At 39.5% G+C, this 144,179-nt stretch overlaps 2 protein-coding genes across 6 annotated transcripts; both read left to right on the plus strand.

The window, feature by feature from the left end:
• The first annotated feature begins 1,899 nt into the window (after positions 1-1,899).
• PPP6R3 (protein phosphatase 6 regulatory subunit 3) lies at positions 1,900-70,171 on the plus strand. 5 transcript variants are annotated; one of them, XM_059825974.1, is made up of 24 exons: positions 26,725-26,736; positions 29,064-29,296; positions 30,737-30,923; positions 31,817-31,954; positions 32,461-32,526; positions 32,967-33,079; positions 33,757-33,870; positions 34,561-34,690; positions 36,584-36,736; positions 38,548-38,697; positions 39,226-39,290; positions 41,878-41,993; positions 42,370-42,455; positions 47,111-47,197; positions 50,881-50,978; positions 53,122-53,176; positions 53,903-54,033; positions 56,200-56,318; positions 57,742-57,895; positions 59,070-59,176; positions 60,138-60,288; positions 62,617-62,634; positions 62,958-63,080; positions 66,762-70,171. In XM_059825974.1, the coding sequence occupies exons 1-24, from the start codon at positions 26,725-26,727 to the stop codon at positions 66,811-66,813; spliced, it is 2,658 nt and encodes an 885-aa protein (XP_059681957.1). In that variant the 3' UTR covers positions 66,814-70,171. The 5 variants fall into 5 exon arrangements, with proteins under 5 accessions (XP_059681954.1, XP_059681958.1, XP_059681955.1 ...); XM_059825971.1 differs by lacking the exons at positions 26,725-26,736; positions 62,617-62,634 and adding an exon at positions 1,900-1,990; XM_059825975.1 differs by lacking the exons at positions 26,725-26,736; positions 62,617-62,634 and adding an exon at positions 1,900-1,990 and having other exon boundaries at positions 50,932-50,978.
• A 47,756-nt stretch (positions 70,172-117,927) lies between these two features.
• Positions 117,928-126,127, plus strand: GAL (galanin and GMAP prepropeptide). Its single transcript, XM_009821759.2, has 6 exons — positions 117,928-118,008; positions 118,706-118,760; positions 119,742-119,813; positions 120,216-120,302; positions 123,635-123,712; positions 126,075-126,127. The coding sequence occupies exons 1-6, from the start codon at positions 117,928-117,930 to the stop codon at positions 126,125-126,127; spliced, it is 426 nt and encodes a 141-aa protein (XP_009820061.2).
• The last annotated feature ends 18,052 nt before the right edge of the window (positions 126,128-144,179 follow it).

The raw sequence follows: 144,179 nt of genomic DNA on the forward strand, positions 1-144,179 counted from the left end.
AGAAGACGGGAGGTGCGGGAGATGGGACTTGCAAACAGGCTGTCTCCCTTTGCTCTAGGAGGTGACACCCCCTCTGCATGGTGGCCCCTCCCCATCCACCTTCATTCACAGATAGGAAAACACTTTATATCCATAAACATCAAGGAATGTGTTCAAGGAACGCGTGGACGAGGCATCGTGGGACATGGTTTAATGGGCATGGTGGTGTTAGTTGATGGTTGGACTTGGTCTTACAGGTCTTTTCCAACCTTAGTGATTCTGTGATCATTGCCAACCCTAAACTTTTTTAAAAAAAACCCCAAACACACAACATGCCATGCTGGGTCAGGCGTGGTGGCTCCGGCTCAGCAGAGCCCCTTTCAGCTGCACCTTCCCAGGAAAACCGAGGTGGGTCCGGGGAGGGAGGACCAAAAATAGTTGCAGGTGGTGAGCAGGCCAGTCGCCCCAGGGTGCGAGCAGACATTTCTGGCACTCCCCGCCTTGCTGGTGCCACCTCCCATCAGCAGCCCCCAGCCCCAGCTCTTCAAGCGCCACACACAGCGGAAACCAGCCAAAACCACAATAAAACCAGACAAAACCCCATTGAAACCAGGGAAAAGCCCACCAAAACTGGACAGAACCTATTGAAACAAGACAAGGTGGTTATCTGATGGCGGCACAGCTGCCCACGGGTGAAGCGCTGTTGACCACGGTCAGGTTGTCTCTTCTGGGGATGGGGAGGTCATCCTGCCAGCGACATTTTGAAACCTGGAGGGCTGCCCTGAGGGGTGAAGGGGCAGCGGCTGGAGGGGTCACCACCATTTTGGGTGAAGGGGTTACCACCATTTTGGGTGAAGGTGGGTCGGGAGGCTTTGTGAGGGAAGGCCGCAGGCATCCCGGCTGGCCAGAGCGTGTTTGTGCCTCTAAGACACAGGGCACGATGGAAACACCGCATTGTAGGGTTTTTTTTTGCCAGTTGTGGGACACACGAGGCCACCTGTTCAGCTATTTTTCACCAGAGCTTTCAAGCAGAGCTCCTCGCCAGTGGGGTTGCGAAGCTGCCGCCTCAGCCAGCAGCGCTGTGGGCGACACGCAGGGTGGGCAGCGGGGGCCGGGCCGCGGTGCCTCCCCTGCTTTCCACACACGTTTATTCTGGTGCACTTCGGTTCAAATACACTGCCGGTTCTTGGGTAGAGTTGGAGGTCCCAGGGGCGCCCGCAGGGAGGCTCAGAAAACGGAAAGCCCTGCTTGGGGAGAATGCGGGAATCGATCCCGCCATCCCTCTGATGCGAAGCGAGCGCTCTACCCTTTGAGCTAACTCCCCCCCCCACTAACGCCTCACGGCGCCCCCCCCCCCCCCGCCTGCCACATCGCCCCCCCTCCTCCGCGCGCGCCGCCGACTTGTTGTCAGGCAGTTTGGCGTCCGCGCCGCGCCCTGAGGGGCGTGGCTCCGCGCGCTGGCCAATGGCGAGGCGTAGGGGGTAAGGCTACGGGGAAGCTCGTCAGCACATGCGCCCACCCCTCTCGCCGTGGCCTCCTGCCGGGTCTGAGCGCCTCAGCTCTGGATTGGGTGGAAAAGGTTTATTTTTAAAAGGAATCTGCTCTTTCTATTGGGTAAAGGAAACGCCTGTCAGGGTGACGTTTCCTTGTTGCTAAGTCGGGAAGGTGGGAAGCGAGATGCATCCGCCCCATGCGTTGACTGGCCAGCAGGAAGCCGAGAGCCCGCCTCCATCCCCGTTCGACCCTGTTGCAGTCGCATAGCTGAGTGACTGACATCCGCCAGACTGCCAGTGACAGGCCGAGCTCCGCACACAGCCCAATAGAAAGGCGCGAGCCTAGGAGGAGGGTGGTGCCGGGGTGGTATGATTGGCAGGCGGGGCGGAGGGAGAGGAGGGCTCGCAGGAGCCGATATGTCCGCCATCTTGGAGCGTCGGTGATGGTGGCAAGCGGTGGCTTTCCCGCCTGAGCGGAGGCAGCCTGGGGCCTGTGGCGGGGGGACGCGCTTGCCGAGGTACGGGCGGGTTAGCGGTAAGCTCTTCCTGCCGCCGCTTCGAGCGGACCGGCGCTCCGGTAGCAGCTCTTCTGCGGCGGCGCGGGCCTGGCGCCTGCTCCCCTCCGCGCGGGGAGCTCCGGACGCTCCGCAGGCGCCACCGGGCCGGGGCCTGGCGGGGCTGCCGGGGCCCGTCGTGCGCGGCGCCCCCTCGTACCCGCACCACTGAGCCCGGAGCGCCCGGGCTAGGCGCGGCGGGCCACGGCGCGGCTGCGGGGTGTCGCGGGCCTGGGCGCGGCGGGGAAGGCCCGGGCCGCACTGGAGGGAGCCCTGCCCGCCCGCCGCCTCTTTCTTCCCATGGCCGTGACGTTGGGTCCTTCGGCAGCTGCCCTGGAGCGTCTGCCTGGCGTCTGTGGTGCTTCATCCCGGGTGGGGAGCCGGCCGGTAGCCGCGGAGGGGCGGGGACGCCGCCGCCGTTCCGCGGCAGCTTTTGGGCGCGGAGTGTTCGCGGCCTGGCGCGGCGCGGGTCGCGGCGCGGTTGGGCATGGTGGGCGGCGCATTGTTCCCCGGTAGACCGGAGGAGCTCTGAACTGGGTGAAGTGTTTTATCGAAATGGGGGAAGCTGTCTGCACTGCTCCCTCCCCCGGCAGTCACTTGTGCTGTTGCTGTAACTTGCAGAACTTTATTCTGGCCTTCACTGTTATCTCTCGGATAATAAAACAGATAAGCCTTGTTGATGGCTGATTTTGCATTCACTTTCCTTCTTCAAAATCAGTGCCTCAGTATTCCTGTCAGGACGCTAGCTTTTTTTTGTTGTTGTTGCTGTGTTGTTTGTGGTTTTTTTGTTTGTTTGTTTTGATTTTTTTTTTTAACAAGGCAGCTTCTTTCAATTAGAATTTTTTTTTGAGTATAGCAGTGTTTGGGTAAGCTTTAACTGCTGTTAAATACATTTGGCAAAATCTGACTTTGAACCTGCCAGTTCTTTTGGTTTTCTTTTGCTTTAGTCGCCAAGAACTTCTCGAAGTTTAAGAGGGAATTAGTGTTATAGTCCTGTGTCTTGTATGACATAAGTACAACTGAGGCTAAAGACCATCTCTGTCAGGATAAACGTTATTTAAGTTAGAACAGTAGGATACTTTGCGCAAGTGTGTTGCTATTTTAAAAAAAGTGTTCTGAGTGGAAGAGTACAGAAAACTTACAAGTGGGTGGCTAGCTTTAGGAAGTGTTCCTTGTGACATGTTGACAACTTAAAAATGAAAGGTTGTGTTACTGCTAGTGATTTTACTTAGGTTTAAAATCTCCTTCAGTGGAAGGAGTCTAAATGTACTCTAGCAGTGCAGGGTGTGTTTGGTTTGGGTTTGTGTGTGTTTTTGGTTTTTTTTTAATTGATAAATATTAGGCTAATTTAAAATTTTCAGTTAGTATATACAAGTAGTTTGTGAATGGCACAAATAAATGTGTGCTGCTTTTTTTTTTTCCTGGAATGCTGAAAGATAGGAAATCTCCCTGTTTCAGTGTTCCAAGTAGATTACTGCAGTTATTTGAACTGCAGTGTGTATTTTCAGTGTAACTTACATTCTAGTAAGAGTCTGTGATTACTTAGCTCTGTGTTGTTTATTTATGTTTTCAGGAGTGAGGCATGGACTAACTGTAGCTTGCAAGAATCTTTATTATACAAATATAAAAGAACACTACAGAATTATCTTTCAATATATAACTTGTTAATGAGACTTCATGCAAATGTGGTATCTAGTCTGCATGTTTACTTCTTGAAAGTTTTTAGTTCTAGGTACTTGTTTAAGTTCACTTAAGTGATTTGTTTCATTCATCTGTGATATTGTTTGAACATAGGTGATGCTTCTTATGTGCTTCCTGTGTAAAAACCAGAATGTGTATTGTGGTATTGAATCCTGCACTTTCTGAGTTACTAAAGGAATTTATCTTCTAGTACTACTAGAAGATTTTATTTTGGCCAGAGGAACTGTTGAAGAGGGCTGTTTACAATGAACTTAAGGAAAACACTGAGTTAAAGTGAGAGTTGTAGTTCAGAAATCCAGGAAAAGTGGCCTGTTTAATAGGAATGTCTTTAAGTAGGGTAGTGCATTATAGCTTCTTTGCAAGCAAGTTAGATTTATATGTAAACTTCTGTGACTGTAGTATCTGGATTCTTTTAAATATAAATCAACTAGCCATTATTATTCCCTTATGGAATTAAAGATACAAAATAGTTTGTGTGTCTCTTCACAACGCTGCCTGCAAACTGTTTGCTCCTGTTGACTTGCTAAAGTGAGAAAAGGGTCCTTCAGAACCCTTTTTGCTTACACTTAACAGAGGTGATGCTATAGCCTGTATACCAATCAGAGAATCAGATGATGTTCTAAGCGTGAAATTCAGGTCAATTAATAGAATGGAATCTGAACTTAGCAGTATTAAAGCAGAAAATCATGTAGGTAGTTTTAGTATTAACCGATGGTTAGAGAGTGAACTCTGCTGTTATGGCTCAACAGCTTTGCTTCTCTACTCAGCTTAAGCTTGAAATGCATGTACTATGAAATGCTGAAGAGCTTGCTCAAAATCGACCAGTATGGGATCAAACCAGTCAGAAGGGAGGAGCACTTTGAAGAACTGTCTGGTCCACTCTCCTTTCTCTCCATTGATGTCCTCTTTCTTCCAAGTGCTTAAAAAGCCTTGAAGTATTTACTTAACTCTGCAGTTAGTTAAGATCACTCTGTATCAGTATATTGAAATAAGACACTTTCTAGCTTCAGTGTTCCAGCATACTACATAGCATCTTTGTAGGCAGGAGGTGTGCCTGTTCACTTCTCACATAAAACTAGGTTAATTTATGGCCTTTGGAAGTTATGATGGAAACCATGGCTTTTCTGCTTGGGCAGAAGAGGCACTAGTGTGAGCATAGTGATCTGTTTCTATAGTAAGGTAGGATGTCTTAAGCATATCGTCTGCCGTCTAGATTCAGCTTTCATAGTAGCACCTTCATCTGTGCCCCCTAAGATTGCTGTGTACTCTGCTATTTCATAAGCCAGGTTTAGGAATAGTGTGTTATCTCAAAGTAGACACCACATCCAAATTCTAGAAGACCAAATGTCGGATTGGATTATCCTAAGAGCAAAATGTGGAGCCATTGTTTTTGGCAAAACTTTCCACAATAATAAAACAACTAGGGATAAATGAGAAATAATATCTTGCTTGTCTCATCTTATTTTGTCAAGTTGGAGGAAGAGAGCAAAGAACTTGGGAAACGGTTTAGTGAGCACATTTGATCCTGATATTTTCAGGGCAGGAGACAAGCCTGGAAGGTCAATCAGAAAATACATAGAGAATATGAACATAATGTTGAAACGTTTGCACAGCATGTTTAATTGTTTTTGTGGTGTGTCAGGGTGCCAGCATCTGTTTTAGAAACCATATGCTACTAAGCAACTAAAGTAAAATGTTTTTCTACTCTTGGATGTTATATGCAGCTCTATAGCTAGCTTGGGACACTGCTCAGGAAATGGGATAGACTGAATTGATAGGATCGGGAAGACATTTGGTATAAGCTGTTAACAGCTTGCTTGTTTATGGAATAGTTCTTCACACAATATTGGGAGAAAAATCTGTCACTGCGAAATACAAGAATCTTCATGACCTTTGTTTATTTAATAACTTCCTTAAAGTGCCAAGAAGCATGTTTGAAGTAGTATATGTGATTCAGAGTGGGTGAAAAAGTTCCCGACTAACCCTTTGACTGTTCTTTCTTGTTGCTGTTACTCTGTAAAAACTAGTGACTTGTTTCTGAGTGTGTTAAATATGTTCTAGAATATAGCAATCCAGTACTAAAAGCATTCTCATTGTTACTCTGTATCAAGTGAATCCTAGGCCTCTTTTATCCCTGGTACTAACTGGATCTGATTATATAAAGTAAGATTCTATTGTGCAAATTTTAACTTCTACTAGAGGTTTTTGGAGTGAATCTCATTATTTCCCAAACTAGTAGTAGAGAGAAAGAAGCTTGCTGTAAATGTACGTTATGCACCTCTAGAAGAGCGAAGTATAAGACCATAGTCCCCAGTTAGGTGATGCACATTTCTCACTTGTAGTAGTGCCCTAATCGATAGATCAATCAAAAGCAAGTTAATAATATTTCAAGTAGTGCTTTATACATTGGCTGTAGGCAATGCTAGTACAGATGTGATTACATCTCCTTTTTTTTTTTCATTGTACTGTAACTGGTTTCAGTGGTTGAGTTAGAGCAGAAAACAAGGGGGTAATAGACATTTCTAAAGGCTTGACTTGCTACAAATTGATATTGCTTCAGTGCTGCTTGCGTTGTGAAAGGAGTATCAGCTGCTGCCTCCACAGATTTTTGCATCTTTGTACCAGAGTGGTTATAGTTAGTGTTTCTCATACAGAAACTGTAAAGATACAATGCTATTTGCTTTAATCTTGTGTAAGTACAGTGGAAACCAAGTCTTGTGGAGTTTTTTTTGTTTTGGCTTTTTTTTTTTACTGAGTTACAGTAGAGCAAAAAATCGTAGGTAAGGTCTTGGTGAAAACTCTTCTTTCTGTGAAACTCACTGTAATCTTACCTTTAAAGCAGATGTAGGGCTCTCTTCGTATTCTGTTCTTACTTACCCTATACTATTTTGACCAGTCTCCAATCTAAAGAGCTCACCTGGAAATGTTAGGACTGGTTTGAACTACAGTAATTCATATTATTTCTTCTGTTACTGCCTTGACAGACTTGCCAGATATCCAGGTATGTTTGGCAGCTAATTATTCTAGAAAATAATAAGTAGTGGATTACGTTTGTTTTGAGAAGCTTAGCTGCTGTCACCAAACATCTTGAAAAAGGATGGGAAGTGTAGACACTGCTAAAACAAAGCTGTAGTGGTGGCAGGAGCAGACCCACTTCTGGGTAGGTGGTTTTCCTGCTGATATTGTAAGTGGCTTGCATCTCCAGGAAACCAACTTTCATTTCATGTTGATATTGGTCAGCATGCATTCCAGATGGAAGTCTGTTTGAAAATTGCAGCAGCATAAGGGTTGTATTCTCATCTTCCATGTTTTGTCTTTCCGTGTTCTTTCTGGCTGTTAGGAAGGAGGAGTTTGTCACTGCTCATGGCAATTCTGAGGGCTAATAGCATTTTGGGAAGTGTTTTAGCCTGCCTGTGAGCGACAGCTGTAGAAGTTAGACTGAACTGGCCATGAAGTAGTCAGTTCTTCCTTTTGGCTGTGACAAACAAGCATTCATTAAGGGATCCTTCTATGTGCGTACTTGATGCTGATGATGGGCTCTTTGTTATAGCTTCAAGCCATATTTAATGGCAAAAAGATGTTGTACACTGAACATTGTATTTAGATGAATTTTTTTTGATAAAGGAGGTGGTGAAGATAACATTAGTGAGAGGTCTGCATTTCTTAATGGTCAGCATAAAAAACCTAAATGCTGCTTGCCTTTACTGTAGTGATTAGTGTGCTGTTTTCTTTTTAACAAGTGGTGCTTCAAAGAAGGGAAATGGAGGAAGGTATAAAGGCAATGCAGATAGAAATCCAGTAGATGAAAGATGGTGTAAGACCGCTGTACAACTTGTTGAGCTCTGCAGGTTGTAAGAAAAGATAATTGCTGTTGTGGCTGTGACTTGATAGTAACATCCAGTGCTTAATTTTAATTAACTGTTAGATACTTGTAAAACTTTACAATTCCTTTTGACATTACTGAGTCTTTCCTGTTGCTTTACCAGTGGTGTTACGGGATGCCTTTCCTCATTTAAAAGGGATCTACTTTGCCATCAGATTATGAAAGCTGTGTGTAATTCTGTAGCTTTATTGTTTTTTGGGCTAAGGCTCTCTTCTAGAGTCACTTATTATCCAAAAGCTTATAAATTTCTCTGTGAGACCAGTAATGTGTGATTGGGGACTGAACTTACAACTTTACTCTTTCTCAACCTGTTATAAATGTTTGATTGCTTTTATTTCTCAGTAGTTGTGCTAGGTGCAGTTGTCTTATTAATATGATTTCAGTCATAGATGAGCACATACTTTTTTCGCTGTGGCTGGCTGTTCCAGTAGGCTCTCCTGCTGTACTTAAGCATTATTTATTTATTTTGAGAGCCAGAAAAAAAGAACCTTGACATGGCTGAACTGAGTACCAGCCACACCTGGCTTGGATGCGCTGCTTCAAAAATGCAACTTAGAAATATAAATTAATCCCTAACTCTCCAGTTACCGAATAGGGAATTTAGTTCCGCAGCCTGGAATTGTAGAGGTGGGATGTTGAAGGCAGATAAAAAGAAAATTCTGAATCTCTTACGTATGTGGGTGTCCGTGAAAAAAGATTCAAAGTCTGAAAACCCATAGGTTGTTTGATATCTTTTGTAATATAGGAAACACCTGTGGGTGTCTGATATCTTTTTCACTATAGGAAACTGGCTTCCTTTTAGGGCATAACAGAAAGCAATGATGTTAATGCTTGTACAATAGCTTTTTCTTTGAAATACACTGGTCCAATCCTCCCCTTCTCCAGACTTGGGAATTCTGAAGTTTAACTTGCACTCCTCAGAAAAATACGCTAGCCATAAGGCTGGAGGCTAGAATGCAGGGGGGTTGCTCTTTTCCCTCCCGTGTTGAAGTTGTAGCCCCATGCAGCCAAGAATGAAGTTATTAATAGATACAATAGGAAATTTGTAGCTAGGGTACTGATCTCATCCTCATGAGAGGGAGGGATTATAGATTATCTCAAATAAATATATAAATATATATATTTTTTATATATATAAAAATATTTTTTAATTTATTGAAGATTGTGAAGATTGAGTGTGAAGATTAAGGTCTTCTCTGGAAATGTGAATTGGTAACTATGATGTTATATGGTGGAACTACTAAACAGCAGAATGCAAGTAAAAATGGTGAATGTGTTTTACTGTTAAGTGGGTTTTTGTAGAGAAAAAAGTTATCTCAATTTTTTTTATATAGGAAAAAGTGCAAGCAACAGCCGGTAAATCCATCTCCCCCAAAACTAAAAGCAAACTGGCAGTTGAAAATAAAGAAGGGAAAGAGATGAAGTTGTCTTTTTTTTATTGCAGCTAAACCACCTATAAAGTTTTGTTTCTAGACTTTCAAGCATTTCAGACTAAGTTAATTTCTGTGCCACTTGCCACACTAGTGACTTGACTTTATGGAATGGTAATACGACTTACTTCACAAAATCTGTAGAACCCTCAATGTTACTTAAAAGGATAGAAGACTTAAGTTCAGGTCTTAAGGAAACAGACTTCTAAGTTTCTGCTCAGCAGAGTATTGCTTTTTAGGGCTATATCATATAATGCTGTTACAAATACCATTTTAAGTTCTGAGCTAGCATTTTAAATGGCTTGCTTGCTTTGAAATTTTATTCTTCAAATCCCTTCAGTAGGCATAGGGCACAGAAGTATCAATGAAGTTTTCAGTAACTATAAAGTATCAATGCAGTTTTTGGTAACTATTTGTCTTGCATTTGGATTAATTATTGCATTGTTATTTCAGTAATTCCTAGTTAGTAAAGTAACACTTGGTGAGAGTTGAGACCTCTTCTTGCAGTGGGAGAAAACTGGACAGATGCATTGGTAGCTAGAGAAGGGACTTGTAGGAAGGAATGGGTAAGAGAAGTATTTTGGTGAATTACTTTGTAGCCCTGACTTGAAAGGCGGTGAAGAAAATGAGAGAGGAAACATAGCTGGTTGAAATAAGGGTAATTCCAAAACAACATTATATCCCTAAACCATGGCAGGTTGCTTAAATGGCTTTTTAAAACACTGTTTCCATGTATTTATTGGTGCAGTTACGATGTTGCACAGCTGATGATCACTTCAGTGTAAAGATTTAGACTATGAAAGTAATCTCCCTTTGAATATGGTTTTCTTAGGAAGAAATGCTACTAAATCTTTGAGGTAGGCTTGCCCTGTAGTTTGCCACTAGCACCTATGATAGAGTTTTGAAAGACAAACATACTCTTCTGATGCTCCAGAGAGAGGCATTGAAGGAGAGCTTTAAAAAGATTATTTTTAAGATTACAGAGAAAACAGAGTAGGTTTGGCGTTTCCATATAAAACTTTGGCGGCTTCTTTTTAAGTAGGGCGCGTATTGAAGTTGGAAGAAGGTGGCTTATTCTGTTAGGCAATCTTGATTTTTCTGGTGTTGTCCATCAAAAGAGTTCCATGGGGAAGGCATACTTCTGTTCAGTGGAGGCACAAGAGGCATCTGTGCCTGAAAAATGTGGTGTAATTGCAGTGTGCATGGTTTGGAAAAGCAGAGTATGGCAAAACTCGGATTACTGGAGTGATTTACTCCAAAATAGAAATTGCCTGGGGGGATGGGGGAAGGAGGAAGAAAGATAATATTAACTTAATAGCCACTTAAAACTCTTACGTGCAAAATGCCTTCTCAGTGATCTTTCATTATTTTGCTGTGTTTCTAATTTCTCTTCTAGAACTTATTTTTGCACATACCCAAACAAAAATGATAGTCATTCATTAAACTTATGTAGGTGAGACTTGGTGAAATCTTTTCATTCAAAGCAGGTTTTTCTTAGTTTTGTAAGCTGGGTCTCTCAGAAAAGTAAAGCTAGTCACGCCTCTATCTGTAGTTTCACTATGTAGTGCTAAGTGCTCATTGTTTAAATAACGTGGGGCAGGGGGCTTTCTAGCACTTTGTTACAAAAATGGTGGTAAAATGCTTGTGGAAGATATTGAATCTCTTTTCAGTTGTCTTAACCTTTGCATGATAAGGTAACCCAACTGTTTGGTGTCCAGTACTTAATTGACGTTCCATATATATTACAATATTTTGCTTTTCCAACTAGTTAACTTCATCCTCAGGATATCTGCAGAGATGGGGAAATGGTTGTGTAGACTATTTTCCCAAATATGCAGAGTATGTTCTGTGAAGGAGAGGACAGTGGTCTTGGTTAAGGGCTCAGCTAAAGCCTTAATATCAGCGCTAAACTAGGGAGGATTCCAGATGGCAGTAAAGCATTTGTCTAAATGCAGATACCAACGTTTAGGTAAGCAAGCATGGTGAAGTAGCATCACTTCCCTTCTGTCCAGGTGCTGCTGCTGTATTTTATTTCTCTTGCTTAACATTGGAATAACTGTCTTACTTTTTTTGTCCTAGGGGTTGTATTGATAAACGTGAAGATTTAGGGATTGTAGAAATAAGTGTAGATGGGGCTTAAGCTTTTTGGTAAGTGAAGTCAAATTAGTAATCTTTCCCCAAGAGTAAATCAAATATTTATTTTAACCTGCTGAAATTAAAGATTAAAAGAGGAAATATCTTCAATTTTTCTTTTCATGCTATCGGACCTGCACACTCTTTGAAGAGTGTTAGGGATTCCAACTTTCAGTTTGAAAAGCAAAACATGTTTGTGATACTGTCATGTTAGGAGAGTATTAGCCTGTGTGTGCAGGGTGGGTTGATTAGTTCTGTCAGTTTTCACAGGATATGGTAGCGCAGAAATCATAGGTAGTATATTTAGTGACTCAGTTCTTGATATCCTGATTCAAAGGGCAGTTCTGCCTGACATCTTGAAAATGTGCAGCTGTCAAAACTTATTTTAATAGTTGTGCAAACCTTAGCATGAAGAAAAGCAGGAAGATAATCTTGCCCACAGCCTTTAACTAGTGCAGTTCAGGTAACCTGCAATGGAAGTGCAGGTTACCTGAACAACAGGTCCAAGGAACCTTTAATGAAAGTGAAGAGTCAAGCAAGAAGTGACAAATAGCTTTGGATTCAATTTGAAAGTTGCTGTCTTAATGCAAGAGTCCACTCTAATTCTGGCAGCAGTTACAGCTGACTAGAGCTTCAGAGGCAAAACAATTGGCAGGCTCCTAGAGGCTGCTGACTTGCACAGCTGAACTGTGAACGATCCTAAGTACTCTTGTTAAAAAGACTTAAGATTTTGCATAAAAAAGAAAGAACAGACTTGAATGCACTGTCTATACAGAAAGAACACTCTAGTGTCCTGGTTAGCAGTTGCTGAAGTAAGCAGCTTTCTTCTACCTTCATGTGTTTTCATGCGCCTCAAAACTTGATTTCCGTCCAACTTTCAAGGTCTAATCAACAAGGTGAAAAGGAGGAAGAACTTGTTTATCTGAGCAGTTAAACGTTGTTCAGCAAAAATGGGTATGTTTCCATGACACACTACACTGCCTTGCTAGAAATGTCGAAATGTCCGAGCCAGTTATACATATGCTTTTGTTTCGTGTGCCATGCCGAGTAGTGATTTGGGTTCAAAAGCTGTGTGGCCAGTTGGCATGATCTTGTATTCAGGTTAACTGAGGGAAGTGAGAGACAGGGCTGAGTAGCTTTGGTACAGCGAAGTGTCTGACACAGCTGTATTGCCTTCTAGTAGCACTGCTTCTGGTACTACTTTAGGGAGCTCTTTATCATACTATTGCCAAATGCTGGTGAGCATGTTCAAACAGTAGTCTTCTCATTTCTAGCTTGCTCTTTTTCAGCAGTGTTCCATCTGGTTGGGGCAGAGTGGGGCAGATTGAATGAAATGCTGAAAATTAAAGTTGCAGCTCGAGTCATGCACAGCACCAGTGCAGCCATGGTAACTGTATCCCTGTGATCTGATGTAGTGTCTTAGACTGGAAAAAAAAAATCCAAACCTACACACTTGTTGAGTACTAAAAGGAACAGAATAGAATAAATGCTTAAGAAGAAGAAACCTCGGCTAAAATTCATACATCTAACCTTAGGCTGTCTCCTTAAGTTACAGTAGTTTTTCATTAAATGTTCAAACAAAAAAAAAGCGTACTGCTGAAGTAGTCTGTCAGCATTACTGATTTTTACATTTCCAGAGTAGTAGTACAGGAATTCAGGACTCCTTTACACTTGCAGATTATCAGGTGGTTCAGACAATAGTAGAACTGATGTTGAATTGTCCAAATTCGGCCTTAAATATCTTGTCCTTTTTCATCATCAGATTCAGGAGAATTTTTACTCTGCAATCCTGCAGCAGGCCTAAGGTCATATAAATTGGGGCAAAGATTGTTACCAAAAATCGTAACCAAGAAAACTTTCCAAACCAAATGATAGTTTAGAAAGCTGACGTTGGTTTATTGCAGCGCTGGGTGCATGGGGGATTTCTCCTCGTAGCATGCACACCCAGTTGAAATCATGCCAAGTATTTAAACAGTTAACAAAGTTAGTTATGCCTACTGGTCCCACCCCTTAGCTAACCATTGGTTAGTATCTTTCTTACTTAAGATTAAAGATACAGTTCTCTTTTAATTCACTACGCATGCCCAGAGAGTAGGGGGTTTATTTGGGTTGGGGGCTTTTCTAGCTAGGAGGTGTGGTTTTTAACATTATAATGAGGTAGGTCAGCCTTAGGATACCCATTTGGGGCATTTTACTGACTTTGCTGTTCGGTATGTAAACCATACCAAGTCTCAAGGCTATATATCAGTCATTATCAGGAGACCCAGAAGCTCCTCCAAGGTGCTATATCTCATTATACTGTTTATCTCAAGGTAAACAACATCAACATAACCCAATACAGCCAGTCACCACAGCCAGCCCGTCTCCAGGAAAATTAATGCATATTTCAGTTTATGTGATGCAGTATCTTCTTAACTTATCTGTACAAAGTTTGCACAAAAGAGTCTGTTCTTTGTATGCTAACTAAATTGTTTAAGTCTTTGGTATCAAGATGAAGAGACAAATCCTGGTTGCCCTGTCCCTAATGGTGTGTTCCCTCTTCCTTGGCCATGCTGACCGTGGTGATTGACAGACCTTTTGAGCTGTTTCAGCATGTGGACTTGGCAGAAGGACTCCCTCCCTTCTTCCACCAACTGCATTTGTCACCTCTTAAAGTATGTTTTTCACTCGGAAGTGACTTGGCAGAAGTTTGACCAGTGTTGGGGGGCCAACAGAGGGAGACTGCACAGCAAGGGGTAGCGGGGAGCTGCTTTGCGTAGCCAGCTTAGCCTCCTCTAACACTCCTGTCAGAGACAGGATGGAATTTCAAACCTGGTCCTCATTCTGAGTGTGGATGGTGACGGTTCAGCATACAAATGTGCCCTCTAAGCAAGGTGTTTGGAACTGATAGCGAAAGCATTCAAAGTTTAAGTCCTAGCTACTTCTTACAGTGTTTAAAAGTTGCCTTGGTTATCATGCAGATTTTTTTTATAAATGTCACTAGTTTACAAATTAGAATTCTGGACTAGATCAGATGCACTGATTTCTCTGCCCTTCAGCTGTCTCCACCCGACCAAATTCATGGTGGTGACAACATTTTAAGGCCGAGTTTTTCTTTTCTTTGAAGACCATCTGTTCAAGGGGTTGCTTAATTAAAAGGTTTTGGGAAGAGATGTTCCTGATTAACTTCTCTAGTAAGCCCTAAGATGTGAGTGTTCTAAGAAGGACATGTTATTATTTTCATTTTTCCTCCCAGACATTTGGAGAGGTGTCGTAAGGAACAATGATGAGTCTTAAATTATGATTTCACAGTGCTCTGCCTTGAGCATTAACGTTAAACAATTTTGTATTGCTAGGTGGTAACGTCACTGGGGAATCTTTCTGGTCCGATAAGCCAGTGGAAAAAGGGGAAAAAAAAAATCTACCATTTCTTACTTAAGCACAGTGTTGTATAAAAACACTTGCACTTGTTTGGGGTACAGCATGGCCCAAAGAAGGAATAGAACTAAAATGTGCAGTGGTCTATGCTTCCCGTTATCAATTGTGGTCCAGACACCTTTATTGTTATTGAAGAGATGCTGGTGTTCTGCAAGTGATTTGTCAAACTGATTGCCACCATGATGGGGGCGTGGGGGCTACAAAATGAAATTGGAATTTTTTCATGGAGGTTTTTTTACATCGCAAAAAACTACTCTTTAATATATTAAACTTTATTTCAGCTATAGTAGGTTATATAAGTTTTGAATGCATGGAATGAATTACTGTAAGAGCAGCACTATTCAGGAGCTCGCAGTTCTTGCACTTTTTTACCAGGATGCACAAATGTTGCATTGGTTTCTATAAGCAGAGAGACCTATTTAGTTTCAGTGTTTGGGCCAATAGAGGTGCATGGGAATGGTTTTAGAAGTAGGCATGTCCCACTCCATGCAGCATTAATAAAATTTGTTTAGTCCTGCTTATGGCAGCTGGTCACATAGTGGTTAACTTCTCTATCTAAAAAAGTGTAAATAAAGTTCATCAGGTAATACTTTAGAACAGAGTTTGCCATGCTGTTGCACTTCACGTGAAGATGGATGCTGCCCTGGATAGTTGTGCCTTGCTTTATTTTTTAGGTGTGTCAGATAAACATGCTCACATGTTTATGTTCTAGTGGTGATGAGTCTTCATCGGTTTATGTTTGAACGTGATATGTATACATGACAAGACTTCCATCCTGCCTTTGCATGTTATCTTCAGGTTTACATTTTTGATACCTTCTGTCATGGCTCCACTTCTCCCTGACAGAAGTACTGTGTTAATGTGCCTGAACTATTGCTGGATGTGAGCCATCCCTGGATGTAGGAAAGCCAGATTTAAATAGACTTGAACCTCATCCAATCAGTTGATTCTTTTTCTTATTATTTTAAGTAAAGAACTCCTGTGTTTTTTCCTCTTTTTTTTTTTTTTCCTTTATCCATACTGCGGTCCCTTTCAATACCTAATTGTGCTGTGGAGGGGAACAGTCTGAGCCAATGAATCGTCCGTACCACTGAGTGGAAGTCATTCTTTAAACCAAAATCCGTACTCTTGTAGATTCTGAGGTGGACTGAAAAAGTCATGATTGACTAGAGCAGGCTTCTGGTGGAACACCCTTCTCAGAGTATGCTATAATACTTGCACTGCTAATGTCTTGATAATTTTGATTATGCTAGTGTTTTTATTTTCCTGTATAATCCTGCTGTACTAGTGAATTCAGAAGCTGACTATTCTGGTGCTAAACAATGGTATTTAGGCACTGAAGTTCTCTTTTCAAACAGAAGGAGGAGTAGAGAAACATCAGAAAGACATCATTGTAAGGGGAGTAATAATAGTGGTTTTCATTTGGGTAGTTTTACTGGCAATTGAAATTTCTGTGGACAATATCGTAAGAATTTGTAAACTCTTCTGAAAGTGCAGGCTTCTTATTTTGCTCCCACATGGCATAATTGAGGAAGTGACCTCTCCCTTCTTGGAGCTCTACTTCTGAACATAGGTGTGCATTTGGAATGCAGAAACGATAACCAAGGAAACCTTAAAGCAAATTAAGTCCAGTAAACTTGTTTACTTTTTCTGCTCTAGTTAGTCACTTGACTCAAAAGGGATTGGCAAATCTACTTGACATCTAGACCTGAAGGTCTAAGGATGAAAAACACGTGTGACCTTTGAAAGTATTACAGTCAGCGTCTTACATTAACCTTCAGTTCATGTGTATGTTGGTTACTAAAAAAGCCTTAGAGAAAGTTGTGTTTAGTGTCTGTGTGTTAATGCTTGGAGTCCTTGTGCTGTTGTGAATAAAATGCAAATGTGACTTTTGGTTCCAGAACTGTTGGAGATAACAAACAACATGGTATTTCAAGCCACAAAACTTACTACCCCCAACAAAGCTAAGAAAAAACACTTTTATTCGGTGATTGTTTAACTAGAATGCAAGAGTTTCTTTTAGTGCAAGAGGAATCTGTTTGTAGTATGTATCTTTAGGTTGACGGAGGCTATTAAATCATTTGCAAAGATCAAGAAACAACTTTGAAGACACAGTTTCTTATCTTTAACGTGGAAGGTGTAAAGTTAAATCATACTTGTCTTTGGCAGAATCCTTGAAATGCTTTTGAGGTGTGTGGTTTGGTTGTTTTTTAGCTGAAGATGTATTTCTGACGAATTCTGATCGCAGAGCTTTTCAGTCAAATACTAGGTAGTCACTGACACAAATTAATGAACATGCTACTGTATTTGCTACCCCTCTTAGTTGCTAGTACTTCTACTATTTTTCCCCATGAACAATATTACCCATTTTCCCAAAAGGAACAAAAGTCTTGTCTTTCCTGAAACCTGTGTTTAAAAAACAAAATCAAAAAGCCCTCTAATTGGTAGAAGGGGAAGGTGAATTTTTGTGTTAGAAATTCATCCTACAACTGCTTGCCAGGAACAGCTACATCAGAAAGAAGCATCAATTGATAGGATGCTTTTTCTTGCTTATTTGGTGTTGACCAAAGCACAGGCAGGTAAGTGTCACTCTGAAGCCAGTTATATGGATATCTAATTAAGTTACTTTGCTTTACATTGAAAGAATTAAACTATAAAAAGCAGAGGTTGTCTTAACAATGAATTTTAGGTCACTGAATGCTGTCTTAAAACAGCTGGTTAATTTGTAAGTCTGTATGTGGACTGTATTGGTTTTTTCAAAGTTAAACTGATTTCACATTTAAACTGGCTGAATTATATATGCAGACTTACACCAAAATAACTGGCATTCTTGATGCTTGTACAGTTATTTCTGTGCAGGTTTGTGGATAAATCAGGTGTTAATACAACAAGAGAACAGTTAGGAAGATAGAAAAGACTGCTGCACAAAGCTCTAGTAGTGGGTATTTCGGATCATCTAGATCTGAAGACATTACTTAATATGAAATTGCTAATAGTTTATAAAAAAAAAAGTCTGGATTCGTGTTAGATTCCACAGTCAAGTGCAGATTATAAAGGCAGTTTTATTTCAGTGAGGCAATGAAGCTTCTTCCTTTGTCTCCCAAAAGTAAAGGGGGATGTTTAATCAAAGTTGGTTTAAAAATAAATAAATCTTTTTCAGATGACAAGCTGCTTTTGAATTTCTTTTCAGAGTATGCTGTACTGAAATGACACTTTTCTTCCTAGCAAGTTGTTTCCTCCTTCAGTTCATATGTCTTATTCCCTGCAAAGCAATGCTTAGTATTCATGCAGTTGTTGAGCTATTGAATAGAACCTGTTAACAGTATTAAATTATAAAATGTTTTTTTTGTCGTTGTAGGAAGAAATCTGCTTCATCTAATTCAATCCTAATTCAGTCCTGCTAATCTGCTAATACTGTAGATTGAAAGATTTTTTGCTGTTGCCAGGATATCCTGTAATGGGCAAGGAGCCTGAGAGAATACAAATCGTTCTGTTTTTTTAACTTTTAAAAAACTTTTGTGTTTAACAGGTAAGAAACTATTAAACTTCACCTACAGCAGTAGATTTAGCTTCTGCACCTATAAAGCCTTATCTTAAATTTTAAGTGGTTCCTGAATGCTTTAAGTTTTTCATGTCCCTGGTGTCCACTGAAGGCTTATTTACCCGATTTCTGTAGGTTCACATTTACCTTCTCAGCTCCTCTTCCTTCTGCAGTTCAGACTTTGTGGCCATTCCTCCCCTTTCCTTGCAGCTTTTTTCTGACTGCTTTCCAGCTGGCTGTTTCTAACTTTGTCTTTTAACCCACCCTGCTGTTGCACGATCTTCTTTCTCCATCCCACTTTCATCTTACAATGAGAATCAAGGGTCATCTAGACACACTCTTGTGGTTATTCTATTTGTTTTACAGGAAACATGTTTTAAAGTGTTTTGGTTTTGTGCCAGGAGGTGTATCTGCTGCCCAGCCTCCAATTCTTTGGAAGAGTTTCAAAGCAAATGTGTTCATGAACTGACATATATTAGGTATGAATGATGTTTAGCACTATGGGTTATTATATTGAAGTATGGTAATACTGTCTTCTGCAATTGAATTTTTGGTACTAAACTGCATGCTTCAGTGTAAAATTGTCTTCTGAGTAGCTATGCATCATTTAGCTTGCTTTTTTATAATATTATGGAACATCTGCTTTTCTCAGTACATAGATTCTTCATACTTTGAATTCTCCCAATTATCTTCAAAATGGAGATGAAGATATCTAACTGAATTCTGTGACCAATAAATATTTCAAATGTGTAAATGTTTGACTGTTGAAGTGGAGTTACTAGAAAATGATTCATCTCTTCTACTTGGGTAGGGGAGATCAGTGTCTAATTTGTAGTTATTGCAGGTAATTAAGATCTATATTTATTAACACTTACTAACCTGTAGTTTGAGAGAGTGCAGGAATTGACAAGGATACACTTGTTCCTTGGTATAAAATTGCTCTTGTAACTTCATTGCAAACTGTAGACTTCAGCTGATTTTTGTACTTTCTCTGGACGGTTATGACCTCTTGAATTTTGAGGGATTGGTGTCTGAGTAAACATTAACCAGTTTGTACTTGTTTATGTACTTCAGCATGTCAAAGCAATTGATTATTGGGGCATTCAGTCACAATGGCGCGCGTGTGTGTACACGCACATGAAGGACATAGTTTTTTTACATAATATATAGATAATATATATTTATAGTTCTCATCTAGATAGAAGTGCAGCTAGTGTGCATAAGTAAGGGAGGCTAGTGATGAATAAGGGTGAAAGTGATTTCTCTTCTCTCTCAGTTCTTAACTGTTCTGCAACCATAGCAGGCTCCCTCTTCCCTTGTCTGACAGGGGAGTGAAAGTCTCTACTTATTAGATAATTTGCCTCATTAGGCAGAGGAGGCGGCAGCTGTTAAAGAGGATGTTATGAAAATTAGTGTCTTCATACAGTTTTCTGATGTGTTTCTCTCCCAGTCAAGAAGGGACTACCACATGGTGTCTTTTGCTTGCATTTCACTCAAGAGTCTGTAGTTACCCTCTGAAAGTATAGTAGTTAGTTGAGGAGCAATGTGCTGTAAACGACTATAAAGGCTGGGAGGAATTGTATCTGTAGTAGAAGCTTAAACTGTACAATAGTCAGTGAATGTGCTGAAGTGTTTCTCTTGTATTCCGAAACATTGGTTACTCAGGAATTCTTGATGATATTTGGAAGAAGGGGCAGTGATTGGTTTTTGATAGGTAGGTGAAACTTTACGTGCAAATAGCTCAAAACACTGAAATGTCACTAGCTTATGTACAAGGAATGTGACCCCACAATTCCTGAATCTTGCAACTTAATCATGGTAGGGTCTTACTAAGATGATTATAGAATCATAGAATGGTTTGGGTTGGAAGGGACCCTTGGATCTAGCCCAGCCCCCGTGCAATGAGCAGGGACATCTTCAACTAGATCAGGTTGCTCAGAGCCCCGTCTAACCTGACCTTGAATGTTTTCCCTCTCTGGGCAACCTTTTCCAGTGTTTTACCACCCTCATTGTTAAAAAAAAAAAAATAAAAAAAATTATTCCCTATATCTAGTCTGAATCTACCCTCTTTTAGTTGAAAACCATTTCCCCTTGTCTTATCACCACAGGCCCTACTAAAATGTCTGTCCCCATCCTTCTTATAAGCCCCTTTTAAGTATTTAAAAGCCACAATAAGGTCTCCCTGGAGCCTTCTCTTCTCCAGGCTGAACAACCCCAACTCTCAACCTTTCCTCATAGGTCTTCCATCCCTCTGATCATTTTTGTGGCCTCCTCTGGACCCGCTCCAACAGGTCCATGTCTTACCTGTGCTGAGGACTCCAGAGCTGGACGCAGTACTACAGGTGGGGTCTCAGCAGAGTAGAGGGGCAGAATCACCTCCCTCGACCTGCTGGTCACACTTCTTTTGATGCAGCCCAAGATACGGTTGGCTTTCTGGGCTGCGAGTGCACATTGTCGACTCATGTTCAGTTTTTCATCCACCAGTACCCCCAAGTCCTTCTCCACAGGGCTGCTTTCAATCCCTTCATCCCCCAGCCTGTTTTGATACCGGGCATTGCCCCGACCCAGGTGCAGGACCTTGCACTTGGCCTTGTTGAACCTCAGGAGGTTCGCGTGGGCCTACTTCTTGAGCTTGTCCAGGTCCCTCTCGATGGCATCCCATCCCTCAGGCGTGTCAACCGCAGCACTCAGCTTGGTGTCATCTGTAAACTTGCTGAGGGTGCACTCGATCCCACTGTCCATGTCATTGGTGAAGATATTAAACGGTACTGGTCCCAATACGGACCCCTGAAGGCCACCACTCATCACCAGTCTCCATCTGGACATTGAGCCCTTGATCACTGCTCTCTGGACGTGACCATCCAACCAATTCCTTATCCACTGAACAGAACATCCATGAAATCCTTATCTCTCCAATTTAGAGAGAAGGATGTTGTGGGGGACCATGTCAAAGGCCTTACAGAAGTCCAGATAGATGACATCAGTAGGTCTTTCCTTGTCTGCCTATGTAGTCACTCCATCATAGCAGGCCACTCGGTTGGTCAGACAAGACTTGCCCTTGGTGAAGACAGCCTCCAATTAGCTCCCTGTCTTCCATGTGCCTTAACGCAGCTTCTAGGAGGATCTGTTCCATGATCTTCGCAGGCCCAGGGATGAGGCTGACAGGTATCTTTCACTCGCTCAGGTTGCTCAAAGCCCCAGCCAACCTGACCTTGAACGCTTCCAGGGCTGGGGCATTCCCAGCTTTTGTGGGCAGCCTGCTCCAGTGTCTCACCACCCTCGTGACCAGAGGCAGTTCCCTCAGCCTGCCCTTGTGTGCTGTGTGCCCTGGCCCCTCAGCATCTTGAAGGCGCTGGGCTGGGCCCACACTCCATGCATCAGCGCCTTTCCTGGACTAGGGAGACCAGGAGGGGACAGAGGAGTCCAGATGCAGTTGCCAAAGTACCGAATAAGAGAGGAGGAAAGCATTTTTACTGTTACTGTCTTGTTTTATTGTTTTGGGTTTTTTAAATTGTTTATTGCCTTGATTATTACCTTGAGAAGAATTCCTAATGAAGCAGCTAGAAGGGACCTTAATGCTGCAGATCAGCACTTCTTCCTTGCAGAACTGCAGTTTTCTCCTTCTCTAAAGGAACAACTGTCTCTCTAACTTCTTTGCTTGATCTGTTGTTATTCTTTGTGCACTGTCGTGGAGGGTCTGGCTTCATCTTCAACCACCCATCGGGCAGTTTCCTTGTCCTCAGACTGAAGAAACAGCACCTCCAGGTTGCAGGGACCTCAGTGGCCCTTTGAGGGACGACTCCTCTTGCGCCAGTGCAGCAGCCTGGTGGAAGCCAGGTTGTCTCATCCCCTTTTCTTGGGGCTCAGGGCAGAGGAGATGGCACCCATTTAGGAGGGGTGGGGGATGGGAAAGAGAAGGGCTCACACCACCTGTGGCAATCAGCAAAATACTTGTTAATGCTGGGAGATGGAATGGGTGCGCCTGCAGGACAGCGAGGTGCAGAGGCTGGGTGTCCCAGCTAATGCCAGCTGCAGAGGCAGGGCTGATGGTAGGGTGCCAGCTGGGTGCTCCTGTGATGCTGTGTTGATGGTGTCATGGAGGGGAGCCCTGGCATGGTGTACTGGCACCAGGGGAGCCATGCATGAGGTGGATCCATTTCTATCGGTTCTTCTTGATTTTTGGGTGGATCCGCCTCCGTGGGCTCCACACCATCAGCCACTTGAGCGATGGCCATCACTATCATGTGGCTGATGGTGTCCCCCCTCTGACGCTGCCTCCTCTTCCTCCGTATCTCCTGCAACCACCTATCTGCCTTCCCCTGCAAAAGGTGGCAGCCACTTGCCTTGCTGCTGTGGGACATCTTTGTTCCAATCATCTTTGGAATCCTATGGCCTCAAAGCTCAGCAAATTGTGGGCAGCTGCCAGGATCCCTGTATTTATAGGGCCCAGAACAAAAGGTAGTGAGGTGGCTTGTGACATCAGGAGGCCGCTGTGATAACAATGCATGTGGCCAGATATAGCTGTTTTGGGGGTGGGGGGGCTGTGGCCTGAAAGATGCCCTCATATGGGAGAAGGAGGAGGGTTGGGGGGGCTGAGGGCCCCTTTCCTGGGGATTGTTCCTCTGTGCCATTCTCCTGCCCCTTGGGCACAGGCACTGCCTTCCACCTCCCCTTGTGTGCCTGGGCTCTAGCCCCCTCCTCATCCCGTGCCTGGGCTCCCCTGGGTGAGATAGTGGGAACAGTGTTTCAGGAGGGTCGGGGGTCCTCAATGACCTCCCACCGACCCGGCTCCCCACAAGTGGCACAGCTCCCCATGCCTGACAGTGGCTGAGAGGGGGCGAAGCATCCGGACATCCCGCCAGCGGGAAAGGGAGGTACAGCCAGCTTGCGCAGGGTCTCCCAGCATGCCATAAAAGAATTGCTGATTGGTTTTGTGTCCCTTTCAGTATCTCTTCTAGTTTGCTATGTCCTCCTGGAAATGGGAGGACTAGGACTGTGCACAGTATTTGAAATATGGGTGCAATATGTATTGAATTGTTGAGGTAAAGGTGTTTATATTTTGTGTTCTATTTAATTCCTTTTAATTTCAAACCATCTATTGGCTCCCTTCTCCACAAAGTTTCTTTGAAACTTCACTAGCTTATAATCATAAAAGTCTTAATTGTTAGTGTAAGTAATGGAGTATTTCTCCAAAATGAATTTGCACTAGGGTTCACATTCGTGGCCTGAACAGGCTGTTCTGATACTGAAGAGACTACTACACCTTACTTTGGTTCACGTGAGATTTTTTCTATGTCAAATTGATCTTACGTTTTTTTTAAGAAATGTAGAAAGTGTACCATGAAAATGTCTCCTGTATTACTCCTTTTATTTTTTTTGTTTGTGATTGCCAGATTTAATGTAGTTAAATCTAGAGACTTGGAACAGTAACTTGTATCTTTCTAGCTAATAACACTCACAACGAATCTCACTGCTTTAACTGAAAGTAAATTTATTTTCAAATAGGTTATTGGGTAAGTATGGTCTCTGTTGTATTATTTGAAGTATTTAGAAATAAAACTAAGGAATAAGTAAGAGCAGAGTTTTTACACTATTTAAAAACCATACAATTTTATTGGGATAGAAGATAAAGAATTCCTTGTTTTTCCCCTTGAACTCTCAATGCAGAAGCAGCAATGTAAGTGTGGTGCTGTATGAGAGATTCTTTCTTGCATTCATCAAGTGGAAAAAGTGGGGAATTCAGTTATGGCATAACTGTGTATTGCTGTAAATTACCATTACTTTAAGGATCTTCAATCTAGAATGCAGCTGTCTTATTTTTTCCTACTGTTTTGTTCAAATTGCCCTTGATTCCAGACTAAATGCATTAAGTGCTTAATTTTCCCATTTAATAGGTCTTGGGATATTTAATGCTTTGAGGAGTTGTGCCCCAGCCTGCGAAGGAGAGGCAGTTGTAGACAGCAGGTTTACAACGGGTGATGCTCTGGCTGAGGGAAACAGGCAGCTTAAAAAGTAGCCACTGGAGTGTCTTCTTTGTCCATTTGGGTGACTGGTAATTCTGTTCAGCTCTAAAATTTTTTCAGACATGCACTCATGCTTAGCTTTTGTTTTGAACAGATGGTCCATTTCCAGTGCTAGTGTGGTGTCTAACTACTGTCGATCATTTGGAGAAGGAAGAAAAAAAACAAACAACCAAACCCCCCCTAGAAACTAATTAAATATACCTGGGGCTAACTGGTTGAGGTTATGTGAAGCTGGCAGAAGGGGTTGTTTAGCATTTTAAAGAAATCACTTAATGCATTTAAAGGTCTTAAGAATGTTGGTAAAATCTCTTTCAATGATAAAAGTGTAAGAATTTATCTTCATCATTACTTTGTCCTTCCCCAGACCTACCTACCTATTTGGTTTTTAGAAGGCAATGGATTGTTTGTATTGGAAATGCTTTTGTCACTAAGAAATGTAAGACCTTCTGGAAAGCCTGTGGTGGCACCAAGGACTCCTTTGGTGGTTGCTTTCCTTGCATCCAACAACTAAGTTGTCTTTTGCTAGTTGCCGCACAGGAGTTATAAAAACCTGCTTTGCTGAAGTAGGTTACCTAATTTAGGATATGTTTCAATCATGGAAAAGTTTGTTGGTGCAAAAGTAACTTGTTCTTTTTTTCATCTGTGTACTTGAATCCTATACTAAGAAAATATGATGGTACATAAAGAAAATTGACAGTTATGTTCTGAATTTAGTTTTTTATAATGCAGTTCTTGTTACAACTCTATGTAGCGTTTTTCAGACTTTCATATATTACAGAATCTTCAGCTTGTCAGTGATACACTTTTTTTTTTTAAAAAAAATTCTCTTGCTTGAAAAATGAAACTGGCTATCGCTGTAAAATACGCAAAGTTCCTACTGGAAGCTCTGCGTATATGCTTTTAACATCCAGTTGTCAGGTAAAACAGCCTTCAGCTGGCTAGCTGAGGTCCTTTTTAGTTTTCTCCCTGAACTGGTCTAGATCCCCATGTCTGCTTGTACCAATACTCAGCTGTTAGGTAGAAGTAGGAGTACCAAGTTGGAAGAAACTCCTTGCAGATAGGTTTCTCATGTTTGTTTTGCCTAAGTATGATGCTTAAAAGTTTAACTTAAATGAGCAGCTTGTAATAGTTTTCTTATTTACTGAAGGGACTTCTGGATGCTTTAAAGTAACAAGTCTGCTTTGTAAAAGGTTTAATGTAGGAGACATTGTCCAAAATTAAACTATATGCTTGTCTGATTGGAATTTGCGTCTTCATTGTAGCTTGAAAACAGGAATGTCTGTATTCAGGAAAGGTGTTTGACAGGTATGTCGACTCCAAGCTACAGGGAGACCTACTGATAGAGTTGTTACCGACTTTTTTTGATGGAGATGCTAGTTAAGCATTTGGCCTCTAGAAAGAACTACAGACTAGTTACTGTAAAACAAAATACATACAGTGTGGCTTTCTTCAGCTGTAGTAGGCAGTCGACTTAAATTTTTTTTTTCTGGTCTGAAATGATTGTTTCTAAGCTTTCTTTCTTCCCTTTAGCAAATCATTCAAGTGAGAATTTCAGTTACCTGTATCTCGGAGTAGTTGACAGGCTTTCTTCATTTTGGTGAACTACTTTCTTTCCTTGCATGTTTAAGTCAGGTGTTTACTACCTGGAATGTTATTTCAGCATCCATTCACAGAAGAATCTGTTAACAACATTAACTAAGAAAACAAAGCAATATTTTTCTGAATGCTAGGTGTTCCTTAGGATCTTGAATTGTTACAACTTGTACATCAGCAAGTTGAGGTAAACTTTCAGAAGTACTGTTTACATGAACTGGAAGTCTGTTAGTCTTGCTTGCCGGGAACTTTCAGAGATGATGGAAATGCAACTCAAGTTACAAGAGACAGTCAAATATCTGCAGCAGCTTTACCATCTATAACACAATTTTTCTTTCCCCATCTGAGGGTTTTTAGTATTATCCTGGATTATTTTGCTGCTTGTAGTATCTAATTGTGAGCATGTCTCGTATTTGGCAGTCTTTTGCATCTTGCATTGAATCCAAATGTTGAGCTTTTTCTGATCATAGCGGCAATGGAATTGAACATTGGGAGTAACACAACCCAATTGACTTGTGGAGTTACCGTAAATTTGCAGATAGTGAAGTTTTGGGAGGAGCGAGCACTCCTGATTTGTGGACATAAGGCCTAATTCTGACTCTGTTAATGGGACTGAAATTTGAAAAAGCATGAAGATAATTCAAAATTTCAGAATTGGTAGGTTTTGGGAGGGAGGGTAGAACAGTAGGCTGTGGGAAGAATAACAATAACGCTTTGTTTTTAAGACTTCTATTCAAAACTATGGTAGGCTGATTATAGATTATCGCCAGTGATAATGCCTAAGAAAATTCTCTTCTCTTCAGGGTTCCTGGACTTCCTCTTTGGCACATTTTATGTTGTTTATTTTTCCTTATTTCAAAGGACCTGGGCTCCTGTTGAAAAGTGATGGAATAATCTCTGGCCGGCACCTGACATGTTGAGGGAGCACCCCCTAAAAGAGCTTGCCTGGGAGACAGTTTGTGAAATAACGCAGTAACATGTTTGCAGTAGTATGCCTCTTTTTTTGTTGTTGCTATTTTCCATTGTTAAATTTCTCTTGAAATAAGTAACTGAGAAATACATTGAAGCTGCTGAAATGAGCTTTAATCACTGCAGAGGGATTTACATCTGGAATTAGCATTGGTAATGGTTACTTGCAAAGATGCTACTTTCACTAATTGAGGCACGGGGAGGGATTTGATCTACTTTTCTGGAGGCTTTAAAAAAAACAAAACCCAAACAAAAAATATCCTGTGACTTCAATAATGCACTAGTTTCACTTGCTTACAGTAAGTCTGTGTATAGCCTGAATACCCACAAGCTAGTGTTTTTAATAACAACTTTGTACAACTTGATTTAAGCTAATTTGTGAGATCAGGTGTTTTGAACCCTGCTTATAAGTTTACTAAGACTTTTAGTAGAAAAGAATGATTTTTTTCTGTTTTTGGACCGCTTAATCCTTGCATGGGATCTCAGATGATTATAAGTATTGATACTGCAAATGAAATTATCTGTACCTTTTTGTGATTGATTTTTGTTTGACTCCCATGTCTTTATATATACAGAGTATATATATACAGAATCCATATATATACAGAAAGGTATGTAATATAGGGGCAGTTATGTATGCTTACAACTTCTGACAAAAGGCTAAGCAAAGTAAGGTGGTATTAAGTGATCAGCATGTAATGGTTAAAGCAACAATGAAAACCCTAAAAGCAATTTAAACTTCTCCATAGTGAGTATATCAGGCTTTTCAATATTTAGGCCAAATACTGGAAGTCTTGCTAATGAAGAGAGTCATAAGGGTTTTGCTGGATCCTTGGACTTGTATCTGTTTTTCTTAAACTGCTCGAGTACTAAATTGGACACTTCACTATTCTAAGTAGCTGTAGTGTGCATGCTGAATCCATTTTAACTTGGAAATAAATGCTTAAAGCTCTCTACCTCTTAGTTTGCATAAGAATTAGATATTTCTATGTCAGTTTTTGTCAGTTTTTATAAGTGTATGACAAAAGCATAGTTTCGTTATTGTCGTTAAGCTTGCTCCTGTATACAACCTGCAGCTTACAGAAGTGTTCTTGCTAAAATAGTACTGCTGACCTACATTCTCTGTTGTAACTACGTGTCCTCACAGCTGATGATGTTGCTAATGCACAGCAGTAACTAATGTATTGAATTAATCCTTCACACTTGGAAGGCAGTTACTTAAAGGAACAAAAGGAGTGTTTCTTATTTAAATGAGTGCTGCTCAAAATCATGCTGCTTCCAGTTGTAAGGAAAGAAGAGTTTCTCTTATCGTTCTCTAGTATCTGTAGTATCTCTTCCAATCCACTTAAATTCTGCATTCACAGGAGACCAGCTGATACTGTATCAGAGGTTAAATGTCATGTAAAAGCCCTCTTTTGGAGAGGGGGGAAGGGAGCAAATGCTTGTATTGAGCTTAATGAGAGGTGAAAGCAGGAGTTTATTGGAGCTATCATAGACTGAAAGATTCTTTTCTAATAGCACAGTTGTCTCAGTAGCAAATGCTTGCAAGGTGTCTTAGAGTGACAGAATTAACATGGAGGTGCCATAGCATTTTATACGGAAAGGTTAAGTTGCTCATCCTCCTATATTTCTGTTACGGCCTTTTACAATGTTTCAGTGGTTGGGGCCACTGCCCTTTCACGTGTTTGCTTAAGATATTTTATTGTCCCTTGTTCTTCCTCCTGTGTCAAGTTTGTGGAGGGAGGTACAGTGAGAGAGTAGGTCCTGTGTTGAAATTAGCTCCAGCACTTTGTGTGCTGCCTGCAAGTTAAAAATTACTACATTTCCTCCACTATGTTAGGTGTTTTCTTCAACAGTAGGGGTGGTACTCTAGTGCGTTTATGCAGCGCCCATTTTATCTTCTCCCAACTCTATTAATTGCTGAGCCAGTTGTTCTGAATCTGAGACTTGGTGCGCAGATTAAAAACAAAGGTTGGGAAGAGCAAAGTCAATAAATGGAAAACTGAAGTTACCCTTTTTTTAATGCAGATTAGCATGTTCCTTTCATGTAAGACAGACCCTGGAGTTGCCTAACTTTTTATCTTTGGGTGTTAGAATATTGGCTATTGCTAAAGGTACAAAAATCACTACGGAGTATTCGGTCATCTTTAATCAAGCCTGATTTTTGTAGCTTTTGATCATTAGCATCCACTGTTGTGTCTCATTGGAGTTTTAGAAAGTTCCTGTGCATGCAGGTACCTTTGGGGTTAAGAAGCTATGGAATACTGTACTGCTATGAAGTGTTACAAATCTGTTTAAGCAGTATTTGTAGTAAACTTAATGCTTTGTGTATATTCTTCTCATCCAGACCAGCATGTTTTGGAAATTTGATCTCCATTCGTCATCCCACATAGATACGCTTCTAGAGAGAGAAGATGTAACACTGAAGGAATTGATGGATGAAGAGGATGTTCTGCAAGAGTGCAAGGCTCAGAATCGCAAACTTATAGAGTTTTTGCTGAAGTCAGAATGTTTGGAAGACTTAGTTTCATTTATTATCGAAGAGCCACCTCAAGACATGGATGAAAAAATTCGATATAAGTAGGAAAACTTTTGGGGTTGGGGGAGACTTGGGAAGGTGGAAAAAGGGGTAACTTACTCCAATTAATTTGATAGTGTGTTTTGAATCCCTTTGTGCTGGTGTATGGTACAATACTGGTATCTTTAGAGTAAGTTTGTTTTCAAGGGGCTTTGTAGAACTTTTATGCAAATATTAGAATAATGTATTTATTTTTCAAATGGCAGCCTCTTATTCACAAATGCTTCCAAAACCAATTGCTGCCCAGAGGAGGCTTATAAAAAAAAAAAAAAAAAATCAGAACTCACATGAAGAATCTTGTAGTTGTGATTATTAAGAAAATAGTTGAATGAAAAACCCTATTTGGGTAGCATAGTTAAGTGCTTAGCTTTGTTTTATCAATGATTGGTAAGATGTCTTGGAGTTGCTTGTTAGAATGTCTGTAGTGCTTCTTGGAAGAATGTGCTTAATGTCTACTTGCTGGTGTTTTCCTTTGCAGAGCTAGAACTGTAAGAATTGGGTATGGCCATGACTTCAGCTAGTTTGCTGAGAAGGTTCAAACTCAAAAGTCAACCTATCAATTCATATAAAAGCACTTCTGCCATTTTTGGCCTACTTTAGAGTTGTCTATGCAGAAAGCTGCTTTTTTCTTAAAACAGTATGTAAAAAAAAAAAAATAATGAAACAAGCTACACTCTTTGTTGCAGCACTTCACCATTTCTGGTAAACCATGCCTCCTGTAAGTGTAGCAGAGTTTGAAATTGGAGTATCTTTCACTTAGAAACTTTAAGCTGCTGATGCTGTCAAAATTACCTTCAGTATGAGTGGGTGATAGTTCTGTCAAATGCAGGATATTACTGGTCTTGATGGCCTCTTAGTTTAATTACTCGATGTTCTGAACTGTACTTCTGACTCTGTGTCGTGAAGCAGTACTAGCTAGATTTGCAGGCTTTTTCAGACTTCAGCTAGTTTACTGAGTTTCTACGTAATTGCAATACATATGTATATATAAAAAATATATAAATCCTGAAGCTATTCCTTTTGACCTTTTTAATACGATCCCTGTAACATTAAAAGGGGCAAACACACTGCTCCCTCCCCAGTATCGGTCCAGTACTATCAGTCTGCTTAACTTCTTGGTAACGAACTTTTTTCCCTTCAAAAAAAGTGGCTTCTGAAATGAGAGATCAGTACTTGAACAGATGGATTTAACAATAGATCTTAAAATAAAAGTTTGTCCTTTCCCCACTTCCCTAGTGTTGTCCTATTGCTACTGAAGAACAGAGTAGTCTGTTTAAGTGAAAGAACAGAGCTTGTAGGCTGAATGTGCAGTTATGTTACCTTGTAGTTTGCTGCTTTAATTAGTGCAGACCAGCTCTGCTTAACCAGGTTCTGAATTCAGAGCTGAAAGTACGACAACTTTGAAGTATGAGTGATGGATAACTTTTTTTCCTTTTCCTCAGATACCCAAACATATCGTGTGAGCTGCTTACATCAGATGTCTCACAGATCAATGATAGGCTGGGAGAAGAAGAATCCTTACTTATGAAACTGTACAGCTTCCTCTTAAATGAATCTCCTCTAAACCCTTTACTGGCCAGTTTCTTCAGCAAGGTGCTAAGTATTCTTATAAGCAGAAAACCAGAACAGGTAAATATTTATAAGCTCTCCAATTAAATAAGTGCTCTCATAAAGTTGTAGTACTCAGCAATGCTGCTTTAAGACGACACGTTTGAGGGATAGCCACGGAGTCAAAAAAGAGCATTCAACTTCCATACTAGCTGAAGACACTAACTTTTTTATGGTATGCACAGGATTAAAAAAAAATACCTGGATGAGTAAGATGTATTTAATTTGGATTTGCCTGAGCTATTTGTGCAGTCAGTGTGTGAGTGCTTAGCTTTTGGCTTAGCTCAGTATTTTATATGGTGATATTTGCATTAATTGCTGATAGAGGTGAAGGTAGATGATTTGAATCAGTGGGAGTGGGTCCGATTTGGTGTGAAGAATTGTTATAGAACAAGGTGAGAGTCATTTGGAGTCCTTGTTCAGGAATGTTGTTGTACTCCGTGTTCACGTGGCCCAATACTGCCAACAGCTGCAATGACTGACTCTTGTACCTGAGCTAATAAAGTTTGTGACTCTGTTCCATATCTTTAATTTAGCAAGCTCTGTACTTGTTTGTATTATGTTAAGATTTTGCTGTGTCAAGGTTTGCTCACTAAGCAGGGGTGAGAGTAATTCATACCAAAAAGGAAAGCTGACTGTGCATTAGATTATAAGTAGTTTATACTCAGCACGTTGGGCTTGAGAGGTGGCTCAAGACACACTGCACATATTATCGGCTGTCCTGTGCCACTTTTACTACTCCATACGTGTGTATTATTTTATTTTGCCTTATACTGCAAGCTTTAAGTGGCAAAAGTGTTTAAGAGGTTCTCATTTATTTTCTCCATTTGGTAGGAGAGAGAAACTGGTTGGTGTAATTTGCCATGTAAAATACAGATAAGCAAATGTAAGCTTACTTGTTTTTTAATTTCTAGATTGTGGATTTTTTAAAGAGGAAACATGATTTTGTAGACCTCATTATGAAGCACATAGGGACCTCTGCTATCATGGACTTACTGCTCAGGCTACTGACTTGCATAGAACCTCCACAGCCCCGGCAAGAAGTGTTAAATGTAAGTAAAATGTCTCAAAGGATTTTCATCTGACATGTGTGAACTGTAAGATGGCTTGTCTTCTGCTGGTTTTACTAAGTTAATTTCTTAATTGCGCTGAAATTAGATGTGTGGGGTTTTTTGGTTGGAGCTGTGAATACTTTTCCAGTGGTGCCACAGTGCTGGTGGGGACAACTTAGAACCTGAGCATCTGATCTCTTCCCCTGGTCTTTAATATCTAACTTACATCTGCCACATGCAGTTTTAAAAATGTTTTGGACCTTACTGAACACTTCTTTTGGCATCAGAAAGTTTATTTAAAAATTATACCTAGGGCTTTGTTTTCTATAGTTGCTTAGAAACACTAATTTTACTTTTTTCCTTTTTTCTGAAGTATTGTTATTCTTGTTTAGAAATATCGACAGTATGACTCGTGGCAATTATCAAATGACTTTTTGTTAATTTTAATTCATTTAATTCATTCACTTGGATAATATTCTTACTGACACCCACAAACACTTTTACAGTGGCTAAATGAGGAGAGAATTATCCAGCGGCTTGTGGAAATCGTACATCCATCTCAAGATGAAGATGTAAGTATTGGTCTGACACTCTTCTGGGTCTATCTGTTCAGCAAGTTGCTGTGCAACATAGTGTTAGAACTTTTAGTTTTACTGTTTTCTGCTTGCTTTTTTCAGTAAGCTCATTTCAGTATTTAAGTGTGGCCTTTTCAGGGAGGGTGGGTGGTTTTTCCTCCCCCCGCCCCCCCCCCCCAACAACTCACCGTTGTTTGAATTGTTTGAAGAGTCAGCTCTTATATTTTGCACCTTAACAGTTCCTGCCTCATGCCTCAAGGGGGTGGGTTTTTTGTCTTGTTAAGGTTTAGTTACGGCATAAAGCTATTGCGTCAATGTTTTTGGGTGGGAGAGGCTCTTGTCCGAGTAGAAACTTCCACCTTTTTAAACTGAAGAATTACAATTGTCCAGCATGTTATTACTCTTATAGTAATTACTCTTATGTTTTCCTGTTCCAGAGGCATTCAAATGCATCACAGTCACTGTGTGAAATTATTCGTCTAAGCAGAGACCAGATGTTACAAGTACAGAACAGTTCAGAACCAGATCCACTGCTTGCAAGTCTAGAGAAGTAAGTTGGTTTGCTGAATTTCTGATTTTATTTTCAGCTGATAAAAAACACAGTTTTTTAATTTTTGACCTTGAAAACCTTTAGAAATGGCAAGCTCTGCTTTTCAGGTGAATTTTCTTGGTTACCTGTCATCAGTCTGTGTAATTTAAAATAACTCGGCAAGTAACCAGAGCCCACCTGGAGGATTTCCGTGTGGGTATGTTGTCTCATTAAAATATTTCCTGTGCTGCCAGCGTTGGTGGGAATCAGACATGTGGAGGTCAGCTTGATACTGCACGCAGAGTACACGTGGGAGACTTTGGCTTTGATTTGTTATTTGTTTTAAGTTAATCTAAGTGTGTGTTTCTGCTAAAGAAGATTCTCCTGTATTCCCTTCTTCCTTTTTGCTGGTTACAGGTTTAGGTTTGTGTGGCTGTTATGGCAAGCCAAATCAGGTTTTTGATCTGACTGAAAACTCCCTTTTTGTAGTGTTGGTTGTCAGATCAAAATGGAAGGAATAGTATGATTGGAGCAGTGAGGATGGGAGTGATTGTCCTAGTGGTACCTGCTAGCTTGAAATAGCTATTAGTTTTCTGTGTATTCCCTTATTAATTTTACGTGGGCAAATGGTAGCTGCTTCTGTTAACAGCTGTATCCTGAAGTAGTGTTATATCTGATTCCCATGCTTTTGTTTTCAGACAAGAAATCATAGAGCAGCTGCTGTCTAATATTTTTCATAAAGAAAAAAATGAATCTGCAATAGTCAGTGCAATCCAAATACTATTGACCTTACTTGAGACAAGACGACAGACGTAAGTGTTCTTATTTTGCTTAAATTACGCCTGCATAATTTAACTACTGTTCAGCAATAGCAAGTGTCTTCCGTGTACTTATGACTGAACTGTTTGTGGCCTGTTGTAGCTGAAGTAGTGATTGCAGTTGGCATTACTACACTTTCACCAAACGACTGGTCTTTCTACAGGCTTTTTGTAGAAGCTAGTTTAAGTGCCACTTGACAGATCAGACAAATTACATTTCATCAATTTGTTTCTGGATACAAGGAATAGAGTACATATGTACAGTGCAGTGAGTGGGTATTAACTTTTTAAAAAAGTTATTTGAAAGTTTTTTACAACTTCACTTTGAGAAAGTGCTGAACAGATCTCTGTGGTACATTCAACTTCTTTATGTTGTTCAGGATAGATGACTGACGCCCTTTATCTGCCTCAAAAGAGGAAGTAGAACAGCTGTAATGCTTAATCTCAAAACCATATTGGAGATTTCAAACACAATAAACCTAAAAATCCTAGGGCTAGTGTTTGGAGAAATCTTGTTCAACCATTACTTCACACTTAATTTATATTTGTAACCTTACATTTTTACTTGCCTATTCATTCTTTGCACATGCCTTTGGAACCGTGACACACTCAAAATCATACCTTAAAGATGTTTTACAACTGGTTTTGATATTAATTATCAGATTTTGCTTGTGTATGTTTTAGATTTGAAGGCCATATAGAGATCTGTCCTCCAGGCATGAGCAATTCAACATACTTGGTCAACAAAAGTGTTTTAGAAGCCATAAAAGCACGACTTTCATCCTTCCATGAACTCCTACTTGAGCCTCCAAAAGTAAGTGAAACCTTGTGTTACCAAATTAATTAAAACAAGACTGTCACTGTGTGACTGTATTTCAGGCAGGTTTATAATAACAAACAAAACCTGGTTTGACAACTTTCGGGCAAGTGCCCAGGCTCCTTCCCAGCCTATTGTGAGCTTTGCTGTTCATTATTCTTGACCCTGAGCCAATGTGTTGTGCTAATTGATATGCTTTTCCAGCTTAAACTTTTATTTAATTGGCAGAATAGCCTTGAAGCAATTACTTCTTTTTGAAAGCAATGAAAAGAGATTTGCTATATATTCTCAAGGTGGGTCCTATTTTCTGCTTGGAAATCCCATCTGGATAGGAAACACGGACTATGGATGCTTCAGTTGTTTGGAACTTTGGCATGGCCCACAAGGCCCACACAATTCCTCTAGGCTTGCCCAGGACCCAGGTAGACTAGCTCCACTGCACGCACCCTGCCTCTAGACATGTTAAATTCTTTGGGCTTTTTAACTGATGTAAACAGCTTATCTATCTTTTGCAACAGCACGACATAAATACAAGATGTATAAATAGGGGGCTTACCTATGATCCATTTATATTTTCCCACTCAAGTTTTCACTGGCACTGCACCCTGAACTGGGTGCCACAGTCCGTAAGAGAGAAGGACCTGTGGGCCAAAGTGAAAATATACACCAGAGGTATAAAATACCAGACGGGGGGGGTCAAGGTAGTGTTAAAGTTTATTTTAGCCTGGAGAAGATGAGACCTTGAGATTTCCAAATGTGGAAGACATAATAAAATGCAAAGAAACTGTCTTATCTATATTGCAGCAATATGGTAAGATTCAGGTCTATATTACAGTAGAAGCAGGGTCACATAAGATACTTGCATATTTTCTGGTGGTTGGACATACTTCGCATTTGAATAAGTCATCTAGTGAAGTTATTGAATCTGTTGCTCATTTTGAGCACTAGTTAAATGAGCATCCTTAGATTTTTGCCTTATGTAAGGAATGGACTAAATGAACTAGCAGGATGTCAGTCATCTTTGTTCTGACGCAAGGGTGGTGCTGGTCAGGCAAAAATGATGTCCAGTGTTACAGAAGGCAGTAGTCATCTCCTTGTCAAAATGTGTTTGTGCCTTAAGATAAGAAGACATTTCTATTATGAGTTCCCCTGCTCATTGCATATTTGCTACTAGATTTTTAGTTCTTACGGTAGCTAATATCAGATTTTTCTTATTGGCTGGCACTTAGTTATGTGACAACAGTTCTGGTTTGTTAACCGGCTATAAGATTTCAATGTAAGAACCATGAAGCTTATAATTGTAATACAAGGACCCATTCGTGCATGGAGAGAGACTTTTGCTGTGTTGAAAGTAATTCCTTCGAAGACTACAGATGGAGCTTGTTTCGTGTGTAACATTAAGCAACAAGCTTCTCTAGTGTCTTATTCTAATGAAATGTTTTTCAAGTATATGAAGTTAAGGTTGTTGAGGCATTATAATATATTTAGACACTGTCCACCTAGCTGTTTTTTGTAGATTGTAGCAATATAGACTACCTCTGTACATGGATAAACCAGTAAGAAGCATTTCCTGCGAAGTATCTCCTAATTCCTTTCAAGGTTGGGTAGAATGCATCTACTTTGAGATCCTGTCTGTAGTTAACAATCAATTTTTACAATGTCGTTGGTTTCATGTGGCTGTTCTTAGTGTTTCCTGTCTATGGAGTTAAAATAAGCTATAGTGTTCAGAAGTAAAAATTGCTTTTTTTCAGAGTCAAGGTATGACTGTTGCTCAAGGACTGATTGTATATATTTTTAAGCACTACCCTGTCATTGTGCATAGTAGTGATGAGCTGTTTTTTTTAAAAGATATTTTAATGGGTTTTATGTAGGTACCTTTTTCTTTTTCAGAAAAGTGTTATGAAGACAACCTGGGGTGTATTGGATCCACCTGTGGGAAACACACGTTTAAATGTGATTAGATTAATATCTAGCCTTTTACAGACGAATACAAGCAGTGTGAATCAGGAGCTTATAGAGCTTAACAGCATAGGAGTAATACTGGTAAGAACTTTATGCTGCCTTCTTTATTTTTGTGGATTGCTATTAAGATCTTGTCTGTTTTTTCTGTCACTGCAGATAATTTGAGTATATTTTCCAGCCTAATCCTTCAGCCTTTTTGTGTTGTGGCTTCTGTTGTACTGTTTAAGAACTTTTAATATTGGATTTTACTGTTAAATTCATCTGTCTGAAGTCAGCATTTTCCTCTGATCACTTGAATGGTTCTTATTCTCTACGCCTTCATAAATATATGAAGTGGTTTTCTTAACAAGCTTATTTACTGTATGTACTCAAGGCTTCCTTGCTGTTCTCATTCTTTTCCTAAGCGGTTCCCTCAAAACCCCTTTTCCTCTCTTAATAATATGTGGCACACCAAATGGTATCTCAGCGCTGCCCTATAAAGGGACAGTTATTCTTGGTAGCTTGTGTGCCTTCAAACCTCTGAAAGCAAGACGTTGCAGGACAAACTTTCGGTCAATTAACTTGCTGCTTTTTGCTAATGTGGAATGTGTACTTCCTACCTCATACTTTAGGACATATTCTTTCTGTTTAAGTTGACCAAAAAATTCAAATTGTTTTAGTCTAAAATCCCTTTTTCCTTCAGCTAATTAATAGAACTATGTTTATAATGTCTTCATCTCAAAATCTCTGCACAACTTGGGTTTGCAGGCAGGTGTGAACTTGTATACAAATAGCTAACTTCACTGTAACTGAAGCTTTTCTTAGATGTGTTGTCTAGGGGAATGTACATGCTAGAAACACTTGCGTGTTCTTCTAAGTAGATTATTTTGTAAACTAAATTCAGTGAGGTTTGAACATCCTTTTCTATTGCAGGTTTTACATAAGGGGGAAAAAAGTAATTATAGCCATATAAACTTCTTGGTGATTCATACTGTTTGCTGAAACAGCACATGCTTTACTGTGCAGACTTAACTGTTAGGAAAAGAAATCGTCTATTTCCAGTAGCATATCTTTATGAGAAGATGTCACTAGTTTAGGAGGACGGAAGGAAAATTTGAGATCTTTAGCTGTATTTTGAATGGTACTTACATTGTCTAATACTGTCCCAATCACTGCACATATTTCCATAAGTAATTTCATTTTACCCGTGACAGCAGTAAGTAGTAGTCTAAAATAACTGGACATAAAGCTGGAAAAGCTCTTTCCTATGTTTAAGAGGAAAAATGTGGAGAATCAGGAACATGACTGAATGAAGACTGTTTATTACATCTCAGCCTCAGTATTTGTCTGTGTTTAATAATCTGAAACTGCATCTAGATTATCTGAGCTAGCCTTCTGTAATAGAAGAATAAAATTAGTAGATGACAGGTTCAGAACAGGTAGATAGGATTTTGTAAGGAATCTCACTGAAGGGGGGAGCACGTTATAAATGGTATTGTAGATGCTAGAAGGTTAAGTGAACTCCAAAAAGAGAAATCTGTCCAGGGCTACTAAGGTCATAAATAACAATTCCGACTCTGGGACTCTCTGGGCTGCGGCTAGCAGAAAGAATGTAAGTGGGGAGTGTCATTCCTCCCTGTCTTTGTTCTCTGAAAGTGCATTACTGGTTACCCCTGGGATAAACCCAGTTACAGTTGAGTTTTTGTTTGGATCCAGTATGATAGTCCTTGTGTTCAGATAATAGCAAGCACAAGGATTAACTTTTTTGTAGGCCACAAATTTTCTCTTGTGCAAAAATACTTAAAGAATTTGTTCCAGTGTAGTCATTCAAATGATTTGCTGGGGTGAGACTATTGGCTGTGTTGAATGAGAAGACCCTGGTTTGTGTAAACCTTGTTGAATTTGTTTTTCAGGACATGTTCTTTAAGTACACATGGAATAACTTTTTGCATACGCAAGTAGAAATCTGTATTGCATTGATTCTTGCAAGTCCTCTTGAAAGCACAGAAAATGGCACAATTACAGATCAGGATTCCACTGGGGACAATCTCTTACTGAAACATGTAAGTTGTGGTTTTTTGGGAATCTCTTGAATTTTTCTGTCTCCAGGCTATCATAGCAGTTTTTCTTACATAAAATATACTCCAGTTTTACTTCAGTTATGTGTAGAATGAACAGGAATATTGTTTTGTTTTTTCTTAAAATGCCAGTTCAGGGTGTTAAACCTGAAAGTGCCATAGAGTAGATTTTTGCTGCCCCAAAGTATGCATGTGTGTAGAGCTACAAGTATTTCTTTTCCTTGAAGGAGAAGTTCCTCTATTTTTTTAAGAATTTAAATTACTATTTCAGTAGCTTTATGCTACTACAACTCAGCAGCTATAAAGAGAAGTAGAATTAATGTAGGTTTAGCTTTTAGGTTTCTGGTTGGGATCTGACTGCTGCTTCTAAAGTTTAAACCTTTTAAAGAAAGTATTTATCCTGAACCTGAAATTATTTATCTTGTAAGACTTTATATTTGTTAAAATTAACTGTAAAATGCATAACAGTGTTCCACTTTGCTGCTACTAAGCATATTTTGCTTTTTTTGATAGCTCTTCCTTAAGTGCCAATTAATAGAACGAATACTTGAAGCATGGGAGATGAATGAGAAGAAACAGTGAGTAACTAGTTTTCTCATTCCCTGCAATTGTCTACGTAAGACTTGAATTGTGAAATGAGTGTATGACCAATTCATAACTCATCTGGCCAGTTCTAAAAAACACTTGTATGTTTGGATTAAAGCTTTCTCTCATACTACTTCTTGGTAGCGTTCTAATGCTTTTTCCCATGACCATTAGAGAGAATACAATAGTTTGTCATTCTTGCCACGTATAAGATATTACTATGATCTTTAAAGTCTGACCATCTTCAAGTACAGAAGCATATCATAAGTTTTGAGAGGACAGGAAATACCTTTCTCCAGTAAGCAATTGAAAATTTTTTGTAAACACATCAAAGCATACTACATATTGGGGAGCAACAGACTCCTAAGTAGTAAAAGCCAAGTCCTTAGCAATGGAATAACTTCTAAAAGTATGTGTTTGTGAAAGGATGGAAGTTTCAAGCAGCTAACGCTGTCTGAAACTGTGTTCATAGCAGGAGAAAAAACCCTCAGTCTTCACCTGAGGTGGTAAAACAGCTCTCTGAAGGCTCCTAAATTTGGTTCAGGAGATACCAAACAGTAAATGTTAATGTGTCAAAATACTGAATTAGCTGACTGGGATAGTGTTGCTGGTTTGCTGATGTACTATTTGAGACAGTTCTACTCCCCCCAAATATTCCTGTTCCTATTTGATGTGAATCAGATAGTAAATACATGGCTAACGTAACTGACCTGAAAATAAGGATGTTGAATTAGGTGAAGAGCGTGAAGAGAACATGACTTAATTTAACTGTAGAAAACATGCTGTCTGAAATGTCTTCTATTTTTATATTGTATTTTCCTGAGGTTGTAGAGAACTGCCAACTTCATCAGCAATTAGACTCTTATAGGAGAGAAGTATGGAAAGTTGTTTCCATAGATCAAACCTAAAACTATTCGTTGGTTGGATAAGAATGTTCTTCAACCAGTACTTGCCATATGGATGAATTAATTAAATACTTAATCTCATGTTTGCAAACACTAATGCAGAAAGTATTGCTGTAAACCTCCGATTGTGCTTTTATCTGGAAAGAACTGATTTTTATTTGCGAGAAACGAGCGCTGTTGTAGGTCACCCCTTTATCCAAGTTTATACAGGTATGACTCCAAATATAAAAGATAAGTCTTTAAGGCAATCCAAAGGTATTTTTAGCTTAGCTACTTCAAGAAATGGAATTTTTTTTATGCTTTTGTATTCTGTCACTTATTTCGAGCAGCTCCAGAAGCTTGAGGGTGACTGCTTTCTGCTGTAAAAAATCTGACATAGTAAAAAGCTGTTTGATTCACTCTGATTAATAAGCATTTGCTAACAGAAGATACAATTGTATTCTAGACTTCTTGGCTAGGCGATGGTAAGTCAGTCTGCTTTGTCAAATACAAGCGCTCTTTATGGCATATCCTGTATTAGAAATGACCATCATCATGTGTTGCTTGTTTTGAATGTACTTGTTACCTAAGCAGTTGGGGAAGAAAGACAGGAATCTCTCTCTCAAGTTGTTCCTGTAAACAATGTGGTACTATTTCATTCATGACATCTTTCATTGACATAACATAGTTTCAGTTACCTCATTTGTTAGATGATGGTGGAAAATCAAGTAATGTGATTCGTGTTTGCACAACATAAGCTACTTCCTGAACTGCTGTCACTTTACAAAGATTTCAGGCAGGTTTATGGGATGTTTGTCTAGCTAATTGGGTGGGTCTTTCTTGATTTTTTTTTTTTTGTTTTGTTTGTTTTTGTTTAAAAAGAACAAAACCTTAAAAAGCTGACAGGGCAGATGTCTGGTTAGCTTGCAGCTAAATGCTAGAAATTCATCGAAGTCGGAGCTCTCACTTTAGCTCTTTGGTCAGATCTAGAATGGTTCCAGCTGATCATAGCTACTCAAAGCACTACTCTAAAAACTGGTAATTCCTGTTTCTACAAAGCAGTTCTGTCACATAAAAAATACTCAGACCGCCTTGTAATTGTGCCTTTGGTATGCACTTACATGTCATTCCTAAAGTTCAGGAAAGCAATGATCCTAACTTAAATTTCAGTTGGTCATACAATTTCCATCTCTGTATGCTAAATGTAATGTTAAGAAACTCCGCAATACTAAAGCACGCTTGGGACCTAAGAATTTTTTCACTTTTGACTGTAGGCGCAAAGCTCTGAAAGAATGTTCAGTGTATTGGAGTTTTGAAAAATACTCTCAGCAACAGAAGTTTCCTAAAAACTGTGGATCTGTTGTTAATTTTGTCTTTGTCTTGATAATGCTGTATATTCTTCTTTCTACACACACACAAATGTGAAAGCAGAAATAATCTGTTCAGATACTCTGTGCTTCCTTCTTGGTAGCTTGTTAAGTCTTCTAAACTGGCTCAGTGTAGTCAAACCAGTTGGTATCTTAAATTCTTGAGTATTTTTGTGAACCTTTGGTTTTAGGATGCAACTCTTCTGCTTGAGAACCCCTATGCTATTTGTCTTGTGTAACTTCTTGACTCTGGTAGAATGTTTCATAACAAAATATAGTAGCACAGTTGCTCTGAGTGTGGGCAGTTGAATTCCTTTTGTCTCTTGCAGGGCTGAAGGAGGAAGACGGCATGGCTATATGGGTCATCTGACAAGGATAGCAAACTGTATTGTGCATAGTACGGATAAGGGGCCAAACAGTACACTAGTCCAGCAGCTCATCAAAGGTAATGTTAATGGTCTGAAGTTTGTCTTCATGGCTTTCTTCATCAAATTTTGAGGAAATGAAACAAACCTAAATTAAAAGGATAAAAGAAGAAAATATTGATTATTTCTGACACGTTCAATTTAAAACCAGCCATCCTTAAACATATGCCCAAGTCTTTTTTTCATACAGTATCAAAGCTGCCTGAAATAAATGTGAAGAGATGCTGACCTGCTTAATTTGAACTTGTTTGCTAGATGGAGTAATCCTTACGGATTTAGGAGAATGTTATATGTTCTTTGCAGTATTTCTGGTAGAGCAGAAGAGAACAATTAAAAATTAAGTGATGCTCCATTGTCGATAGTATCAGATGTTTTTTTTTCTGTTTCCTACACTAGAGCTTCCAGAGGAGGTCAGAGAGCGATGGGAGACATTCTGCACAAGCTCTTTAGGAGAAACTAACAAGAGGAATACAGTGGACCTGGTAAGTAGTGATGGGTAAGGTATCAAAATTGCTGCTGTTTACTTGCGCCCCAGTTTCTTTTTGTCAGCAGCACATCCAGTCTTCCCAACTACAATGTACTTGTGTCAACAAGTACATCTAGTTGTTGAGCTGTGGAACTGATAATTCTTCGGTTTACTTTTCGACTAAAGCCATAGCATTAATATTTTGTACGGGAATCTTGCAGTAGCTCAGTTCGTATAGCTCATCCCAGACAATCGCCAAGAAGGAAGAGTTCTTTACAGCTTCAAGTTAGTGTCCTTGAAAGCTCCCGTCTGCTTGAAGAGTACAAACTAAAACTGCAGGAGCTGGTGTTAATTACTTTATCTACAGTATGCAAATGAGCCTATGTAAGTTAATGAGAAAATGCTACCTGCATCCCACTGCATGTGTTACTGACCTTGCTTAAGTCAAGTAACTTTGCGTACTTTTGTTATGCACCTGTCATATTTCTTCTGCATACAGCAGTAGTGATTACACTTTTAGAAAAAAGCTAAACTTAAGTCGAAGTATGAAGAGGTTTTGTGTAATCATGTTAAACATACAGTTTAAGACCAGTCACTTGGAGACTTTAAGCAGAGGCTGTTTTCAATGTCAACACACCAATTAATGAATTTTAATATACCTGTCTTCTCCAGGAATGCAGTGCTTTGCATGTGGCTTCATTAACTTGTGCTGGTGCTATATTAATTGTGCTATAAGACTAATAGACTGTTAAATTTGTTACTTCAACATAATATAGCAACTGGGACATAATGCTAACATGATGTGTGTGGCAATAGAATCAATAAGAAATTCATCTGAAACTGTGCAGCTTGTGGACAGGACCAAATGATGTACAGATGGTATTTTCCATGAGCCTGTGAATGCAAAGAAGTTCATAGTGCTTGTAAAATAATGATTGTTAGAAACTACTTCTTGGTCAAGGCCAAGAGAAGAGTCATCTAAAGAGGCAAAATTTTAAGCTGATTTATAATTAATAACATTGTAATTAGCTCTTTAGGTATGTAACAATTTACTTGGATGTACTTGATACGGCAACAGTAAAACCTCGTTTAAAACCGATCTCCAAACTCCATAATACTCAGTTGAATAGAAATATGAAGCATTAAAACAAATTCTTGTATCTAAAATGCCATCTGGAAAATTCCATGTCTTTGAATTTCTAAAGTTATAGGCTTTGGTTTTGCTTGCATGATCAATTCTCATTAGCCTTGGATTAGCATTTAGTTCGAAGATAAGCAATAACGGACAGTACAACGTGGTGTAGGAGATACTGAAAGACAAATCTCATAGAAAACTCAGCTTGTTGTTTTACTGAGCCAAGTTCAAGTTACGGTTATTGTATGAGTGTATCCTGAAAGCACAGCCCCACACAGTATTTCTTCTCAGTCATACTGTCCCCAAATACCCATGCTTTTGATCTGTGCTTTGGCCTCCATAGACCTGTCCTCTCCACCTATATAAACCTGGACAATTTGGTTATGTCTGAGTGTTTGAGCTCTTCTGTAAGTTGATGAAAGCATCCTGGGTTAAAAGGATGGCTTCTCAGAACTAATGTTTATACCTGAAAAAATTAAATACCTGATTTAAAGCGCAGATTTTCACTGTCCCCAGAGCAAGATCTTAAGTACACTTTTCTTAATGTTCTGTGGATTAACCTTATATTTTTTGCTGGGTAGATGAGTAGACTTACTTGGTTCAAGGTTTTCCTGTCCTAAGCAAGCTGTTGAGCAGAATCTAGTCATGGGCGATGTGGTAGTTAAGTACACAGTTCCTGACCTGAAGGGCCGAACTGTGGTTTACTGTTATACTTGATCATCTTCAGTCAAATTATTGGATTTACTAAGCTCAGATGATCTGATCTTTATGTGTATGCATATTCTTATGATGTGAAGTTCATTAAAGTACATGAATAAGTTAGCTGTGTGAAGGCTATGAAAATAACTGGTCTTCTGAGTACTTTCAATGCTTCGGTCATTTGGTGCTCAACAAAGAGAGCTCTTTTACTATAATAGAACAAGGTATGTGGTCCTGGGGTCCCATGTGTAATAAACTGCTTCTGCAGCTGTGAGACTATTTTTTTCAGTTGTTTTGCATCAGGGATGTTGATTATAAATCTGTCAAAACTTTATCCCTTTCATTCTCTTTCTTCCTCTTTAGGCTTTTCATCTTTCAAATGAGTTTTTGTTACATTTTCTAAAACAACAGTAACTGCAGACTTAGTTCTGCTGCATGCTCACTTCTATGTCAGTTGCCCCAAAACACTTTACAGACTTTACAGGAAGTTTGTTTTTGTTTTTCCACTGCTAATTGTCCTTTTGGTAGAAGGTAGACAGTACTTCGCTGAGCTTACCTACTTACCCTTACCTAGCTAAGATTAAACAAATGTGGAGTAATTGTTCATTTTGTCTTTAGGCAAGGTGCGTTAATGATGCTGGTCAGTGAAAAATGCTATACCGTTTGTAATACTGGGTTTGTACAAGAGACTGTGTAACTTCAGATGTGTCTCTATGGCATCCTTCCAATATTAGTCATGCTATTGAATGTTCGTGAGGTATACTTAAAGACTAGATGAGGAGAATATACCTCCCCTCAGCCTAAAAATAACAGTCTACAGGACAAATTGTTCCTGGTTGCCTTAAAAATCACCATGTATTTCCTTTCTCTTAAGGAAAATCCTTCTCAATATTACGAGGGAATGAGGCAAAAAATGCCACACATTAGAATGAATTATTTGCAAGAAGTGCCTGTGCTGTGTGTTAGTGTTAGAAAGTGACTGATCTGAACAGTGAGGAGTAAAGAATTAATTGCTGGAATTTGCAGTGGTCAGTCCCGCTCCTTTCCCTGGCATAATTCTGCCATTTATTTATTAGGGTGTAGTAATGCTAGTTTCTTCTTTCAGGTTTATGCTTCAACTACGGCAGCCGTCAGAAAAGAAGATAAATAACTCGTGTATCTTAGGCCTTGTGTCCTGTTGATTCCCAAAGGGAGAGTTTGGGGGAGAGGACACTGTATCTATCTAAGAGTCCTGAGCTTGTTTCTGCTACAGCAGTAAGGGCAGGATTTCCACTGGGGATTAACTCATTCATTAGTAGTAACTAAAACTAAATAAACAACTTCTTTCTTGGTTTTGGGAGTCTCTTCCTCCAACGAGTTGCAGCTGTAGACAAGTAGGTGTATTAACTTTTGTCCTCTCAAAATGTGCCCACATGAGGGGGGCAGTATCTGGGACAGCTCAGGTTTGTGGTATGGAATGCCATATAATTACCTTGAAGTGGGCAGACTTACCAAGAGTATTTTCATAAATATACACTGAGCGCTAACCTTCAATGGACTTGGTCTGTCATTTGATATAAGAGTTCTTCTCCAGATGCAGCAAGTGTCATTTGGTGCATTACTATTCTTCCCACTTAATGGCAGTTTTAGTGTTGATAAGTCAGGTTTCCTTCAGAAATCCCTAACTTGAAGTCAGGGTACTTCCAGTATGCAAATTGCAGTGCAGGGCTGCATGGTAGATGTGCAAGAACAAAGCACTCCCAATTACTTTTTAAAAAAAGTGTTACACTAACAGAGGAAAAAGCATAAAAGCACAATATACTTTAGGTAACAACTTTTTTCATTTGTCTCTTGCACATGTGTCCTGACTGTAGCCTTCTCCTGTGATGTTTGTGGGAGCACAGAAAGGTGTCTCTCTTGTAGGAAGCCTTGTATGTGTTTCAGTACTCCTTTTGTATAGACTTGTATTTTCTTCAAAATATAAAAAGAATCCATGAACCACCTGACTTCACTTGAGGATCTGTAAGATGGAGTTTTAGGGGTGTGTAGAATAAGGCAGTATATTATAGTGCAGTATAAATTTTGTCATCTGTAGATTTGCTTTATACTAGTGATCCTTCATAGAGTATGTCTTGTGTGTGAGCTGTTGCTACTGTTACTTTAGCTAATTGCTGTCCCAGCTAAAATTACTTTTGGAGTGTTGTTCTGATTGAAGATGCATATTTCCAAGAACATGTTGCTTAGATAGCAGTGTCACTGAACAAACTACTTCTACTAGTTCTGTGTCAGATCATCAAAAAAAATCTCTTCTTTCAAGGGTGATGTTTAAAACAGCGGTTGCTGTGGCAACAACTCCGTGTTTGTTTCTGCAAGTACACATTGGTTACAAATTTCTGAAGTTTTCATTCTTCTGTCTTTTTGTAAATATTGTGGATACCTAAGACAGTTTCCCTTGAATTTTTATATATAGGAAAGGAGGAGAATCTCTATATAATCTAGTATTTTGGTGACTACTAATTCACTTGCTGTTCAATATATTTCATGCAGTACAAAGACAAGATGCAAGTGTTTTTCTCATTTTGTTTTATATAACTGTCAGCTGTAGGACTGGCTTTTTTATGTTAAATAGTCATGCTGAAGTAGTCAAAAGCTTTGGCTTTTTTGGGCTGTCTGATACTCATGTATGCATTAATGCTATTGAAATATTTCAGGGACTGTTTTACGTGGTACAGCAGTTGGGAAACCTAAAAATAATTCAGTTTCTTATTTTGATATGAAACTGAAGATTCAGGCAGATAGTGTGAGTATACTTCAGTGTCTGTCACGTGCTATGGAAATGACTAAACTCTTTTGTATAGGTTACTACCTGCCACATTCATTCTTCCAGTGATGATGAAATTGACTTTAAAGAAACTGGCTTCTCACAGGATTCTTCTTTGCAGCAGGTGAGTTGAATTCTTTTAACAGTGTAAGTTGCTCTTTCTGTAAAAATAAATAAGAAATTGTAAAAAAGGAGTGGAACTTATATTTATGTCACAAGCAAATACAAATCTAGAAAGTTTAAAATAAAACTTAGACATGTGTGCATGCACACAACTGTGTTTTATCAAACCCAGAGATAAGGTTTTTAACGCAAGTCAGGATATCTTGGTGTGCCTTCCAGTTTTTAGTCTTTGATCATGCTGTATATGCAGATCTCTACTCATTATGCCTAAGAACACATTTTATATGCCAGCTGTCTGGCTAAGTTGAACCCAGTTTCTCGTTAACTTTAGTTCTTACTAGATGTAGAAGTTTGAAACGGTGGCTTCTAATTGTGTTTTCTGGCTAGTGTGAATTGCTATGAAAGCAAATACGGGTTTCTGTTTGGTTTTGCTAATACATTTTTTTAAATGTTGACCCTTATTTTGATGAGGAAACAAGGAGGATTGGCTATTTGTTACATGCTTTTAATTCTTGGCAAAATGTCGAACTCTGCAGCTGTCACAGCAATATAAATGAAGAGTTAAGTATGCTCCTGTGACAGGTGTATGGAGCAGCTCGAATGTTTTTAGCTTTATAGACCCTTGATACCTGGCAAGTGTACATAGCCAAATTTTCCTGAACTAAATTTCCAATGAACTTGATCACTTATTTTTAAATTCAGTATATGCTTTTGACAGCTCATTTGTTAGTGTTTCAAAGATAATTACTTATCTTTTTAATGAAAAAACATTTGAGAATGCCTAGGGAATTTTCAGATCAACCAGACTGAAAGCTTAAGTCAAAGCTGTGTCCACCTTGAAGTTTTAATGCTTTCATAGCTGACAAATTGATAACGAATACAGTGTTTAATATGGTTATGGTATTAGAGTATTTTTGCTATGGAGAAGGTTGGTGCCATTTTGATGAAGAATGACAGCATTTCTGTAATAGTACTGTCCTATCTGCAATATGCATCTCTTTCAATTCTTTCGCTGGTGGTGGAAGAGTAGGAACTGTCTGGCACAAGACTGCCGATAAATCCCTTATACGGAACACATTACTTATCTGGGTTATTAACCAAAATCTTTCAGCTCATACGAACAGCTATGTAGTAACTACCTAGTCTAAGACTGGCTTTGGTACTCTATGCATCTTCTATAGTTTTTATTAAAAGTAGTTGCTTATCTAAGGTTGAATTGTGGGTGGTGGGTCAAGTTTTAAGAATCTGATGCTTTTTTATCTGATCCAGTGATTTTGTGCACGTAAGGTGCACCTGAATACAAACGTGATCAGTTGGGTGCTGTCTGTAGCAGCTCTAGTGAGAAAATAAAATCTTTAAATACCTCTGCGCTTTTCATGCATCCCCTTAGCGACCTGCTGTGCCTAGGCAATCCCAGCAGTTCCAGGTAGTTAATGTGAAGAAATGCAGATGGTCCAAGGGCTGTTTCTTACAAGTTTGTAAGCATTTTCTTAATTTTTTTTTTTTGCTAAGCTAGTGAAATATACTTTCTAAAGTGGTCTTGTGAGGAAAGCATGGTACTAGGCAAGATAAATCACTGATGGGAAATGCATTGAAATTACTTTTAAAGCATTCTCCAGCTGCACAAATTTGTTCATAAAGGCATCTCTGGCTTCAGCTAGAGGACCCAATTCTAGACAAACAGTTAAAGGAGGAAACAGGAGGTAAATTTCCAAAATTCAAGTGGGACCCATTAGGAATCGGATAAGGGAGGAAAATACTGAGGAACCTATTCATTGTTGGTATATTTTTGTCAAATTTAACTTCTGTCTGTGCAGAATTACATTTGCTATGACTTCTTTCTTCTGGCATCCAAATCTAGTTCGATACTGTTTTCTTCTAATGAAGACCCTTTGTTCCAGAAGGGAAGGTTTCTTTCCCCCCTCCTGCGCTTTTTCTCAGAAACACTTTTTATGTAAATTTCTGAATAACACTTCAAAACTGACATCTTTGAAAAAGCATTCTGTCACCTAGTTCTGGGTTGTAAGGTTTCTTGTGCCCGCAGTGTTTAATGTGCTGTCTTGCTGTGGCTCTGGAAACTTGTACTCCAGGAAAGCATTCTTGTTCTGTTCTCCACCAGCTTAGTACCACTTTTTCTCTTTTAAGCAGACTGAAAATATATTAGAGAATGGAATAGAACTGTCTAGGGTCTGAGATATGCTAGCCGTTTATAACTGCACTTTATATACTTGTTGTAGGCAATTTTGATGTAGTGATAAGATTTCATGCTAGTTTCATAACTAGCTGATCTCATAAAGCTCATGTCTTAATTTTCTGTTTATCCTGGTGAGTGGTGTTCTTAATGGTTGCACCTTTTGTAAAACAGAACAAGTTTGTTTAACTACTTTTTTTATTCTTCCCATGGAGGTAATTCACTAATGTCTTTCAGTGACATGTGCTTTTTAATACCCATAATAGTGAAAATACTTTACAGGAAAGGAGAGCTCAGTAACCAGCGTAAAGCAAAGTAATTATTTTATAGGAAGGACAGTCAGTAATAGATTGTCTGTCTCTGTAATGTTGATATACTAATTGTGTTAGTATCGAATCCTGAAGTTTTTCAGAACTAACTATCAGATTTTAAAATTTAGGATCAAAATGTAAAAGAGTTCTTGCTTTGGCATGGCTTAGCATAGTGACCCTACCAGTCATGAGGGTTTCAGACCCACTCCCAGCCCTGATAGTGTCTTGCTGTATTACATCATCCTTCTATTTCTCCTATCTTTTTCCTCTGGTTTTCATAATGCCTTAATCCAAACTTGATTTTTTGACTGTTCCCTTGTTTTCTTTCCGTATTCACTTTGTTCAGCTTTACCACCTTCTTCAGAGGTTTTGTCTGTGTACTGTGTCCCTTTAGCTACCTGGGCGAGAAACCAAGAGAGTTGATGTGACAGCTGTATTTCCTAGAATATCTTAGCACTGTCTGACATTACATGTGGAAACAATGCTATTAAAACTCCCTAGAGAATGTGTGATAATTTAATTATAAATCTGGGAAATAAGGGACAAAAGCTATTGTTATGGATGGGAGAAAATGCCCATGTGTACCTTAATGTGTATATACCCATCTGCTGGCAGTTGATACCGACATCTTTATTAAAAAAAAAAAAGCACAGCTGAATCAGTGACAGTGCATTGAGGTGTAAAATGTTCAATAGTTTCCTCCTTGTAGATGTTGAATAGACGCTGCTGGTGCGTGTGCCTGAGACTGCATTTTTATCATGTAGTTATCACTAGAAATATCAACTGTGCTTTAGTATCTATATATAATGTACTTTTCTGGTTCTTGCCACTTATAACTTCATGTTATTTTGAACAAAGACAGCTTTTTCTTTTATCTAGTATACTGTGTTGTTTCACTGTTTCTTTGGGGTGCATTTGGAAAGGTGCTGATTAATGCATGGTTAAACCAGAGATTTAACTTTCTTATTGAGAGCTGCTATTAGACTAGCTTTCAAGTCAGTAAATGTAAGTAGGTGTGTAGTCAGTGTTACCATTTAAAATTCAAAGGTTAAGACAAATCCTTTTCCTGTTCTTTATGTTTAGATTAGAGAGACTTTTATTTCTTTGGAGCAAAATGGGCAAATAGGATTTAGAGTATTATTAGAATCATTATATCACTGTCGTTGGTCCTGGGGTTGCCAGGCCTTTTCTGATTATCAGATGCAACAAATGACGTCCAATTTTATTGACCAGTTTGGCTTCAACGATGAGAAGTTTGCTGATCAAGATGACATCGGCAAGTGAGTATAACGTTATACTGGCTTTGACTATAGTCTCGGGAATTTCCTCTCTTACTGTGTATTTGGCTGTGGTTTTGCTGATGATAAATACAAGCCTTTACTGATGTGAGGCAGTTGCCAATCAGTCTTGTCTTTTTGTACTATCTGTGTTCATTGGTAGAAGCCTTCCTGAACAGTTTACAGAGGAAAGCAACAGCTTATCTTCCATTCCTAATGTCCTGGTTGTGCCAACATGAGAACACAGTGCTTGTGCATAACTAACTAAATTATAACTCTGCTTTTGAAAGCTATGTCTGTCCAATGACATGGCATTGTTGGGGGCACTTTCACTTCCTCTGTGCCTCAAAGTGATTTTTTTTTTTTTTTCTTCCCCCCCTGCTGATTCTATGTACCAGACCAGATGAATAGCTCTACTTTTAAGTTTTCCTGGAAAAGATGACAGGAACAACACGTCTGTGAGTGTACTTTTCTGTAGGGGACAGTAAGGAAGGGCATCGTAAATCTACCTTTGTTTTTGAGGTCAAGGCAGTTAAGACTTGTTTCTACAAATAGGGTAAGTGATGAGGAGATGAGAACAATCTTGGTCAGGTAAAAAGAACCAAAACCAAACCACAACAAAAACACCCCACACAAACTGATCTCTTTCTTCAGTTCTAAGTAAACTGATGCCATAATGGGAAAGGGAAAGAATGGGGGCTCTTGCTGAAAATGGAGTTGATCTTGATTTTTTTTTTTTTGGTAAGAATTCATGGCTTGCCATGCAAGAACATGCAGATAAGAGTAAAAAGCATTACTTGAAGATGGTTTCTAGAAGGGTAAAACACAATAAAATGTCTCCGTGCTCTTCTGTAAGACATGTTTAGTAAGTAATGGTTGACTGAAGCTTGCACATGGCATTTAAGAAGTGTTGCTGCCTTTTTACACCACATAATCTGCTGAGATTATAGATTAAGACATGATGGGAGAGGAAGCAACTCGGGATACTCTTTAACTTTGTTAGAAGCAAGTGGATTTTGGCAAGGATAGGAGTTGGAATTGCTTTAAGATCATGCCTCTGGTAGTATATGGTCTCGGTGGACAGAAGATGACTACCTGTGTAAGCAGATCTCTTGAGATTTGTGGTAGGTGTACTAATGATGTACTCATGAGTTGAATTAAGCTGTAGATAATGTTAGTTTAAAGTTATACCTTTTGGGCAAGAATCAATTACAGCTTAAATTACCTGCTTACTGTTGTACAGTAATTCAGATGGTAACTTGTACAGTATTTCAGTCACATTTAAAACTTAGGTTCCTTTAGACCACTTACCTTGTTCCCTACTTTGTAATGCAGGGAGGATTAGAGGAAGAGTAGTACGTGCTCTGCTGAATGCACTGCTGTATGTGGCTAGAGAAAGAATATATTAACTCTTCTGAAAGTCTGGTAGTATTTCCCATCTTTTCGTCCTCTGTTTCTTTTTGCTTTCCCTAGAGATTTAGTTTGCCTAATGCTATTTTTAGTCTTTAGACATGTTTGTAATTACTTTAGTGAAACTGCTCGATAGCTTAATATGTGAAGATGTGTAAAGCCTAATATTTAGTGTTTGGTTTGGAAAAAAAACTTCAGTGATTGGTTTTAAAAAAAGAGATTAATTTTTTTTCTTTAGGAAACAGAAGTTGATACTACATGTTTCATTTTCTCTCTTCCTGTTGAGAAGGTCCTTCTGTAGAGTAGTGAAATCAGTTAGAAGGTGTAACAACTGCTAACCCAGATCTTTGCAGGTTTTTGAGCTGTATTGTGGTAGACCATAGTCAGATTAGGCATTCTTTAGGCCTACTTTTTTTCCAGTGCATAACAGTACAGTATTTGAGATTTGTGTATATCATTTCAGTTATGCTTGGTTAGACTGCTTGTATCTTCACAGCTAACTATAGGGTAGAGATAACATTGTTTTGTATTTTTGTTTAAAATATTTCACAGTTGGAAAAATCACATGAATACTAGGCCTCCTCAATGTGGAATGTGACTGTTTTATGTTGGAAACGACTTTGTCTTTAATCTTATATTTTTAGATTATTGGAAAACAAGAAACCTAAAAGAAAAGAAATTTCTTCATGTTATAATACAACATCTTGTTTTATTGCGTACATCTGCTTTTTTGTAGTGTTTCTTTTGATCGGGTCTCAGACATCAACTTCACCCTCAATACGAATGAAAGTGTAAGTATGTGTTCCTGTACTGTCAGGAAAATTACTGTCTTTTAAACTTCGGTGTGACCTCAGTGTTTTGGTGGTGTCTGTTATATTTACTCTTTTGGTGTGCAATCTTAGGAAAATAACTACACTACCTTGTTCCTGTATCATGAGATTTTCTAATTGGAAGACACTATTGTTGGTCTTTGTGATCAGTATTAAACAGAATTGCTTTTAATTTGTATGGCCAGGTTCAAGAACAGGCTTGGCTCTGATTTGTACCTCTTGCATGCTTGTGTTTTATGGGTAGAAGCTATTTCACTCTTCCAGTGAGATTGTGGTGACAGGAAAGTAAGGACAGAGACTTTAACCCTAGATATTATTTGTCAGTTGAGCTGAAATGAACCCCACTACACAAAACAGCTGGAATACTTGGTGGTCTGGTTAGCTGAAAAGCTCTTCAATGTTATTCCTGCATGCCATTCTTAAACATGATGGAAACTCCTGGCTGTTCTTTGACGGTCCACTCAACTTGTTAGTAGCTGAGTAAAACAAGCACCACTGAATATTTTCTCAGCAAGCTTTAAGTTGTTAAAACATTCTGGTTTTCTGCTGCTTTTAGAGAAATGTTTTTTTTTTTTTCCCCACTGGTTTAAGATTCTCTTCAGAGAATAATCATATATTCCAAAAATCCACTAATGTAAGAAGAATGATTAATCATACATACAGATTTTATACTTTTGTTGTATTTAGGGCAATATAGCCTTGTTTGAGGCATGCTGTAAGGAGCGGATACAGCAATTTGATGATGGTGGCTCTGATGAAGACGACATTTGGGAAGAAAAACATATTGCATTTACACCAGAGTCCCAGAGGCGTTCCAGGTACGAAATGTGATTTTGATCCAAATAGCAGTATAGTGAGCCCTCAATACTGAGCATGTCTTTTGATTCAGGCTGACTATTAGCACAGGCTGCCCAGCATAACTAGCAATTTCCATTCTGTCGAGAAATGAGGAGAGGGATGGCTCTAGTGTCTGTCTTCCAGCCACAATTTGCAGAAGATGGCAACAGCTGCCCTGCCTACTCGGCTTTTCCTGCACTTCAGCTTTTGTAGCTTGTTTTTTTTTTTTTCCTGCTGCTTATTCTTTCCCTCTGCTTTTATACCTGCTCAGCCACTCTTGCCTTGGACAAGGGAGTTCAGCTCCACGCCTCTGTAGACCTTGCTGTTGTCTCTGCAGTACCAGTGTGGTTGTGGACAAAACTGCATAGGAAGCTGCATTGAGGGGAAAGAGCATCTGGTCCCCAAAACTCAGGGCTGTGCAGCCTCCCTTGATATCTACTGAATTTTGTCCCAGGGTAGTCTTGGCTTTTCTGACCTTCTTGTGGCTTGAGTCACAAACCTGATCTCTTCTTCCCTTGCCACCTTCAAAATGCACATTGCTAATACTGTCTGTACAAAATCAATTTTGTCTGATGGTGGGGTGGTTATTTAATGTGATGTGTTCCAGTGACATCCTTACCTTCTTGCATTACCTTGCTTTTTGTGTTAGTTGTGCTCACCAGGAAGGGAGAGATGCCTATAGGGTTTAAAGTAGTAAGTAGTTAAAGAGGATGGACTGGAATACAGTTGAGGAGATTTTAAAACAGATTTGTTAGGTTTGTTGTTAGATCTTAGAATAAATCAAGTATTGAAGAGAGTTTTATATTTCAGTGCTTCTGTTTAGTGTGAAGAGACCAAATAGACCAACAATCTCTGTATACACATCTGATTCCTTACTTTCCTTTTCTGCTTCATTTTGCATGGCAGGAGTAAAACTAATCCTTGTCTTTATCTTTTTTTCTCCTATTTGCAAGATCATGTGATCTTTACACGATCAAGTGAAAAACCTTAAACCTTGGGGTTTTTGAGAGAGAAATGAGGGGAACACTAACAGCTAACAAATTTTACCAGTCACAAGTGGTGTTCCCCAGGGTTCAGTATTGGGGCCAGTTCTGTTTAATACCTTTATCAATGATCTGGACGAGGGGCTCGAGTGCACCCTCAGTAAGTTTGCAGACAACACGAAGTTGGGCGGGAGTGTTGGTCTGCTCGAGGGTGGGAAGGCTTTGCAAAGGGATCTGGACAGGCTGGATCGATGGGCCCAGGCCAATTGTATGTGGTTCAATGAGGCCAAGTGTCAGGTCCTACACTTGTGTCACAACAACCCCGTGCAACGCTACAGGCTTGGGGACGAGTGGCTGGAAAGCTGCCCGGCGGAAAAGGGCCTGCGGGTGTTGGTCGACAGGCGGCTGAAGATGAGCCGGCAGTGTGCCCAGGTGGCCAAGAAGGCCAACGGCATCCTGGCCTGTATCAGAAACAGTGTGGCAGCAGGAGCAGGGAGGTGATCGTGCCCCTGTACTCGGCTCTGGTGAGGCCGCACCTCGAATGCTGTGTTCAGTGTTGGGCCCCTCACTCCAAGAAGGACATTGAGGTGCTGGAGCGTGTCCAGAGAAGGGCGACGAAGCTGGTGAGGGGTCTGGAGCACAAGTCTGATGAGGAGGGGCTGAGGGAGCTGGGGTTGTTCAGTCTGGAGAAGAGGAGGCTGAGGGGAGACCTCATCGCTCTCTCCAACTACCTGAAAGGGGGTTGTGGGGAGGTGGGTGTTGGTCTCTTCTCCCAAGTGACAAGTGATAGGACAAGAGGAAATGGCCTCAAGTTGTGCCAGGGGAGGTTTAGGCCGGATATTAGGAAAAACCTCTTTCCTGAGAGAGTGGTGAAGCTTTGGAAGAGGCTGCCCAGGGAGGTGGTGGAGTCACCATCCCTGGAGGTATTTAAAAGACATGTGGATGAGGTGCTCAGGGACATGGCTTAGTGGTGAACGTAGCAGTGTTAGGTTAACATTGGGACTTGAAGATCTTAAAGGTCTCTTCCAACCTAAATGATTCTGTGATAATCTAACAGAAATGATAGCTGTTGTACTTCTCTTTAGCCTGAAACTCTCCAGTATTTCATTGTGCCCAGGGTCTGATACTAAACACAGAATGTAAACTATCTCTTTTTATTTTAAGTTCGGGCAGTACAGACAGTGAAGAAAGTACAGATTCTGAAGAAGAGGACGGAACAAAGCAAGACTTGTTTGAATCGCACACCAATACGGAGGACAAAATGGAAGTAGACTTAAGTGAACGTACGTAGCTTTTCTCCCAGCTGCTTTGAGTTATAGGAAAGTGTTAGATCTAGCAGTCTTGTTTTGTAAGAGTTTTCTTGTTTCCTGTTTTTATTCTAACTAGCTTAATAAAGTAGTTTTTCCCACTATAAAGACTGCTTGCAAAAAACCATGCAAAGTTGGGAAGTTTGAATTCTGTACCTGTCTTGAGTCAAGTTTACTTAAGTCTCTCTAAAATTTGTGTTTCTACTTTTCAAGAGGGGAAAAAAAGGAGCAATCAGAAAGGGAAGGATGAAATGTAATCATTTATACATCTTGAATGCCTGCAAAACTAATAGGTTGTTAATCTCCAAACCTAAAATATGGTTATTTTTACTGGAAGCCTTTCAGACCAACTTTTCATCTAACAATGCTCTTTTAAAAGACTTCCTACAGAAGCCAAGTGAATTTGCGTTGGTCTGGTTTCATGTGTGAATGAAAGATGCGCATCAGTAGACTCTTATGTGGAAACTTAACTGATGTAATTGGTTTAAAAGTTTTCACGTTCAAGTCACAGTAGACTAAAGCAGCTTTAGTTAAATTGGCAATATCTGTAGGTAAAAACCCTGTGTTTATCTAGACTGTAAGGAATTAAATTAAAATAGAAGGAAAAGTTAAGGGTTTTCTTTTCTTTTGTCAGATTGGTGTCGTTGGCATCTGTGTGTCAAACAAGTTTTGATCCATGTGGGTCTCCTCCCATATCTGCCTGGGTTGGAATTTCTAATTGCTAGTCAGAGCTTCCTTTTCAGCCTGTTTTTTTGTATGTAAGTGTTAATGAAAAACATGTTTCCCTTGGGTAGGTGAAGTATTTTGAATTTACCTATCCTAAATTAGATGCTGTTATGTCACAGTTGCTCCAAAACTTAAAAACCCAATAAATATTTTAAGTTGTAAAAAGCCTTAAACTTTTCTGAAACTTAGTGGTGTTAGTGCATGAGAAATTATTTAGAGATTGTCCTGTTCCAAAGTTGATATGCTCATTTTCTATGTTTGGGAAAATGTGCATAGGAAACTGAAAAAGGGATGAAAACTCTTAAGATTATTTTTTTATTATAGAAACTAGTTTTGAAATGTAACAAATGTTGATGTTAGTTTAAAGAATAAAGTGGGATTATACTTGTGATCTAGTATGGTTTATTGTTTTGGTTCTTCAGATAAGCTATATCGATTTTTAGCAGAATACTTTGAGTTACTGTTTTTAAAATTCTGCTATACTAGCAGAATTTCCCTTTTAGGGAATGCATTTGTTTTTTAGCAGTATATAGAGGATTCTTCTGCATGTGCTTTAAATGAATTTTGCTGCTCTTTTTGGAATGTACTTATAGAGAATCAGTGCGTTAGGCATATGTGCACTCATGTTCTTTATTTAAAATTGTTCCTAATGAACGTGTTGATGGTTTTTCAGCACCAAACTGGTCAGCTAACTTTGATGTACCTATGGAGACTGCACATGGTGCCAATCTGGATTCCGTTGGGTCTGATGTGTGGAGTACAGAAGAACCTATGCCAGCAAAAGAAACTGGCTGGGCTTCCTTTTCAGAGTTCACATCCTCTTTGAGGTATGCACGTTAGCGATTCAGGGCAGGTTCTTCACTACTAAATGTAATGGCAGCTGCCGTTTGGCTTCTTTGGGGTGTCCATCACTACCCAAGCCTGTGTTGGTTTTTATTTTTTTAGTGTAGACTGAACCCAGTGAAGGGTTGAACGTGAACTGTTGAATGTAAAGGTCATAAAATGTCTATGTTTTATGGATGTTATAAAACAAATTAGTTTGGGTTTTGTTGTTTTTTTTTTTAAAAAACTCACATGACTTTGCAGCTGAGATATCTGGGTTAGGCAGTTCTGCACTATTTTGAGAATGCCTGAGATAAACTTTCCTTTCTTGGCTTGAACTCTACACAAAAAATAACGGAAGTCCTCTGTGTAAGTACCTAAACATATAGATTTAAATTTTGAGTTGCCAAATACTAGCAGTCAAGAACTGATTCCTTCTCCAATCGGAAGAATCTTCCTTTTGTACATCTGGCTCTCAATTGTCTGTCTGGGCATTAAACAGCTTGCATATAAAAGTATGATTTTTCCAACATAAAACAGTTTATTGTTTCATACTTGAGGCAGGTAAGTTCTTAACAGAATTACGGGTTTAGAAAATAAAGACTTGGAGTTGCCACATTAATGGATAGAAAAGACATTATTCTATAAATGGTGAGAAGTGTTTCAAGTGGCCAGATCTTGTCTTTTGAGTTCCTTCAGAATGAAAAACTTGTAGCTATGCTGTATATATGATTAAGTAGTAAAATCAATTCCGTAGTGAATGATGAGGGTTGCGTGGGCAGTCTCAGCAGAGAACCATCTTTCAAGTTGCAAAGGCTGTATTTAAAAGTTAAATTAAAAAATTAAAGTTAAAAATGTTGGAAATGCTCCAGGGAGCCAGTGATACTTGTATGCCTTATTTACCAGGGACATGCCCACTACTACTTGTAGTCAAACCAAATAAAATTAAAACCACCACCAAACATATACTCAGTCAGCTCAGTTCTGGTGGATTTTGCCGTTACTAAAGTTCGGTTTAACCTGTCTTCCCAAGACTCGTACAAAAATACTTGCTGTCATTCAGTTTCAGTAGAGTTCTAGGCCTCATAGCTTTGATATAGAACTGAAAATACTGTTTTAAGAACACTTCATTCTGCTATTCAGAAATGTTTCTAAAGCTTTTTCACCTTTTTTATTTAGCTCAAAAGATTCCTTAAGAAGTAATTCTCCTGTGGAAATGGAAACAAACACAGACCCAATTGATCCCTTGAGTGCAAATGTAACTGCTCTTGCAACACAGCTAGACAGTAAGTACGCGGCATTCAGAAATGCAAACAGATTGATTTTTAAGAGTTTTACCTGAGAAAGATCTCCCTGAACTTTAAAATTTACGTTTCCAGAAACCTCTGATCTGGCTCTGCTGCTGTTCTGCCAAGTAATGAAAATGACTTGTCAAAGAATTTCTGAACTATTTAAAATAGTTTCCTATTTAAAACAGGAGCCAGTGTTACTGTTACCTCTAAAAAGCCTGCGCATCATGAACAGAAAAGCATTGCAAAGAAGCTAAGTGTGCTCTGTTAGAGAATCCTCACCTGTGTCAGCACTTAGTTAGCTGAACTGATGCCTGCCTGAGAAGAGTGGTAGCCTCTAGTCTCTTCCTATGTGGCTGTAGGCCAGTAGCCTCAATGTGTTCAGATTTCACCTTACTGCTCATTCCTTTCCGAGTTACCCTCACCATGTATGCGCTAATTCTTTTACATGTATGAACTGGTTAAAGGCCAAACATGTGCTATTTAGCTTTTTGTATATATTATTAACAGACATAACAAGAAGTGCAGATGAGAAGTCCCGGGAGACTGGGCTTTCCAAAGGCTTCTCTGTACTTGGAAACTTACTGTCAAATTTGTACTGTGTGGGCTCGTGTAATGAATTTGACTGTACAGAAAAATAATACAGGATTATACCTGCTGAAGTCTTCAGGCAAACCTGTTGCAGTAAACATTATCATTCTAAATCACTAAGTAGCTTGCAAATTGGAAAAAAAAAAGTAGTGATGGAATGTGACTTTTCCTTAAGCCATCTGTAAGAAGTACTTACACTCTATATATGTGTATAGTGAGGGTTGCAGAAAGGTAACTTTCTCTGTAAGGAAGAATTCAAGAAGTGTACAAAACTGCAAAAATATCGTTCTGGTTATATTGGCTTGTATGCTTGCTCATGAAATAGAAACATAACCAGCTATGTACTAAATTACTTCTATATATCTAGCCCCAGGAAGTGTTGCTATGGAGGCCAGCTCAGATGGAGAGGATGATGTAGAAAACACAGACAAGGTAACTGAAACAGTAATGAACGGCAGCATGAAGGAGACACTGAGCCTTACTGTAGATGCTAAAACTGAAACAGCTGTTTTCAAAAGGTGAGAATACCTATTTATTGTCTTCCCCTCCCCTTGTAAAATAAGCACTGTTGATGGAACACTGTGTCATCAAAAAGTTCTTTGCAAGTGATAATTCCTGAGGCTTTAACTAGAAACCTTCTTCCATAGTAGTAGTTTTGAAATGTTACTTCCCGTTAGTTACTGTAACATATGACTTTCCTTATCAAGTCTTAATTTCAGTGGAAGATTATTAGTGGAAGACTGTCTCAGTAACTTTTGACCCTGATGCACATTATTGTGCATTTTTTATGTACAATTACTATTTTAACATACAGTTAATTGCACACCAAAACTAAGGTTTTTAAATTTGGCACAGAATTGTTAGATTCGGATTGGAATTCCATCCCTCTCATCCAGGAGGATGGAGGACAGAAGTTGAAGGCCAGCTAGGCACTGCTCTTGAGAGTAACTCATCAGACATTTGGGGTGATCACTGTTGATGGTAGATAACCAGAAGAACAGAATCCTTAATTTTGTGTCAGAAGATACCGAAGTGCTTGATTCGGGAATAACTGTCTTATATTCCATATTACATATATTGTAACCCTATCAATGTTGTGATCCTTTTATTGGGAATAAAGCACATTTCTGTTTTGTCTACTTGAGATCTTGTCTACTAAGATCTTGTGATCTTAAATTTAATGATCAAGTGTTTTGTATTTAGTATCAAATCTTTATGTAGGGAAACAGGGGCTACAAACAGTCTGACCTGCAAAACTAATTTTGCCTTTATTAATTGAAGCTGAGTGTGTTGTGTCTGCCCCTGCCCCCCCCCCCCAGTCTTGACAAATCAGAACATACTAATAGCATTTTGGCATGCAACCCTCTTCTCATTCTTTTAGAATGAGAAGCTTCTAGCTTTAAATATTGAAAATAAATTGTCCATATGTCTTGGAAGTTGCTTAAAATATCCCAGTCCATTTCAGTAGAAAAAACTTCCCAGTGTCAGTCCTTACATTGCCCTTTGAAATTCATTTTACTTTGTCCTGTTAGTGGTAGCAGATAAGTGCTCTTCATTTTGAATGGTTCAGGAGTTGAAACATAACAGCTTTCAGTCAGTCTTGCTTCCATTCTTTTGATTATCGAAGCAGTAAATATCAACTTTAATCTCTTTTGGCACCTGACAACTTCTGATGTTTTTCAATACAGAGGAGGGAGCATTTATGGCTGCACAGTGCTTATAAATCAAACAGTATTGTTAGAGGAATTGAACCAAAGCAAATATCTAAAACAATGCTGGGGGGGGAAAAAAAAAGTCTAGATTAAGGATTAAGAGGAGGTCCCGCTCTGGCCTGTGTACCTGGCAATGTGGATGCTTCCAGACCTCAGTTTTATATAGGCTTCTGCCAATAGAAAATTGATGGTGTTGAAGTCAATGTTGAGGGGAGGAGGAGCATCATAAGCACAGTAGTTAATTTGTGGAAAGCTGCAAAGACAGAAATGTGGTTTCTGAACTTAGTTCAAAATGGAAAATGAGAAGGGAAGAATGATAGCAGAGACTATCCCTTTTTAAAAAAAAAAATCAGACCAGTTCTGATGGTGATGGTGACAAGTATTTTATTTTGAACAAATACAAAGAGTATCAAGGAAAATGAGATGGGGAGATCAGATGGGGAAAACTGGACCTTGATGAGAGATTGCAATTCGAAAGACTATTTTTACAGGCTCTGCAGATATAAGGAGGCATGGGAGGAGAGAGAAGGATTCACTGAAATGTAAAGGAACCATTGAAAGGAGAACTGTAAGAATAGGAAGAAAATCAGCAGAGGAGAGTGGCATTAAAATGTTCCTGGCTTCTTGCATAAATAGATTTGTTGCCACAGAGGTATAAGATTGATGTTTGTGTCTACTTCAGAGCTACCTTATAACTATCACTTGCAGGTATATGGTCAAATTTGTATTTTAGTGCACTCGGTGTGGCTGAGGTGGGAGAGGGTGGAATAGAGAGGCAGCAAAGCTTTGATCTAGGGGCAAAACGCACATAATTGTTTGCTAGTGTCATTTTGGGCTGCCTAGTTACATGATAATGTCTTCTGTAGTGTGAGTGTACTGCTTTTTCACTGAACTATGTTTGGGTTTGTCTCTGAGAGGAAGTTCATGAAATAGATTGGGCTGCAGCCTTAGTACTGCATAACCCATACATTATATTTCACTGTGGAGTTACTAGGGAGTTTAATAAAGATGGTGATGAGTTAATGATTCTGCTGATATGTTTCGTGGACAGACTTTATTAATGCCAGTTTCTGAGGGAATCTTGAATTTCTTTTATACTTTCTTCCTTCCATTTTTGCATACTTCTGGCTTCAGAGTGTTGAAATCCTATCGGTATGTATAGTTAAAGGATCATGACTGTGATTGTTACCACTTCAGGCATCACACACATTCCTTATTTCCTTTCTGATCTTATTTGTAATCACTGTATTTCCTGCCCTTTTATCCAGTCAAGTTTTAATGGACATAAACACCGGTGCATTACTAGGTGTTTGTAAAGTCTAGAGCCATGTGCTTGATCTTCATGTTGCAATCATAACTTAAAATACATTTGCATGTGAAATATGGACCTGTCTCCCAGTTTTCTCCTGTTGCCTGAAATTTCCCTGTAAGTAAACTTAAAAATTAAGTAACTTCTTTCCTTTTTTTTTTTTAAGTGAGGAAGGAAAATTGTCTACCTCGCAGGATGCTTCTTGTAAATATGTAGTAGAAGAGAATGCAGAGATTGCAGAAGAGGCTTCTTCAGCTCTGCAGCCTGCTAACAGCAGTCCAGAACAGAGGTAACTGCATTCAAGGATGCTTTCAATCCTCTAAATAGCAGTTTGCATGTTTTTGTAATGGGATTGATCTGAAGAGATTAATGAATTCATGTTAGTTATCAGCTCTGAGTTTAGCTCAATCTAAACATGTACTTGCATCTATTTTATAAAATTCCCACAAGTTTTATTTTCTGTTGATTCTAAGACTATTGAATTGTCAAAAATGTATTTTATTTGCCTTGTACTACTTGTCTTGCCGGGTGTCTTACGTAAATATCCCCATTCTGTTTTGTGATATGTTACCAAGTTAGAATAGTGAATTGATACGCATATGAAAATGATGATTAAAAAAAATTTAGGGGAATAAGTTTGACTTTGTCCTGAAAATTTACATAAGTTAGGTCTACCATTTTTTCATTCGGTATTCTGTACTGTACAACAGTTTGGGGGGAGTCCACTAGTGAAGCTGTATGGAAAGGAAATGGTGCCTTAAGTCATGCTTGTTTGATTGTGAATCAGTTGTTATTTGCACCCTTGTCTTCATCAGGAATTAATCTGAATACTTGTAGATTTGGAGAAGATTTTTCAAAGTACACAATTAATTTGTTTCAAATAAAACTTGCCTGAAATATGGAGCAGCCTGGATTGCTCAGCATACTTATTGGAGGAAGGAAAACACATTTTTCTTTGACAGCTTGGCAGCTAGTGCAGTCTTGGATAATAGTAATTCAAGATTCCATTCTAAGCTGCCCACCACCAAAGAGAGAAGGCTGCTCTTGCATAAATTTGTTTCTCTTGAATTGTCAGGTAGTACTGCTTCCTCCAAAAAAAAGGCATTTGACAGTCTTTCTCGTGTTTCACTTCCTGTTGAAGTACTTGTTTGGGGGGGTTTTGCCTCTCAAGTTACAATGGCATGGACACATACACAATCAACTCTTAAGCGTGGTATGGCTTCACCAAAATCAAATGCACGTAGGGTGACATTAATCATCAAATGTTAGAAATGCTTAATGCAGATGTTTCGTATCTGAGCTAGTTTCTAGACTATAGTCAGAGCAGGATTCATCTTTATCTTAAAAGCCTAAAACAATGAAGATCTTAAAGTAGGTAAGAAGATTTCCACCCTTGAAGGCAGTATCCAGTAAAGACCTTGCTCTGGAACTTATGAATACATAAGTACTTTAATACCTAGGCAAGAGTTCACTGGTTTCCTAGCAGAAGTAATGGCTTATTGAACATCAGGTACAATCCCACAGTCTTGATTCTTGGTGTTAAGGCAAAGGGTGTGGTATGCTGCCGTTTCCTGGTTTAGATGTAATTCAAAGGTGCCCAGAGGAACTGTGCTATCTCAGAGAAAACCCTTGTAAAAGGAAAACCTAAATGTGTATTTACTAAACCCTGAATAATCCATAGGCTCTGCTCCTCTTCCTGTGGGGCAGGGCTTGGGGGGTCAGGGCTGTGCATGCTGCCTTCTTGTTGGGGAGCTGAGGATGTTCTGAAAGGGAGCATGTTCTGAAGGGAGAGAGGATTTTGCTTAATTAAAAACAATTCCAGGAGTCACTTTTGCCTTGCAGTATGAACAGGGGTATGATTCTGAAAATCAGAATTCAGAATATATAAATATACACACACGCATATATATTTTCTGAATCTGTATTTAACTAGTTGTTTTAATAGTTTAAAAGCTGTTGTGTTTCTTGACCTTAATAGATTTTAAACTATTATTGGAGAAACATGGTATTTCTCACACAAACCCTGTGAAAGTAGTAATAATTTTTAAGACTTTATGGATGCTGTATTAGATATCTAGCTTTCTAGTGAAGACAAGATTGAAATGCTTTTGTAAGCAAAGATTTAGAGCATAGCTCTACATCCAACACAACTCTACTACATGTTCTGGTTACACTGTATGCAGACTGAGAAAGATGGAAGCATGTTTGACAAATTCAGATTCTGTGTTTTAGATTTGTTTATGAGTTAGTATGTCTTACCTCTATGGTAGTGGGTGTTACAGGAAAAGGTAGCAGTGTTTTAGAGTAAGGTAGAACTTTCTACGCTGCGTAAATTTAATCAAGGAGATTCTAATTGGGGAAAAAAACAACCCTGTATACTTAGTTAAAGTGGGAAACACAGAAACTGTCTTTCACAGCCTCTTCTTTATCTGGAGTTACTGTTTTTATCGAGACTATATTTTTAATGCTGATAAGCATTAATTTGTAGGGAGGAAGTCTTTGGGTACTAGGTGACTGCCTTTTGAGTGAAGATGCTTGTCTAAACCAACAGAGGGGGCTCGGAGCTAGCAGTTTGCTGGATTGCTTTTGAGTTGCAGGAAATCTCGAGGAACTCCTTTCATTGAATGCAGCTGGCTTCAGCGAAGCTCAGCACTGTCTCTAAAGGTGGCTGTCACAGCAGATCCTCATGTAAGCGCAGTATAAATATCAAGATAAACATAATTGTGCTTTTGGGGCTCCATGCATGTATGACTAGTGGGAGGAGTCCCCTAGGTAGGTCTTTGGCTGGTGGCCAGCAGTAGTAATCTCTGCTAGGAGCCCTGTTCCGTCATGGACTTTTTTCCAGTTAGTAAGTGACTTACTGCTGTGCGGACTGTCAGTCTTCCTGTCTGTGCAGCACTTGTTTCTTACCTTCCAGGTTTCTCTAAAAAGTGTTTGCTTTTGTCTAGTGCTGTCTGTCTTCTGTCTAATGTGTACATATGTCTTTTTAAAAAGTGTTTTTAGAGCTTAGCAGCCAAAGACTTAGCTAGGGGACTCCTGCTGGTCATGTGCATGTAGAGCACGGACCCAAGAGTGGCTTCTCTGTGATGTACACCATCAGAGAACAGGAGTTACAGGTAACTTTTCTCATGTGTAGTTCCAAATGGTATTTATATTCTTTAAGGGAATCTTCAAATGTATTCAGTAGACTTGCACTGAATGGAAGTAGAGATTTTTTGCCTTTGTTCTTGCAATTCTTAATGTTCTCATGCACTACTGATTCTGTGTTAGTCCAGAGGAATCGAGCCCACGTTTACACTAAACTTCTTATCTAGAAATGTGTCTACTGTTATTGTTTTCACTTTTGCAGGTTTGCTCCTTGTTTTCCTCCATACTTCCTGAACTTTTCATGCTAATGGACTGACATTCAAAGTATTTGTGAAATGGCAGTTTGTAGATTAGATTAGTAAGTTTTTTTAGACTAGCAGTTTTTTTTAAGACACTGTTGTTTTTCCTGTTGTCTTAGCTGCTTACTTTCAAGTGCAACCTTAAATACTCCTGGTATCACATTTCACCTGACAGAAGAAGATTTGGAGAAGTATCAGGAACGTACTTTTTATTAGTGATTCTCTTGGGGAGATGTCGCATCTCTAGAGATCACTTCGTAGCTCAGTTAATAAAGATTAAGTACACACTCTTCAGTGGTGTACTGAGTTAAAGTGCTATGCTTAATTAGGCAGTAAGGGCTTCAGGAATGCTGGACTCCATAAAATAGATGGGATGAGCCTGTTATTAGCTTGTGTTTCCTGTGTTTCCTCTCTTCAACTCAGGGGTCATGCTGAACGTGATCTGGGGTTGTTGGTTTTTTTAGGGTTTGTGGGGTTTGTTTGGTTTTGGGTTTTGTTTTTTTTTTTTTTTTTTTGCACCTACCCAAATTGTTTTTGGAGTCTTCCTGTTTCTTGTATACTTACATCTTTTTTTGGCCTCTTAGGACTGATCAACACACCCATTTAGGAGAGGCGTCTGTTAATGGCCCTGTATGATATGTGATGTCTACTACCTTGGCTGAAGAAAATGAACTGATATCCAGGTGTTTGAGTGTTTGTTGAGGATTTCATCTAGACCCTGTTGAAGCCAGTCACTGCTGCACTAATTTCGCAAGGGATCAGGACCAGCAACATTTATATTCTAGATTTTAAGACATTGTACAGAAATTCATAAGTGTAAAAATATTGCACATTGAGAAATACCAATAATTTTTGCGTATGTTTATATTGTATTGTTCTAAATAACGGGTGGCCTGTGAAATAAGATCCTGCTACCCATGTAATGATGACAGTAGTGTTACTATAGTTAAAATGGCTGTAAGAATAGTTTTATAAAAAAGTGAATACACAAATCTAATGTATTTGAGACATAACTATTTGACGATTAGTGTGACCAAAGTATTTAGCAGTTTTCATACATTTTTCACCTTGTAAAAAGAAAAGAAAAAAATGAATTCATGTTTCTTCTGAAACTGAAATGCCCTATAAATGTTATTTTGGTTGTTTTAGCTTACAACAGTGATTTAAATAAGAATTTTTTGGTGTTCAACATTTTACAACAGGTTTTTTAATTGGTAATTGTTTTCTGTATTGTTTAAAACAGATCAAAAATGTAAGTCTATTGGTAGAGATTTTAAGTATTTATTGCTACAACTTAGTTGACAAATTGATGTTACTGTAAAGCCATATGTTCTGTTAAGTCTTGTTTGCTTGAAACAATACCTTACAGGTGAAACACTAGACTATTTGAAGTGCACATGGCTTGTTGTGTTTAAGTGATTCACCTGCCTTTTAACCCATTCACCAAGATTTAGTTTAATACCAAGCATTATACAATGGAACATTTCAGAACAATCTGCGTATTTAAAACGCTATAATCCTTTTAGACAAGTCAAGTAAATGAAATGCCCCTGCTGCTAATGTAATTGCAGTACGTGCATTTTAAAAGTATATAGTGTTTTTAATACAAATTTTGGCAGCAGAGCATGTTAATTGTTACTTTCACTGTACTGATCTGTGTGAGGCTATCATTTGTATGTTCTAAACCAGCTTTTTCACAGCTGGTTTGTGTATATATATATAGTGATTATGGAAACTAATTCTGTGTAATTTATAATTTTCTATGTCAGTGTAAAACTCCAACAGCCTTCTCAAACAAACAGAAGCAATATACTGTATATTGCCACATTGTCTGGTGAAAGGGTTAAAGTACTTCACCTCCTGCACTTTTAGATGCAAATCCATTTTTGTTTTTGTAATAGTTATATTCATTTATTTTTTACATCATTTGTTTTCCTGACCAGTATTTAAAGGCAAAAGGATACTCTAAACAATGGCCAATGATTTATTTTAGAAGGCGTCCCAAGCAACGTGCCTCAACATTACATTGCATACAGAAATAAAAAACCCCACATATGTATAACAGCATTGCCCTTACTGCTTCCTCTCTTGCATTTTCTGCAGCCAATTTCAGTGGTACTTGTCATTGCAAATTGTTACAAACTGATCATTTGTGTGAAAATGGAGGGAAAAACCACAGTGCCATAGGTGGAATTGGTAGCTATGGTTGCCCTTTTATGTGTACTTTATAAATGATGGAATCCAGTCAGTTTCTAAGTAGTTCCTTCTTCAGTTCAGAATTACTTCCAGATCAGCTTGACCAAAAATGTTTTGCATATTAGCTTTAAGGTTGGCAGCTGTCCTTTTATCGCTTTCTGATCTGTTATTGAACAAGCAGTTTTGGAAACAAAACCCACTCATTTCAACACATGAATTGCAATCCAGGTAGAAATGCCAAATACAGGAGAGCAGTGTGTTGGCTTACATAAGCTTGATGCTTATAAGGAATAAAACTTGTGTCCTTTCCAGTGGAGCTATTTGTCCCTTGCTAACAAGTTGAATTAACTAGCTACATAGCCATGAAAAGTGAAGGAGATATTGGCAGCAAATTAGTTGAAACTTATTTCAGCCCTGTTGCCTCTGGTTCAGCAAAGTCTTCTAGTATGTTTTCCTTCCTTCTGTTAATGAACTGTCATATCAGTCTGCTATCCAGTTCAAACTGAGCTCAAAATTGAAAAGGGGGAGTATTTTGTCCCTCTTCCCTCCGTTCCTGGTTGGTAGTATCAGTTGAATGGAGGTGTGAGAAGTGGTGGTGAGTGGAATTCACCCTTCAGTGTAGTTTGCCTTCTAATTAAAGGGTGCAGTAGAGGTAAACTAAGCTGGCTTACCTAATGGTGATTCTGGTGGTCTTGAGGGTTCTTCCTTACTACTGCATTTAGGCTTACGAAGGCTTATTAGGCTTATTACATAGGCTTATGAAGGTTTGAACATACTTGGAGAGTTCTTCTGAATGGCTGTGTTATCCAACCTGTTTAATCAAATTTGACTTGCATGCAGTGGAATTTGAGTCATCTTTATTAAAAGATATTTTAATGCATTTGTGAGATGGACTAAAGTCTAATACCTTTGTACAGGTTTGACTTCCTACAGTGTATTTAGCAGCAGTTAGGATGAAATAAGCTTGCTTTGAATGGCTCGTACTGAATATATGCATTGCCACATTTCACAGTGCTCTTTGAAATGGCTAGAGGCTCAGTCACTTGAAACTGAGGAATAGTGATGTCAGTTGGTATCAAAGGGCAATAGATTTAATCCTCAGCACTTCTCTGGTAAAGGATTTTTACTCGAGCAAGAGCATGTTGTAAAAGTGGCTGGATCAGCAATATATGTAGTAGCTCATTGCCTCTTCAGACCTGTGTCTCTGTTACCTGGCAGAGTGGATGAATCATGCCTTCTTGACCAGTTAAACCATTATTTTTAAGTGTAAGCCTTGTACTAGATTTTATAGCAAGATTATTCCATTTAAGTAAAAGTGTAAGCTGTCATCTTGACTAACATAATATTAATTAAGCAAGCATTCCCCCTGTTCAGTGAGTTGACAGGTTGTCACTGAGAAGACAACAGGATAGTTGAAACAATCTCATTGTATCATTGTAAATGCAACCCAGTGTGACCACACTCTTGAGTGAAACCTACCTTCTTGTTCCTGTTAAGCCTTGTATCTACCTCTTGAAACCAGGGAGTTCTGTTTTGTCATCTGCATAGTCCTGTGGAAGCTTACTGTGACATTCTTTGTGTGAAATCCACTGAGGAGTTATGAAAGACTTAGGAGGAAGATGAATCAGGTTGTTACTATTGTTCATTATAAACTTATCTTCCTGTTTAAATTAGCTTTAATTTCCTTGGAGATTGTTCTGTTTTCTGACATATGTCTTATACAGTTATATCAGGAAGTATTTATTGTATATAACTGATGGCTCTATTAATATACTTAATCACTTCCGACTGTCTCAGAATAAATAGTGCTTTCTCCAGTGTAGTATAAGTGCTTCAAGTTTCATTATAGAAGTGTCTGTATTGTTTCCCAAACCAGGATGGAAAATGGAAGTTAATGCAGCAGTAATGAGCCTTTTTTGTTACGTTTTAAAAGTCTGTCTTTTTAGTTTCTGCATCTTCCTAACAGGTAAGGATATGGCATCCTTCTGTTCCATTACTGTTTGAATGTGTTGAGGTTACAGCATGGAGGAAGACTAAGGCAGTAAAATTAAAATAAAAAAACCTCTTAGCATAAAAATAGAGGCACTTTCCTGCCTGCTTTAGCTAGGACAGTTCATGAAATCTTTTGGATTTGCCCAGGCCTGGCTTGGCTTTGGGATCAAATTGTTCCAAGACTGTTATTTGCTCTGTGCATAGTCTTGGTTAATGACTTGGGTGTAATTACACTTTTCTTAATGACGTTGCAGGGAAGTCAGCATGTGCTGCTTACTCTTCTGCCACAAGCTGAAGCAGTAATGAGAACTGAAGTTTACATTGTGTTTTGCTAGTAGTATCTTTCAGAATTTCTCTCTCATAGATGAATCTGGGCTTAGTGTTTGATGCATCTTTTTCCATTGGAGAGGGGAACTCTTTCTGCATTTTTATCTTCTCTAAATCGGTAAGTACCTTGCAAAATGAGGTAGGATTCCCTTTAGTTTATCTTTCTGGCTGTAGTTCAAGTGCTGTAACTCTGATTCTAGGACCTTCTTCAGAAGGAGTGTTCTCCCTTCTCATTCTGGTTCTCTTCTGAGTGGGGTGGGTGCTTTCCTGCAATCTATGTTCTCTGCATCTCAAAACAGGGATTCTGAAGTCGGTAATTTATCATGATTCTCTGTTGGCATACAGTCACCCAGAGTAAGAGAAAGAAATTTTGCCTAGCTGTGGTTGATGGATTTTGTCACTCATGTTTCATGAGATATGACTTACCCATTTGCTCAAGTGGAGTTTATCTGGTTGTCTCACTGCTTTAGTCTGTGGATGATAATTAGGTAGATTGGTGGTTGATTCTCAAGGGTATAATAGAGATACTTCATTTTTTCAGATGGAACCTAAACCTGTTACTGCAGATCTGTTGGGACTCAACTATGTGCTACTCTTCCTGTCTTAACTGAAGGGAGGGTTTTTCCCTCTTACCTACACCAGTTATCTGTCAAAGGTTGTCACAATTTCGTCTTGGGTAATAGATTAACCTGGTTCTTTTGCAGGGCACTGAAGCCTGACTGCATACATTGCAAATAAAACCTGCTTTTCCTTACGACAAACAGAATGAAGTGTTTGGAAAAATCCCTTTTCGCTATTTTTTTCAAATGAAAGATATGAAGTGTTGACTGTCTTCTACTGGTTCTTGTATCAGGCAATGACACAAGGTTGCTAAGATAAGCCTACTGATGCTGCTAAAACTGAAGTGACCTTGTTTCTGTTGTTGGAGTTCTCCAGAGCACGTTTCCTACTATATCCTTATAGAAACACTTGTTGTTATTGCTGTATTTGTTAAAAAGGATTGTTCTTCTGTAGTCACTGCTAAACCGTCGTTCTGAAGCGTGCTTTCAAATGAGAAGGGTTCTGCTTTGGAGTGAGCCGTAGTGGACTGTGCATATTGACCAGCCAGCATTCAAATGAGAAAAGGTAGTAACTATGAATTGTGAGTTGTTCACGGGACTATGTGATCCTATTCTTTCTCTGTAGTCCCTTCAGAATTAAGTAGCTTGAAAAGATGAAAGGGCTGAGGAAGTGTGCAGCTCTTTTTTTTTTTTAATGTTGGTACTGTGTATGTCTAGTTTGAAGTACTCTAAAGTCTCTGAACTCGGGAAGTGGTGGGTGACTTCCTGATAACTAAATTGTTACAAGTGATTACGTGATTCATACTGATTGCTATGTCCAAGCACTTAAGACCGTTTTTAACTAAGCTGTATAAATAAATACTTAGATACACACTTGTGTGCACACACATCAATGGGTAGGATATATTCTCTTGGCGTATTTCCTAAATGCACTAAACTGTAGAATGCTAGGAAGAAGGAGGTACTTGTGTATATGGTACAGCCCATTCTGAAGCACGTCAGTAAATGTAAAATGTTTTTAAGCTCCTGTCTCTGCTTGTATAGACGCTACTAGTGGTCTCTGGCCAGCCTGAGTGTAATTTGATGGGAGGAGGAACTGGTGCCTCTGGTTTCTGAGACCAACTTTTTGTCGGAGAAGGTTTCTCTGCTTCTCTCATAGTCCAACTACTTGATATGTTTGAGCCTTTTTGCTGACATGTTTATAGGTTCCCAGAAAGTGAGGCAAGAATTCATATTTGTGATCATTGAATCGACACAGTCTGCTTCAGCCAAAAGTGGTTCATCTGTAAGCTTGTACTGATGCTGTTAATCTATTAACTGCTGTGCTTCTGCATGCTGCATTGAATTCTTCTCGATACAGTGGTGAGGCCTAGCTGCTTCAGCAACTGTCACCAGTACTATCCCCAAGAACACACTGACAGGTTGACTGCAGCTTTGAATTTGGTGTTGCACAAATGTAAACCATCGCAACTCCCTGTGTGAGGAAGGTCGAGTCTCTCTGGTGTTGTGGAACAAGCCTCCAGCTGCTCTAAGGAGTGGTCTAATGCATCCTGAAAACAGTCCGAAGGAAGTAAACTCACCTGGGTGGTACCTGCTGTTCATTAGGAGCTTCCTGTTCTTCTGCTGGAGGAACAAATTGCCCTTGACTTCCCATTAAGTCCACAGAGCAGTGGCTACAGATAGTGTGTGCAGGACCTCCTGCCCCCGCCATCCCCGTGTCTGAGCTGAGCAGGCTGCACAGAAAGGTCTTCGCAGATGCCTCGGCTCTGAAGGAAGCTTTCTTCTCATGGTAAGGCATACCTAGCAGGGGTCTCCAATTAGGATGTAGAACGGAGTGTCTCAGAGAAAGGCTTTTGTTGTAAAACTAGGTGCAGGTTAATGGCTATGTTAAGCTTGAATTCACATACGAGGGTGCTTGGTGCTCTTTCATCTGAGCTATTCTCCAACATCCTTTTCTGTCATACGAGAAGGTATGGACTATGTTCTAAATGACTGAGTAACTGGTTCCTTCAATGAGAGGGGTATCTGCTTCCAGAAGCATCTTGTGCCAAGTGCCTGGAGAGGAATAAGGGAAGCGGTGTTGGGGTATTGTGAGAGAGTCATACAGAAACTAAATCGCCCAGTTCCACTGAAACATTTATTAGGAGCAAGAAATTCTTCATGTTCACGGATGTGCAAAGTCTGTCACCAAAAGCTTATAGGTAGGCGACAGGGTCAAATGGGAAGATCATCTCTATTGCACGTGTCAAGATACTGGCTTGAAAGAAAGCAGATAAATGATGAGGTTAGGCTTTGAGGGCAGGGGAAGGTGATTCGGAGTTCTTTAAGCAAGCTCTTGTTTCTCTTTTTGGTCATTGCAACACTTAAGTGAGCTAGAAAAAGAAGGTTCAATCTTTCTAGCTGGCTGACTGCCTGCAGAAGAATGGACTGCTGTAAACAAGAACCTCTGAACGGCCTTGTGCTCCTGGGAGAATTTTTTTCAAATAGTTCGCGGCCATGATGCTTGTGTCACGTTAATCATGAGGGGGAAAAAGATGGAGCTGTGAGCTGCACTAGAAGAAAGAAGTAGGATGCGCAGTAACTGAATCCTCTGAATAAGTTGTTAATATGAAGTCTGAATTTACACTGATGGTGTGGGCTGAGTATAATGTACTGAAATCGGACCTTTTGGAATGTCAAGATTCAGAAACTCAAACGATTGCTGCTAGACAAAAATGACAAGGTTGTTAGTTTTCTATTGACATCAGTTGTCTTAAGAGACTTAGTCTTCTGTCTAGACTTGCTCTGAGGACTGCAGATTTAGTCTTAACTTACGTGTAACAAAAGATACGGACTCTATGGCATGTTTGAAAGGGTAATTAGTGAATTTTTAAGATTATTTTTGAGACTGTCATAACACCCAACCATATGTATCGTCAAGGTGCTCCACAGGCTCTTATCTGACTGTAGGAGTTAACATGGCCTCTGGACTTTGGATTTGCTCCAGCTTTGATCCAAACCAGTATGTCTCTGCTTGAATAGTGCTATCTTTGACCATCTTCACTGAATGTTCTCATAACAAAAAAGCTTTTTCGACCTCAGAGCAGAAAGGGCAATGGGACAAGGACGAATTTTTTATAAACAATGCACGGCCTTGATGTGCACTACAAACCTTTAAGAATGTTTTAGGAACTCAAAAATAAGCATAAGCTTTTGTATTAGCTACAGCTTTTCTGTTGAGAAATAAAGGTAATGATGTTTACTACTAAGCTGACATGCATTTATTAGGTCTTCAACTTCCTGAATATATGCGTGAGGATTGCTCGCTGCTTTTCTGCTGCCATAGCAGCTTCTGTAGTGGCTGTGGGTGGAACTGATGAAGCACTGCAGCAACTCTACTGCATGTACAGTACTTGAACTTTGAAACAAACTGCTCTTACTCCCGAGAAGTGAAGGAGCGAGCAGAATCTATGTCAATACTGTGTAATGCTCTGCATTATAAGAGACTTCTATCCCTTTTGGCCAAAAGCTTTATCATCAGGATAATTTCTTGAAGAACTTAAGGAACAGTGGTAGACATGAGGCTTTTTCCTACATTCAAAAGATGACAATTACAAATAGGGTGACAGATAAATGATTCCAGCTTTGAATTATTTTTACAGTATGAGTAGCTCTTGCTTTCTATGCATTAAGAATCGTGATAGCATTGTATTTGGCATTCTCTATTGCCTGACGTCTCATGGAAGATTTTACAGAACGAAGATTTGGGACTGTGCGAAGATAGAATGAACTGTCATTTGAACTGCAAAAATCACATTCTCAAGACATAGGTATTTATGAAGTAAGTATTCCTTTTTCACAGCTGTTAGAAGCTAAATAGAGATGAAGGCTGATAAGTAGAAGCATGTATGTCTAAAGCTGAAAGAGGCAATTCAAAACATCTCTTCTGCAAATCTGTGTAACAAGACTGGAATTTCACTTCGTTCCTACTGCTATCGCTTTGAGTCCAGTAATTTGCCTTTGACTGGTGAACGTTAGCTATATTAATTGACAGCTTTTAATAGATCTGGGGTAAAGTAACTTACTAGTAGCAATCAAAAAAGCACGCCATTTTAGTAGTCTATTTTGTAACTGATAATAGGTATAAAATTCAGAGGTGGCATATATTATATAAATCAACGCAGTAGTTCTAACTGAAATAAAAAAGCTGTTCTTACCCCATATCTGAAGAGTTAAATGATGCAGAAAAAAGGTTTTACATCTTCTGTCTTCAGCTTACTAGCTACCCGTACAACTGCAGTGTCTTGCATCCGGAATCAGATTTTTGCAAAAGCAAAAATTAAGTACGTCACCACGTCTGCAATGTGATGCATCACGCTTACGTACCTTTTTCTTGCATATCACTTTGTATACTTCAATTTTAATTGTTTTGTTTGCCACAATGAGGATCTAGGTCAGAACTGCTTAGTTTATTTCTAGTAGTAATGTGAAATATAACTAACTTCTAAGCACTGACTGGGAGTCCTCTAGCAAGCCAAAACTCATTTACTGCTGAGCCTTTAGGCTCAAAACTTCTTGTAGCCTTGTTGCCCTAGGTGGTTATTTTTCTTTTCACCCCCTTTAACCCACTTAAGCGTGCTAGATCAGCTCGAACTCTGGGTCTGCACATGCTATGTGAATAGCTCAGTTTAACTCTGAGTTACATACAGCGTAATTCCAGATCATCTGTGCTTAAATTCTTGTTCCGTTCTTCCTCCTCCCTTCCCTTGCCCACTTCTTGAGAACTGGCAAAATTGGTAGAAATCCAAATAGGATATATTTTTCCTCTCTGGGATGCTGAAGCCTGCCTGTTTAAGGAGAAGAAAAGGGCCTGGCAAGAGGAGTAACAACTGACATCTGGGCAGTGGGAAGAGGCTTGCTTGAGATCTGATGCCCAAGATACTGCAGAACACTTAAGGAGCGGCAAAGTCCCCAGATGTCCAGCCCCCGTGGCTCTCAGTGCTCAGCATGAGCCTTAATTTGCAGGGTCCTCATGCCTTGCAGAAGTTGAGGCTCAGTGAGGTTCGGTATCTCCCTTTGGTAGCAGCCAACGCTTCAAAGCCGCCTGAGCTGCACAGCCAAGTTGCATAGGAACCAGAAGGGAGAACACGACCACTCATCCCATCCCATGCCATCTAGGTTTTTCCCACTACGCATTTCTGCCCACTTTCTAAGGATTTAAAAGATTCTAAAGCATTTCCTAGAATATATTTTACTACCATCGCTATCTTTAAAAGATGACATTTGTTCAGTTTAAAGATAGAAACTTGTTTGTAATAGATTACAGGTGTTAAATATGAATGCTTAAATGGGTTTGAGATTAAAGTTTTTGTTATTTTCATCAAGTTTTACAACTGTTTATGACTTCAGAGACTCAATAGTGGTGGCATGTTCTCAAACAGCTGTTAATGTGATATTAAAAGACATAGCTGCCCTTTCAAAAACAGTACAGAGAAAAAATGCCCCCTTTTCATAGATTTGAGCACAGCTAATAAACAGCATAGTAAAACTCCTCAATTACACATAGCATCCATCGCCCCGTAATCACTAATCCGACTGTTGGGGCCATGAAAGAATAAGGAAGGAAAAGCTGGACAATTCTATCTTTCAAGAAAAGTTTTTAAATTCTTAATGATGAAATATACCAGAATCATCTTACTAGTGTGAACTAACTCTATTATTTAATAAAAAAAAAAAAATAGAAAGAACTAGGGAAAAAACCCAATAAAACCAAAAATCGGCAGTCTTGGCTGTGGTACTGGAATTCTGTCAGGGAATTTGTAACGCTCCACACGCACTTAAATAAAAACTAACATGTCATTAAACTGAGATTTAGTCAGAATTGGGCGCTTCTGTATTGGTGGAATATTTGCTGTAGAAAATGCGTTTGAATGATGACCGGGATAACCCTTTTTGGGTAAACCACTGGTCTTGTGTTGTTGACATAAGACCAGCATTATTAGTTGACGTAAGACTAGCTTCTGTTCTTAACATCTAAAACTTAGATTGAGTGCACCAATCTATTAATACCTTCTCATATTTATTTAGTCTGAAAGAAGAGACTTAATTGGTTTTTATATTTGAGAAGGCAGCTGCAATAGGTAGATCCAGCATGTTCCTCTAGAGGAACCTGCCTCTCCAATGATTATCAGGAAAGCCTAGGGAAATAGCTGGCTCGTGTAGCCATATAGTTACTACATTAATTAAAATTGAGTGGCACAGGTAGTCCTTTCTCAAAAATGGTTTAGGTTTTCTTTCCCTAAAATGCTCCTTACTCCCATTCTACCAGCCTTTTGCTGATTGACTTAGTATTTATGTTGGGGAAGGCAAGAGAAAGACCAGCTTCATAGTTATACCTGCAAATTTCTTGCTTACTAGTCAGAACAATAGATACAAATAAGTGATATTCTTTGACATTGGACAGCAGCTACATAGTAGCAGTGTATTGCATTTCTTTCTCAGGCAGGTCAACTTGCCCCTTACTGCTCTACTTATCTGTTGGATCAGTAAGTAATAACTTTGTCGGATGTAAAATCCAAAGCGAGGGCAAGATTTTCCACTCCTCTAGTACCAAGTAGTGTTTATCACCTTGTACCAAGAACAGTTATTCTCTATTCTGCCCCAGGTAGGCAGCGCTGATGTCAGAGGACTTCTCCCTTGCGTGAACATCTTGGAGGCAAATACAACAATGTAAGCATCGCTATACTAACCGTTGTAGAGTCTCCACCCAAAACCCTCAAGGGGTAACATGAGAAACTTACACTTTTTCCTTTCATTGCTGTCCCTCCTTTGGTTACAAGCTAAATGGTTTCTTCTCATAATCAGTTCATCAGGTCTCAGTATCGTTTTTTGTGGTTACATCGTATTTCATCATGCCCACTCTCTTCATCTCTTTTTGGAAATGTTTTCTGAGAGTCTTACGGCAGGAGATGATCCACTTGTCGGCTGCACTGACCGTGTAGTGATGGTATACTTCTGTAACTGAGATGAAAGAGCATCTAAACTTGGGTCCTGAAGTCTTCGGTTGTAAACCATTCTTGCAAAGGTTCTATGCCCAGTCATCCACAAGACTAGGAGTCCTAACTGTGCTCCCTGGGCAGGGCTTGTACGTATCTGGGTTTAGTGTATTGGATAGAAAGGATGAACGCCTGGCCTGTATCAGAAACAGTGTGGGCAGCAGGAGCAGGGAGGTGATCGTGCCCCTGTACTCGGCACTGGTGAGGCCGCACCTCGAATGCTGTGTTCAGTTTTGGGCCCCTCACTCCAAGAAGGACATTGAGGTGCTGGAGCGTGTCCAGAGAAGGGCGACGGAGCTGGTGAGGGGTCTGGAGCACAAGTCTGATGAGGAGCGGCTGAGGGAGCTGGGGTTGTTCAGTCTGGAGAAGAGGAGGCTGAGGGGAGACCTCATCACTCTCTACAGCTACCCAAAAGGGGGTTGTGGTGAGGTGGGTGTTGGTCTCTTCTCCCAAGTGACAAGTGACAGGACTAGAGGAAATGGCCTCAAGTTGCGCCAGGGGAGGTTTAGGCTGGATATTAAGAAAAATGTCTTCACTGAGAGAGCGGTGAAGCATTGGAAGAGGCTGCCCAGGGAGGTGGTGGAGTCACCATCCCTGGAGGTGTTCAAGGAATGTGTGGCCGTGGCACTGCGGGACATGGTTTAATGGGCATGGTGGTGTTGGGTTGATGGTTGGACTTGATGATCTTACAGGTCTTTTCCAAACTTAATGATTCTGTCATTCTGTAACTGTTTTTTAGTGGTGGTGTTGAGCTTTAAAACCAAATATACCACGCTTGGGGCTTTTTGTAGAGATTTCACAGAGGTGCATCACTGATTTTATGTGCCCAAGCAAATAGGATGACTGTTTCTTTTAAAAAGAAGTACTGCTGCCATCACAAAGGAGTAGGGTACTTGTAAAGTTATCCAAGCTGTCAAAAATTCAAAATCTCCAGACTCTATTTGGACCACTTTGGCTTCTCGGAAATGGGTTGATTTTGCCAACTAAGCCATCTAAAAGTTAAAGAATATTTTCTGAAATCTGGAAGCATAGGTAAAAGCGAGTCAATATGATGACTATCCTCTGAGCTCACAAACAAATCGCTCAGATCTTTTGCATGAGATCTCATGAAGTTTGTGTTGTCGGCTGATAAAAAGAATGTTAATACCTGCAGTTCTAGATGTGATTTCAGATTTGTATACTTGATTTCTATCGTATCTCTTAAAAAACCCCAACAAAACCATTTGTGGTCTGTATAGGCAAAAACAATTCAAGAAATTGAATCTGATTAAGAATTTGATGCTTTGGTATGGGTAAGGATCAGGCTTTTTATATCTTTACAATTAAGTTACTTTGTGAAACTCAAGACTCTGCTATGAAAGAGTGAGGGTGCTGAGATTAATGTCCCCTTAACCACAGAGGCGAGTCATAGTGATGCATATAATTCATATGAGTAGTATTATGACAAATTTTAAAATTCTGAGGATTTTTATGAGTTGATCTGGAACTTAGTCTTAGAAAAGGAAGAATGATGAACAAAAGTCATGACCTGATCATACTCTGAAATGGGATAATAAAAAAATCACAAGCAACTAGGTAACTTTATGAGTAATGGGCATCGTATATCTGAAATCTGAATTGGAAAACGCCAGCTAGATTGCTGTAAAACAAAAAGGAAGATGTTCCCTTCAGTTTTATCCATGCATCTCTCTGTGGAAGTTGAGATCAGTTGGTTTGCGTTTACTGATCCTGAGATGATATGGTAGTTCTATGTTTTTACATAGTCAATCAAGCTGTGAGGCATAAGGCCAAACATCAGCTGAAGGTAAATCAGTAATTCCAAGCAGCTGGATAAAAGCAGACTAAGAAGTGTAGGAAACAGGGTAACACATGAAATAGTTACTCTATCCAGCATAGGCAAAAAGCCTCAGCTGGAGAACTTGAACACCTTTGTGGTTTTAGAAAAATGTGCCCATTTGGACAGAGAACCAAGATAGCTATGTGAATTAGAGAGGTCTAGTAAATGTAACTTATGAAAACCACTCATAAAAATTATTGGTTAGCTGTTAGAAAACTGAAAGGAGAAGGAAATCTTCAAATAGAAAAAAAAGGCTGCTGCAAAACAAGTAAGTAGTAAATTTTGGTTGCTAAAGCTGCATTTTTCAGCCACCTGATTTTTGATAATTTAATGTCTGCCCTTTTGGATTGACACAGCAAATAATTATTGTTCTACTTACAGCTGAGAGTTTATAATAAATGGTGCAAAAACCTGGGAAGTTTGTCTTCCTGATAACGATTTCTTGCAAATTTCCAAAATGAATACAAAATGGATCTTTTGACTCATCTGCTTTACTGTGAAATACAGCTTGTGGTCTAAATTGATTAGATGAACGGTCTGGTGCAAATAATCTACATCCTGTAGAAAAGGATATCAGACTATATGCAAAAGAAGGAAAATACAGATTTATTAATTTAGCTGAAATGAAACACTTACTTCAGAATAAGTGACTTGGGAATGCTTCATATCTCGTTCTCTACTGTGCAGTTCTTTGTCTGAAAAAGAAAATCAACTTTTCTATCATGTATTGTAGTGAAAGAATCTTTGATACAATAATATAGGAAAGAACACCAATGCAGACAACAGACAAGTGATTTAAAACAGATGTAAAATTCCCTCTATGTAGAAAATTATAGGCACTGGTGATGACATTAGATGCATATGACTAATCACAGTTAATGCCTGCTGTTGCCAATTAGCTTTATTAGCACAAGCAATTTGAGCACAGGATGACATTACTTTAATTACTGTAAGCAGCTTGTTCATTTATTGAGTCCTGTGCATTTAGAAAAGGGTTATTCTATCTGCAAATTAATCATAACCCTCTTTATCATTAGAAATTCAGGAACACTGAGGAAAAAAGACTTTACCATGCAAATAGAAAAAATTGGGTGATGAAAGTCTGGCAGTAATTTTAGTATTTTACGACTATGTTATTTTTTGATAAAAAGACAAAAGCTATTGTATGATTTCTGTCTGAAAGCTGAACATGAGTGAGACAAAATTGCTACCATTAGAGTTAAGGCAAGACATTATGACCATTAGGTGGTAGCAACGCAAAAAAAATCTTGTGGACGTGTACGGCAAAAATAAGGCTAAAGGTATCTAGAAAAAAAACCAACCCCCACTCCAAGCTGCACAAGAAACACAGAACTCGTTTTCTCCTTTTTTATCATAAGAAGATATGTTCGCTGATCTGTGGCATAGGTATCAATTTTTCATACGAATGTGGAGATAAGAATGCAATTGTCAAAGGGTGGAATAGGCATAATTTCATTAGCAAAATGCAAAAAGAGTCATTGTGCAAGTATGTTTACTCAGAAACGCTATGGCAAATGAACAGAGCTGCAACCATGAGCTGATTTCATTTGCACCACCACACTGGCTCACAAAACTATTGCTGCGGAAATGTCAAAATCATGCTGATGTTTTGGAAATGAGAGTTCAAAATAAGATTTTTTTTTTTCTTTGTGGGTTTCTCTGTGGGTTTCTCCTAAGTCTTTATTATATACCAGAAATTGTTAGTTCTTCTTTCAAAGGATAATCGATTCAAAAGACAAAACTTACCTTTCCTATATTTTAAGTCTGTAGATAATTTGAGCTTGAATCAGGAATCATATTCTTCATGTTTTAAAATAACTATTTGCAATTTTTCTTTCAACCCATCTGTGGCAAATCTTGGTTTGGACAAGATACCCACTGTTTGAAACTGAATTTTGAGGTGTCTTAAAGAACGACAGAGTCCTTAGCACTTGTTGACTTCTGCACTGTTGTTGTTGTTCTCTTTTCTTCCTCCACAATTCCTGCAGAAGCAGTACTGTGGCTTGTGTTACGTGGGCTCCTGAAGCAAGGCCACATCAGATAATCAGCTGTGGACTCTGCTATACGCAGGCTGCTGGGGCGTGTGAATCCCTGCTGTGGGATAAAAAGAGTGAGTAAGTAAAGGCCAGCAAGGCTGATAACGCTGGCTTGCCCTTGGCGGCACGACCAGCTAAGGCTGGTGAGATGTTGGAAGAGGTTGCATGGAGATGTGGAAGTGTCAGTTTGGACGGAGCTTTGAGCAACCCGATCTAGTGGCAGATGTCCGTGCCCACGATAGGGGGGTTGGAGGTAGGTGTTCATTAAAGGTCCCTTCCAACCAAACCATTCTGCGATTCCATGAGTCTGCAGTGGTGTGGAGGAACTCCTCAGGAGCCACTGTCTCCTTCTGCATGTAAGCTACTTCTAGAAGTCTCCTTCTCCTCAAGGTAAGACATGTGCCTTGGCAGGCCTCTAAATAACTTTAATGCTAAATGATTTTAGCAAGCACAATGCTGGGTAAGGAGGGTTGGGTGACTTACACTGTGGTTTCCCTGGTGCCTGTGTCCACAAACCTCCTGTGAACTGTCCTTAAAATGAAAGCATACACTCAGGGTATGTCACTGTCTTCCATTGCATCAGCTGTGGGCGGTGTCTCATGTCTTGTCTTTCAGTCCCAGGGCATCTGCAACTCAAAATTTTCACCGACTTCTGACAAAACTGGTTTTACCAGCCTAAGTTCCTTTTCAGTAGTGTAGATGGCTTTATTATACTGGGATGAATGTTTAACTCTCCTGATATACCTGTGTCCACAGAAGAATAATTTTGCTGGTCAAGCATACTGACACTGTATACTGCTACCCATTGTTATAAGACTACTTTTGGCAACAGTCATCAGTGACAGAACATGAATCATTTAAAATGCACTTCAAACAGTCTTTTCAAACTTACCTTAGCTGAAAAATAACTCCTCTTCTTTCTCTATAACCTTAATATCACTTTCCATGCATGATTTAACAAAAGGGGTAATGGTTTTCAACTAAAAGAGGGTAGATTCAGACCAGGTATAAGGAAGAAATTTTTTACGCTGAGGGTGGTGAAACTGCCCAGAGAGGTGGTAGATGCCCCATCCCTGGAAACATTCAAGGTCAGGTTGGATGGGGCTCTGAACAACCTGGTCTACTTGAAGATGTGCCTGCTCATTGCAGGGGGGTTGGACTAGATGACCTGTAAAGGTCCCTACCAACCCAAACCGTTCTATAATTCTGTATTTCCTTAATACCGCTGATTCTTATATTTTCTTAGTGCTGATCTTCCCAGAGTTTTCTACCATCCTCTTTTTTACGAATACAATTTTCTTTGGCTACATTCTTAACGTAAAAATCGGAAATACTGTATCTTAACCCAGCTTTCACGCAGGAACACTTGCAAAATGCAAGCGCAGAGTAAACAAAAATGCGTAACTCTCAGTCTCAAAATGTTGAGAAGAGAGCTTAAAACTCAAAGCACGTAGGTATTGTTCAGAACAACTGAGTTATTCTGAGCCGACTATTGAATCATTGACTCACATTTCTGTGCCAAGCTATTTGCAAGTATGCTGGCTCACTCAGAGTCCAAGCCCTGTTCACATACCCGGTCAACTTTGGTTTGTTAGCATGCAGAGCTTTAACTATTGCTCCTCCAAAGGGAGAGCAGGTACTGGCTAAGTCTGTAGAGCACAGGGACAGCCCGATCACCAGCTCGTACAAGATTTTCTAACTAACTGTAGTGTTTAGGCATCGTCCTGTTCCGTGAGATTGTACTGGTGTAAGTAGCAATCCTTCCTCTCTCTCTCTCATTCCCCCTCGTTTTTTACTGTCCTGATTTAATTACCTAAGCTGATTACAGCCCCCTTCTAGGACACATCAAAAGTTAATCATTGTTGGAACATTTGGATACGTGCCTGTAACCGAAACTATGTTTCTGAGCATCTCAAGCTGCTATCACCCTGCTGAGGGGGATCCCGCATAGGCTACATCTCCACTGACTTTTAAAACATGGTTATCAGTTAGTGGAAACCCATACGGAGCTATGACGGGACGGTGCTTTAGCATATTCGTAAGTGATGTGGAAAAGGGCATGCATGGAAAGTTGGTCCTCTAAACTTAACTAGGGGAGCAAAAATGAAAGTAACCTGCAGAGTATTGCAAAACGATTTCACAATACTGAATAAAAACAGGCAATAAAATGGCAAATAACATTCTATGTTGATAACTTCAAAGTGATAAGCTTGGGATTAAAACAACTGATAACATATAGAGAGAATCTTTGAATAGGCTCCAATCTAGCTACTGCACTGGGGAAAATGTCTTGGGATTACCCTTAAAATTTTTTTTAAAATATCAGCTTTATGCTGAGGGGGTAGTTAAAAAAGCTGGAAGAATATTAGGAATTACTAGAAACAAAATAAGGAACTGAACTATTTATAAATCCAATTTTCACTTGCATCTGGAACACTGCTTCCCCCACAAACACATGAACAATATAAAATAACAATAAAAGGTACTGATAGCAACAGCAGAGAAGAGCAGAAGTCAGAGCATATGTGGAATTGGAGTCTTCTGCACTGGAAAAAGCGTCTGAGAACATGATAAAGATCTATAAAGTCATGAATAGAAAATGCTCAGTTTTCTATACCAGAGGGGTGTCATTGAGCTAAAGTATTAAACCACAAATTTAAGAAAAGGAACTACATAACTGTGCCCCTGTACTCGGCGCTGGTGAGGCCGCACCTCGAATGCTGTGTTCAGTGTTGGGCCCCTCACTCCAAGAAGGACATTGAGGTGCTGGAGCGTGTCCAGAGAAGGGCGACGGAGCTGGTGAGGGGTCTGGAGCACAAGTCTGATGAGGAGCGGCTGAGGGAGCTGGGGTTGTTCAGTCTGGAGAAGAGGAGGCTGAGGGGAGACCTCATCGCTCTCTACAACTACCTGAAAGGGGGTTGTGGTGAGGTGGGTGTTGGTCTCTTCTCCCAAGTGACAAGTGACAGGACAAGAGGAAATGGCCTCAAGTTGTGCCAGGGGAGGTTTAGGCTGGATATTAGGAAAAATGTCTTTCCGGAGAGAGTGGTGAAGCATTGGAAGAGGCTGCCCAGGGAGGTGGTGGAGTCACCATCCCTGGGGGTGTTCAAGGAACGTGTGGCCGTGGCACTGCGGGACATGGTTGAGTGGGCATGGTGGGGTTGGGTTGATGGTTGGACTTGATGATCTTACAGGTCTTTTCCAACCTTAGTGACCCTGTGTGTGATTCTGTGTGTGAACTAAATGCAGAACTCACTGATACAAGTTGCTGTGGAGCAAAAAGCTTGGACAGCTTCAAAAGTGATTAGACAAATTCATGGCAGAGAATAAAAACCCCAGGACTATCCAGTATATAGACACACTCCTCTACTCAGGAAGTCCACGTGCCGCAGACTGTGGTAAATGCGGGGATGTCAGGAGCGGTACCACTGCGCTGGTCCTATTCTTTTTTGTTTCCTCAGCCACCTCTTACTGTCTCTCTGAGTCAGAGCTGCAGTAGATGCCTTCTTGAAAGAGTAAGCTCTGAACCAAACCTTTATTAAAAGAAGGTATTAGTGTAAAACGTTTCTCGTTCATGTAAACAGACTTGTGTATTAACCATGGAAATACTGGCATAAGCAGATATTTTAAAGTACAAATGGAAATTTTCTATCGGCAAGTTTCAGATTTATTAGATGAGATGTTACTAGCACTCCAGCGGCACCTCCAGTTAAGGGGAATGAGTCCCAAAGCAACCTGCCTAATCATTGTTGTGTTTTCATGTGGTACATCCATAGGGATAAAAAGTGTCTTGAAAGTGGAGGTGGACTTTAGACTCACCAAATTGATCACTGAGATACAGTCCATTTTTTATCACTTGGTTGATTCTGTCAACCACAGCTGAAGAAATATTTTAGTTTGAAAGTTAGAGCTTGCTAACGCTTCCTACCCTTTCCTTACTCTGGAGTTTAATAGCTATCTAGACTAAATCATACCATTGTGATAGTAACTTAACTGTGCTAAAATTTGGATAAATTGCTATAAAAGCTATTTTTAAAACACTGTTTCTTACCCTGAAGAAGGTTTCCCCATGCTTTATGTCCTCTCTGAGACTCTAAATACTGGTTAGAATTTGGAATAAATATTACAATATACTTCTTTATAATACAGTCCGGCTTTGTAGCAAACCACACAGCAAGAACCATCTTTTTTTCCTATTGACAAGTTCTGTATTAGAACACGACTTACACAAGGCTGATCTTTACCCAACAACAATTTTTTCTGCTTTTCTCAATGCGTATTCCCTTTAATGTGCAACTATTTATGTTCTCAATCAATAAAAATTTTTCCTATTAAAAATACTTTTTACGTTCCCGTCTATGTGATGCAACCACTATAGAAGTATAATATATTGATGTTCAATTGACAGAAATATTTCTTTATTATTCTGATACGCTAAATTGCCAAACATTGTTACAGAGAGTACCCTGATATTCTGCTATAATTAATATTTACCTAGGACATAGGAATAGATATGGTTTATGAAGATGAACCCACAGAGTAGTGGAAAGAATTTCCAGAAATATTATTTAAGTATTCTATCCCTTTTTCTTGAAGCTATGTTTCTGGGGAGTAGGAGTTATTTGGGGACTTAAGGGCTAGGCAGTAGGCCTAGATATCAATCCTGCATTCAGCAGATCAAAAAAAATTAACATTCCTGTTAATCAAATTATTGGCCCTCTTTTTTTTTTGTATTGTATTTATACATACTGTGTAACTTTGAGTAAGTGAAAGTGTAATCATAAATGAAAAATGTTTCTAGGAAACTTGGCATCTTTCATTAAAATGTCTGTAATTCTTCAAGACGTAACTACAGAATAAAAGGAAAATTTACAGCTAGAGCTGAGAAGGAAATATGCTATCAAGAGCAGGTATAATAACAGATGATAGCTAAACAAAAAGGCAGAACAGGTCAGGATCTAACCTGCAATCTGGGAAGTGCTGGAATCAGCTGAGGAAAAGGAAGGCAGGCAGGGAGGAAGGAAAGAGGGAAGGGAGGAAGAGCAGAATGGAGGAAGCCACTTGTATCATCTTGAAGTCAGAGATGGTAATCTGCCACAATCACAGAATCATGAAGGTGGGAAAAGACCTGTAAGATCATCAAGTCCAACCACCAACCCAAGCCCACCATGCCCACTCAACCATGTCCCACAGTGCCACGTCCACACGTTCCTTGAACACCTCCAGGGATGGTGACTCCACCACCTCCCTGGGCAGCCTCTTCCAGTGCTTCACCACTCTCTCAAGGAAGAAATATTTCCTACTATCCAGCCTAAACCTCTCCTGGTGCAACTTGAGGCCATTTCCTCTTGTCCTGTCACTTGGGAGAAGAGACCAGCACCCACCTCCCCACAACCCCCTTTCAGGTAGTTGTAGAGAGTGATGAGGTCTCCCCTCAGCCTCCTCTTCTCCAGACTGAACAACCCCATTTCCCTCAGCCGCTGTTCATCAGACTTGTGCTCCAGACCCCTCACCAGCTTCGTTGCCCTTCTGAAGAGATTCTGGCAATCTCTTTAAAAAACACAAAAGGACTACCACTAGCATCCACTTTTTTTTTTTCCTAAAGAATTGTCTCAGCCCAAGATACTGTAATTTCATCCTTAAGCAGGTAATGGAAATACACTTGGTTTATAAAGTATTTCAAGAACTATGTATTTAGTACTTACTGAAAGGCAATGGACACAGCCTGCTTACCAGTTTTACAGCACCGGAATAGAGGTAGCCAGGCCCTTTGGGCTCTAAGCAGTCATCAGGCACAAAGGCAGGGGAATGATTGCCTGGTTCTGTGCACCCAGTTCTGCTAAAAGAGGTTAATTGTAAAGGCTAGTGAAAAGCTGTAGTGGCCATTAGGTTACTAAGCATTTAAGAACTGTCCTGGGGGCAGGGGCTGGTACTGAAAATCCAATCTGCATCACACAGGGTCTCCAAGTGGAGGAAAGAGTCTCACCAGACATCAAAAAAAAAAAAAAAAAAATCAGGGTTGAAGGGGGAATAAACAGCAACTAGCCATCAACAGAAAGGAAATGGTCACAGCTGGTCCTTCACGGGCAACGACTCATCAGGAGATACAAGAAGTAACTGAGGATCAGAGCCACAAACATTTTCTCTAATTACATAAGCTGTCCAACAGGCATGCTGTGAAATGGAGGATACTGCGGATTGAATAATTGCATTTCCAGATTTCTGTGTGAACGGATCTGGGAATAGGCGCAAGAGTGTTGGGGACTGGAAATAACAAAGCTAAGCCTGAAAGCTGGTGTCTGTTACTTTTTATGGACCTGAATGGCAGACATACATCGTGGAACCAGTACCAAGATTCTAGATTTTTCTCTCTGATGAGGTTTACACATGGAAAACGGACATCAAGGTCTTGTCATAAGCCATCGCCTTGGTCAGTAGTATCTGTTACAAGCTAACGTGGATGGACAATATTGCCTCTCACAACTCATAGCAGTGAGGAATGTCAGCCCCTTTTGGGTCACAAGTTGCAGGACGTCACCCAGATAAAAATGAAGGAGGGTTCAGTACTGGTGCCAAGGATTGATGACTTCTACATCCCAAGATATTTCTTAAAAAGGTATTTCCGGATGTGTACCAAAGCCATTTTAATTGCCTGGGATTTACAGCACCTGAAGGGCATCTGAATCCAAATCCTCACTTATACGATATAAAGAGTAAAAATGAACCTCTGTGATAGGAATATACCCGTAACAGAACAGACAAAGTTTGAAGACATATATAGGAAATGGAAAAGCCACCAAGGAAAAGCCAAAATGAAAAATTAAAGAAAAGGAAAACTGGAAAAAGAAATATATTTAGCAAAAAAATGATAAAGTAGGGGAAAACTAGCATGGAGGACAAGAGCTAGAGGTTCGCTGTCAATTTTGTAGGAGAAAAGATGGTAAAAATAAAAGGTATAGAGTAAAGGCAGTTGTAAGGGAAAGTCTGCAATACAGCTGAGCGACTGGAGGGAACTCAGGACCGTATAACCTGCACGGTGGCTGTATTCAGGGTACGTGGGGAGGCACGGTTTCACACCTAACACCCGCTGCTAAGGTAAAAAAGCTTGACGGCCTGCTAGAGGGTGGATAAGCATCCGGCAGACACTCAAAGAGGAGCAGCTGATGTGGCTGTGTTCCTGAACGAGCTGTTCCCTGCGCCTGCACTCACCAGCAGCTCATAATACTCATCACATGAACACACCGCGGATTTCTGTGTCGTGTTCAAAGGCCAGCTGAGTAATTATAGTTTATCCCAATTTTCCTGTGCAGTTTCTACTCAAATACGGTTGTTAATAGCGTAAGAAAGATATATTATGAAATGATGTGCTTTTATGCATGTGCTGCATCAAAGTGAATGTCATGGTTGAAAAAGCAACACCAGTGAATGCAATTTATAACATATAACTACATGGGGAACTGAATCCCCACCTGATTTGGCATCTTAAAAATTTCTGCAAGAGGGGAAAGTGAGGAAGAATGGGAGATTCTTATGCTGGCTTTCCTTCCAAAGCCACATTTAGGGAAGGAACAGCAATCATATGTTTTTGCTTAGATCTGACTGTTACAGCTTTAAATTACATGAATTATAAATGCTTGATCAGTGTTACAAGGTAAAACTGCTTAGAGAAGTTTCCTAAATAAGGTTGGATATATGTTGAAGGTTTGGATTTTTTTAGTCCGACCCCAACTAGATATAGAACCACAAACAATAAGCACCACAAATTTATGAAGACTTAATATTATAGGCCAAATGGATGCAGAAGAGGCTAATTAGAATTTACAGGTAATCAAATAATATATTAAGGTATCCAAATACAGAGTTAAACCCCTAAACTTAGGGGTGTATTTTTTTTTTAAAATTTAAAAATACTTAAACGCTGCTTAATAAGGAAGCTTGGTGGTTAACACCTCCACATACTGCATTTTGTATAAGGGTAATGCTTATTTAAAAAGAACTGATGTATGACTGGGACAATAGTTCCACACCCCCCACCCCTAACCAGTGTTAATACAGTCTTAAGCCAAGTCCTGCTCAATTCCCTCAAGCTTTATGACCAGTTTCATTGGCAAGGTGGGGCTGGGGAGTGGAGAGGGAAGAGTTCAGAACAAATAAAAGAGGAAGAAAAAGGCAAAGGGTGAGAACTATTTCAGCAAAATTCAATATGGAGAATATCCGAGGAAGCAGACTGAGCAGTAAAACAGTATCTAGAAAACAGAATGATAAGGATACGTGGAAATGCACACGAACGAATGTAATTCACATTGCTTACAGTGGACTTATTCTGCCGATGAGAGGACTATTTCACTATTTAACGTCTTCTGAATAGTCTATGAGTTAGTACTTCGTTTTAAAAATGCTGTCTTGAGAAAAGATGAGTCTGCTTCTTAATAGCCCAGAATGACTCACAAGGCCTCATGGTTGGCACCAATTGTATTTTAAAGGTCTTCGTTTACAGAAGTCTAATAAAAAATGTTTTAGACACCTCTAAATATTGAAATGGCTTTCAAAGCATTAAAATTTCCCTAAATATCACATACATTCTTCAAATAGGAGTTAATGCAGGAATAAAATGCAAATAAAATAAGCAAGCTAACCATAAATATACACAAAATGAGTAAATCTCATTTTATATAAACTATAAATGTCATTTTCTAACTGTAGGCCATACAGTGATAACTGACAGAAAAATGTGATGCTCTGTAAAGATATGGCAACAATTTCTGAAAGCAAGAGCAAGACCGCTGGGGTGACAGAGATCATGGAAAAGAAAATAATCTAGCTATTTCTAATATCTGAGGTTCAGATCAGAAAAAAGCAGAACTGCGACTTCAAAGGGTAAGTTTCTTCTTAGTCTTCAAAAACTGCAGTAATTACTAGTATTACGCACACAGGATCTATAGGACCTATGCAATAAAAGAAACTAGCTATAATACATGGCAAGTTGTGCTGTTTTATGTGGTCAGTGAATCTTCCAATGCTTTTTTTTTTCATCAGCCGACTTTTTCACACCCAGGTTACAAGTGAAAAAGGAACACATCACATTTTAACAAGCACAGTTTGAAATTTGAAACCACATTCGTGAATTGAAACAATTCAATGAAACCGTAGGACAACACAAAATGAAGGTTTTCAACTTCATGGTTAGGTTTTTTTGTTAACAGCTCCATTTTCTTCAGGTTGAAGTCTATAACAGAAATAGGATTTAATCAACACTAACATTCTTCAGAATTACTTTGTAAAGGTATTGCTTAGTGTTGCAGTTTCAGTTAACTTGCATGGTAAATGAATAAAATAAGGAAAAAATGATCACTCAGTGTCAAATCAAAGACATACATGCCAGTTAACAGATGGGACAGTGGTCATTCTTCCATTCTGTTCCTCTTTCTGAAGTGTTTGTTCTTCCCAGTGAGAACCTGGAGTGACCTAATTCAAAACTGAGGCATCTCAGTTTATCTGAAGGGGAGCAAATGAAAAGTGCGTGTCTCATTTTTACCTTGCAGTAAGGTCAAAGAAAGTTCTCCAATAAATTCAGAAGATGTCTGCTGCTAAATAAGGCAGCAAGAGCATTTGCATTGTTTCTCCACGCTGTACAATGAAATCTTCCAACCACTTAGGCTCCAAGCTTAGCTCTTAAAATACCAAGGATTCCAGCAAGTCTGTACTAGCTGTTTGCCAGTGGGACTCAAGGTCTTGTTTTAATATTAATACACAAAACTTGAAAGATGATAAGCTAAATTGTGAAAATACACTTTTCTGATTTCTCATTTCATCATCTTTCATCCATCATCTTTCTCCACATTCATCTGAAGTCCTGTTTCACCTCAGTCTTGAATTCATCAGTGAGAATAAATGCCTAATGACAAAACATATAGAGCAGTTTTGGGCCCCTCACTCCAAGAAGGACATTGAGGTGCTGGAGCGTGTCCAGAGAAGGGCGACAAAGCTGGTGAGCGGTCTGGAGCACAAGTCTGATGAGGAGCGGCTGAGGGAGCTGGGGTTGTTCAGTCTGGAGAAGAGGAGGCTGAGGGGAGACCTCATCGCTCTCTGCAACTCCCTGAAAGGGGGTTGTGGGGAGGTGGGTGTTGGTCTCTTCTCCCAAGTGACAAGTGACAGGACAAGAGGAAATGGCCTCAAGTTGCGCCAGGGGAGGTTCAGGCTGGATATTAGGAAAAATTTCTTTCCTGAGAGAGTGGTGAAGTACTGGAACAGGCTGCCCAGAGAAGTGGTGGAGTCACCATCACTGGAGGTGTTCAAGGAACATGTGGACAAGGCGCTGCGGGACATGGTTTAGTGGGCATGGTGGGGTTAGTTGATGGTTGGACTTGATGATCTTACAGGTCTTTTCCAACCTTAGTGATTCTGTGATTCTGTGATAGCAGATGACTGCTGTACTAATGCTCCTTACAAGGGTAAGTGTATTACCAACAGGGTAATACACAGGACCAGAATAACAATTACCAGCAGAAATTTTTGAAGGGTGGCTACATTTACATGAACTAAACAAACTTTCTGACAAAGTCATTCAGGAAGCCAGTGCAGGCAGTCTGCCGCATCAGTCGGATATTAAGAATGTTGAAACACATTGAACGTATATTGAAGTTGGGGACAGCTGTCCTGGCTGTGTCCTCTCCCCACTTCTTGTACACCCGCATGGGGCAACTTGAGAAATAGAGAAAGCATTGCCGCTGTGCAAGCACCGTTCAGCTGAAACATTGGTGTGTTATCAACCATATGAGCTGCTATGATGAAAATTAAATCTATCCCAGCCAAAACCAGTACACCTAAAAAGCTGAAAACAAGTCAGAGTAGACAACTGAAAGCTGATGGAGCACAAAAGCCCTCCCCTTATAAACAAGTGTTGTATTCTCATTTTTCATAAAGTAATTAGATTTGGCATGTTGCAAGATCTAATTTTGACCGCTTGGTAAGTAACTAACTTTTTCCGTGTCCACAGTGTAGGTGTTTACATAAGAACTAGTTGTTCAAGCTGCCATTATAGTTGAAAGACAGCTTGCCAATGGAGTCCAGAAAGCGACCTGTCCCATCTTAAAGTACGCAGTTATCTACAGTGAGAGGTATTTGCACTCTAAGTTCCAATGGCCGTATTGAAAGGGTCTCTCAAGTCTAATGGAGCTTAGATAACTGACCAGCTCATATGCAGCTGCCTAAAAGTAGGTAGGCAAAATAGATCCTACCCCCATTTTTTCCACATGTTTTGACAAAGGAAATTTTTAAATGTATTCTTTAGCCTAGAGAGATGTCTACAAGTAAAAAGACAACTTTTTTCTGGTTTTGCCCCCTGACTCCACGTTTGCTCAGCTATCTGTTGTTCCTAATTCAAAATACCAGGTACAGTCTTTGAAATCCTCAGTAATTTAAAACCTCCTATTGGGAAAACACTCTCCTTCCCACAGAGTATCATCTTGTAACTGAGACATCTGTCAAAATGTGTAGTTTTTCAGTATTGTATTAGGGTTTTGATTATGAAATGCTGCCTTTTAGCATTCACCAGAGTCTGAATTTACTAAATTTCAAGGACTAGGGTAAGCCATTTTGATTAGCAAATGACAGATGGGAAAGCAAGGGTCTATTTTTATGCATATGTGCATACCTTTACCCAACAGTGGAGGCAGTCCTTTTGGCCGCCCATGCTATTTCATTTATTTGTTAAATTGTAACATGTGGATCATGCCAGAATCTGCAGCTACTGATATCAATTCTTTTCACAAAGACATAGTAATGATACCCAGGACATATAGAGAAAAATGAACTGGAAACAGAATAAGCATAATTATTCCTATTTTTATCATGCTAGCAAAGTCTACCTTGATACAAGTGTTTATTATGGAAATGTTTATGAAATTGCTTGTTTTCTTCTTGAAGTGCTAATGCACACCATTTACCTTTTCAAGACAGTAGAGATCTAATGAAAAACAGGAATAAGTATTTTAGCAGTCTATAATGTTTCTTGGTTTTTCAGTATATACAAAGCTTATTTGATAAATCTTATTCAATTATACAAGAAAACTAGTAAGCTAGCTGTCTGCCAGGCGTATTTCTGCTTTTTTCTAGTTTATTTAATTTGCTTTATTCGATTATTTAGGGAAAATGGAGCCTGTAAATTTTCAGTAATAATTGAACTGCTGCACTGTAAGAAAGAAAGAAAGAAAGAAAGGATGAAAAACACACAGAGAAGTATCTAACCATTGAACTAATCCGAAGAAAAGCTGTTTGTTTTACCTTAGCATTTGTACATTTAGAGAATTAAAATTTCAGATGAAGAATGAACTCTTTATATTCTATGTAAAAAGAAAAAAAGTACAATCTTATAGTGAAGACTGGCTTATAAAGTCAGGCATTTGTGGCTGAAGTTCTGAAGAACAAACCTATACTTCCGTAAAACATTTAAATCTTTTTTAAAGGCTTCTAGTTAATGTAGGCAAGTGTGATTTTAATTTTTTCTTATAAAGAGGCATTCACACCATCTACCTTTAGTATCTAACTAAGACTCTTGAGACAAGATCTTAGCTGCTCATATTTTCAGCAGAGAGAGAGAAATTACTAACAATTTTTCAGGATCACTTTCTCAAGACCTTACTGATTCCTAATTTAGGTACTTGTACACCTGAAGATAGATGGTATGAAACTTATTTCCTGAAAAATGCAATGTTATCATTCTGAATACAGCCATCAAGACATGTGCAATGATGTCTTCTTGAACCTATAAATAGCTCGAAATAATAGTTCCAAAAGAGGTATGAATCATTCTTATTTTAGTTTTATTGTCAAATGAATATAATGTCATAGACTAAGATGGTAATCATTTTACTCTGAGTTGCAACGTACAGAAAAGTGATCCAGTAGGAATGACTTGCAAAGTACTAAATTCAATATTTTTTCCCTGTTACATGCCTAAGCAAGATAAATTCAAAATGAAACTGCTGGTTCAAACTCTGCAAAAACATGAATCCACAAACCTTCTGATGGCATTCTTACACTGATAATAAAGAGGTGAAAGTTGATCAAAATATGCCCATAGTACAGTACTTCTAAACTTTACAATCCAGCTGAAGGGTTCAACCAAGTAATGATTTTCTCTGCTTGACAAATAGAATAAATGTTTCTTTCCCCCATGTAAAAACAAAAAATACCCAAGTAACCCCCAGGAAACACAGAATGAAGATAGTAAACGGAAATATGGTAACATATTCCCCTGATACACCTGGATTTGAAAATGTACATTTATATCTGTTTGCCCAAAGAACAGACAAAATTAAATAGATATGGATGGGGAAAATAAAAGGAAAAAATGCAGGGAAGGTAGAAGATAGGGGACTATGATAAACTCACTTGCCCATGAATGTCCCTTTCTAAGCATTCCTATTCTTCCCTTCTTTCAGAAGTACAAAGCTGGGAGAGGTAGCAGATCCAATATCAAAACAAGAACCTAATCAGAAACACAGTTTGGAGAATTTTCTATGTGGTGTTTGCCTTTGCTGAGCTGTCTGGATTTGCTTGGTGCTACGTAATAAAAATGTGTGATAATTCCAAAGACGGCAATCCAAAAGACCTCATGAGATACTGCATTTATTTTTTTTTCTTAAAGAGTTTGCAACTATCTGCTGGTATTTGATAGAAACTGTTAGCTAACTTTCATCCAAAGCAAGTTAGTCATCTTGTTCTTCTATAAGTTCAAGTCCTTTGAAGTAATATCTGATAAGATTGTACATAGTCAACATAACTTTTCCTCAGATAAAAGTGGGAAGAAACAACCAATTTGAAGTCTGCAATTTCATCTTTGGCTACCAGCAAAAAGTTTTAACGGCATAGAATCAAGATGCTCATATAATGTAGCAGTGTTGATTCACTAGGGTAAAGCTCTAATTTTACTCTTTATAAATACTGCAAGACACAGAGCAGACAGTTTCTGTGCGCAAAAGGCCAGATAACTCTGGAAGCAGCTATCTTAAGTCTCTCCTTGATCAGATATTGCTTCAGGTCACAGAATAACTCTAGGACATCCTGTGCTCTGGCTTTCGGGAGGATAGGTAGAACAAAATCACTTCCCCCATTTGTCTTGCAAAGCAGGGCTTTGAGTGGCGGCCTCTTACCGGGAAGAGAGAACTGATTATTTTTTTAGCCTACATTCTTTTTTTGGGTACTGAGGAGGCTCCAAACTTCTTCTATGGGAGTGTTTTGGCAGTAGTTCTCCAGAGATATTGGATTTTTTGGTTTTGCCTTTTACATACGAATATTTTAACCCCTACCAAACAGTGCACTCCCATTCTATCTGACTGATGTGTCTTAGTGCTATCATAAAATAAGAGCCTCTCAGTCTTCTTTTTGTATATAGTTTCTGAGAGGCTACTGGTAGAGGTAAGATTGCTCAATAATCTGAATGCTTTCAGCAGCTCCTCTCCTTTTTATGCTTATTGAAAGAGAATGTAAGGATTCTTCAGTTTTTGCTCCCATTCAAAAGAGGGTTAACAGAAAACGCTGAAGATAAATATCTGTGTGAAAACCAATCCTCACTTAGAATACACATATTCTATATATATGTGTGTGTGATAATATTATTACTAACTTTAGTCATCTTGCTAGCAATGCCATTAATGCCCATATGAATAAGTATAAAGTCTGAGGTCGGAATGAGCTCTGGCAACCTTTCTGTAGTGTCTCAGATTGCAACTCCTGGGAAATAGCACAACCTTCTGAACAGGAGGTCAGATCATTATAAGGATGCATCTCCTTGGGAAGAATTTGACAACCAGTTCATTTTTGTGTTTCTTCTTGAGTTCTTCTGTGAACATTGGACACTGTTCTTTCTCTTTGCCAAGACACTCTACTGATTATTGGTGGGCAGCGAGTTAATTAGCACAAGGTCGGTGAGCACAGTGCTCCCTTCCCTGTGGAGCACCTACGTTGTTCTCTGTGAAGTTGCAGCCTTCTCTGTCTGCTCCCCTTCATGGTCTCCAAATGTGTAAGCCTGCTGGTTGACCCATCATACAGCATTTGGTGTATATTTAGAGTCTGTTTTGACAGGCCATGACAAGTAGGGACTACTGATTCACATTCTATCCAATTTCCACTGACATTAAACTTAACAGGCTGCCCAGGGAAGTGGTGGAGTCACCATCCCTGGAGGTGTTCAAGGAACGTGTGAACGTGGCATTGTGGGACATGGTTGCGTGGGCATGGTGGGGTTGGGTTGGTGGTTGGACTTGATGATCTTAGAGGTCTTTTCCAACCTTAATGATTCTGTGATTCTGTGATTCTGTGATTAAAGCTCTCTACGAACTTATGATTTCAGGCCTAGAAAGATGGGAATCAAAACCGGAAATCTCAGTGATTGCTGCTCTATAAAAAGAAATCTTTTAATGTCAGCTTCATACTAAAAGTCCAGTTGAGAATTCCTGCTAGAAAAGAATAAAAATTTACTTCATATGCAACAATGACATTGACTTGGATACCTAAGTTTCAGGTTTTCTACAATGTGCTTTCCAAAGTAACACGATGGAAATATGTAGGTTAAGCAGGTAATGTACGCAAGCGTTTTCTAAATTCTTTTATTGTCATCTGTATTGTATCAACAACTGATGAAACAGCTCCAGAATACATTTCAGAATAGCTTCTTTAATGTCCACTCATTATTATTAGGTGGATATAATACCTGTTCTAAGGATTGTGAGAGATTTTCTATTTTGTCTAGTGGAATGTTTTGAAAGGGAATTGCTCTTTTTAAGACATCCTGACAAACTTTGAAGGCACTCTGCCATGTCTGGGGAAACTTCGTGCTGGGAAAGATACTGATCTACCCTTAGATCTATGAAGAGACTGAAAACTATTTGTAGGGTCCATTCCAAGAGTAAGGCATGTGACATGAAGATGGATTGAGTAGCCATCTCTTTTGTAATAAAAAAGTTCTGTAAATATTTGTAGATTGGCCATGTCCATCTTAAAGCAACAGCAACCACCTTTCTCCTGCTTCAGAAGTTGCTAATTGTCTCATCAGAACAAGACTACATTTGCAAATAAACTCAAGTTAGACAAAAATCCAGCAAAAAGGTATTAGGCATGAGGTGATCTGAAAATCTGGATAAATCTGTGAAGACAAGTAAGAAGAAAAGGCTTTGTGGAAAAAAGTGACAAAGTGCTCCTGGAATAAGAACTGGATTTCAGCCATATGCTTGGTAGAAACAAGAGCGTTGAAGGACACCATTTTGAGAACAGAAAACCCACGATAAATAATCAGAAGCAAATTGAAATTGTTAATAACTGTATTGAAAAACAAAGGCTCACCAAAAGTGATCTCAATCAACCAAAAAATTTGTTAATAGTAGGAATAGGGACTGAATGATCAATAATTGTAAACTTTCTTATCTGGCTAATGAAACTGGTGGCACCCACAGTGTTGTCCTTCCCCAAGCAAAAACCAGCTCCGCGGGGATCCCAACCCCTGGTACGAGGCTAGTTTTCCAAAGGTTCTGTTTTCACAAGCTGTGAAGAGCAAGGTGCTACTGGTAAGCCATCAAACTCAACAAGATGAGGCAACTTAAAAAGAAGTCAGGCATCTCCAGAGTTAGGTGATAGCTGGGGAAGGGATTTCAAAATTTGAAATTGGAAAAATTTGACATTTGGAGCAGGACATTGGAAACTTGCTACATCAAGCTTCAAGTATCTAAGCAATTTCTTGAATCTGGCCTCTAAGGAATAGCCTTGATGATAGTCCAGCAGGTTGGATTTTTCACTAGAAACAAAGCTTGTCTTACTAAATCTTAAATGCAACAGGTGATTCCCATGTCTTCCAAACAATGGTTAGTAACAATTCCTTTATAGGCCATTTCCCTCTTTCTTATCTGTAGAATTAATTGTGATTTCGCAGTAAGGAGAGAGGAGTTGAGAAAGTGGGCTCAAAATGCCAGTGGAAACTGAGTCCTCAACACCATTCTATTTCTTTGTTTATTTCTAGTCACAGAAATGTGTTCATGTTTTTCATTCCTCCTCCCCAGCCAGCAAGAGTGCGGTACTGGTGCCCACACCATTTGTATTTCATGAATGATAGAATATATTTACCAAGTCTGACAAGAGTTATGCCAAATATTTCTAAATATTTTTGTTGCAATTATCTTCTATTTTATTTTAAGACAAAACACATACCCTTTTTTACTATTTTTATAAACATATGTGAGTTTGGAAGACATACTTTAGTAGATTTCTATTGTATTTTGCCCCATTTATCTGTAGTAGAATTAGCTCTTACAAACTTTATTTGCAACACGTATTACGGGTGAATTGTGAGGTTACTACACATTCACCTTTCACACTCATGTCTAAGCTATTTACCCGTATTTGCTAGATTTAAATTTAAAAAATTTCAATAAAGGATGCGTTTACTTCCCTTCAATAACAGCAAAGGTTTCTGCTGCATTTATGAATTTTTGGATAGCATTTCTGGCAAGCACTGCTTTGCTTCTGACAGCTGGCCTATATAAAAACACTCCATCCCACCCAGCTACTCCAAACATGGAATTACGGCTAAAGGTCAGAGTATGCTATCAGCTACACTAGCCATATATTATCATCAAAAGCAATCGCAATAGCAGATGGATAGTAGAAGTGTTCAGTCTCACTGGCCTTGGTGGTGGGATGGAACTACCCCCGATGAATTGTTTTGGCTTCAGTGGAAAGAGACATGGACTAACAACGGGCAGAAGTCCAGCCGCAAGGAATTAGATCAAACAGATAATTAAATCAGTTCATAAATCAGAAGTAGAATCCATGTGAAACATCACCTTCATTCTTCATGAACAGAAAATGATGTGAAGGGTCACCTCCTGTAGAAATCTCTCCAGAAGACATCTTTCATTATGTTTACAGTCCAGATTGTACCAGCGCAAATTTTAGCAACTGTAGGTGCATGCCATCTGAGAATAGGAGCCCAGACAAAGGAATATCACATCTAGCATGATCAGTCTTTCCAGATCCGCAAAATCATATGTCATTAAGGTATTGTGGGGTTGTTTTTAAATTTTGCTCTGTGTTGAGGTGTTCCTTGAAATCATTATTCATTAGTTCCTGGAAGCATTTCTCAAGTGAACCAGAAGAAAATTAAACTGCACAGCAGAAGATGATTCCAATCTCTATAGAGCGAAGAACTGTTGAGACAGAGAGCTAGCTTTTGTAGTTTATGTGTAGAGAGATTAAGTTGACTCAGGAACCAGTAACAGTTTAGTTGTTCTAATACAATTAGCCTAGTAAGAAATTATTCTTGTTCTGAAAGTTCACAAGCTCTGTCAAAGCATTTCATCCATACTTTATGAAGATAAACATGATATGCTGATCTCATATTTTTTTGCACACTGAATTGTAAAGTAAGTTTTAAATATTACCTTTTACCTGACAAAATAAATGTTGAAATATACAAAAAAATCCATTTAAAAAGCAGAAATAAAGATTGAAAGAGGTGTGAAGATATGAATAAAGAAGTTAGGCTCACTTGTGGTGATGGAATTAAATTTTGGTGGTTCTATTAAAATCGGACAAAGCATGCATTGTACTCCTATGGCACTTTTTACAGAAATCCCCTTATATTCAGGAATCGAAATAATCACAAAATCAGAAGACATTCCCTTGTATATACACAATAATGTATACAACAACCTGGACTAACAGGCTTTCTTCTGATGTCCGAACTTGCAAGTTGGTATGATAAATTCTAGAAATTGTTTACCTTCCTCTACAAAGCAGTATTTCTTCTGTTCTTAATATTTAAACAATTTCAACAAGTATCCTCTAAATACTGGGTCATAGAGGGTTATATATCTGGGGAGAAAACAACCTTTAAAGAAGAATGATAGTGAACTGTACCACCTATTAAAGAGATCTGCTGAGTATTAAAGGTCAAAGAAGTCATGCCTTCTAATAAATAATAGACAAGATTTGCTAGAATAATGGTCCTTCATAACTCTTTGACTGAACACCCTTTTTTCAAGGGCCTTTTCTCATTGTCTAGTAAGAGGAGAGCCGGAAGAGAAAATCTAGCACTTATATATGCAGAAAGTCTATGGAACTTAATTCATTTAGTTACCTTTACAAATTTTTGAGGCTATTACAGTTAACAAAAAGTTTTATTTTATTGATTTCCTGTATATAAAAAAAGAAATCAGCTCTTTAATCATAGTCAATGCTTTTCTAAACTTCTTTTGGAGAATTTAAAAGAAAGCAAAAAAAACCTGACAGGGATAATTTTCTGAGAAATATATCAAGAAAATCTTAATGTGAGAAGACATTTATCTCTGCTTTTTTTCCTCCTTCATGAAACTCAGGTACTTAAAGAAATCACCTCTATAATGTATCTATCTGACCAAAACAATCAGAAGAAAAGTTAGCAAAGTGGAGTGAAGAACAAGAGTCTAGAGAAATAGGGGCTGTATGGCAAGAGGTGCACCATGTGTCTTGAACAGAATAAGCCGTTAAATTCAGAAGATAAAAGGACACTGCAAAGTTTTTCATAATAGGTGTAATAGCAACACTTTTCTGTGACCTGAAAAGGAAGCTTTTCTTTATTTTCATGCAACTTCAATAGGAAAATGTGAGAAATGTACTGACATAAATCCATTACTGACATGGTCTTTATAAAAGCTCTTGGGATTTCCCCAAAACATGAAGTCTAACCAACCATTGTAAATGTCCCTGATCCAAAGCAGGGCATAAGTACTTTCTGTATAATACATACATGTAGTTTGAGTCTTTTATCCCCATAGGAGACCTTTAATCCCCCAGGTACAATAAATTCCCAAGGTTCTATGATTATCAAACTTGGTTGCTTCTTTCTCTAATTTCTTTTTGATGAAAGAAGAGTCATGGCAGATCTAAGACTAGACTTAAATCTCTCATCTCTTTCACACTAGAAATCAGGAACAAGTAGACTCCTGGAAACCCTTTCTTATTTGATACTAAAGAGTTGACATCTAATTCTAAAATTTGATGTCTAGAAGCAGCTAGAAGGCCTCTTTTGCTGCTATTTCTTGGGATTATAAAGTAAACTGAACAAATCTGTGGGAACCTGTAAGCCAAAGAATAAAGAGTATGATTTTTCCTGGATTGCATAACAGAAAGTGGACCATTGTGATGTGCCTGCCTGCACTGCTAATAGAACAACAGACCCTCGATACCATGTAATCCTCAGAACAATGAGGTGCTAGTTAAAAAGTACAAGTGGAAGTCAAAAGAAAGTAAGAGAACATACTTACGCTCATACAGACATAAGAAATTCATTCAGGCCTGGTCTATAGACTTAATGCAAGTATTATAGAACTTTAATACTGAAAATTTTGCAAGTAGGTTAGGAAAAAAAATAACACTAGCAATGACATTGTTTATGATACCTATAGTTTTCAACCACACAGCAGAAAATATGCATACTTAAGTGTATCATAATACAGAAATTTAGACCCAGGAAACATGTATATTCACCTGCAACAGGCAGCTATTAAAAGCTTTCAAGAAAGGACATAATAAGGATTTCTTCCTGTTTCTTGTGTGCCTCTGAACTATCCATACTGCTAATGTTCAAGGCTGAGTGAATATTCACTATATATCTGGCTGGATCAGTCAGACGTAGTTGCGCTTTGTTAAGTGACAGCAGTGACCACCCTTCCTAGAGAAGGAAATCGGGTTTCTTTCATTAAAAACACCCCTTAAAACAACTTGAATCTGTTTCTTTGGGTTTTTCTTTGTAGAATCTTCTCATACTGAAACAAGGATTGATTGGTAAGCAAACAATATTTATCAGAAGAAAATCTTTTGTCTTAAGCAATTAGGCAGATTAGTGTTGTAAGTACAAGAAATTGTAAATGTTCTGTGTTAAAGAGAAGGACAGATGGAATCCAGTGAGGAAAAGTTTAGAAAAGAGATTAGGGAAGAGCTAGAAACATAATTTCTTCCTGTTAAATATATCACTAGCAGAAGTTTAGACTATACCTTCTGCAATTTTATTAGTAATGATAAACAAACTAAAAAAATTATAAGACACTAATACAGATAACTGAGCTGCACATGAAGCAGTGAGACTTCTGGTAAATCACTACCAGCTTCCAGATAGCTCTTAATAGTACCTTGCTTTTGGTCATCTTTTTAATTTTTACCTCATATTACACGGGGAAAAAAAATATTCAAAAATATTTTCAACTAAATATGTAGTTCTTATTCTGCATCTAACAGGGTCTATTTTTCAATTTATGATGATAAGGTATAAGGCAAAATGATGGACATGATGACAGACCATTCTATGAAATTCTGAAGAATAGTTTAATAAATTTTGATTCAAGTGTCACTATCCCAAAATGAAAACTACAATTGCTGTTTTCATTAAAGGGCTGCTAATTTACAGTCTTACATAGCATAGTTGGTTGTTAGAAAGGTGAGGGATAAGGACAATTGCTAACATTCAAATGGCATAAGCCCAAGTGCTCAAGAGTTAATCAAAGGACTTCTCTTCTTATCATCCAGATTCAGGTTCCAGTGAAGACAAAAAAATCCACTGGTTATTATTTTTGTAACATCTTGATTATAAAAAAATTGTGATTTTTTTTTTTTTTATATTTATCTGAGGAAAAGAGGGGTTTAATGGAGGCTATGAGCTCTGTTTCATACAAACTGTGGGTCACACAAAGTAATAGCCGCAATTAAACTTTCCTCTGTGCCAAAGCTGCACACAGTTTAGGATATGCACAATGGTAGGATGAAAGGCAACAGACACAAGTTGCAAAACAGGAAACTCCAACTAGCTAAAGGGAAGAAAAAGAAATCACCTTGAAGATAGTCAAACACTGGAGCAGGGGACCAGAGAGGTGGGGGAATATCTCGCTTTTGGAGACATTCAGACCTCAACTGGTTAAGGCCCTGAGGAACCAGATCTAGTTGGACGTGTTGCCAGCAGGAGACTGAACTAGATGACCTCTAGAGGCTTTTTCCAATTTAATTACCGTATAATGCTATGAAAATAAAAAGAAATTCAGTAATTTTGAATTTCAGAAATTCAGAAATAAAAAGAAATTCAGCCATCATTAAAGTTAATGAAACCTGGTTTGCTACAGATTATGCCTTATGATTAATGGCATGCTTAATTTTAAGCTCTTTTTCCTAAAATCATGTATGGGAAAAGGACAAAAAAGAAGACAGCAGAGTAATACTATAAGCTTTATTTCTTTAGGAAAACAGACTAGAAAGAGTGTAAATAAAATGAGACAGGGATAGAAAGAGTATGAAAAGGAGTGATGATCCTACAGCAAAGTAGAAGAAAGACAAAAGTAATAAGGGAGATAACAAAATGTAAGATGACCACAGGTGAGGGAAGCTAGGTAGTAAAGATGATGAACATGCTGGGAGACTACATGAAGTTAAAATGTGCAATCAATCACAACAGTAAAAATCCAGATTATGTGATAGCTTAAATAGGTCTGAAATAATTCCAAGAAACACACTGTCCCTGAGTTTTGTTGACACAAACAGAGACATATAGGTAGAACAGAGAGATCCCATAGTTGAAGTACTACTCTTCTGGAGTATTTAGTGTACCTGCATTATTCCTGACACATTCACTGAATCTGTTCTCTAGAGAAGCCTCCACATAAATCCTCTACCATTATATTTCTTAAGACATTCTTTTTCTGGAGGTAAGGTACCTGTCAAAGCTTCCATAACAGTGAATGGATAGTTAGCCAAAAGTGCCCCTGGAATCTAGAGCACCAGTCAACTAACGACATGTAGGTACTTAAATTAGCTTAAGTGGAGTCACTCTTGACCATATTGATTCCCTCTCCACTGACTATCATGGGAGCTTGATATCATACTCACATGTAAGTTCCCAGAGCTAAGAAGCTGAATCCCATCCCGTGTGTCCCTCTTCTTCATTCTCAAGCTTTTTCTTGGGGGGGGGAGCGATTACTTCAACCCCCTCTTTTATTTTCTGTGATAGGGAAATTTGGGGGTGGAGGGGCACTGCTAAGGAGCTGAGGTGAGTTTGGTGGGAAGTAACCCCCCCTACACAGACATGCACACCAGCCACAGAAAGTTTTGTCCTGTACCTGCACCAATTTACTTCCATTTTGCCAGGACTGTTTAGTGATTGATGGGGAATTTTTTCATTTGCTTGTTTTTAAAGCTAGTATTTCAGTGGACTGTATGAGCCCTCTCTACATCTTAATAGCCTTTTATTTGTGGTCTTGGCTTGCCAAGAAATCTTCAGCCTTCTCTTACTGCCCCAAAATGCAAATAATCTGGCAACTCGCATTGTCTAAATCCTGGTCTAAATGAAGAGCATGGGTTCTCTCTGCAGCCAGTGGTAAGAATAGGCACTTTACAGGGCAAAAATCCACATGCAAACAGTATGTAAACTGTTTTTTTGATATTGAATTCATAAACATCCCTTTTTCAGCAATACAACATTATTGCATGGGCATCTTAGTTAACCTATCTTGTGCATGACATCATTGGCATTTTTATTCTGCAAAGCCATGGAAAAGGTCACATGCAGCACAGACATACTGACTTTTCTCCCCCTTATTCCACTGAAAATAGTAAAATGTATTAACAAAAGATTTTCAAATACAAAAAAAAAGGCCAATACATCCACCTTTATATGTCAAAAAATATTGATGGAAGCTAGGATCTTGAAAGATGTTAAGCACTTCTGTTCCACTGAGAATCAGAGACGTTATGAGTGTTCAGCACACATTAGGATCTCAGTGTATATCCTACCAAATATAACAGAAGTTTTGCCTCCATATGAATCACAGGTGTGAGCAAAGATAACCTAAAAGTAATTTTTGGCTTTGCACAACCTCTTTTGAATCGTATGTCTCAACGTGTCATAAAATTCTTGTTTTCTATCAGAGCTCAAATTCCACATTTGAAAGCTGGCCAGCTGAGAACTGTTTTTAGCCTGAGATCAAATGATTTTGGTTTTGGAGGTTTTTTTTTTACTTTCTTTTTTTTGGCAGGTTTTTTGTTGGGGAGAAGAACTTCTGCCTCATAGTTACTACTAGTGTATTCTTATCACCAGGGCATCAGATGAAAAGACTTCCAGAGGAGAATAGAAGAAAGTTTTTTCCCTTTTTAGTTTTTCATTGGGAAGCTGTGGGAGAACAGTCTGTTCAGCTTTCAGTTTCAGTCTTCCTTGCAAGGGATCAAATGTGCTCAAGCCTTTCCATGTCTGGAATACAATGCAAAACACCAAATTTTCCCTAATCTGTTTTCAAGTTACACAGAGGACCTGTGAGATGGAACGGGTTATTTCTTATCAAAGCAGAAAAAGACTGAGTGGGTGCACTTACAGTAGGATAATGAAGGCTGTATAATATCATCCTGCTAATTCCATTTTGTGCATTAACAAAATAAAAAACAGTAACAACAAAGATACAAAATAATATTTTGTAACTGAATATCCATCTTTTAACATCCTGTCTAATTTTCTTATACTTATATGAACTTAATATAAAAATATTTTTGGAAAATGTTTGATGTAAAAATTATTCTGTAGCTCCTTTATGTATTACTTTGAACATACTTTATGTCTGAAATGCCTACTCGTAAGGCTTTTTCTATTATAATATTGCAACATACTTCTTAATGAAGCAATTGGCTTTGTGTCCTGTTAAAAAATAAAACCCATGAATGCACTCACCTGTGTTCTTATGGGTCCTTATTTTAGTACACATAATTTAATAACTCACTTATTGTAATTTAGAAATAATATTTTAAGTGGCTAACAGAACATAGAACAGCCCAGATTGGAAGCGACCTCGAAAGATCATCAGGTTCAACCTATTATCTAGCACCCTGTCCACTCAAGTGTTTAAAACCTCAGTGATGGGGACTCCACTAAGTCCCTGGGAGACTGATTGTTTTCACTGCAAAAAATTTCTTTCTTATATCAGGATGAAACCTCTCACAGTGCAGCTTGTACCCTTTGTCCCTTGTCCTCTCCATGTGGCTCCTTGTGAAGAGAAAGCCTCCATCCTCTTTCTAGCTGCCTTTTAGGTACTGGAAAACTGTGATGAGATCCCCCTGAGCCTTCTCTTCTCCAGGGTGAAAAGACCTTCAGTCTTTCCAGCCCTTTGATCACCTTCGTGGCCCTTCTTTGGACCTTCTCCAGTCTGTCTGTGTCTTTTTTGAATTGTGCGGATCAGGACTGGACACGGTACTCCATGTGTGGCCTGACAAGCGCTGACTAGACAGGGATGATCACAACTCTCTCTCTGCTAGTAATGCCCCTGTGGATGTGGCTCAGGATCCAATTTGCCTTCCTTGCTGCAGCGGCGCACTGCTGACTCATGTTTATCTTGTTGCCCACCAGGACCTCTAGGTCCCTTTCGGCAAGGCTGCTCCCCAGACACACAGATCCCAGCCTGTACTGGGCTCTTTGGTTATGTCATCTCAGGTGCGGGACCTTGCACTTGTCTTTGTTAAACTTCATACAGCTCTTGCTAGCCCACTCTTCTAGCCTGTCCAGGTCTCTCTGTAAGACGGCTCACCCTTCTGACATGTTCACCTCACCACCCAGTTTGGTGTCAGCACCAAACTTGGTGAAGGTACTTTCAATCCCATGGTCCAGACCAGTGATGAAGATGTTAAACAGCGTGAAGCCCAGTATCAATTCCTGGGGGACCCCACTTGTGACAGGCTGCCAGCCTGAGTAAAAAAACATCAACCACCAGCCTCTGAGTGAGGCCTGACAGTCAATTTCCTACCTGTCTCCCAGACGTCCCATCCAATCTGTATCGTGCCAGTTTGTCAAGGAGGAGGCTATGGGGAACACTGTTGAACTCTTTGCTGAAGTCCAGGTCTCCCCATGTTGACAGAAGATATTATTTTGTTGTAGAAGGTGATCAGGTTAGTCAGGCATGATTTGCCTTTGGTAAATCTGTGCTGGCTTTTCCCAATCACCTGCTTCATTTGACTTGTAATAGTTTCCAAGAGGACTCATTCTGTTATTTTCCCAGGGGTTGAAGTAAGACTAATGGGCCTGTAGTTTCCTGGTTCCTCTTTTGGGCCCTTCTTGTAGATGAGCGTTGCATTTGCTCTCTTCCAGTCATCAGGGGCATCCCCTGATCTCCATGACTTTTCAAAGATTATAGACAGTGGCCTTGCAACAATGTCAGCCACTTCTCTTAGCACCCTGGGGTGGATTCTGCCCAGGCCCATAGATTTTATGTGGGTCGAGCTTTTGCAAGAGGCCTCAGATCAGACCTTCCTCCATCACTGGTGGGTCAACATATATGTTGTTGTAGCTATTTGATCTTACGATCTGGGGTCCAGCTACGCCAGTAAAGTCAGAGGCAAAGAAGATAGTGAGAACCTCTGCCTCATCAGCATTATTAATGACTAGTTTCTCTGCCGCATTTAGTAGTGGGCCTGTATCTTCCCTGTGCTTCTGCTTACTGCTCACATGTCTGAAGAACCCTTTCTTGTTCTTGACATCTTTGGCCAATTTCAGTTCCAGCTGAGCCTTCCCAACTGCATCTCTGCCCTAGCAAGGTTCTTGTCATCCTCAATGGGTATTTGGCCACCTTTACATAGCTGCTATGCTTCTTTTTTGCTTTTAAGCACACCCAAAAGCTCATTGTTAAGCCAAGGTCATCTCTTGTTTTGCCTTCTTCCTTTCCCTTTGTAGGGGATGGACTGTTCTTGTGCTTCCAGGAGGTTGTTCTTAAATAGTTCCCAGCACTCACTGGGAGTTCTTTAAGCTCCTTTCCCCTGCATGGATGCTTCCCATGGAATCCCTCACAGCTAGGCTCTGACCGTATTGAAGTTGGCTCGCCTAAAATCCAGGGTCTTTGTCCTACTACTGGTCTTTAGTGTACTCATCAGGATCTTAAACTCCGCAATGTTATGATTGCTGTATCCAAGGCTACCATTAGTAGTTATGTTGTCAAGTAAGACTTCTCAGTTTGTGAGCAGTAAATGTAGCAATGCACTGTTCTGAGTCGGCATGTCCAGCATCTATACCAGGAAGCAGTCCTCAATGTACTCCAGGAACCTGATGTGCGACTTGTGCACCACTGTGTTGTTTTCCCAACAAATGTCCAGGTAATTGAAGCTGCCCATGATGACCAGGTTTTGTTGGCCCAAGACTTCCTTGAGCAGACAAAGTAAGGTTTCATCGGCCTCGTCATCCTGACTGGGAGGTTACCTAACATAAGATCTCCCTTGGTGACAATCCCTCTAATCTTGACCCGAAGGCATTCTATAGAGCTTTCATGGTCTCCATAGCTCACCACCATACACTCAGATTTCTCTTTTACGTGAAGTGCAACTCCACCTCCTCTTCTTTCCATCTTATTTTTCTGAAAAAGCTTGCAACCACCCATTGTGGTCTTTGTCATGTGAGTTTTCCCACCAAGTTTCTGTGATTCCTGTGACATCATAACTCTCTGACTGAGCATGGAGCTCCAGCTCCTCCTGTTTGTTACCCAGACTATGTGCAGTGGTGTACATGCACTTGAGATGGCTAGTCTTAGGTCTTAGGCATTTGGAGAGGGTTGGGGAGCGTTCCTCACTATCCTGGCAGGTGCACACATCCAACCTGTTGCTTATGAGTATGCAAGTGTCACAGCTTTGGACACAATCCCCCAGGGTCATTAGTTTAAAGCATTATTTGCTTAATCAGCCAATGTGCCAGCAAAGATTTGTCTGCCTTTTCTAGATAGGTGGATCCCATCTCTCCCCAGTAGGCTGTATTCATCAAAGAATATCTTGTGATCATAGAAACCAAAGCCCTGGTGTTGAAGCCAGGTATTGATCTGCATGATGTGTAGAGCTCTGCCTGCACCCCTGCCTCTGACTGGCAGGACAGAGGAGAAGATCACTTGGGCACCTGTCCCCTTCACTTGTGCCCCTAGGGCTCTGAAGTTCTGATTAATCTTGCCCAGGTTTTGCTTTACTGTGTCATTGGTGCCCACATGGAGAAGAAGTAAGGGAGAGTAGTCTGTGCTTTTAACCGGTTGTGGCAGTCTCCCTGTGACATTCCGTATCTTGGCTTCTGGCAAACAGCAAACTTCCCTTCACTGTATAGCAGGCTGGCAGACGGGTGCCTCCGTGCCGCTCAGCAGAGTCAACCACTACTGCCCTCGCCGCTTCCTTTTGCAGCTTTTAGTGTGTGCTGCTGGTGCTCTTTCTCCCTGTGCGTCTTGCTCATTGGCTTTGTCCACTGCCAAGGCTTCCTATCTGTTGCTGGTTGGTACATACAAAGGAAGGAGAGTGAAGTGATAGCCTGTTCCCATGGGATCACCAACGACCTCATTCTCCAAGGTACTGTCTGTTCATTGTTGAAACTCTTTGGCAGTCCTTAGAGGTCAGTGCCATGGGGCACTAGTATTTCTTCTTGCAAAGTCTTGAATATTACTCAGAATCACAGAATCACTAAGGTTGGAAAAGACCTGTAAGATCATCAAGTCCAACCATCAACTAACACCACCATGCCCATTAAACCATGTCCCACAATGTCATGTCCACACATTCCTTGAACACCTCCAGTGATGGTGACTCAATCCATTTCTTGTTCCCCCTCCCTAACACAGCATAGGCTGTTAACTTCCTCTGCAGCTCCTTCACCAGCTGCCTGAGGGACTCCATCAGAGCACAGCTTGCACTTCCACCCTCCTCACTCAGGAGGGGAGGTGCAGTCTTCGCAGCCCTTCACCTGGGCAGCAGCATCCCTGGTAGGAAGCTTTGTCTGGGCGGCTGCCTCCACTCCTCCCAGACTAGCCTGGTTAGGTAGCCGATTCCTGTCTGCTGCAGAGTGCAGTCCTTGCCTGGTCTCGACAACCACGCTTCTGACAACTTCAAAGCACTGCCTAACAAGTCCTTCTGATTCCCTGGAGACCTCAAGCTGCTGGGTAGGCTGGCACAGCCACCAGCGAGCTGGGGTGACCATCAGGGCTGCAGCCGAAGCCTGAGGGTGAGCAGAGTGGCAGCAGCCCAATAACCGCAGCCTTCCTGCTTGCCTTTCCACAGGAACTGCCGCACTCTAAGCTAATGTTTAGATGAATCCATTTTAATCTCCATTCTAAAATATGGTTTAAGAAAATGTGTGGTAATGATTTATATTTTGCAGACTTCATTCATCCAGTGGTGCTGAAATAAAGCCCCATGCAAAAATTACAATATTTGCAGACTATTGGTTTCATTCTGATTTAAATGCAAAGCTATAATTTAATAATAGGAACCTTTCGCATCATGCCTCATAAGTACATTTTAAGAGCTTTCAAAGTCACTACAGAAATTCTAATTGAGTTATGATGATGCCATTTTAAAATAAGGAACTAATATTTTTGACATAGGGAAGATTTCTTAAAAGCAATGAATCTTCAGATAGTTTAACATTAAAATGCACAAAACATACAAAGATTATTTCATGTGATGTAAAAAAAGAAATCATATGGCATGATGCATCTGTATAGACCTAGTCACTTAGGTACCCTCAGTAATTAAAATGAGAAACAATAGAATAAGTGTGTGATTTCACACTGAGCAGGAGGTTGAGACAAAATGCTTCAGACCTCTGTTGCCTCTAAATAAGAAAAGCCTCTCAACTTTTGGTGACCTTAGAAGCTGCTCACCAGGAGACAGGTAGCTGTCATCAGCTGCTCATCGCATCATTTCTCATCAGTGGGTAGGCAGTAATTCCTTCTGAGATCTTGCAGGAGCAGAAACAGCTCCCTTGTGTTTGGTATGTGTGAGCTTCCACTGAATTCACTGTTCAAAGGAGGAGAAAGTCATTGGTGAGTTAGGAATTAAATGGAAACTTAAGCCAAGAAACAACTTCCTTCAGGCAAGCATCGGGATTCAGAACTTGGGAAAGTTCTGCATCTAGAAGGAACCTCTACATCTAGAAGTCCTGAACCTGCCCGCTGAGTCAGCGGTTCCCAGCTGTTGCAGGACTCAGCTGGAGTTACTGCCTCCTGAAAAGTTGAGCTCTAACCTTAGCAGGAGCGGAGATCCAAGCTCTGTTGCCTCTTACGGAGCTGAGATATTGTATTTGCTTCTGAGGGAGCAGTGGCTCTGAAGCCATCCTCCTCCTTGGCCCACGAAGAAAATTGCTGGAGCAGTGGGTCTCCTGGAATTTCAATGAGGCTTCTGCATATAGCCACTTTGCCCAAATAGCAGTGGTCCAGGGACGTGTAAGGCTAGAAACGGCAGTAGGGTGTGCAATCTGTGCTGATCCACTATTATCAGAACTGGAAACCCTTGCAAATGGTATTTCTTAGAATATTTCAAATTCTCAGTGCTTTTCTCAGACAGATCCTCACCAAGACAGCCTCTGGTTTAGTCTGACTTCTTTAGGATATGACACTTAGGTGATTGTGCTGGCTAGCAACCTGTCCTTGCTAGATTTGAACCTATTGGCTAATTTTAACGAAATGGGACAGATACATTATTCTCCTGTAAGTTTTATGAAACAGGAATCAAGACTAAAAGTCTCACAATATTATTGATGTGTACAGTAATTAACTTCCAGAATTTTTCTCTGAAGTTTTAATTCTGTTGTTTCTTTTTATATACACAATTAGTCTAAAATCAATGTGCTTCTTGAACCAAAAATAATTTTTAAAAGATATAAGATGATCTAACATGTGGTAGTCACAGTTTTGGTGCAGTGATATCTGTTGTGTGAATAATAGCGCTGGTAGCACACTGATTGATGTAATAATAGGAAATTATCAGTTGATATCAGTGTACTTCAGAACAGAAAATAGCCCCTTCATTCAGAAGGTATCTATAATATTTAGTTCTATTTGACACTGAGCTGCAGGTGGTAAAATGGTCAAAAGATTCACTCAGTGAAAATTGCCTACGTTTCACTGAAATTACAAAATAGGAAAATGGGAAGAAAACAATAGCAAAGGCTTTGGAAGGATGAAGAAAATGAGCCTTCTCTTATTACTACTTTTTTTTTTTTTTAAAAGCTATGTTCCCTATTCTATATCCATTAAAGAAGAAACGAGTTCTATACATGTGAGGGGAAAAAATAATCAAGAGGTTTCTTGAAGGATTAAAGAGCAAACTATTTTCAAAATGGTAGTTGCATATTGAGGTTCTACGCCATCTTCAGAGAAATGCAAACAGTGTCATCTTCAACTTACCTCTGCTTAGGTTACTAGTGAGCAGCTGAGATGCAAATACTGAAGGATGGGGTAATGCTGTTGAACAGAAAGAAAAACTCTAAATAACTTCTCAGCTCTGTGATGGTGTCCTCATTTCCCATCAAAATAGTATTAAACCTATAGATCAGTGAAGCAATTCACAGCTTTGTTAGCATCTGGAATGCGTCATTGCTTCTGGACACTCAGATCTGCCAGTGTCGGTACTCTGTTGGAAAGAAATGTGCCTTTCCCCCTCAGATTCAGCCACAGAAAGTCTTTCATTTGTCATCTCCATGCTTGGTTGCAGTAAATCTGTATTCAGGGTTAAAAAACTGATCTCAAAAGTCTGAAATTGTTTCCAGTGCAGAAAAAACAGTAAGGGAAGTTACTGGTGTCACTGCATATTAGTGGCCCCCTGGCAAATACTGAATTAGATTCAAACGTAGACATCTTCAAACTTCTGCAAAGAATCATTTCTAGTTAGCTGAATGATGACACTCCCCCAATAAAGCATTTGCTTTCTGTAATGTCAGTGTTTCACTGGAATTACTCCAGTGTATGGGAGACAAATTTTTCTCGTAACTTATCTCCCAAGCCTAGAATTCATTGCCATTGCTCGTATAATATTAGAGATTTTGTGTACATAGTTGAGGGTGGTCTTAAACAGTATGTTCATGCTTGATGTTACCTGGGAAGTAGGAGAAAAACCTCACTCATTTTTCGTGCAGATGGACAGCACTCTGTGAACGCAGTGGCTTTTAATATTTGATTTGAATATTCATTGGTGAGTTGCTGAAACCAAACCTGGCTGTACAACTTCAACACAGAAACAGCAGACACACTTTTTCCTGCTTCATTCATTATCTCTCAGTAAGCTTGACAGTGAAGGGAGCTACTGCAACCCCAGACCCTTGCAAAATATACTGCAAAATCCACTTTTATTCAGTGTTTTTCCTGAGTATTATACAAAGTAGCCATTCTTGATGGTTTGTGGTTTTTATTAATTAAAAATAAAATAGGTCATCCTATCCTCATCAATTCACAGAATCACAGAATCACTAAGGTTGGAAAAGACCTGTGAGATCATCAAGTCCAATCATCAACCCAACACCACCATGCCCACTAAAACATGTCCCGCAGTGCCACGTCCACACGTTCCTTGAATACCTCCAGGGATGGTGACTCCACCACCTCCCTGGGCAGCCTCTTCCAATGCTTCACCACTCTCTCAGTAAAGAAATTTTTCCTAATACCTAGTCTAAACCTCCCCATTGTATATAAGGGAAATTTTTACCATTAAACACATGGCAGAATCCTTAGGATTTATCACTTGTTCTCAAAATTAAATCTCCAGTGACAAAAATGCAATTAATTGTTTCTCCAAGCCCAATGTTCCAATACTCTCATTTGTTTATTCCGTATTATCATTTCCTTAAAAATTCTAAGCTTTTTACTCAGGCTGAAAACAGTATTCTCCCCTGTGTTTTCATTTAATTATTATGAAATGCAGTTACAATTATAGAACAGAGTACATGTTGTTGTGTGAGACAGCCAACGGTAATCCTGTCTGTCATGTATCAATTTAGAGACATCAGAGACAGTTTTGTTATCAATGCTTATTGTTCTAGTGACTTGAGGAAATTTTCAATGAGCTTCATTGTGAGCTTGTCTGATGGCGAACCTCTGGTTGAGGACTAGGCGTAACCTAACAGCTACCGCAAATTGCATTAAGCCTTTACAATTAACCAAACAACAAATAAATCAAGGGAGGAATTAGTACGTTGAAGGGTGTCCTCAATAAGAAACTCAACCATGTAGTCACAGAGATGGCCATTTTTCACGCGAAGCTGGAAAAGGCAGGCTTCAGACTAATTCTAATTCTTCTGTCTGAGCAGGGAGATTTAAAATTCCTACGGAATAAAAAAAGACTAATAGTGTTCTTGACAAGGAAAATTGAGGGAATGAGAACATCGATTGTAGGAATGACTGATAAAATTATTTAATTGACACTAACCTAAAGATAGATCTAGACAAAAAGTATGATGGGCAAGTGATGGATTAAGCCTTTCTTTCGCATCTGACTCTAGTGGAGATGAAGAGATCATTTTACTCTGTAATTTGACGAGAAGATGCAAGCATTGTGATGAAAAATGGGAATAAAAATTACAGGTTAAAATACATTGTTTCAAATACTTTTTGCAGGAACCTTAAGAACAAACTGTAGTCAAAGATTACAGAATTAACACCTTTTTGTAACATTGCTTGAATGCAAATTTTGACATCTCTTGATACAACTTGTGTGGTTTTATTCGACTAACACAAAGAAAACATTTTATGTCACAGAGAGGCTTCAAGTTTCAAAAATGACTTTTGGGGAGTCAAGCTAGGAAATTTCAGCCAGAAGTGCATTTTTGGTAAGATAAAGGAAAATAATGCTTTGCAAACATTATATTGCTTTTTCCAGATGTATCTAGTCTGAATTGTGAGAATCATGCAATGGCTGACAGAACATCCTCAGCAAATAATAAAAAGCATCAGATGAAATCCACAAAGGTGAATTTCCCATTTAGGTACCTTAGCATTTAAGAATCGTACAAAATAAACTTTATTCAAGCAGTTTTAGAGCAGAGATCCAAGGAGATGGCTAGACTGTTACGACCCTCCTGCTCCTGACAAAAGAGGGTAGGAAACAGGACTGCAAGACACAGCTTCAGCTTCTGGCCTGGATTATGAACATCATGCTCCAGCGAAGTCAAGAAATGCTTTGCTTTTGAACTGGTGAACGGCAAGTGTATTGCCTTGTTCGATAGCTGTCTCGGCTCCACATTCAAGTTCACCTACACAGCGTGTAAAAGTTTGCAGGGAATCTTAAGCAGCTTCAGAAAAAGGAGCTGGAAGTGTAACTTATTCTGGGCAACATCTGTGCTGCTTTTCTTACTGAAAGATGAATTTGAGGGACTTGTAGTGAATAAACTCATCTGTTGCAGGGAAAATACAATTTGGCAGGGAAAAAAGGGAACTAACACTGGAATCTCTGCCTTGTAATTCAATTTTGCACATCCCAATGCCAGCCGTAACCACAACTGAGATAAGCAAACTGGTGAAACTTCACTGCTTCTAAATTAACAGGCCGGGGCTACTCTAATCACCGGGGAGAGCTGCATCGCCAGCCTTTCACATATAACCTTAAAAAACAAGAAGGAAAAAAAAAGTGACACCTCAGATACAAAGCAGCAAGGAAGTACAACAACAGAGTTTAGCCTCAGCTCCTTTTGCTCTGATGCTAGAGCAAAGCATGTGCATCAAGGGCATTTTAGGGGACAGCGGGTGGCCTGGTCCACGGGGAGCTCCAGGGATCGCAGCAGAGCAGGGGGTGTGAAGTCCTCGGTGCTCCCGAACGCTGTGAGCCTTGTTAGCCAGCGCTGCGTGCAGACATTTGCGGTCGGCACTGCTTCCGTGCCGGGCTCTCTGGAAAATGACCCGCACCCACCTGCCGCCTTCTCGCCGCTGCCACCGGTCGGGCCCTGGGGAGGCCGTGAAGCTGGTGAGGGGTCTGGAGCACAAGTCTGATGAGGAGCAGCTGAGGGAGCTGGGGTTGTTCAGTCTGGAGAAGAGGAGGCTGAGGGGAGACCTCATCGCTCTCTACAACTGCCTGAAAGGGGGTTGTGGGGAGGTGGGTGTTGGTCTCTTCTCCCAAGTGACAAGATGAGAGGAAATGGCCTCAAGTTGCACCAGGGGAGGTTCAGGCTGGATATGAGGGAAAATGTCTTCCCTGAGAGAGTGGTGAAGCATTGGAAGAGGCTGCTCAGGGAGGTGGTGGAATCCCCATCCCTGGAGGTGTTGAAGGAAGGTGTAGACGTGGCACTGCAGGACATGGTTGAGTGGGCATGGTGGGGTTGGGTTGATGGTTGGACTTGATGATCTTACAGGTCTTTTCCAACCGTAGTGGTTCTGTCATTCTGTGCCTCTGTGAGGCGCAGGCCAGGCTGCCCAGGGCAGAGCTCCCCTCACTGCTCCCCGGCCCGCCCGGGGCCGCCACGATCAGAGGTAATTACCCGCGCTGTTATCTCCCTGCAGCCTGCCTCGAGCCTCCAAATACCTCTAATCGAATTGCTGTAATTTTTGCCCTTCCTCATGCCGTGGGTTGGCGAGGGGGGGGAAATGACCCAGGGGAGGCGGGGGTGGGGGGCGGCTCTCGGCTCCCCCCTTCCCGCGCCGTTGTGCTGCAGCCCATAAAGAGCGGCGGGAGCAGCGGGTGGGCGGGTAGGCCCGTGCCCGCGCAGCGCGGCCATGCAGTGAGCGCCGGTCGGCGGGACCGCAGCCGTGGGACGAGCCGCCCCGCCGCCAGCACCGCGGGAGAGGCCGCCGCGCCCCGGCTCAAGGTACTCGCCTCCCCTCCCCACCCCTCGGCCGCTCTCCCAGCCGGAGCTCGGGTGCCGAACCGCCGCCCTGCCCCGCGGGGCGGACCCCCACTTTCCCGCCGCGGCGGGGGTGCTGAGGGGTCGGGAGCTGGAAAGCAAAGCGGGAGCCCGCAGCACTCACCCCAGGACGCTTTTCTTCCAGATGCAGCGGTGCACCGGTTTCCTCTTTCTGTCCTTAATCCTTTGTGCCACCCTCTCGGAAACACTCGGGCTGGTTTTCTCAGTGAGTACGAGTTTCACTCGTGGGGGGCCTGTCCGCTGGGCAGCATCCATGTCAGGGCTGGCACGTCACAGCAAAGCCCGCAGGGATACACGCTGCTTTTGGGTACGGGGCTTGGACAAGATGCTGCGCTCAAAACCCATTTGGGGCATTAAGCAGGTTTTTAGTTAAGAATTTGGGGCTTTTGAATACTAGCTCCCTTGTACCAAATAACACGACTAAAGGGAAAAAAAGAGCGTCGTGTTTTCAGACCGAAATTGCATGGATGTCCCATCGGACTCCGAAAAGGTGGTGTACCTATGGACTTGTTTTATGAAGAGGCTGTCGTGTAAATCCAAACAATTAAAAGGCAGTATTGCTGTTCGTTAAGGTGATTATCAGGTGGTAATACAACCTTGGAGTAGAAAGTCAAAATTTCTGCCTCCAAAGTGTGTTTTGTAGTTTCACTTACATGCTGTGAAATCTTCACACCACATGAATGTCAACAGAAAAACTATTGACTTAGATGGGGAAGGAGCAAGAGTTCACCAATAATATTTGTTTCGATATTATTGGCTTTCATTTTTTACAGTATTGCTTGATTTCAAGCCTCCAGAAGCCACTTTCTGCTGAAAGAATGTCCGTTTGGGTACTGTTTGCTTTGTCTTCAGAAAGCACTGCGCAGTTCATGCGATAACATGCTTGCATTTTTTTCTTTAAGGCAAAAGAAAAAAGGGGATGGACTTTGAATAGTGCTGGTTACCTACTGGGGCCACGTAAGTCAAGCACTCTTCTTTTGCATTATTTCAAAATGCAGAGGGGTTTTTTTTTCTTGTAAGTCAGTTTGCTGTAGCGTGCTCCTCGCTTTTCTGACAAACATGGTAATTTTGTCTAAACCTGCTAGACTGAAGAAACACATTTGGGAGAAGTTTAGATATTATTTGTTACGTGCCTATTATAGAATTGAGGTGTCTTAGGCAATCACTGTTCTTTTCTAAAGCAGAGTTGTGCTGCAAGGCTTTATATCCAGAAGCACATCTGGTCCCTCTTTGTGCTTCTGAACTGTAGTTTTTATATGACAAACACTTCTTCCCCCACTGGAAGTGTTAAAAAATCTTACAGCGTCTTAGATGACAAGGGAAGAATGACAAATTGTGACATTTTGGCACTTTTCAATGTATTTCAGACTTCACCTTTAAGTCTATTTGAAAATGGCTTCGCTACCTGGCTTTATTATATTACTCTTTTTTTTTCCGATTAAAGCAAACTAAATTAAAACAATAACACACAAACTCATGACAGGAAATAGTAACAGTTCACTATGTGAAAACTATTTAACGTACAAGGTGTTTAAAATACAGGAACACGCTGGTTTACAAAGGTGGAGAATCACAAATGTGGATTATAAGAAAAGTGAAATGCAGTGCTAAGCTGTCTCAAATATCTGTCCTTTTACCATTATTTCTTGTTAATGTAATAACACTCATTACCAATGTTCCTGTATTTTCAGTCTCGGTAATACATGACAAAAACTACAGATACTTACTATGACTCTCTTCATTCTTTTTAACTAACCTTAAGTATACCTAAAAAAAAGATTAATGCATCTTAAACATATTAACTGGTTCTGTAAATGTCTGGAAGTATATTTGCCCCGAAGCAAATCTAACCAAATTGGCAAAGATACTGTGGGGAAATGTACTTGTCAAAGTGCCATTTATCTAAGACTGGATAATAGGAATCATCCTTTGTTGCAGGTCGTATTGATCAGCTTTTACTGATAAAGGAAATGCCCATTGCAAAGGGGAGAGAAGAGGCACCAGGGGCATGTAAGATAGTTTTTGAAGGTTATTCATGTAGATTATCTGCAGTTTTCTTTTAAGCAAACTCATCAGCAACATTTTCTAAAAATAGAGGAAAGAGTAGCAAAAACAACTCCCCAAATTACACATGAATGTACAAACTTAGATTTTCTTTACAACTTCCTTTGAATTCAGTAACAGCTTCAGCAAGTATGTAGGACAGGACTGGGTCTGTAAATGATATTAAACATAAGCACAAATTCAGAAGAAAGGTTATTTTATTTAGCGACACATTAATTGCTTCTTTGTCATTTTGTACATCAAAAGTGCCCATCATGATCTTTTCTTTGAAATCCATGAAAAGCAAGCCATATAGTAAAGGTTGTTGTTAAGTCAATTAACTCCTCTGTTTTTTAATTTATTTATCAGATGCAGTAGATAACCACAGATCTTTTAATGACAAACATGGTTTCACCGGTAAACGTGAAATACAGCCTGATGAGGATATTAAAGCAGGTAATGAAATTCTGAAAGCCAGTATCGTTGATTTGTTTTTTATGTTTAGGAGTTTATTCACTGTTACTGAGTTGACTCAAACTACCTAGATACAAGGCTATTCCTGCACTTTAACAAAAATCCTAATAAACGTATGAAAGGAAGAAAAATGATGAAAGGAAGAAAAATGAAATTTGGCCATTCAGTGTGGTCTTTGCACGTGGTCATAGTTTAAAACATCTTGGTGCCTAGGGAAAAATATCAATATTATGTTGCTTTTCAAGTATAATAGATCATATTACTCTGAACCTAGTTTTTTCTTTTCATGTGTTCAAATAAGTATTTTAGCTGTCACCCTAGACACTCAAGAGTTAATTTTTTTCAGTAAATAAGTAAGCCCATAAAGGAATCTTTCAGTAGGGAAAACTATAGAAGCTGGCAAATATCTTTTTTATTTTTATTCTGATACTCCAGAGTTGAAACCAGACCTCAGAACTGAATGGCACGATTTATGTTGTAAGAGTCTTCACTATTTAAAAAAAAAATTAAAATTCCATGTTCAGTCTCAGAATATTTCCTATATTTAAGCAGGATGGATTATCTTCATTAAAAGACTGAGAAGCTGGTCAAAACTGAGGTCAAGTCAACATAGTGTTTTGAGGTTGCATGTATCAGAATTTAGTAAACGGCAATAAAAAGGATGCAGCCTTGCTCTGGATTCATCATCCAAAGCCGGGCCTCTACAATATCTGTCTAGACTTCCTTTATGAAGAGAAGCTGGCTCTTTCAGGATTTCTTTTGAACACCTACTTCAGGATAAGATCTAGAAACTTCTAGATCTAGAAACTTCTAGAAAAACCTTTTTCTTTCTCCTGAGGAGAAACTAAATCTGCTGCAGACATCTAAAGTGAGCTAGGCTGAATCTCCTCTTTAGACTGTCTAAGAGTGATCTGTTCTTCACTGCAACCAAAGAAAGCAGTACTTGCTGAGAACTGTTGCATTCGTCACTGCGCTAATGGGGGCTCTCCCAGGCTATTTTAAGTCCACCTGGCATGATGCCAATGAAGCTAACGCTAAGTAAGTTCATAAATAATGGAAATGTGCTTAATTACAATTTCATGGCCATAATTACTTTGTAAATAGAAGAGTAACATTAATACATTTCTTCGTTTTTACATTCTCAGAATGACTGCCAGTTTAGTTCTGGTAGAGAGTTACATAGCGGGGTTTGGTGTGTGGTGTGTTTCGGTTTGGTTTGGTTTTCGGATTTTTTGTTGGTTGGTTTGGAGGTTGATTAGTTTTTAAAAAAAAAAAAAGGAGGGGGAAAAAAAAAAAGGGAGAACCTACTTCCTCAAACACTGGTGTAAAAAATATTATGCCAGTCAGAAACACTGTGGAAGGCAGGCATTTGTAATCTAACAACGCAGCTCGCACTGCGGGACGTTGCCATTTGTGGATATACTACCAGCTCCTCTACAGGAATACGATCTTTAAGAGTTATGGAACTCTGTTGCCTGGCACTGCTGCACCTCCACAGCTACAATAAACCCAAACAAACTTGTCTGGATGGGACCTGAAAATTGCATAACTGCCTCCGTTATGAACCTCACTTTAGATGCTTTTCTCTCATCAAATGTTTTCTTTGCAGCTGAAGTTTATTATAGAGGTCCTATCCAAAGGAGATTTGAATATAAAAAATGGTTAAGGCAGTCAGAATTCTTAGTTTAATTAAAAACGAAGGAATTATTTTAGTTAAATTCTGCTGATGCTTTACAAAAGTATCTTAAAATGGCAATATACATACACATTATTACTGTAAAAGAATTCATGCAAAGGACTGCTCTCTCCTTGAAGGAATGCTGCAAAATTCACAAGCTCTCCAGATAACCTAGAAGAACTTGTAAGCCGTATTAGTTACATAACACTCTGTCCAGGAAATAAATAAAAATCTATGAGCGTAATTAGAAAAATCTTTAAATTCCAAGAGCATAACTGTTTCTTCAGTAGTCTGCAAGTAATTGGCTATACAGAATTAAGCTCAATAGCAGAGTGTATAGAAATACACACGTACAACATGCACAAGTCACTAAAGAAAAATATTTATCCAATAAATATCACATTGGTAATAAACTCTGGGTCAATAAACTACTAATATGATAATGATTAATCATAGCAAAAATCCATAACAGGTTAGGTGGGAATGAAAATTAAATTAAGGAAAACCTCAAATAATATAAGTATTGCTAATGTAAGTAATAACAACATCTTTGTGTCTGTTCAAAGACTGGAAGACAAGACTTTAGATGCAGATTTCTTAAATGCTGACTCTCTGTATACCAGATACCTCCATGGCGCTTACAACTCCCCACCAATATTTTTCATTTGTGCTACAGAGCTCAGTCTGCCTTCTGACCTGTACGTCACTAGAGGCCTAAATCTTCTCTTCCATTGTGGAAGAACTCCCCCAATAGTTACCTGCTGCAAAGTCACTCTTTCAGACTATTTTCTGAGATTAAACACATCCCCTAGGATAACATTAAGGGACAGTATTTTCAGTGATGTAATAATGGACTGTCAGTCAGATACTGGTACCCATCTGTTCCGTATGCAGAGAACTAAAAGTCTTAGGGAAATTACCTACCATTTGTCCTCTAATATAGAACAATTCTCCATCCTGTTGATAAAAAGCAAGATGTCTCTTTTTTTTTCCCCTAATAGACACAGAAAGCATACTTTTCAACCTCCCAACGTGTGATAACAAGCTCCCAGGGAGCTTGATAAATTGGGCCATTTAAAAAGCATCAAAAGGCCTACTTCCACATGATCAGAGAGGCGTATATTGTATTAGCTATATATGCAAAACCATACCTTTCTGAGCTTTCAGTAAAGCCCCAGGCCTAGCTTTTGGGCTACAAATCACTTCTATATCACTTGAGTGGCTTATTGGGAACAAAGCCAGATTACGTGAAGAACTTTTAATGGTTTTGCAAAGCTGATGGATTCGTTTGCTAAATTTGCCTTTCCCTTCAACCTCAGGCTAGCGGACACAAAGGCGGGAGTTGAGAACAGAGGATAAGTCTCTTCTGCAACAGAACTCATAAGGCCTTAAGGGCCATGACCGTTAAAGTGTCAAAGCAGCTCCTACGCAGCGATAGCGTACAAAGCCGGGCACTTTTGATTCTGAGAATTGCTGTTACCTACCTTAAAGTGGCTTTGTGCTTCCATGAAATGAGGTTTTCCATTAAGGATTTTAAGGAAAAAGCAATTTCAGATAGCTTTTTGTCAGACTACTCATAAACCTAGCCACAATAGCTCTTTATACCACATTAAGTAACAACCAACTTGTTTTATAGGGAATCTTGGAAGACCACTGGCTGATGAAAACATTGTGCGCACAGTAATCGAATTTTTGACTTACTTGCATCTTAAAGGTTAGTGAATACCTTTTTAATCTGTCACACTTTCTGGTGTGAAATGTAGTGAGAAGATAGGCCTACCCTTGAACGTACAAGTCTGCTACGTATTTGAATGTGCATGACTTGGAGCAGCATCTCTGGTGGGGGGAGGAACTGTCAGCTCCATTTTAGTGCACTTAGGAATAGGCCTGGTTTAGGGAGTGCATCAGTCCTGCCAAACCACAGGGCAATGACCATTCAACATAGCAGGGTTCTAACACCACTTGATTGCTCTGGGTGCTGTGAAAATAATAACAGCTACTACCGAAATTGTATAGACCCGTCTTTTAGAAGAGTTGAAAACAAACTAAATACAGTCTGATTACGTGGGAGTTAGTATAAAACAATTCAATAACAAATTAAATAAGACCTCGGTGTAATGCCAAGAACAGTTGGTTGAAATTCTGAAACAGTTGTTAGTGACAAAAGAAATACATCTCCCTTTCTGCACGTATTCTGCAATAAAGTCACATCATAAAATTACGACACCACTAAGCTGAATGTTGGTAACCAGCTCAAAATGCTGCTAATAAAAATGCGGTGGAGTCACAAAATGGTGACAAGGACTGTTAAACTGAGCTTACAGCTGATTCTATACGAATGGTAACTTTATTATAGCATTAGGTGAAGAAGAAATCTGGCTGCTTCTGAGTTTTCGTTAGTTTTGCTTTTAAAAAAAACCTCCACAATTCTGAGCTTTTAAAAACCTCTTCAGCCCTTCTGAAACTGTCTACAAAGTGTTCAAAAGCGTAATATATACTTGTGAAGAAAACAACAGGAAGGGAAAAAGTTATTTTTGTTGTAAATGTTTGAGGAATTATCTGTCTCAGAAAGCAGACATTTCAATAAGTCTCTAACTTCTATAGTCTTACCTTTGCGTACAATTTATAAGCAATTTTGTGGCAAGCGTATGCTGTGGAATAGTAACGAAGAACTGCGTGTCACATTTGTATTTTAATTTCATTATTAAAAGAGACTTTCAAGAGATCTGCTCATTTTCTGCGTATCTAGGAAACAAAATTCTAGACCTCTTTGGCATCATTTTCTAAACGATTTGCATCCACCCAAGCGAAATAATTCTCACTACTGAAAATATCAACCCAGTGTTTATTGCATCAACTTTGCATTTGAAACAAAAACTCTTTACGGTTAGTACTAAGGGCCTGAGATAATGCAAATACATAAATGAAGTAGATTATTAGCATGTATATTTACTGTGGACAAAGTAGTAGCTTGTTTGGTGCGCCGCTGTGAAGAAGGAGCCCTAAACACTCCTTTACCCTGCTCTGTGAGCCTCGGAAGTAAAACCAATAACTGGACACAACAGAAAGGGTGTGAAAAGTGGAGCTCAAACAGGCACTCGCTGATGAGTGGGCTGAGAGCTGCTAAGCTGGGCAAGAAAATAAAAGGCATCACACAGAAAAACAAATTACTTCTTCCCTGGGACGCATGAGCAGAAAAGGCTGTATTGTAACTCTAAGTAACAAATCTTTCTTTAGGATAGTGATGACAAAAAGCTGTTTTTATTCAGAAAAGATGGTATTATTATCTGTCCTCATAAAAAAAGGAATCTCCAGGTCATATAAAATGGCTTTTCCCTGAGCCAGTTCTTGTATTCCCAGGTTCCAAAGGACACGGGATGTTATCATATTATCCCTAAACAATATTTATTGGCAAGACCTAATACAAACTCTTACACAAAATCAGAACTGTAGATTTAGGAGGTAGAGATGCTTCAACATTTTTGCTCAAATGAAACTTTACTACATTAAATATATTGGTTTAGATACATTCCTTTGGCGGCGGGGGGAAACTCCCGCTTATGGGGTTCAGATTCAGGGAATGGTTATTCAGATTAGACATACATTTCTATCTGCAAGACAAAGTGAATATTTTAACTGCTAAGAAGTATGTTGGTGATAACTAAAGTGGCCTTCAGCTCTTTCTCTTGGAAATGGCTCCCTCCAGCTTTAAAGGCTTCCCATATAGAGCAGGCTGTAAGATAGCAGCCATAATTGGATAATAATAAAACTTTTGAGATCCTGGGATCCAGCAATATCAATTGACGTAATAAAATTGATATAATTTCATTGTCATTCTGTCACTGCTGTTTCTAAAAAAGTGAAATTATAGCGGGAAGGTATTACTAACATTCAAAAGAAAGAACCAATAGTTTATAAACTAAAATAGGGGAAGTTCAAGGATTTGCCTCTTACAGTTTTGAGAAGAAAAATATAAAAATGTATACTACTGAAATTGGATTTCATTATTTAATTGCTATGATTAATATGCATACTTACGTATCTGTTAATTCTCACTTTTGTTTTCCTTTTTGCAGAGGTGGGAGCGCTTGACCAACTACCTTCACCAGAGGAAACAAACCAGTCTTGAAGAAGAATGCATTTTTATTTTGTTGCAGTGTAGATTTAGATTGAATTCAAAGCAAAAGATCCAAATGAGCTGATGATGAGAAGTTTTATTTGCATTAATCTGACAAATGGTAAACAGCATTCTGCCCTCTGGGGTTTTTTTGTTCGTTTGTTTGGGGATTTCTGTTCACTCCTGTGATGTTATAGTGTAAAATTTTGCCTTGGTAAATTTTTTCTGTAGGTAAATGATAAAATAAAAATAAAGAGCAACTACATTGTTTCATTTGAAAATTAAATACATACCAGAACACAATGCGTCATATACAAAGCCCAGGTTAAATTGTAAGATTACACCGCATCTACACTCTGCAAAATTACAGTAAAATAAAACCTAAATACTACACCTTGGGTACTAACTGAGAAAAAGAAGAACAGTGACTTCAAACTGCTGCCATACAGAGTCTTTTTAGGTCACAGATCTGTGTGTACTTCAACGCTTCATAGAAGCCTTATTTCCTGTTAATATTTTCACAGACATGAAATAAACTCATGTTCATTCTAAATTTCATTTTGTTCACCTGTAATACACCAGCCCATTGACCGAAGCGTGTCTTCACGCAATAAAAATTTAACTGTTCTGTCCAGGTAATAGGTTTACACCAATCCTATGTGTAGAATACCTATTCCTATGTCATCAAGAATACTGGATCTGTATTTTTTAATGAAGAAACTCTCCTGTCCACTCCAAGATTAAAAAAATACTTTATTTTTTGAGATGCTTTAGTTTGAGTCCACCAAAGCACTTGAACACATGCTTCATCACTACAAAAGAGCTTTGATGTACTGGGACCAGAATGCTGGGCCTATACACAATAAATGTCATATCAAGAATGAGGGAAGGTTTGAGAGGGTACAGAATCTTAGAAAGGTTTTTCACATTCAGATGGCTTCCACTCTCTGCATAGTACTCTGAAATATCATGCTTTCAAAATGCTGCTGTGCACTAGACTGCACAGACTGAAGAAAGTTTGCAGACCATTATTACATAATCTGTTTTTCACTTTTAGCATAGTGGAATACACTCTAGATGCCAAGCCACTAGTGTCTGATTTGAACCCACAAGGTTATCTATCTCACCTTGTCAATCAGCCTGTGCTCTTCCTCTGAAAACCACTCAGCCTCTGATCTAATGTCTGATGTTCACTTTCCAAAGTGTACAAAGTACACTTCTTACCAGATCCAACGAGCTTTTCAGCAAGTCCTTCAGGCAATGTTTTACTGTTTTGGGGTTTTTTTTGTGAAAGAGTAATAAAAAAATATACACTGCTAGTATACGTGCTGCTAGCTCAACATTGTTTGGTAAATTTATGGGCTTCCAAAAATGTGAAACAAGAATAGTGTGAAATTTGAGTTCTGTACATTAGTATAGTTCAGTAATTCCAAACTCTCACTTTTCACTAGTAATGTCCACATTTCCCATCATAAACTTGAAGCAGAGCTCACTAAAATCAGGAGGCATTCTTCTCATTGCCTTCCATTGACTGCTAAGAACCAGCATCCGTTTGCAGAACTGAGTAATAAGCAATCTTTCTATGGCAAAGCAGCTGAAGCTATGATCAAATGAAAAGAACATAATCTTAGCACTGAATTTCCTTTCTTTTGAAATAGTATTAGAAATTGAGTTTAAAATTAGAAGACAGTTATTATTTAAATCAGCATACTGTCAGCTCATTAAAGTTGGACTGGTCTTGTTAGAATGTTTATTTGAAATTCTGAAATTTGAGATGATTTGAAATACTGATTGAAATACTGATTGAAAGACTCGTAGGATCAAGTTTCTTGGAAGATTTACATCACTGTCTAAACAGGGAAGGACCACAAGTTCTTACTTATTGTACTGCACTGCTATATGCATCTGTTACAAAAAAACCCCCACAAACGACCATTGTAGTCTAATTACCGAAAGCAGTCCACAGATTTCACTTAATAATTACTGCATTCAAACACATACTGGTAATATTCAAAAATACAGAGAGAGGTAAAATTTTCAGACTGTTTCTTCACCCTCCACAGCTCTTATCTTTGCAGAAACAAAGCGGCAAAAAACAATAAATGGGCATTTTTCTGGATCAATTTCAGTAACATTCTTACTTTATTTAAAGCATGTCTTACATGGCTACATCTCAGACCTAAATTCTGCAAACATTTGGAATGACATCTCCATAAACAGCCTCTCAGACAAACACCTGATAACAGATGGCCTTTAAACCACAATTTGAAAGTAATTAGTTTCCACAGGGCAAAGAGACAATAAAAAGATGTGACAAGTTTCAGCAGAAAATAAAAAAATCCCCAACCATTTCCTCCTCATTTCATTTATTGGCTCATTTGTCTACATTGTATCCCACGTTTGTGTAGGATTAGATAAAACACATATGTGCACTAAAGACAAAAGCCAAAGTCTTAAAAAATGAGTAAAACTTTGTTGCGATGTTTGCCAGTGATACGAAATTACCCAGCACACAAATTTAACCTGACGATGAACAGAAGGCTTGCATGATGCTGAATGACTGGACAATAAAATGGCAGATGAAATTAAATGCTGATGTAAGCAAAGTAATACACACAGAGAAAAACAACTCTAATTTTGCATACACATAATGATGGTCTAAATTATCTCCGGGAAAATAGTTTAGACTCATTGTACTCGGTCCTCTAAAAATGTCATTTTTAAACCTCAGCAGCGGTTAGAAAGGCAAATGGAATGTTAGGAATTATAATGAAAATAGCCAAAACCAAACCAGAAAACATCATTATGCCACCATTCCCAACTTCGACACCAGCTGCAGCTCTTGTCAGCTCATTGCTATAAAGTGATGAATATCTTCAGCAACGGGGAACAACTTTTATACACAGAGAGATGGAATAGATTGTGACTTTAGCTAGGGAAAGGGACTAGCAAGGGGAGAGAGGTGGAGTCTTAAATGTTGCCATAAAAGTGCTTAGCGAATTCACTTCTTCGTGTAACCCAGAATTTAATGATTACCTGATAAAATGATCAAGTAACATTTTTAAACCCCACTCCCAGAAAAGGAAATCCTTCTCCATACACTCATGATGGAATCATGGCAGTGACAGACACAGGACATCATCAAGGCCACAGGTTCTGAAAGGAAACCGTTATAGTCACGGAAGAAAAGGCCTTCAAGGCCCAAATGAAACCACTACCTCAAAAAGTCTAATTAAACTGTTTCTTGGAAACATTCAGGACATCTGTGCACAGAGCTATAAAACAGCCCTTAGAGCCTGATCCGTAATTCAGGGATTAAACAGGGCTTCTTCACCTGCACAGCGTACAAAAGAAACTTGGAAATGACACGTTTTTGGCTAAAAATTCTGCAGAAATGAATACGACCTATAACCAAAACAGTGTAATTTTACACAGTGCGTTGCCTGTCAGGTAGTCTCACTAAGACTTGTTTAAATGCCAATCAGTTCAGCGTAAAAGAGGGCATTTCTGGTGGCAGAGCTGACAGAAACCAGCTTATTCCGACTGGGAAGTCATCAGGCAGCTGACAGGACACATGGATTTTCCCACCTGTCTACTCGTGTAAAGGCCAGACTGCAAAATTAGCAGAGCAAAATTAGGTACGACTCAGAATACTGAGAACATTTGAGGGGGTTTGATACCGGGGTCGGCATAATTCTGTTTTCAAGTTGAACGTTACCACAGTTAAAACCAAACTACAGCCCTTTCTGTCTGACCCATGGACTAACCGCCTGAGAGAACAGAGACGCTTGCGGTGAGTTAGTTTACAGGCAATTCCGACAATTTCTTAGCTGTTCTTTTGCCTTTTAAACATGATGAGGAGATGCGATATGGGACAGTGTGTGAAGCAACACATTAATAACTCACAGAAAAAGTCATGAAAGTATTTTTCCATTATTTCAGAATACGTGATACAAAAAAGCAACAAGTTAGAAATGGACACAAGGAAATACTTTGTAATTTGTCCAGGATATAAATTACCTCAGGAGATTGCTAAGGCAGATATGAGGGTTAAAAGAAAGTTTAATGCTGAGTGTTACTAGCAGAACAGATGATTTTTCACCAATTAACGAAGTACGTTAACAGAGTGTAGTACTTCTGTCACTATTTTGTGTTCTATCTTTTGTTTTTAAATAAATGCAAATAATAATTATGATATACTTAATTTTGTGAGGACTGAGCATCACATGGACCAACCATAGAAAACTGCAACTCAAAGATCGCTCAACTGCTCAGCTTCAGTATTGGGTACACAAATGTCAGTTGCTAAGATTTTTAATACCTCAACTTAGGTTATTTGTCAATTCATGTGCAACACTCAGCACCTCCCAGAAAGGAGCTTTAAAAAGACAGAGTTGAGCTGCAGATGAGAATTATTTTATCTCCTTGCTCGTAAAGTACTACATTATTCCCAAATACTTGATCAGATCCCCTTGAGATTCAACTCGTGTGTGTTCCATCACCTGTGGCAGTTGTAATTGAATTGATCTCCACAGATTTTCCACTAATTAAGTACGTATAAATCATACAGCCTTTCCGCGTGCTGGGAGACATGAGTCTTGTATGGAATGGCTCTGTCGGAGGGGAAATTCTAAAATACCAAAATACAATCTATCTCAAATCAGGATAAAATGTTACCGTTCAGGTTGATTTTTTTTTTTTTTTTTTCCTTTGGTACTGTTTCTAATATAAATGATGACTATTTATCACTTACAAACACTTAAATAATTAATTCAGAATGGAGTACTTCTATAATTTCCCCTTCAGGACGTTTATGAGGTCATATGTTTCCTTGAAATGATTAGATTTCATTAAAAAACATTCTATCAGAAAATAATTTATCTGATTTATGAAAATTATGGCTATTATTTACATTTGTCAATATTTAAGGTGGTATTTCTTGACAAGATTTAAAACGGAGGATCATTTATGTCAATATAAGTTCCAATGTCGTATTTGTAGGATGAGTATTCTTTGCTTACTATTTAATCAGATGTCCGTGTAGGGGAATCACACCCCGCTTCCCTCAGCTCTTTCTGCAATTTGAGAAGGTTGTTCTATTCCTCTTGAACTCCTGATCTAAAAGGTACTAGATTTAGGAATCATTAGCTTTCTAGTGGTTTTCACATCTACTGTTCTCTGCAGCTATTAAAACTCAAAGTAGTCTCCAAAGATTTGTGTGAGGATTTTATCCATCTCTTCTGCAAATTGGTGGTTGGGGAGACTTATATTGCGTAACTTCTTTTAGGACTCTTCACAGGAGCTTTAGGCACTTGAACCAAAGAGGGCAGTTCTGCTCAGTGAATCTGAATCACCTTCAGCTAGGGAGTGAGCCCTGGCTCTGAATCCAGAGTAACCTTTCAAATGAGGCATTTTGGTTTGCTTCTCCAAATGAAGCAGAATGAACCCAGGCCCTAAGACTTAGAGAACCAGTAGGAGCAGACAGGAAAAATAACCATGTTTTTACAGCTAAGTGTTACATTTTTGCACCACTTTTCAAAACACAATTTTGCAAATTATGCCTGCTTGGTTTTCATGCTGGTTACCTACTTAGTCACTGTTCAAAAATACAGCTCTTCAAAGACAACAAATGAGGGCCAGATCCTGACCTATGAAACTTAGTATAGTGGTACTGATGACCTTGAAAGTAGGTTTATTTATATCGCTTAAGATCTTACCTTATCCAGTGGAGCAATGTTATAAAAAAAAAAAATCTCATTTTACTAAATCTCAGATCTTATGCTGAACATAATTTCAGAAATAAAAGCTATAGTCACCCTCATTCCATAAACAATGCGTCTCCTTCCCACCTGCTGCAACGTACGTGGTTCATTCAATCCTTCTGTCACTTCGGGCCTTCAGAACCATCTACTGATCATTTCCCTTGAAGAAATGATACTGTGTCTGTGTATTATTTAGAAATGTCCCCACATCTGGGAAATCTTAATTCATTTTCTGCAGTTCAAACTATATAACACTTCTTTTTTTGCAAAGTATTTACATTTTCTCTGCCTTTTGGTCCATTTTTGTTTTAATTCCTTTTTCAGTGGACATTACAGACAGTATTTTACTTCTCACCACAGTCCTCAAACATCTGTTTCCAAAACTCAGTTTGATTAAACGTAATAGTTTTGTTGTGTTAATCATTATTTTGGTATTCTTCTCCCCACTCTAGCTACCTATTAGCATAAAACACAGTAATTACCAATAATTAATATTTGTGACAGTGTTGACAAGCCAGATATTCTTGGCTGGGTAAAGGAAAGCAGATGTAACACATTTTTTTTTTCCTTCTATGTCTGTAGTAGCTATTACGCATATGCATTATTGTTTGCCTCAGACAGATAGAAAGGATGCTTTCCATTGCAGGAAAAAAAAAATATTAAAAAATCCTTTTTACCACATTACCTTTTGTAAATTCAGAGTGGAGTCACATCTGTGGACATACTTGAGATATATTTTTCAGAAGAATCAAAGCAATAAAGGACTCTAAGCCCCTATTTTCAAAAGTGACTTAAGGACATGTTTTTTAGAGGCATTAACTTATTTTGAGATGAAGAAACACACTTGACTGGATTTATGGGAGCATGCAAGGAGGTCAGGTGTTGAACTACCAAAAAGATTTGAAATTTTAATTAATTATATGCAATCTGTACCATTATTAAAGCAAGAACTTATGTGCACTTGTAAATCCAACTGGATACTAATCTGAATCTTAGAATGCTAGAATACATTCAAAAACCTGACCCTTTATCGGGGAACACTGCTAACTTGTGCTATCAAAAGTTGGTCTTCGTTACTATCGGTTTACATATATCCAAGCACAAATGTGACGTTAGCCAGCAAATAAAATCACAGAATTGCAGAATCACAGAATCATTAAGGTTGGAAAAGACCTGTAAGATCATCAAGTCCAACCATCAACCCAACCCCACCATACCCACTAAACCATGTCCCAAAGGGCCACATCTACACGTTTTTTGAACACCTCCAGGGATGGTGACTCCACCACCACCCTGGGCAGTCTGTTCCAATGCTTCACCACTCTCTCACCAACATCTCAAGGCCAAAAAACTGCCAGCAAAATGTCAAGGTAACTACGCAGCAACGTTGTAGTTACCAGCTCTGGGCCCATACGTAACACGGGCGGTATCTTTTGCTTACACAGCACAGAACACCCTGTGCTGGCAAATACAGTCGGTCGAGTGTGCCGGTGCTATGCCAGTGCCTGGGTCCCTGCAGCTGAAACCTGGCAGAGGCTTGGCCGGATGGAGTTTATGATGCAGACATCACCTAAATTTCCTCTGAAAGATTATAAGTCTTTGGCACCATAATGCTTAAAATTGTGCTAGAAATCAGGACTTGCATCTCCTTCTGAAAACTATACCCTTATGCTATGCAATCTGGGAAAAATTTTTGCAGAACATCCAAGTCAGTTTAGAATTAATAATACTAAAATCACATAAAAGCATAAAACTATGGCTTGCAGCAGGAAAGACCTTCCTTTAGAAGAAGGAAAAGACAAATATAAAAATGAACACTGAATATACATTTATGTTCTGACAAAGGCAGAAAGCCCTGTATGCACAACCCTGTATATGTGAAACCTTCATCATTACCTGTTATCGTGGCACTTCCTTTCTGAACTCCCTAGTGCCACCTCTGAGTAAAATCACAATCAAAGGGGACACATGCTGTATTTTTCTGGGATCATTTTCTGTTCAGTTTGGCAGCCATGAAGTAATATTAGCAATTAGGGTTCTAATTCAGCCATGAGTTGCTCACACATCTGAATACCATTGCAGTGTGTACCGTAAAGTTGTGACGACTGCATGTCTTTTGTAGACTTTCAGAATTTGGAAATATTACTCATAAAGGAGCTTGGTAGATTAAAATTATAGAATTATAGACTATCTCGAGTTGGAAGGGATCCGTAAGGATCATCGAGTCCAACTCCCTGCTTCTCACAGGACTACCTAAAACTAAATCTTATGACTAAGAGTGCTGTCCAGAAGCTCCATGAACATGGACCGGATTGGTGCCCTGACCGCTTCCGTGGGGAGCCTGTTCCAGTGACCCACCACCCTCTCAGTGAAGAACCTTTTCCTAATGTCCAATCTGAACTTCCCCTGATGCAGCTTCATTCCATTTCCTGGTGTCCTGTCGCTGGTCACCACGGAGAGGAGATCAGCTCCTCCCCCTCTGCTGCCCCTCTTGAGGAAGTTGTAGACTGTGATGAGGTCACCCCTCAGCCTTCTCTTCTCCAAGCTGAACAAACCAAGTGACCTCAGCCGCTCCTCATAAGTCTCTCCCTCTGCAGGGCTGCCCTCCAGCCTCTCATCCCCCCATTTGTACATATAACCAGGATTATCCCATCCCAGGTGCAGAATCCGGCACTTGCTCTTGTTAAATTTCATACGGTTGGTGATTGCCCAGCTCTCTAGTCTATCCAGATCTTTCCGTAAGGCCTCTCTACCCTTGAGGGAGTCCACAGCTCCTCCTAATTTAGTATCATCGGCAAACTTACTTCATGTACATTCGGCTCCTGCATCTAGCTCCTTTATTAAAACATTAAAGAGCACTGGCCCTACAATGGAACCCTGGGGAGCCCCACTGGTGATGGGCTGCCAGCCTGATGTAACCCCATTTATTATAACTCTTTGAACCTGACCCGTCAGCCAATTGCTCACCCAATGCATTATGGACTTGTCTAGCTGTGTGCTGGACATTTTGTCCAGAAGGATACTGTGACAGACAGTTATCAAAAGCTTTGCTAAAATCCAAAAAACCCACACATCTACTGGCTTCCCTTGGTCAAGTAGATGGGTGACCTTGAAGTTAGTTTTCCCCTCATGAACCCGTGTTGGCTGTGACCAATGACCATGTTGTCTCTCAGTTGTTTTTCAGTAACTCCCACAATAACCTTCTCCATGATTTTACCAGGCACTGACATGAGACTGACAGGCCAGTAATTACCTGGGTCCTCCTTCTAACCCTTCTTGAAAATTTTGGCAACATTTGCCAGCTTCCAGTTGACTGTGACCTCTCCAGATTCCCAAGACCATTGAAAAAATAATGGAGAGAGAGGTCCCACGATAACATCGGCCAGCTCTTTTAGTGCCCTGGCATGAATCCCACCAGGCCCCATAGACTTATGGGCCTCCAGCTGGAGCAGCAAGTCTTGAACAAGTTCGGAGTTGGCTGGGAGCTTATCATCCTGCCCGATCACAGCCTTCCAACACAGGGCTCCGGGGCTCCCAGGGCCATTCATCAGTGTTAGAGGTGAAAAAGGCACTGAATGTCTCTGCTTTGTCTATGTCCCTCTTTGTGAGGTGACCGACCTCACCAAGTAATGGACCAATGTTGTAATCTCTGATCCTCCTCCTTTTGCTGTTAACATAATTCATAAAGCCCTTTTTGTTGTCCTTAACAGTACTGGCCAGCTTGAACTCCAACTGAGCTTTGGCTGCATGAATTTTCTCCCTGCAGTGGCAAACAGCATCTCCATAGTCCTCCCGTGTTCCCCGTCCATGCTTCCAACATCCATACCCTTTCCTTTTTCACCTAAGTTCTAGAAGAAGATCCCTGCTCAGCCAAGCAGGCCTCCTGCCCCACTTCCTTAGTAGCTTTCTGCTGCTCGAACACCAAAGGCTGGAACCATACAAACAGAAATAATTTGTTGATTTCTGGGAAACAACATATACATATACCAGTTGAAAAGCCAGTCTTAAGAGGTAATGTAAGAGCAGATGTTTGTTCAAACAGGATGACTTCATGTTGCTACCTGAATTATTTGTCTCTTCGGGGTTTTATTCTCAACAGGGGCAAGCCACTATAGCTGAAATTGGAAGCTACACTGTGCTGCCAGGATTTTGGGAATCAACAGCTGTAGGTGGCCATGCCTGTGGTTTCTGGATATTTTTTTCAATGACAACGCTACATACAGTCTTTAAACTGTAGTATTTGGAAATAAGGGCATATCAGCAGGGACTTAATTTTCTGCTGACCATTCTGGGGCTGGCAATTCTTTTTTAAGTGAGCAAAGGCGAAATCTTGAAGCTTGATGTTGGTGTTGGAGAGAGATACATAGTGCAACTACTAAAGTTGTGTCAAGAAATTATTTCTATGGCTCTAACAGAAGCAAGAAGATGGCCTCTGGTAACTCTTTCTCATAGCTTTGGTAGCGGTAGCTTTATTAATTTATACAAGAAAAAAGACAGAAGAAAGCGATGCAGAAATTCTAGACAAAACTTTTTTTTTATTTGAAAGCCAGTTCTTACACTATGAGAAATTATTCTGTCATCGTATCTTTTCCTAACATAAAGACCTCCAGTGTTAAAGTCTCCACCATCCCTGCAACAAACTAGTCCGTGAGTGCTTCACTGTCCTTTACTATTAGAAACCATTTCCTGATATAGAACTGAAATTTTCTTTCTGCCTTTTCTACCAAGAACTTATTTTATTGACCGTGGACAAGGGAATGATTTTTCCCTTTGCTGTTACTAAACCAGTATGTTTCAAGGCAGTTATTATGCCCTCTCTCGCAACACTTTTGGATTCTTTTCCTAAAGGTAAACAACCACAACTTGCTAAACTTTGAGGGAAGATGGTAAGGGTTTTCAGAAGAAAAGGTTCAAGTATTTGCAGGATCAAGGTTTATAGCTTTTTTTTTTTTTCTTAAAGAAGGGGGTTTGCTTTTAGAATAATACGCAGAACGTGTTAGGGTGGTTTGTTCTTAATGCTTTAGTTCTCTAATTTTTGTGCATCCAGGTGAAAGCAGAGAAAGTAGAGAAGGCTGCCAATTTCGAAGACTGCAGTATATGCAAGTCCTGTTCTTCAGAGCATAATAATAGATGGCCTAAATGGCCACAAGGTGGTAATAGAGCTCTACATGAAAAAGCCCAAGCGTGTTTCACAGAAGAGGTTTAAATCAATACAAATGTCTGACGTACCCAGAATTGTAATTACAAAGAACAGTAGTGCCTTTAGAAATGAGGAATTGAAAACAACTAGTAAAACGCTGTGTGCTGGCTAACAGAGAGAAGTGCAGTGGCTAAGGTATACACAACTACTGTAAACGGTTATTAAAAAAATGTCCTTGTATTAGCATGACAAAAATTAAGAACATCATTGGAGTAAAGTCAGGTCATAAAACCCACAAGAATCTTGGACAGTGGCTCTCTGGATGCTTTACCAATGTTTTAGTGAGAAATAATGGGGGAGAAACACTAATAAGTTTTACACTATGAATAGGGAAGATCACAGTATAGTCCCCTCTTTGGAAAAACAATCTTGTCAAGAAGTGATAGGGCAGCTTCCAAAGTATATCTTTCTGTTAGTGCAAATCTCACATTGCAAATCAGTTTTCTTGTAAATCTGTCATCAAGTGACTGCATGAGAATATTTCCTTTATTTTAGTTATTTGAGGGAGCTATAATATCTTGCCAGTCAGAGGACCAGCTGAAATATGGAAAAAGAAATTACATAGAGAAAATAAAAATTATTCCTTTTCTGGATTTGAAAAGTGTTACCCTAAGTGACTGTGATTATTATTAATGTTGAGATGGTTGCAACAGCCTGGAGCTGTAAATGCCAATATCACTTTGGAGGCAATTGCCCATTTAGAGGTGGGCTCCTTTGAAAGGTCCATGTAAATGCTTCTGTGTGGAGCTTCGGGGGTCACTGTCACAGATGCGGTGAGGGAAGAAGGAACAGCTCAGGGATATAAAACTTCCAGGACTGTGCTGAAGCAAGATTTCAACAGAAATTCCAACACTGGAAATGTATTTGGATTTCACTAAAAAAAAAAGTGTAGTCCATGACAGAGAGCAGTCACAACCCTCTAAAGCGCTCAGTGAGCATTGCCTGGGAAGGAAAGTGAAAACATGCAGCTGCTTTCTGCTTCTGTGTTTCTCATGACTTGGTCAGCTACACACAACCAAATCTTATTTAGAGCCAAATAGCATCCTATAAACTACTGTGCCAACTCATCCGAACAGCTCTGAGGTCCCTCTCTTTCTGAAAACACTGCGAGCGCAGCCAGCAATCCCAGGCTCCATCTGAACAGGTCAGTCTGTCAGCAGCAGGATGTGGGGTTGGTGATTTGGACGAGACAGAGAACCTCTGCATTTAGGCATAACTTTTTACAACAGTCGTACCTTTGGCACTTGTTCTCTGGATTCTGTGACTTACTGTTCTCCACACTAAGGATTTCCAGATTTACTTTTGTGGACTAACACCACAGACGCTGACAAAATTTCAAAGCCGAACATTTGCAATGAAAAGCTTCGGTTTCAGGGACCCCGTTTGCACATACCGCTCTCTGGTAACCACTGATCTGCAAGAAGATTTGCGGATGGGGATAGATTTCAAAAGGGAATTATTATAGCAGGGTTCAGAGCATACTGAGCTAAATAAAATAAAACACAAAGGTGTTATTTAAAGGTACGAAAACCAGGGATGTCTGCAAGAGGGAATATCCCAGTATGGACAGACTTGACTTGTATTGCTCTGGAGTGCTAGGATTTCAGGAGCAGGATTAATGTATAATGAATCATAGGATCATAGAATCACAGAATCATTTAGGTTGGAAAAGACCTTTAAGATCATCAAGTCCAACCGTTACCCTAACCCTGCTAAGTCCACCACTAAACCATGTCCCTAAGCGCCTCATCCACACATCTTTTAAATACCTCCAGGGATGGTGACTCCACCACCTCCCTGGGCAGCCTGTTCCAGTGTCTGACAACCCTTTCAGTGAAGAAGTTTCTCCTAATATCCAGCCTAAACCTCCCCTGGCGCAACTTGAGGCCATTTCCTCTTCTCCTATCACTTGTCACTTGGGAGAAGAGACCAACACCCACCTCACCACAACCCCCTTTCAGGTAGTTGTAGAGAGCGATGAGGTCTCCCCTCAGCCTCCTCTTCTCCAGGCTGAACAACCCCAGCTCCCTCAGCCGCTCCTCATCACACTTGTGCTCCAGACCCCTCACCAGCTTCGTCACCCTTCTCTGGACATAAGGAGACATGAAATAAGGAGACAGGACAGATGTGATGTCCCTGCGGACTCCCACACTGAAGTTCTGTCCCAACTGAACCCAGCATTACTTTCCTATCTATCTCCAGAAAGTGGGTTTGACTCATTATCTGGGAAAAAGGAGGGATGAAAGAATTTAGTCTCTAAAAGTGCCTTTAATACTTTCTCAAAAAATGGGTTACAAATAACAGTAACATGACACTTGTAAACGTAAACAAGACGGTCACAGTGTGAACACCACTTTGGGTATGGTAAGTAATTGTACTTAAAAAGGAATTATGAGCTTTGAAAATGAAGACACAGAAATAATATGGGCCACTGTATCATTAACTTAAATAGCTAGTGAAAATAAGCAGAAAATGTGCAGCTGCCACCTGAAATTTCATTCAGGCTATGGATCATTGAGCACTTAAGTGCAAATCTAGACCTAAATTTACCCACTAGCCAGAAGCAGAAACTACTGTTTGACTTACTTAGAGATCTTTCTTAACAATCCTTTCTCTATTACCCCACTGATTACGGTGGGCTATTTGACGTCTGTGAAACAAATTAGGGGTACTCATCGAATATGAAGAATCATAGCCACTACTGTCATAAACGGGTTTCAGAAAAGGCCATCTTAGCACAGAGTCCAAAGAAGAAGTGGGGAATCAAGAGGTCCTGTTTGACTCTAACAGATGATTCTCAGCTCCCATTTGTGAACCTGGAAGCTGCATGATAGCAGTCGGTACCAGGCAATTATAGGGCGAAGATGCCAGGCTTTTGCCTTTGCGTTTAGGTCCGACCTTTTCTGCCTGTGTCTTGAGGTGTTATAAATCCTCTAATTTAGTGATTAAGACATGATGTGAATATAGGATTCAGACAGCACACAGGTCATAACTAAACAGAGTGAAGAGATAAAGACCATCCTTGCCCGCTTCCTCACTACAGCCTAATGCCCTAAAGACGTACCGGTGACTCTGAGTTACCTAACCTGGAACAAGGACACGCTCACTTTGAGAGGCTTCAAACCTGAAATGCAGGATATCAGACACTGGTCATCCAAAAACCTGATGGACCTAAAGGAGGGAAAGACTTCTGAAGAGTCATTTTTCTGAGCTTCAAATCACACAAGGATACTGACCCTCAAAACTGTGGCAGAAGAGTGGGGTGAATGACAATCAGACATTCATCAAGAGTGAATTAAGCCAATCACAATCAGAGTTATTGGTAAAAGAGACAGAGAGGCTTAGGTATTACTGTGATTTTTTACATGTAGGAACAGAACCGTCTAGAGCAAACTCTGTTCCTGACTGTAAGATTTCATCCTGGAGGAACCCAGTGAAAACATGCTAACAAATTCAAGTTTTCAGATACAGATGAAGGGAACAAGTTACCCCAGATTTTAGAAATTAAAGCACACAGTAGTCATGGTCCAAAACATGTCGGGTTATGATAGCACACTGTGCTAGTACCAATCCTACGGAGTATTACAGCAGTTAAGTGCTCGAGAGCTGTGAATTACAGCAGTCCAAACAGAAGGAAATGAAGGCAGCAGCAGGAATTTTCACAGTGGATTGATCAAGAGTGTTGTGTGTCGGCAATATCATGGAGGTGATAGAGCTCAAAGGATTTATATGCCTTGGAGATGCGGGAGGCAAGAGAGTACCAAGCTGTAACACCTCTGTTCTGAGAGTTAGGCTGAATATGAGATTGGGATCTCGGAGAAAAGAAAGAGGGGGAAAAAAGAAGGCCTTTCTCATTCTTTCACTAAATATGTTTTCAATACACTAAGTTGAAGACGCATGTTATTAAAGAGTGCAAAGTTGGGAATAAGGAAAGACAGGACAAAGTATTTCCCCAAGAAACATTTCTAAAAGCCAACAAAAGTCATGGTATGGACAGCTACTGGCTGGACTTCTCCTGTCAGTCACGCTTTCTGTAGCCTACATCCTTTAGCCTGTACACTGTCTAGACTGCAAATCCGCCAGAGAAAAAGAAAATTTCTTCTGTCCTGTTGACACTAACAATAAAGTAATAAATGGTCAGAATGCAGACATCCTCTCAGGAGAAGGAAAAAGGGGGACCTAGAGAAACATCATGGAGAACAATTGAAAAAAACAGCTGATCCATCAATGTGATGCTTAAACAGACAGACTAATGCATGAGGGCAATAAATGGTGGAAACTGGCAGACACCAAAGGGGGTAAGAATATAAAGAAAGAAAAATAGTCACTTAAAGAGACAGATTAAGACAGTGTTAGAATCGCAGAAATTACTTTTATTTGCATATGGAAAGAGGGGCTAATCTCAGAGAAAAGAAAATAAAGGGAACCACTGTGTAATTAAGGATCATTAAGCTCACCTTGATGTACACTTTAATCGTACAACACATGTGCAGGTTTGAATGAAGAAAAAAATGCTGGAAATACACTTAAATAGGAGGGAACAGAAACATCTTGTTCAGTGTTATGCTAAAAGTATGGAAAGACTTTACAGCTAACAGAACGCAAACATTTGGCAGATCCTAAGCTGGTTCCATTCACTTCAGTAGAACTACGACAACTCACAGCAACAGACAATCTGTCCCTGTATTTTACAGGCCTGAAACAATATTATCAATAAATAAAAAACAAAATTATAGAGAATTATATCAGCTCCTAAAGCCCAGACTTTTTTAAACACTGATTGGTTTTAAAAGAAGAGTCCTCATCTTGATTTTTTTGTTTGCTTCTACTGCTTCAGAATCCTCAAACACACTTTTAACCGTGCCACCCTACCATTTCAACAGATTAAAATAAAGTTCCTGTCTATTGATTTAGATTTCTTCGCTTTATTTCCTAGGCATTATTTCCTGGTTTATAACAACTGAATATATGTTGAAGAGCAGAGCAAATATTTTTAATTTTGTGCAAAATGGGAGAAATGACCTGTGCACACAAAACCACATCAGAAAATACGATTTTATTAACTGTGTGGATCAAAAATTCAGGGCCATGCACTTTGCATCCTATGTAAAGACCATTTCTAGGATTTAGAGAGTATGCAGCCTTAAAGCTGACTGCTTTGCAATGCTGAATTTCACATGTGAGTGACCAGAATTCATTTTATGGCTTTCAGATCGACAGAATAAGAGCAGACTACAACGGGAAAGAGCAGGCAGTTTGGCCAAATAACTCATTTCATCCTAGTTGCTAGTGCAACTCATCCAAAGAAAAGAGAAATTAATTAATTGTCATTGAGTGAGATCGTTAACACAGAGTTGCTTTCTCTCATCTGAAGGAGAACCAACCCATCAGTTTTACGTCTGCTATATTTACCTATCCTAGCAAGGTAATATTAAGTAGCAGCCTTTGATTTGAGGCTGCTGCTTACGTCACCCGCCAAGTGAAAGGGCAAAGGAAAGCAAAGCCTGAACAGTCATTTCATTCTGAAAAGTAGTGACTCTTTGGAATTTTATTGCCATATCTTGAGGGGACACCAGTTTTTCCAAATCTTTGGGATGCTACCATTAGTCTTGTTGTCTCTGGAGTTCTGGTTAAAGTTCTGGGTCCTGAAGTCATATGACAATGTGAGAATTTAATCCTTCAAGAACACAAAATACTAAACTTGTGTAATCTTAGTGGTCACAAGAAAAAAAAAAGCGTCCTTTCAGTGCTCAAAAGCACAAGAAAAAAAGTCCAATATATATTTATTTTATTTTAAGGCAAATGTATTAATTTAGAGAGCCATAACTTTGGGTACTTGTGTTTGGAGACAGTCTATCAGTCCCCGGAGTAAGTCAGTTGTCTGATCGTTCAGATAAATCAGCAGAAACGTGTTTCTAAAACATTGCGCGTGTCTGTGGACTCCAAAGAACATATTGGTGTTAAAGCTGCATGGAAAAAAAGAATTTCCAGAAGATGGAGGTGAGTTGTATTCATGCAGAATAAAGGCTATGTCACATGCAAAGTGACACTTCATTTCTAATCGTGCAGCTCAGCAATTATTATGTGGGGAAACACTTTTATTGCTAGATTTTACTGACTATAAGCTGATCCTTGAAAAACAGTATTACAATTTAAAATTTATTTCAGGTCGATGGAAGCAACCATGTGGGAATTTGGATCTGTAATTCTCCTCCCATTCCACTCAAACACTGCTATCCACAGCAGACTTTACAGCATACAGTGTTCTACATTCTGTGTGAAACAAAAGAAAAATTATGAATTTAAATTGTACTAGAGTGAATCATTCATCACTTCTGAGTCCAGACTTGGAAATCATCCCCTGTAAAGTCAAGACACTATTTGCACAATTAGAGATTACCTCCACTAAAAGTATCAGAATCAGGCCTTTTATCCTTGACCAAATGAAGTAGAATGATTGCATCAATTGTCTGTGATAATTAGATGATTGAATCATGTGAGAAATAGTTCACTCATCTTCTAGCTATCTAATTCATGGTTAATGAGTGCTCTTCACACACTGTTCACCATAAGACCTCAACTCATAAATCACTCCCTATTCATGTGGGAGTCCACTTCAGTCTGAAGAAACAGACTATGTCATGATGTGATTTTGATGCTTGTCATCTCTTCGCAAGGTAGCAGGTCAGTGGGGAAAAAATAATAAACACGCTACCTTGCCCCACAGCAATTTTCTTTTGTCTTGGTACAAAGAGATTTTCACTTGAGCATGTAAGAGGAGAGCAGCTAGTCTGCTTCTTCACAAGGCTTTTGGGTTTTTTTCCCTTTTGTCCTTAAAAAGAGCTCACATATGCTGTTTCTTTTCAATCATATTTTTCCCTCTTAAGATTTAATTATAATTCTGTAACTTTGTTGTTTCCTTTCTCCTGACCTCATTAACTCATTTAAAGATCCATGTTTTAACCACTCTAAGGTTTACAATACCTCTTCCTGTAAAAGAGGCAACAATGCAGTGGCCTTTAAGCAGGTGAACAGGGAGAAACTAGATTACCTACGGGATGCCCAACACTTGGATTTGAACTCCGTGACTGATTCTCAGAAC

The sequence above is a fragment of the Gavia stellata genome, chromosome 17 (assembly GCF_030936135.1).
Source record: "Gavia stellata isolate bGavSte3 chromosome 17, bGavSte3.hap2, whole genome shotgun sequence".
NCBI classification, from domain to species: domain Eukaryota; kingdom Metazoa; phylum Chordata; class Aves; order Gaviiformes; family Gaviidae; genus Gavia; species Gavia stellata.

Bases quoted from the DNA above. Each gene is read 5' to 3' on its own strand.
- PPP6R3 (XM_059825974.1), top strand. The intron at 59,177-60,137 runs GTAAGTACGCGG...CTATATATCTAG, and splicing joins TCTTGCAACACAGCTAGACA to CCCCAGGAAGTGTTGCTATG. The intron at 63,081-66,761 runs GTAACTGCATTC...TTGGCCTCTTAG, and splicing joins AACAGCAGTCCAGAACAGAG to GACTGATCAACACACCCATT.
- GAL (XM_009821759.2), top strand. From the start codon at position 117,928: ATGCAGCGGTGCACCGGTTTCCTCTTTCTGTCCTTAATCCTTTGTGCC. The intron at 119,814-120,215 runs GTAAGATAGTTT...TTTATTTATCAG, and splicing joins AGAAGAGGCACCAGGGGCAT to ATGCAGTAGATAACCACAGA. The intron at 123,713-126,074 runs GTTAGTGAATAC...TCCTTTTTGCAG, and splicing joins GACTTACTTGCATCTTAAAG to AGGTGGGAGCGCTTGACCAA.